The following is a 133,017-nucleotide window of genomic DNA, read 5'->3' on the forward strand; positions in this document are numbered from 1 at the left end:
CTCAAGAGTCTGGCCCCTCTCTCTGCCTGTTTGTTCACCGAGACTCTTGTCCGGCCCCAGTGGCTTGAGTCCAGTTAATGGCCCTGAAGTGTTGTATTACACTCTGAGAGCCTTATGTGTGACTGTCCCCTCTCCATGAAGTAATTCTGTACCCTGAGTCCTCATTTCTTTCTTTAAAAAAAAAAAAAAAAAAAAGCCGAGCGTGGTGGCGCACGCCTTTAATCCCAGCACTGGGAGGCAGAGGAAGGAGGATCACTGTGAGTTCGAGGCCACCCTGAGACTCCATAGTGAATTCCAGGTGAGCCTGGGCTACAGTGAGACCCTACCTCAAAAAACAAAAAAATTAAAATGGGGCTGGAGAGATTGCTCAGTGGTTAGGGTGCTTGCCTGCAAAGCCTGGGTTTGATTTCCCAGTACCCATGTCAAGCCAGATGCACCCAGTGGTGCCTGCATCTGGAGTTTGTTTGCAGTGGCTAAGAGGCCCTGACATACCCATATTCTTCCTTTCCCCGCCCGTCCTGCAAATAAATAATTCTTAGGAAAAAAAATAACACTAAGATAGGATTATTTATTTATGAGAGAGAAAGAGAATGGGTGCCCAGGGGCCTTGAAACACTGCAGATGAGCTCCAAGTGCATGCAACACATTATATGTCTGGCTTTAAGTAGGTACCGGGTAAATGAACGTAGGCCCATTGCGAGCAAGCACATTTAACCACTGAGCCATCTCTGCAGCGCCACTGGGATCCCACTGGGATGGCTGATTGTATAAACACGTACAAAGTCTGCTGTGTGCAGGTACAGTCGAAAAAATTCAGAAAACAGACAAACTTCACAGACACATGGACCAGCATTCCTTTCAAGCCTTCCTCGGATAGCTTTTATTTTATTTTTTTTTCTTCACCTTTTTAATCAGTTTTATTGATTTATGCTTTCCTTCTTTTTTATTTTTTTAAAGATTTTATGTTATTTAATTTATTAGAGAGAGAGAGAGAGAGAATAGGCACACCAGGGCCTCTAGCCATTGCAAACGAACTCCAGACTCATGTGCCACCATTGTGCATCTGGCTTACATGGGATCTGGAGAATCAAACCTGGGTCCTTAGACTTCACAGGCATGTGCCTTAACCGCTAAGCCATCTCTCCAGCCCCATGCTTTCCTTCTTATTCAATTAAAAACAAGACACATTAAATATATCCTCTTACTGCTCTATAAATGCATGCAGCTCATTCTGGATATCAAAAGTAATAAATGATGATAAAATACCAAGACAGTTATAAAAATGACAACCCAGCCTCAAACATAGTATTTATTTATTTATGAGAGAAAGAGGCAGATAGCAAGAGAGAATGAGAGAGGGAGAGAGAATGGGTGTGCCACAGCCTACAGCCACTGCAAACGAACTCCAGATGTAGACACCACCTTGTGCATTTGCTTACGTGGGTCCTGGAGAATGGACTTTGCAGGCCAGGCCTTAACCGCTAAGCCATCTGTCCAGCCATCCTCAGATATCTTGACAGTGTGGGACATAGGGTTTGTAGGTAACACCCCCTGGCCTTCTCTAGGTATGGATACATCCATCCTGGTTGCAAAGAGAACCAAGTGAGAAAGGTAAGGGGGGTTTCAGTCAAGAAGAAGGGCTTCACACTCCACAGTTGGGCATTTGAACGGCTGGGGTGGGGGACAAAGCAAACCCAAGATCCCACACACCTCTGATGTCCACTAGAGTGCCAGGCCTTGAGCATTGCCCAGAGGAAGAGAAAGCAGAGCTGGGCTGGGCTCTGACAGGGCAGCTCAACGCTAATCCCCATGAGAGTCCATCTTCATCCCGGCCTATGCCTGGCACATTTGCCCAGTGCTTTCCTGCAGGACTGGGGTGAGAGAGGTGCGAAGCTTTGTGCTCATCTGGATCTCACTTTGTCCCACTGTGCCCATGTTCATTTGAGCTGGGGACGAGAACCCTTGTCACAATGAACTGTGGGAGGGCTAGGCAAGGGCAGGCCAGGCTTCTAACACAGCTTGCCATCCCCTACCCAGTACCGTCTGTATCTTCCTGTGAACTTGGCTGGGATTGTGCCCTGAAGACTGTTCTAAGTTTGCAGACCTGTCAATATTGAACCAGCATGTGGCCGACTTACACCGGAACATGCTGTGCTCCGATTGGCTGGCCCATGTTCATCTTCTGACCTACTTGGAGGACAAGGGGTCCAATGAGCCAGTGGCCAAGGGTGACAAGGCATGGGAAAGGAACCTGAGACGCTGTCAGCAAGGGCAGTGCTTGGGGACACTCCAGGAGTTATTGCTGCACACTGGTCTGCTCAGATGTCCTTCCCTGGTAGGACCTGGGGTCTTTTAGGCCAGAGTACGTCCTCTGTGTCTTGGGAAGAAGCCCTCATCTCGGGGGTGCTGCCCCTCCTGCGGGTCCCTCTGTATTGCTGTCTCCATCTGCTTCAGCGCTTAAATCTGGGACCCTCACTCCCACAGATCCCTCCCTCAGGCACGTTTACCCTCAGGGAATGCGCACACGTTGCCAGGATGGGCTTGTGCACCGTGGGCCAAGCGTGGCAACAGTGGCCCAGGCAACTGTGGCCCTGCAGTGCCTCTCACTACATCAGGGGGCATCTCGCCTCTCACACTTCCGCCTCTGCTGCGGTAGTTCACTGCCTGCAGAAGGTGTGACAACCTATGCATCCGATGCTTGCCCTTGTAGCTGCCCCGTCCTGAAATGCTTGTTTTATTTTTTTCTATGTTTTTTCAGGTAGGGTTTCACTCTAGTCCAGGCTGACCTGGAATTCACTGTGTATTCTCAGGGTGACCTCGAACTCACAGTGATCCTCCTACCTCTGCCTCCGGAGTACTGGGACGAAAGCTGTCTGGTCACGTGAAGTGGTCCGGCCAGGTCTTCCCTCCACCAGCTACAACGTCGTAGTCCTCTTTCCTCTCCCCTGATAAGTATCCTTTATATCTTCTTCTTTGTGATATTTGTTATTTTACTCTACATATTGCGTTAAGTAAAACGTCAGCGTCTGTTCTGGGTGATTTTATTCAGAATCATGCAGTCCACTCGCCATGCTCTACAGTGCCTAGCAATGTCTTCCTGCACCCTAGGGCCCCAGAGGACACAGGTCCTGCGGGCAGGCCGTGCACTTGTCATCCTGAAGACAAGGAGAGGACAACCCCTGATCTGAAAGAGCTGGCGGGTGCCAAGAGGGGTGCAGGGCGTCGGGAGACTAGACGCATGTTGCCATTTGCAGGACAGCGGAACCAATGGTAAGGGACGCAGGCCGTGTGTTCAGGAGAACCACGTGCCCTGAAGGGAATGTCTGCCTTAGCCCCAGCAACTGGTCTGTGAAGCTGGGCAGCATTCCCCTGGCAGGGAAGGTTGAGGAACGAACTGCAGTGTATGAGGGGCTCCCTGCCAACAACTCTGAGCACAAGGAGAAAGAGGACCTCTTATTCACTATTGGTGGGAGAATAAACTCGTGCTGTCATTAGGAAAGTAAGAATAGAGGTTTCTCAAAGAGCTGAAAATAGATCTACCATTTGTTTTTTGTTTTTCGACATAGGGTCTCACTCTAACCTAGGATGACCTGGAATTCACTATGTGGTCTCAGGCTGGCTTCCAACTCACAGCGATCCTCCTTCCTCTGCCTCCCGAGTGCCAGGATTAAAGGCATGTGCCACCATGCCTGGCTTCTATCATTTTCTGTAGAGATACTTGCTCGGCCAGGTTTGTTGCGGCTCTGTTCAGAAAAGCTATAAAAATGAAACCAGGGGCTGGAGTGATGGCTAAGCGGTTAAGTGCTTGCCTGTGAAGCCTAAGGACCCCGGTTTGAGGCTCAATTCCCTAAGACTCACGTTAGCCAGATGTACAAGGGGGCACACCTGGAGTTTGTTTGCAGTGGCTAGAGGCCCTGGTGCACCCATTCTCTCTCTCTCTTTCTCTCTCTGTCACTCTCAAATAAATAAATAAAAATAAAAAATAGGGCTGGAGAGATGGCTTAGCGGTTAAGCGCTTGCCTGTGAAGCCTAAGGACCCCAGTTCGAGGCTCGGTTCCCCAGGTCCCACGTTAGCCAGATGCACAAGGGGGCGCATGCGTCTGGAGTTCGTTTGCAGAGGCTGGAAGCCCTGGCGCGCCCATTCTCTCTCTCTCCCTCTATCTGTCTTTCTCTCTGTGTCTGTCGCTCTCAAATAAATAAATAAATAAATAATAAAAAAATAAAAAAAGTAACTCTCTTTCTAAAAATAAATAAATAAAAATAAAAAATAAATGAAACCAGCCAAGATGGGGAATGAAGATGTAGTACAATACACACAATGGAGTTTTATTCAGCTTTACAGAAAAATGCAATTCACTGGAAAATATACCTAGTGAGGTAAGGTAGGTTTGGGAAGACAAATACTGCACGTTCTCTTTCATACGCAGATCCTAACGTCTCCTTTTAGACTTGTGTGTAAGTTGGAATAAGAGGCAGTAGTGGTTAGTAAGGGAGACAGGAGCCGTGAGGGGGGCGGGAGGGGAGCGGGGAGGCAGCAGAGTGGATGGCTGGAATTCTGGGGATATGGTCACCGACCCCTGGGGAGGGGGTTCTACTGTTGTGTGACTCAATGGGTGTCATGTGCTCAAGTTACATTTGCCCGTGGATTAGTGCTGCTCTTACCATGGACCAGAGAAGCGTCGTGTTGCAAAATGCGGTAGATACTCAAACTTGCCAAAATGCTGAAAAGACGTGGCTGTTGAACGCCCAGGCTAAAATAGACATCTGTACATGCTCTCCAAGGCCCAGGGAACACTGGGGAAGAGGGAGTGGAAAGAATGTCAGAGGCAAAGGGTGGGGAGGACGCCTTTGGGACGCTATCCTGCAACATAAAGTGACCATCCCATTCATGACCTCATCGTGGCTGTCAGCTGTTGCTACCCCCACAAGAACTGCTGTCAGCATTTCCACACGATGATGAAGGGCGGGGGAGAGCAAATAGAAGAGAAGAGAATGGGAAGGGGTTATGATCAAATTATACAATGTTGATGTACGAAATTCTCACTAAAAAGAAAAACTGAGAAAAGAAAATAAAACAACAGCCTAGCATAGTGTCTCGTGTGAAATCCTAGTACCTGGAATATGGAGACAGGAGGATCAGGAGTTCCAGGTCATTCTCCCCTACATATAGAGTTCCTGGCCACTCTGGGCTGCATGAGACTCCATTCAAATAACAAAAAGAACCAGAGTAAAGCAGAGCTCCAATGAGGATGAGTTAAAAGAACAACTATGGATCATGTGCCTCCAGATTTATTACCTGTGTGGTTGGCCCCAGGGCATTTTTTGGAAAACAGTGTAAGTTCCCAGTTGGTTTATTGCTCCAAATAGCATCCTGTTAGAACTCACCTTCAGCACTTTGGGGGAGATATGTTTTGATTCTGGGCAGGTGAACTCTCTTAATTTTTTGGAGTTTGATAGACATTAGGTTACTTAAGGCCCTGGAAGATCACCAGAATGATTTTTAAGTCTTTCAGAGCACCAGGTCCCCTGTCAGAACTGGGTATATGGTTAAGAATCTGGACTGGGGGCTGTAGAGATGGCTCAGCAGTTAAGGCATTTGCCTGCAAAGCCTAATGATGGGTTTGATTCCTCAGTACCCACATAAGGCCATATACACAAGGTAACACATGTGTCTGGAGTTCATTTGCAATGACTGGAGACCCTGGTGTGCCAATATTTTCTCTCTCTCATCTCTTTGCTTGCAAATAAAATATTTTTTAAAAGAATGGATTGGAAAGGGACTGGTAGAATTTTGTTTTCACAGATCTTTTTATAAATTGATAGAAAGCGTCCTTTTCTAGGCTCCCTGACTCATGAACCCTTGCAATGACCTTTAGCTCTTAGACCACATAAGCGCTGAAGAAGGGACGACAGGAGGGTGGCGATGAGCATAGAGCCCAGTGTGACAGTTCCTGCTTTATCTGTCCTGTCAAGAGCTCCACAGCCGCCTCAGCGGCACGCCCAGTACTTTCAGGGACCATTCCAGGAAAGCCCGGGCAGCCTTAGTACTCCAGGACAGCCTGCACTGGAGTTGTGGGTCCTTCCTCCTTGCAGAGGAAGAGGTGATGTCCCTCCTAACCGAGGACAAAACCTGCTTCCTTAAAGACTACTGAAAGCAGTCTTGAGGGCCTTGGTTTCCCATACTGGTGGCAAGCACTGGTTCCCTGTGGAGTGCTGTTTTCCAATGGGTTCTCTTAGTGATCTGTTAGTGGAGTTTAGTAATACATCCTCTAATGGATCCATTTGTTTTCTAGGGCGCATGAGTACAGCCAATCTTTAAGGCCCCTATAACTTTAGGTTTTGATGTAGTTCTAAGGGGTCCGCATCACCTGTCCCACAGGCAGAAGTCCAGGAATTGAATATTTTTAGAACTTTTTTTTTTCAAGGTAGGGTCTCACTCTGGTCCAGGCTGACTGGAATTAACTATGTAGTCTCAGGGTGGCCTTGAATTCATGGTGATCCTCCTACCTCTGCCTCCTGAGTGCTGTAGAACTTTTTGTAATGTTTATTTGTGGACAGAGGGGGGAGTGGAATGGGAGCACCAGGGCCTCCTGCTGCTGCAAACAAACTAGACATACGTGCCACTTGTGCATCTGGTTTTACATGGGTACTGGAGAATCAAACCTGGGACATATTTTTTCTTTTTAATTAATTTGTTTATTTGAGAGTGACAGACAAAGAGGCAGAGAGAGAGAGAGAATGGGCATGCCAGGGTTTCCAGCCACTGCAAACGAACTACAGACGCGTGCGCCCCCTTGCGCATCTGGCTAACGTGGGTCCTGGGGAATCAAGCCTCTAACCGGAGTCCTTAGGCTTCACAGGCAAGCGCTTAACCGCTAAACCATCTCTCCAGCCTGGACATCATGTTTTGCAAGCTATTATCTTTACCACTCAGCCATCTCTACAGCCCCCAGGAATTAAAGTTTTCTTTTTTTAAAGATTTATTTTTATTTATAATCCAGGGGGTATATACATTGAGGAACAGGTCAGGCTTCCTTGTTTCAAAACACATGTACAAAGAGTTGCCCTTGGATGTATTTTGCCACACCCATAATTGTAAGAATTACTGTAGAGAGTCAAATTTCCAATTTCCTATTTACCAGTAAAGTTTCATGATTGTATGCAATTCCTGCAAACCTGATGATTCTAGGAAGTTATTTCCTTAACATGAGTTTGGAAGCTACCACTAACACCTTTTTGGTCATCTCTCCAAATTCCTACTGTCTTCAACTGCACCTGTGAGCCTAACTCAAATTTCATCTCAAGCCCTAAGTGGTTATCAGGCCAATGTTATAATACTAACTAATTCTCATATTTTAATTAAGGATTTAAGATTTAAGGATTTAAGATAATTTAAGGATTGAAGATTGTATCTTAGCTGTGAGTCCTGTAAAATCAAAACAAATTATATACTTTTAATATATAAAGGCACAGTGAACATTTTCAGCTGCTATAAGGCATAGCAAGGATAGACTGGAACAACATAAACTTAATAACCATCAAGCAAACATCAAACATCTTTAGTTCAAGTCTGGTATCATAACCAGTGACTGAAGTCTCTGGATTTTCCAATTTTTTCCCTCCAGCTGGGCTGAATAGCCAGAGAAAACTTCCAACTCAAGCCAATAGCCTCCATGGTAGTCCTTATACAGTCCTGGTGTATCCAGAGTATCTTTGGGTCTCCATGAAGACCAGGGTCCCTCTTCCAATGGCTTTGTCAGCCTTTCAGGGTCCTCATGCCCTGCTTCGTGCGACGTTTCAGCAGTGGCTCCTGGAACTGCGCACATTTTACCCACTCAGTGCATTTTTCATGCTTCTGAAACCAATACCAGGTGTGCAGAACACAGCCCCCCGTGTTCTTTTTTTTTTTTTTCTTTTGATTTTTCAAGGTAGGGTCTCACTCTAGCTCAGGATGGCCTGGAATTCACTATGTAGTCTCAGGGTGGCTTTGAACTCTTGGTGCTTACAATTGAATATGCTTGCTGGAGTTGTAAGTCAAGTATTATGGACTATTCTGATGAGAATTTGAAAATGCTAAATGAGAGAATTGTATTTGGAGGCTTGGCTTATGAACTTTCTAAGGGAAAGGAAAGACTACAGAAAACTTTGTTGTAAGCATCAAGTTTCCTATTCCTCCAGCACACAAGTTCCAAAAGACCAAAATCCACATGGTCAGATTCATTTCAGCACACCCCACTCCTGATACCAATTCTGTAGTAGTCAGCTTCCAGACTTGTACCACACCTTATACCCACATTCATGGAAAAGAACATGAATATGAGTCTGGAAAGATTGCTCAGTGGTTAAGGTACTTGCCTACAAAGCCTAGTGACCCTGGTTTGATTCCCTAGTACCCACTTAAAGCTAGATGCACAAAGTGGTGCATATATCTGGAGTTTGTAGCTTCTGGAGGCCCTAGCATGCCCTTCCTCTCTCTCTCTCTCTCTCTAAATATTTTTTTTAAGGTAGGGTTTCACTCTAGTCCAGGCTCACCTGGAATTCGCTATGTAGTCTCAGGGTAGCCTCGAACTTACAGTGATCCTCCGACCTCTGTCTCCCAAGTGCTGGGATTAAAGGTGTGCGCCATCATGCCCAGCTTGTAAATAAAATTTTTAAAAATACCCCAAAATCCAGGCATTCTATTGTGGCATTTTGAGTCCAGCCTGAGACTACATAGCGAATTCCAGGTCAACCTGGGCTAGAGAAAGACCCTATCTCCCCCAGAAAGAAAAAAAAAACATCAGGCTATTGGGGGCATACATTTGTTCTTACCCCTGCATGCATTGACCCTGTGGTTGCATTTTTTACAGATATCAGAACCCAGCTTCTTCAGGTCCTCCAAGTCTTCAGCCCCAGAGTGGAACTGCGGAGACATCCAGCCTTGTGGACTGAGCAGTTTGTGGTAAGGGGGGTGGGAAATGTGATAAGGACCCTAGAGTAAGAGAAGGCAGCTACAAGTCTGGAGGCATGTACGCAATGTCAATGCCTAGTAGCTTAGGACAATATGTTATTGCATTGTGGCCAGGGAGGGGGTACCTGAGTGATAAGGGGGGCTCTGAGGAACTGAAGAGAAGGAATACCAGAAACGCCTGCAGCAGGCTGCTCAGTGTCCTTGAGCCAAACTCTCCTCACCCATAGTTCTGCTCTGCCTAGAGACAGAAGTAACCATCCTTGCCAAATATGTGCTGAGCATTACTGTATGGTTTTTGTTTGTTTGTTTGTTTGTTTTGTTTTTTTAGTTTTTTGAGGTAGGGTCTCACTTTAGCCCAGGCTGACCTAGAATTCACTATGTAGTGTCAGGGTGGGCTCGAACTCACGACGGTCCTCCTACCTCTGCCTCCCAAGTGCTGGGATTAAAGGTGTGCGCCACCACGCCCATCTGTATGTTGTTCTTTTTTTAAAAAATTTATTTATTTTTGGTTTTTTGAGGTAGAGTCTCACACTAGTCCAGGCTGACCTGGAATTCACTCTGTCTTCTCAGGGTGGCCTTTAACTGACAGTGATCCTTCTACCTCTGCCTCCTGAGTGCTGGGATTAAAGGTGTGTGCCACCATGCCTGGCTTGTATGTTGTTCTTATTTATTTATTTACAAGCAAACACAGAGAAAGAAAGATATATAGAGAGAGAGGGGAAGAAAAGGTATGCCAGGGCCTCTAGCCAGATGTGTGCTCCATTTTGTGCACCTGGTTTTACTTGGGTACTAAGGAACAGAACTCTGTCAGGCTTTGCAAACAAATGCCTTTAACTGCTGAGCCATCCCTCCAGCTCCTGTATGTGGTTCTTTACTCTAAATGGCGTGGAAGACCTGGAATCGGAGCTCAGGTTCTTTGGTAGTTTACTCTGCTGAGTCTCAGCTGGCTAATCAAGATGTTTTCTTGTGATCCTGGTGCCTCAGGCTTTACTCAACCTCTACATTATCAGACTTTCCCGCCTGCAGATAGTCATTGTCGGACTGCTCATCTCATATTATATAAGCCAATCTAATAAATCCTTTTTAAAAAAATATTATTTCTGTATTTGCAAGGACAGAGAGAGAAAGAAAGAAGTGACACATGCATCTAGAGTTCATTTGCAGTGGAGAGAGAGAGAATGTGCCAGGGCCTCCTACCACTGCAAACAAACTCCAGATGCTGCACCACTTTGTGCATCTGGCTTTATGTGGGTACTGGACAATTGAACCCAGGCCTTCAGGTTTTGCAGGCAAGAGCCTTAACCACTGAACAATCTCTTTAGCTCTAAATTTACTCTGAATGAAATGTGTTTAGTCAGCTCTGTTCATCTAGAGAACTCTAATATAGTAGTCCAAGCTGGCCCTGAACTCATGAATCTCCTGCTTCTGCCTCCCCAGTGCGAAGAGCACAGATGTATGTCAACCATTCCTGTCTAGTATCTTTCATTTAAAGATCCCAGAAACAACCCATGGAATGCTTTGTTTGACAGCAGTGTCATAAAGCTGTAGAGAATAATTAATTAACAGACTCTGCTGGGGAAAAGCAGATTTCTATCTCAATCAGCCAAATAACCTTATCTTTCCCACAGAGCTATAAGCTCCGTGAGGCCAGGCTCTGGGTCTCGCTCTAGTCTCCTCTATGACAGCCTGAGAGCCTCGTGCTTACTGACTGGTCAACTCTGGCGTGTTGAACGAAGACTGTATGGGTTTCAGTCCTGCAAGACATGCTGTGAGGACTGTGGGGTGGCCATAGAGGCCACTTAGCGTCCGGCAGAGCTCTCTTGTTTGTAACCCTGAGCTTGCAGGAACAAAATGTCTGTCTGCTTTCACGTCCCGAGGCTATGATAAATGGAAAAAGGGAGTCTGGTTTGAAGAAGGGGAAGAAGAAAGATGTAGGAAACAAATGATTGACCTCAGATTGCAGATACACATATACCATTTGTAGGTAGTACAGATAGATGTTAATAAATTACCTATACTATGTATGTATATTTGAGTCTATACAAAGATGCACACACATCACACACAAATCCAAAACAAACAAAATAATTCTATAATAAACTTAGCTAGAGATTGTACACATTTTCCTTCGAGCCTTGAAGGAGAGCAAGTGATGTCATGGTGAGTCAGATTTGGCAAAGATACTTTGAGCTACTTTTACATATTGATTTGAAGGTTTCTGGAGTCAAGACAAGCATTGTTCTTTGATTCTGGACAGTCATGGGCTTTTTCTCAATACACAGGTGGAAAGGAGAAAGCTGCACTGTCCCGAGCTCAATCAATCACACTGTGTTTTGCCCCCTTGCTTCATAAACATTGGTGTTTTACACTATTGATTTGAATGAAATAATGTTTTCTTCCCAGCGGTTTCCTAATTCACTCATAGTTAAGGCAGCACTTCAGTGCTGTGGGCTTTAGAACTACCAGCAGCAAATGTGCAAATGAAAACAAATCACTTTCAGAAATGTCACACAATTACATCCATTTCAATGTTCTGCATAAGAGATTGATGTCTAATAGGCTTATCTGCCAAACGAGCTATTGTGACGTTGCTACTGCCAGCACTTGCCAATTACCGCCTCGTGTTGATGTTTTCCTTTAGGGCTTTATTTTTTTTTTAAGGTAGGCTCTGACTCTAGCCAAGGCTAACTTGGATCTTCCTATGTAGTTTCAGGCTAGCCTTGAAGTCAAGGCAATCCTCCTAATTCTGACTCCCAAATGCTGGGATTAAAGGCGTGAGGCACCAATTCCGCCCCTAAGTGATGTCTTTACAGTTCCAGGATCCTGAAAAAGACCAGATCCCGGTAAAGACTGAGCTGGGATGGGGTGCCCACCTCCCATCCGTGGTTTTGCTTTCTGTGATTTTGATCATCCTTGGCCAGCTGCCGTTTGAAAATATTAAATGGAAAATGCCAGTGATAAACAGTTCATATGTTTAGAACTGTGGGCCATTCAGCGTGGCCTGACGAAGCTTCCTGCCGTCCTGCTCTGTCCCCTCCGCAATGTGAGGTGTCCCTTTGTCCAGGTGCCCATGCTGCGTTACGTACGTGTAGGAAAAACGGTTCGTTACTACCTGCTACTAACTTTAGGTATTTACTGGTGGTCTTGGAATTTATCTCCTTCGGACAAAGGAGGGTACTGTACATCTTTGTCATAGTAAGTCAATTAATGATTTCTCTGGGCATTTACACAGATGAAGCCCAGGGGTGGGGTGCAGTTGTCCTGATTAAGGTAGTACACTCCTGTAAAAAGCTCAACTGGAATAGACATGTTTCAGCGTGACTACGATTCAGGTGAAACTTCACTTCCATGATCTCAAGAGTCTTCTATTTTTAAAAAAAATTTTTTTGTTTATTTTTATTTATTTATTTGAGAGTGACAGAGAGAGAAAAAGAGAGAGAGAGAGAGAGAGAGAGAGAGAGAGAGAGGCAGATAGAGAGAGAAAGAGAGAGATAGAATGGGCACGCCAGGGCTTCCAGCCACTGCAAATGAACTCCAGATGTGTGCAGCCCCTTGTGCATCTGGCTAACGTGGGTTCTGGGGAATCAAGCCTCGAACTGGGGTCCTTAGGTTTCACAGAGCACTTAACTGCCAAGCCATCTCTCCAGCCCAAGAGTCTTCTATTTTGATTCTGTTATTAAGATATGTATGATAAAATGTTAGGATATCCTTTCATATCACACTTCAGAGCCTCCAAAACAAGAGGGAACATTTTGTCACTCCCTCATAACAAGCTTTGTCCCAGTTTCTAATCTTGTTGTCTGACAGTAATAAACAGAACTGAAAGTCAATTTTCAAGGTTCTAGAGGTTCTCTGACATTAAGAAACCCACTTCGAAAGTTTACTGTGCTTGCTAGTTAGCACTTACCTCTGTGAGTGCCTTCAGAAAGAAAGAATTTCCAGTTCTTTCTCTTTCAATTAAGCTAGTTAACAAGTAGGTTAGTGTCTTGTTTGTTTGTTTGTTTGTTTGTTTGTTTGTTTTGAGGTACGTTCTCTTTCTCTCTCTAGCCCAGGCTGACCTGGAATTCACTATGTAATCTTAGGATAGCCTTGAACTAACGGCAATCCTCATACCTCTGCCTCCTAAGTGCTGGGATTAAAGACGTGCGCCACTATGCCTGGCTGTTTTTGCTTACTTTTGGAGATGTAAGAGAGCAGGTTATGGGAGAGGACACCTCGTCAATGCAGAGCACCTTGTCTTTGTGGAACTAGCATCGTGCAGACTTCCACAGCGCTGTGCTCATGCTGGAATGTGCTGCCCGAGTTCTCAGCCTCCCAGTTTCCGATGGAGGCTTTTGTAGGTTCAGCTCCCCTTGGACTTCCTTCCACAGAAGGAAGACCATCACCTACAATCATGCCTCTTCCTCAGGAGCAGGTAACCTGGACTCTTTAGCCCTTTGTCTCAAATGGGTCATCTCTGCTTCAGAGCTTCCTCTTAAGATCAACCTGCTCCCCCATTTCAAGGACATCACAGTCCGTGATGGTTGTCAACAAGATGTGTCCCCTTCCCACCCACCCAGTCTCACTACTCAATCCCCAGTTGGTAGAGCCTTTGCTAGGTGGGGCCTTGCTGGAGGAGGCGTGTTGCTGGGGGCAGACCTGGAGGGTTATTAGTCCAGCCATACTGGGTGGTCACTAGCTAGCTCACTGTTGCTGCTGGGTGGGAGCAGCTGAGGTGACAGGATGCGATGCCCAGCTGCTGCTCCGTTATACTTTTCCTGTCATGTTGAAACTTTGGCTTGAGACAGTAAGCTGAAATAAATGCTTTCTTCCCAATGGCCGCTTTTGGTTGGATGTTTTGTCCCAGCAACTAAAAGGTAACTGCAACGCGGTTCAACTTCATTGATTAACCCTGCCTCCCTTCCTTCCCTTACCAGTAAACCTCTTACATGCAAATTTCTACCTGGCTCTTTTCTCCATCAGACTTAGCCTAAGATACATGGGAAAATTCTTTAACACAATTAGAGATAACAATTTTGCACCATTGTAGATTATTATTTTATTAATTTTCAGTGAATGGGATGTTTATAATGATCCATCCTGTTTCTCTGTGGATCAGTTCACTGAATCCTAGGTCACTGTACGTATGTGTATTAGTCAGGGTTCTCTAGAGGAACAGAATGGATAGAATGAATTGTATTAAAAGGGAGTTTATTGGATTAGTTTAAGGCAGCAGCAGCCAGGTAGGAGGAGGGGATTCTTTCTTCCCCAGAGCTTCCTTAGATAAAGCCCAGCTCTGAGAGGGGCCACCTACTCTGCGGAAGGACTCACCCTGGAAGAATGACATTCTCCTGTAATTAATCTTTCCTGGAAGACCCACTCATGAGGAATGCTTGTGGATTCCTAAACCAATCAAGTTGACACAAAACTTAACATTGCAATATGTTAATAGAAAAGAAGGAGTCTAGAACATATAGAATGTATTTAAGTCTGGTGTTGGAAATATAGAATAAATTGGCTTGCCAAACCATAGTGATTATACAAGTAGTTTTGGGTTTTTGTTGTTGTTTGAGGTAGAGTCTCACTCTAGCCCAGGCTTACCTGGCTCTCCTTGAACTCACAGAGATTCTCCTACCTCAGCCTCCCAAGTGCTGGGATTAAAGGAGTGCACCACTACACCTGGCACAAGTAGGTTAAATTTCTTAATTATCCCCATTCTCTTTATGATACAATTAGGCTTTAAAATTGAGTGATTTGCTGATTACAAATAAAACTCTGGTCATTTAGGACATGAGGAGACTCAAAACTCATCAAACCACTGAGAAGGAACAATGGAGTGTTCAGCACTAAGTGAGACATCTCTATCCCACTCTCCAAGACTCAGGAACCACTGTGGAAGAGGTGGTAAAGAGTGTAACAGCCCAAGAGTGGTGTGGAATTCCGTCTTCAGGGTTGGAGAGATGGCTTAGTGGATAAGGCATTTGCTTATAAAGCCAAAGGACCCAGGTTCAATTCCCCAGGACCCATGTAAGTCAGATGCACAAGGCAGTGAATGCATCTGGAGTTCATATGCGGTGGCTAGAGGCCCTGGCATACCCTTTCCCACTCTCTCTTTCTTAAATAAACAAACAAAAAGTAAAACATATTTTAAATAAATTATGTGCAATGCTGTCTTCCAGACACAATGTGGCCATGGCACTCATGACCTCACAGTGGCTGATGCTACCTACATGAGACCTGTATAATATGAGGGCAAAAAAAAAAAAAAAAAAAAATGGTGGCCAGGCGTGATGGCACACAGTCTCCATATTATGTCCCCAACAGAAGAGAAGATAAAGTTGAGTTGAGTAGATCTCCCAAAAGAACAAAAAGAAATGGAAAGTAGTAAAGAATAGAGAAATATACACAAAAATAATTCTAAAAACTTTGCAAAAAGACTGCCATCATAAATACATGACAAGGGCTCAGAATACAGCCAACATCTTCACAGCAAGAACAAGGGCCAGAAGAGAGTGGGCATACCTTTGCAATGTCAACAGCTGCTCAGTATTTTTCATGGATATTTGGAACACATCAGAAGTAACCAAATGGGAGAAAAAATGAGATATAAAAAATGAGATAAATTTTTAAAGTTTAGACAGGTTTAAATATATATGTATACATATTTTAGAGGAGAGAGAGAGAGTGAGGAGGAGGCAGAGAGAAAGACACAAAGAGAGAGAGAATGGGTGCACCGGAGCCTCCAGCCACTGCAAACAAACTCCAGGTATATGTGTCACCTTGTGCATGTGGCTTATGTGGGTGCTGGGCAAATCAAACCTAAGTCCTTAGCCTTTGCAGACCAAGTGTCCTAATCACTAAGCCATCTCTCCAGTCCAAAATGAGCTAATTTTTAATGCCGAAACAAAACAAAAGTTGAACAAGATAGGCAGCCTCATTACAATGCACTATACCACCACAGGGGGCCACAACAATGACTTGGGAGATAAAACCTCCGCATTGATTTAACTAGAGCTTCCCCACGAGCCAGTCTATTCTAATTGGTGAGATCCAGGCCAATGAGAGACCCTGGGGATGGTGTTCCTGAGGACAACACCTGAGGTTGATCTCTGGCCTCCACATGTGTGCATTTGCACATGCACACATATGTGCATCCAGAGATGAGCACACATACACACATGTAGGCATACCACATACACATGTTTAGGAAAGAAATATATAGGGAAGATAGAAGAAAATGCATGCATTGATTCAAGTGAGGGGACAGGGTAGAGTTATAGCCTCACTTCATATATAAATCAAGAAACTTCAGTAAAAGAATATTACTTAAGCTGGACATGGTGGCTCACGCCATTAATCCCAGCACTCAGGAAGCAGAGGTAGGAGGATCACCATGAGTTCGAGGCTGGCCTGAGACTACATAGTTAATTCCAGGTCAGCCTGAGCTAGAGTGAAACCCTAACTCGAAAAACAAAACAAAACAAAAAAATTACTTACAATTGTAGAGATAAATACAGAAGACACTGGTGAGTTAAAGTAGTTGTGTTGACTGGAATGGATAGAATAGGATCTTCTATGTTCATTGTTATGATATAATTTTATTTTATATATTTACATATATATATATATACACACACATATATATATATACATATATATATATATATATATTTTTTTTTTTTTTGAGAGCAACAAACAGAGGGAGAAAGAGGCAGAGAGAGAGAGACAGAGAGAGAATGGTCACGCCAGGGCCTCCAGCCACTGCAAACGGACTCCAGACGTGTGCACCTCCTTGTGCATCTGGCTAATGTGGGTCCTGGGGAATTGAGCCTCGAACTGGGGTCCTTAGGCTTCACAGGCAAGTGCTTAACTGCTAAGCCATCTCTCCAGCCCTATAATTTCATTTTTAAAACTATGAATATGTATTACTTTAATAAAACATTTTTAAAAAATATGTTCTAAAGAATTAAACTGTGTAGGATTTTTCTGTCTGGACTGTGAAATAATTCTGTAGCAGCTAATTGATTTCTCATTGCTGGGACAAAACACCCTACCAAAAGCACCTCATGGAAGGAAAAAATTTGTTTCCTCTTACAACTTCAAGGGGCAGTGTCTCTGTGGCAGGCAGAGCATGGTGGGAACAGCCAGGCATCGCATCTTTCCTTATCATCCCAGAGGAAGTAGCAAGAGTGAGCTATGAACACTCTGTGGGGCTGGACTAATAAACCTTAAGGTCTGTCCCCAGTGACACACCTCCTCCAGCAAGACTCCACCTCCCAAAGGCTCCATCAGCTGTGGATCAAGCAGGAGGCTTAATCACAAACACATGAAGCTATGGGGGACATTTCACATTCAAACCAACACAAATTCCATCCTGAAGAATCATTTTCAGGAGGGACTGGAGGAAAGATAGATAGATTTGGATGGACATGAGGGACACAGAAAGAGAAAGAGATAAACAGAGAGAGGTGTACAAGATATAAGGAGGAATCTATATGACTTTAAAAATTAGCAGATTATGGCTGGGCGTGGTGGCGCATGCCTTTAATCCCAGCACTTGGGAGGCAGAGGTAGGAGGATTGCTGTGAGTTCGAGGCCACCCTGAGACTCCATAGTGAATTCCAGGTCAGCCTGGGTTAGAGTGAGACCCTACCTCAAAAAAACCAAAAAAAAAAAAAAAAAAATTAGCAGATTATGGAGGAAAGGGCAGTGAGAGGCCATTTTCTAGGAGTTAGGAAAGTAAGTTATGGATCAGTGGGGAAAACTTACTTAAGAAGTGAGTGATAAAAGGTCTTGGAGTCGAATCCTGTGAATTTAAACTTGTGTGAGGGTCTGGGGAGATGGCTCAGTGGTTAAAGGCACTTGCTTGGAAGCCTACTGGCCCAATAATTCTCTAGTCACCTGTAGTAGTTTGAATGCATGTCCTCTCCTCCATCCCTTCCCCCATAGACTCAGGTGTTATTACAATTGAGTTTGCAGCTTCTGCCCCTAGCAGGCAGCCTTCTGCTATGGGGGTGGGGGGTGTCACTGGGAGTGGATCTAAATTCCAGCCTAAGAAATGCAGAGAGACGTGAGCTCTGCAGGTTCTGCTGCTGCAGGTTCCTGCTTGCTTGCTTGTGGTGCTGGCTGTCTGGTGGATCTGTGAAAAGGGACCAGTTTCTTCCACCCTTAATGGAACATCCCTTGGATCTATAAGCCTAAAATAAATTCCTTCTCCCTTTAAACTGTTCCTAGTTTGGAAATTCATCCCAGCACCGTGGAGCTGACTATGCCACCACCCAAGCTGGATGCAAAAAGTGGCACAAATATCTGATGTTTGTTTGCATCAAGAGACCCTGGTGCGTGTGTACACACACACACACACACACACACACACACACACACACACACAGGAGAGAGAAACACACAGGCAAACAAATAAAAAGTAAATAAAGAATAAAGTTGTTTAAGTAAAACAAAAGAGAATTATTGTAGGACCTTGAGCAATGAAATGATTTAATTTTAAAAGCAATGCTTTAGGAAAGTTAATCTGAAAAACGCATGTAAAACACTGATGAGAGAGGAATTGTTTTATTTTATTCAGTGTTGTATCTTTAGCACCTATTCCAGTATCTCATGCTAGTAGCTCTACTGAATGGTCAAATGGAAAAGAGATTGAGAGCTGTTGTAAAAATCTAGGCTTGAGGTAAAGAAGGGGGGTGGAAATGAACAGGCATGTAGCACACATTTAAGACAGAGCAATAGTCTATTATCCTATCCTAAACCCCCATTTCTAAAAGTCCATTTCATGTGAAATACAAAATAAGTTTTCTTGCAGGAATAATGTTATAAAGAATAGTTATTTTAGACTCTTTCAATGTACTTAATTTATAATTACTCCAGAATAAAATCCAATTTAGATATTTAGTAAATATAAGAAACATTGCACAAACTTGTTTCCAGAAGATAAAATTTAAGTCCCAGGTTGTAGGTTATTATTCCAGTTACTATGTATCGAATTATTCAAAACCGAGCAGCTTCAAACAATAGCCATTTTATTATATTTCATGATTTTATAGGTCAGGAATTTGGGCAGGCCTTAGCGGGGTGGTTTTCTGAGAGTGTCAGTTGAGATTACTTGCTGGGGTTCAATTTGCAGATAGTTCTGGGCCAGATGACCCACAGGGGACCCTGCAAGGCTTCTTCACAGCTTGTGTCAGTGGCATGAAGTGCTGCATGAGCCTGCACACTGACATGAATCTGGAGGGAGCATGGCTCCTTGGAAGAGCACCAACTTTTATAGTAGATATTCAGTGCTGTTAATCTCTAAGAGACAAAAGTAGCATTCATGGGCTGGAGAGCTGGCTTAGCAGTTAAGCGCTTGCCTGTGAAGCCTAAGGACCTCGGTTTAAGACACGATTCCCCAGGACCCACGTTAGCCAGATGCACAAGGGGATGCATGCATCTGGAGTTCATTTGCAGTGGCTGGAGGCCCTGGCACACCCATTCTCTCTCTCTCTTTCTCTCTTTCTATCTGTGTCTTTCTCTGTCACTTTCAAATAAATAAATAAAAACAACAACAAAAAAAGCATTTATGTTCTCATTAGAAATTTATTAATGAGTCTCCAATTGTTCTCTTGAAGAAATCTATTTGACTGCTCATGTTGAAAAGTAGCAGTCTTATTTCTCTTTGGAAGAAAAAGGGATTAATTAGGTTTTTAAATCAATCTTTTGTTTCCCCATGAAAGTACTTATTAAACCTTGATTGCCCAAAACAATTCTTTCCTCCTCATGTGACAGGAACATGTTCAGAAGGATATTGTTTTTTTAAAAAATATTTTTTAATTAATTATTTATTTATTTGAGAGCGACAGACACAGAGAGAAAGACAGATAGAGGGAGAGAGAGAGAATGGGCGCGCCAGGGCTTCCAGCCTCTGCAAACGAACTCCAGACGCGTGCGCCCCCTTGTGCATCTGGCTAACGTGGGACCTGGGGAACGGAGCCTCGAACTGGGGTCCTTAGGCTTCACAGGCAAGCGCTTAACCACTAAGCCATCTCTCCAGCCCAGGATATTGTTTTTTACAGAGCATTTCCTCCTTGGCTCTAGGGCGACAGTCTGGGTCTGCGCTCCCTTGCTCACAAGGCTGAGGGCAGAAGGCTCTTGCAGGACATGTCCTTGCTGCCTTTTGTTTTCACAGTCTTCGCTTCCAGAATCTGCTGTGCAGGATGAGGCAAGGGTTGAAAGGCCTTCCAAAGATGGCCAGTACCTTGTTTAGAGGAGATCCCCAAAGCATCACTCCGTAGACCTCTGTCTACCCTCTTTGTTCCCCCATGTGTGTGATATCTCTGAGTCACTTCTCAGGAATCTCTGTTTCCATGTAGGTCGACTATGGAAATGGCTCCTCTTGATCAATCAGTCCTCGAGAACGAAGGGGAGGAGTGGCAGGGAAGCTGAAGAACTTCCCGTAGAGAACAAGGTTTCCTGACATGTAGGGTTTATGATAAAAGAAGCTAGCTATCGCTGGTAGTAAAATTTAGCCTAGAAGTATGAAAGAATGCTGATACTGGTAACAAAAACTAGAGAGCTGAGGAGTGGGCTGGAGAGATGGCTTAGCAGTTAAGGCATATCCCTGCAAAGGCAAAGAACTCAGGTTTGATTCCCCATGACCCACATAAGCCGATGTACAAAGGGGTGCATGCATCTGGAGTTCATTTGTAGCAGCTGAAGGCCCTGGTGTGCCCATTCTCTATCTGCACCCCCCCAAACAAACAAAAAAATTTAAAAAGTTTATAAATTAAGTATTGTTAGGGAATAGAAATGACTAATTCTATTTATGGAGGGTTAAGTTTGAGGTTATAGCATACTGTCCTAAACAAGATGGTTTTTAGCAACTGGACTAAAAGCAAAGTCACACAGATGAAAAGCTCAGGATTGACCAGAGAGTTCAAGAACTGATCTCAGAGATAACAGAGCAGCAAACTTCACAACATCCTGTGACAAAGGTTAGAAATTTTTGTCACTCCTGCCACATTCAGCCCAGGCTTGTTTTACCTAGATCACATGCTGTGTAAATTATTAAATTAACAGCTAATTTGGCATAATTTCAAAGGTGGGGACTTAAATCTGGATATTATGCCTTTTTTGGAAAACAGGAAGAACACACTGGTAGGACTACATTCCTCTGTGGCAGGAGAGAAAACAGCCCAGCTGACTCCATGGAGCTGCCTGTGACGGTCACAGTCCTTCTGGTCACCGTCACCCACTCCATGGAGCTACCTGTGACGGTCACACAGTCCTTCTGGTCACCGTCACCCACTCCATGGAGCTACCTGTGACAGCCACAGTCCTAGTTCCCTTCACCCACTGCATGGAACTATTTCTGACAGACAGTCGTAGTCAACTTCACTTTGGCTAGAGGTCAGCAGGATCTACGCTTATCTCTTGGTGCCTGATATACTTTTCCTTAAACTCAACCTGAGTCTCTTCCCTAGAAAGCAGTTCTTGTTTTCTAGAATTAGATTCATGGAAGGATTAACCCTGAACCTGGCATAGTGGCTGGTTATCTCAGCCCCATTCAAAGAATGAAACCAGGTACCAAGGCTGGTTAGCTCAGTCCCCATCCAGAGCCTAGAAAAGGCTCCAGTGGGATCTGTAGGTGGGCTTTGCCCAGCTCCTGCCTTGTCATGGAGCTCTCTGTACTCTCTCTTCTTTCCTTCTCTCTAAACTTCAAGAATCTAGCCAGGCATAGTGGCGCACGTCTTTAATCCCAGCATTTGAGAGGCACAGGTAGGAGGATCGCTGTGAGTTCAAGGCTGCTCTGAGACTCCATAGTGAATTCCAGGTTAGCCTGGACTAGAGTGAGCCTCTACCTCGGAAAAAAAAAAAAAAAAAAAAGAAAGAAAAGAATATAGACATTCCCCGAAGCATCATATTGGAACCTGAATTTCTGTATTAGTGCAATGGCAGAGGAACCTCGATATCTGTATCATTCTGAGTTTCTTTCTTCTTCTTTTTTTGTATTTTCAAGGTAGGGTCTCACTCTAGCTCACGCTGACCTGTCATTCACCATGTAGTTTCATGGTGGTTCTCCTACCCCTGCCTCCGAAGTACTGAAATTAAAGGCATGTGCCACTATGCCTAGGCTCTTTTTCTTTTCTTTTTTTTAAAAAATTTATTTATTTGAACGTGAGAGAGACAGACAGAGAACGGGCGCGCCAGGCACTGCAAATAACTCCAGATGCGTGCGCCCCCCTGTGCATCTGGCTAACGTGGGCTCTGGAGACTGGAGCCTCGAACCGGGGTCCGGGCAAGCGCTCAACCGCTAAGCCATCTCTCCAGCCCACCAGGCTGTTTCTTGTTCCTGCCTCTTCCACCTATGCCGGAGTTAAGGGAGACGCCATGGCTGCCAGAGGAGGGAGCCACGCCCCACCCTTTATTCAGATCTTCCTTTTTCTGGCAACGCGTTCTCAAAAAGATGCAGCAGTCATCATTTCTCCCCTCAGGCCAAAACAAAGCAAACATTTCCATATAGGGACCTGGTGTTGAACTTAGACAAATGCCTTCCATCCCTCCACCTCTCTCCCACTCCCCACCAAAAAAAAAAAAAAAAAAAAAAAAAGGAAAGGAAAGCGAGCGGGGGGCGTCCTCCCGGCTGAGGGAATTCGGACGCGTCTCGGACGCTCGCTCGGAGCACTTCCGCGAGGGAACTTCGGGGAAACTTGAATCTGCGCCCCGCCCCGAGCGGCGGCCGGCCCGGCGCTGATTGGCCACCGCGCATGCCCGCGCCTGCGCACTGCCTCCTCCGCGCCGCCGGCCCGCCGCCCAGAGCGGCGCTGTCGGCCTCGGAGGTGTCGCGCGGCGGCGGCGGGGAAGCCGGCGGGCGGGCGCCTGTGGTCCGGGGGCCGCTCTTTGCCGGAGGGAGGCGGGGGACTGCCTCTCCAGCCCCGAGACGCTCCCCCGGCGCCGTAGTTGCCCAGGCCGGCGAGCGAGAAGCCGAAGGAGCCCCGACGCTCTGCCCCGGGTGCCGCCGCCACGGCTGCCATGATGGATCGGAAGTGAGCCTCGGGGCCCAGGCTGCCAGCGCCGGGCGCCTCCCGAGCCCGCTTCCCGGCCGGCCGCCCAGCCTGCGCGGGGCCGGGAGGGACCGAGGCCGTGCGGCGCGGCGCGCCGCTCCGTCTGGCGACCGCGGACTCCGGTTCCGGCTGCTTGCCCCGAGCCGCGAGCTGCGGGGAGTGGCTCCGGGCCTAGGGCTCGGGCTGCGCGGACGCGAAGATGGCCGACCCGGCCGAGTGCAACATCAAAGTGATGTGTCGCTTCCGACCCCTCAACGAGTCCGAGGTGAACCGCGGCGACAAGTACGTCGCCAAGTTCCAGGGAGAGGACACGGTGGTGATCGCGGTGAGTGACCCCCGGCCGGTCCCCACCCCGAGCCTCCCCATGGGCGGCGCGCGCCTGCGGGCCTGGCCGCGCGGAGAGGAGGGTCCTGGACGTGGCGGGGCGCCTGTTCCTTCCTGCGGGGTTTCGTGCGGAGAAAGCCTGTTCCGATGACTCCCACGGGCGGCCCAGGAACGGCCCAGGCCTGGGAGATGGGAGGCGCCTTGTCTCTCCGCCTGGACACTCCCCCACCTGGGGCTCTGCTGGACCCGGCCCCGGGAGCTAGAGTAGAGCACACTCCTTCGCCCGGGTGTACTCTGTGCGTGTGCGTGTGCGTGCGCGCGCGCTGATGGTGTTCCGCACCACTCCCCCCTCCCCAACTTGCCACTCAGAGTTCAGCTAGGACATTGAGGTACGCTGAGCCCAGCGATGCTGTCTTAATAGAGACTTCCTTTGGGGCTTGGGGAGATGGCTTAGCGGTTTAAAGGCTCTTGGCTTGCAAAAGACTCAAATCTCCAGTACCCACATAACCCTAAAGCCAGATGTGCAAGGTGTGTGCATCTGCACTGGGTTCGTAGTGGCGAGATGCCTTGGAGTACCCCGTTCTCTTCCTTACTCCTTGCAAATCAATAAAATATTTAAAAAACTAGTTGAGACTTTTTTTTTTAAAGAGGCACATCTGGATGTTGAAGTCAAGCAGCTACACTACATCAGTTGTACACCCCCTTATTTTGAGTGGGGCGGGTGGTGACTTTTCATTTTAACAGTAATACATGGGAAATTGAGGACTGTAACCAAAACAGTGACTTCGAAATAAGAATAATTATGTCTGGAGAGATGGCTTAGCGGTTAAGCGCTTGCCTGTGAAGCCTAAGGACCCCGGTTTGAGGCTCGATTCTCCAGGACCCACGTTAGCCATATGTACAAAGAGGCGCACGCGTCTGGAGTTCATTTGCAGTGGCTGGAAGCCCTGGCACGCCCATATTCTCTCCCTCTCTCTGTGTGTCACTCTCAAATAAGTAAATAAAAATTAACAAAAAAATTTTAAAAAGTAATAAGAATAATTATATTTAACCTTAAAATAGATCTAAGAAGATTCAGATTGGATCCAGTGTCACACAGATCTAGAATTGGACTCTTACCTGAGTTCCATGGGTCTCAGTGGAGGAAAACATAATCATGGCAGATCACTTAAACTATTATAAAAAAAACTTATTAAAAATTTACCATTATTACAGTAATACAAACACAACATCTCCTTTGAAGAAAATTAATCTTCATAATCCCAAAGCTAGTGAGATATTGTTTCTTTGTAGTGTGGAACATAACTATAGTTGACTGATCACTGTTAGGGAACCTAGAAAGTGAAGACCTTTTGAGATATGATCACTCTAATTCAAGGTTCTCTGAAAATAGCATCTGAGTTCAAGGAGACGAACAATGCATGGTTATATGAATTATAACTGAACATGAATTATAATGAAAAATAAGTTCACCTTTATTGGTCATGCCATGTGAACTTTTTTCTTCTGTTGTTGATTTTTGTGTTAACGGAATACTATATTTATTGTAGTTTGGGCTGTGCAATTTGGAAACCACAGGGAGGCATGGGAGATGGGACCTTATGGTTGGAAGAGCTGATATGAATCAAGACGAAAGTTGTTTGAAAAGTTTAGTATGTGGGATTCCAAAGTTTCATTTTAAAAAGTGAATATTAACACCAACTCTTAGTAGAGCTGGCAAGAAATCATTAGTTCACTTGCTAACAACTGCCGACTACTAGTGTGAAGACTGTCAAGCCGGTTCTTTGTTAACAAGTCTTCAAGACAAACTTGCTATAAATGACATCATAGTAAGGCAGAGATGTAGCGTGGAGAGCCTTCTTTTTAGGATGTGTGTTGTTCACGGAATCAGCCTGGAAGCTGGCAGTCCCTGGATGAGCTGTCACACCTGAGAGTTGTGATTACTCAGCTTTAAGAGTGGTTTACTCAGCAAAGCTACATTTTTTTTTCTACTTGTATTAAAATTGTCTTATTTCTCTAGGTTTTTGTTTGTTTAAACACATATAAATATCAAGATTATTTTATTGGATTGCCAAAATTAAGGATTCACAATATGTATAAAGTTAGACATGGTGGCTGATACCTATAATCCCAGCACTCACTGACTAAGGCAGGAGAATTGCTATGAATCAAGGCAGCCTGGGCAACAGAGTGAGACCTTGTCTCAAACGAACATAAAAACAAAAGCCAGGCTTGGTGGCTCACATCTGCACTTTAGTGACTAGTCACAGAGCATCATGGTGATCTTGAGGCCAGTCTGGGCTACATACTGAGACAATGACTTTAAAAAACAAGTAATTTTCTGGCATAGGCGAAATGTCATATGAAGAAAGATAAAAAGAAAACAATCACTACAGGAAACACATTCTATTTTGTTTCCTTTGGGAAAAAAACGTTACTTATAAATTGTTTTGAAATTCTGTAGTAATTTGAGTAATAGAAATAATGGATAGTTGATTGGTTGGAGAATCAGCAGGAACCTTTGGGTTATCATTTTGGTCAGGTCTTTTTTTTTTTTTTCCCCCCCCCCGAGGTAGGGTCTCACTCTAGCCCAGGCTGACCTAGAATTCACTATGTAGTCTCAGGGTGGCCTCAAACTCACGGCAATCCTCCTACCTCTGCCTTCTGAGTGCTGGGATTAAAGGTGTGTGCCACCACGCCCAGTTTATTTTTTTTTTTATTTATATTATTTGTGAGAGAGAGAGAGAGGTGACAGAATGAGAATGGGCTCACCAGAGCATCCTACCACTGCATATGAAATTCAGACACATGCACCACTTTATTATGTGCCTGGATTTACATGGATACTGGGGAATCAAACCCAGCTGGCTAGCTTTGCAAGCAAGTGCCTTTAACTTCTGAGCCATCTCCCCAGCCCCAAATAGGTCTACTGTCTGTATGGCAAGCAAACCTTTTGATCTTATTTCTGTGTATTTTGTGCAGCTTTCATTTGTAACTTAAATGTTTGGTAATGTGCCATATATACTACACTGAATGCAATGAATTATTTTATGAAAAATTTTAAAGAAGACAAATGTGGCTGGGCATGGTGCCTCACGCCCTTAATCCCAGCACTTGGGAGACAGAGTAAGAGGGTTGCAGTGAGTTTGAGCCACCCTAAGACTACACAGTGAATTCCAGGTCAGCCTGGTTAGAGTGAGATACTACCTCGAAAAAGGGGGAGGGTCTGGAGAGCTGGCTTAGTGGTTAAGGAGCTTGCCTGAAAAGCCAAGAGACCCAGGATTGATTTCCCAGGACCCACGTAAGCCAGATGCATAAGGTGGTGCATGTATCTGGAGTTCATTTGCAGTGGCTGGATGCCCTGGTGTGCCCTCCCACCTTTCTCTCCCTCTTTCCCTCTCAAATAATTTTTTTTTGAGGGGGGGGTTTCGAGGTAGGGTCTCACTGTAGCTCAGGCTGACCTGGAATTCACTATGTAATCTCTGGGTGGCCTCCAACTCTCGGCGATCCTCCTACCTCTGCCTCTCAAGTGCTGGGATTAAAGGCGTGTGCCACCATGCCATGCCCAGCTATAAATAAATAAATAAAATATTTTTTAAAAGAACACAAATGTAACTTATTTAAGTTAGAATTTGCCATAAAACAGGAGGACAAGAAAGGCAGTTTGCCATGTTCAAATGAGCTTACTGAAAACACCAAAATAGTTAATGGCAAAGTTACCTCCTTATCTACTTATATATCATAACATCATAAAAGTCAAATATACCATTTGCAGGATTAAATGTCTTTGGTCAGCATAGTTTCCAGGAGTGTCCAACTTTTTGACATTTATATGATAACATCACCTACAAATGTGTTTGGCCCCATTCGTAGCTGTCCTGGGAGGCTTGTGGCCCACAGGCTAGCACCAAAAGTAGCCTGGTATATATAATTCATTGAAATTAGAGGAGAGTTAAAGCTAATTACATTTTCTTGTCCATATCCTTGCCTCAAGCAAACATTTCCTCTTTCAGGTCAGTAACGATTATTGATTAATGTGAGTGGAAATTGGAAGAGGGGAGAGCTGTCTTCACATTCCTTTACATTTGTGGAATGTTAGTCCACACAGTCTAAGAAAAATCCGGTATGACACAGTTCTGTGCAGTTGCAAAAGAAGCTCACTGCTCAGAATTCAGACAAAGGTGGATCTTTGACAGAACAAGTATCCTTCAGAACCAGATCTGGTGTTCAGTCTGGTCTATGCAAACTCACACACTTAAATCTCAAAGTCTGGTTACAACTCAAATAAACATATTCCCATTTGCTTCGCCTTTCTGGAAGCCTGTCAGATACTGATGCATCTTGTGACTTTGAGTTGTAAAATTGAGTGCTTTTGAAAACAGTTACTGTTCCATTAAACATACATTTCAAGTCTAAGAACCAGAATGCAAAAGTTTTCAAAACATGATGTGTACTTTACCTTGATAAAATTTTTGGAAGATTGAATGTGCCTTAATTAACAAATAATTTTTATTTTACTGTCTTGTTTTTCATCCCTGGAAGTCAAGGTCAGTTAGTAACTTTATGGCTATATCATTACTCAAACATTTGTCTTAAATAATTAAATTATAATGTAGTTTTGCAATTTCATTCAGTACCATTTTAAAAATTCATTTGAGAGAGAATGAGAATGAGGAAAAAGAGAATGCACGTGCCAGGGCCTCTTGCCACTGCAAATGGATTCTGGATGCATGTGCCACTTTGTGCATCTGTCTCTATGTGGGTACTAGGGAAGTGAACCCAGGCTGTCAGGGTTTGCCAGCAAGTGCCTTTAACCACTGAGCAATTTTTCCAGGCCCTAACACTATTTTTCTTTTCTTTTCTTTTCTTTTTTTTTTTTTGGTTTTTCGAGGTAGGGTCTCACTCTGGTCCAGGCTGACCTAGAATTAACTCTGTAGTCTCAGGGTGGCCTTGAACTCACGGCGATCCTCCTACCTCTGCCTCCTGAGTGCTGGAATTAAAGGCATGCGCCACCATGCCCGGCTTTCTAACACTATTTTTTGATCAGTGATTTGGCTTCTCATCGGTCCTGGTTTGTTTTGCAGCTTCTGTGTTTCCTTTCGGCATTGTCATTCATATTTCAGGACAGCTGTGTTGCTAACTTTCATATGCTAGCTGCATAAAGTTCTCTTGAGGCAGAGTTTTATTATCATTATGCTTGGCATGGTTTTTTTGCTTATTAATTTATTTACCATAACAGGTCATACCCCTTTCCCTGGGGCTCTCCTCAGTGGGGTCATGGAGGTCTCACTCGGTCCCTGTGTGGTAGCAGGAGTGTGTGTAAGGGAATGTGACCATATCTTAGGGTATTCCTACCCATTCTGTGGCTCTTACAATCTTTCCCTCCCCTCTCCCACACTGTTTCCAAGCCGTGGCAGGCCTGTTGGCAGTCTGATTTAGTGTTGAGCTCTCTGTAGCCTCTGGAGTTCTGCTCTGATAGACTTTGGTTGATCACTCTGTCACCATCACCCTGGAGCTGGTGGTCAGACTAGCAGTAAGAGCAGTACTTGTGTCACCTCTTCTCTGCAACTTCTCCTGGGCCCTGGCGGATGTGGTAGAGGTGACATGTCTCTTGGTGGACAGCGGGCTATCAGTTATCTTATCGAAGGATCTTGGCTCTCCTGTTTTCTTCCCTGATTTGTTTGCTCCCAGGCATGTGCAGTAGCATGGGATCTAGCTCTCCTGCTCAGCTCCATCTCACAACAGCAGGCGTATCTTTTTGTAAATGGTTGAGCAGCTTTTTTATTGATGTTATTTGAGATACAATGCAAATTAAGATACTAATACAGTTAGTCAGAAATGCTGTCTTACTCCCAGTGGTTAATGATGTTTTTAATAAACCCAGGTCAAGCAATTCAAACAGCAGTTTTTTTTTTTTTAAATCCCTGTGTGTGTGGCCATCTGTGAGAGCAAGTGTGCACATGTCAGGGCACTGGTGTGGAGATCAGAAGATGATCCCATGTGTTGGTTTTCACCTTTTCCTTTGTTTTAAGGCAAAGTCTTGTTCATTAGCTTCTGGAATTCTGTCTGCCTCCCATCTCTCTGTGGGAGGGCTGGCATTATAGACACTGGTTACTTTAGTTTTGAGGATCTGAACTCAGGTACTCAATACTTGCATGGCATGCATTTTTACCTCCAAGTCATCTCTCAGCCCCTAAAACAGCAATTAAAATTTAAAAAATTTATTTGAGAGAGAGGCAGAGACAGAATGGGCATGCCTGGGCCTCTTGTTACTGTAAATGAACTCTAGATAGATGTGCCACTTTGTACATCTAGCTGTACATAGGTACTGGGGAATTGAACCTGGGCTACAGGCTTTGCAATCAAGTGTCTTTAACTGCTGAGCTATCACCCCACCTGTAAAACAGGAATTTTTTAAATCAGACATTTTTTGGCTGGAGAGATGGCTTAGTGGTTAAGGCACTTACTTGCCTGCAAAGCCAAAGGACCCAGATTAAATTCCCCAGGACCTACGTAAGCCAGATGCACGAGGTGGCACATGTGTCTGGAGTTTGTATGCAGCAGATAGAGGCCCTGCCATGCCCATTCTCTCTTTCTTCCTCCCTCTCTCCCTCCCTCCCTCCCTCCCTCTCTCCCTCTCTCTCTCTCTGTCTCTCAAATAAATAAAAATAAAAAAATTAAAATCAGACATTCTCACTTGCATTGCTACAGTCCAAAGATGTACTTAACATGCTGAGTAATGATCGAAGCATTTGTTCTCTACAGTTATGTCATTGTTTCTATAGGAGGAGAAAACTGTATACAGTAAAAACATTGCAGTTTCCTAACATACAATAGCCACAGAGTTTGGGTGGCATTCATTAGTACCGTGCAATGAGTGTGAAGACATGCAGTGTAGAGTCCTGTTGTGTGTTTAGAACCAAGGCTGCGAAAGTTGTGCCGTACAACAAGGGTTAGCGCTGCCAGAAACACTTCTCATTCGTTGCACATTTGCTTTCAAATTAGTCTACGGTTATTATATAGCAGTTCAGAACCTTTTCTGTTGCTAGGCTTTCCCCATCCCACGTTCAGTTACATGACCATATTTGGTCTCAACCAATAGTTTGAGAAGCCGGTCTTTGAGAGTGTCTGCATCCTTGTAACAATTACCCCAAGCTTTCACCCCAGACAGACCTCAAATGGCAGAGCAACATATGTTTGCACCAATACCAGTTGGAAGGGCCAGTAAGTTTATCGGGGTCGCTTACAGAGCGGGCTGGAGAGGAGGGGTGGTGATTTATAGAAACATGTCATCCCCAAAGCAGCCACTTTGATGGGCCTTCCTGTGTCAGATTTATTCCTGGGCTGCCCTTCCCTCGGCCTCAGGATGAGAGCTTACTTACAGAGTGTGGGGCTGCGTCAGGGAGCTCCTTGACCCTGTCCAAGCAGCACGCGAGTGGGGCTCCAAGTGCTGGAGTGACCCCTGCAGATTGCTCCTTCTCAGTCTTGGGGTAAGGACCTACAGAACATGGAGACTCCATAAAGAAACCACCTCAGTGGAGCTCATTTCTTGATCTTTTGTCCTCTGCATATTCTTTTTTAACATTTGTAATTTTTAATATTCTTATCTTACCAAGGCCACTGAGACTTTGTGCATTACTGCATAGAGCTGGCCCAGGGGCCGCCTGAAATCTCAGGTGGGGTGACCGTCTCCACACCTTCTCTCATAAAGCTGGCAGAGCTGTTGTTCACTGCTTTCCATGTGGAGGAATTTGGCCATACAACAGACAAGAATTATGAGGTGTATTTTCTAAGAAGCAGGCCTTCTCTTCACAGCTAAGACCTAGGAAGTGTTTTAGGTAGCACCCCTTCTGTCATGAGTATTACGGGTTTTGGGACCCACCTTTCTCAGAAACAGCTAGGAAGCAACCAGATGCATAAAATACCAGAGCTCTTTGCCTCTTCTCAGCTTTAGATGTTCCCTCCTAAGTCACTAGATCACTCCTGCGGTGTTCAACCTTCTCAAGACTTGCCCATCTAGACCACCGCCACATTTTCCGCTCTTCTTGATGGCTTTCCATTCTGTCACTGGTGGTTTTCAGCTTTGTCTTGACTTCACAGTTACATTCTCCTTCCTTGGTTTGCATGCATTTTATGTTTGGACTTTTTTGTTGCTGTTCTGTGCCTCTGGTTCCTTCCTAGCTATGTCAGTGCTTCACCGAAAGTGGGTTTTGAGTGCCTGCTGTTCAGTTTCCACCAGGGACCCACAGGTTAAGAGACCGTTCAAAATGAGTTGCCTTTCTCACTGTGTTCACATTTGCATTGGATCCCAGCTCCTGTACTTCAAACTTAACGACTTCCTGTGGTTTCTTGAGTGCCACAAGCTCCTCTGGCCTTAGGATCTTTAAACACCCCGTTACTAATGCCTGGATTGCTTTGTTCCACTACCCCAGCAGGTTTTGTGACTACTATTGAAGAGAGTGACAGGGAATTTGACACCTTATTCTTCAATTCTTTAGCAAACCTTCTCCAAGACTGGTTTTCTGCTCTCTTCCAGACTCAGGTCTGTCTGTCTTTTTTTCTTCCCCAAGGTAGCGTCTTACTCTAGCCCAGGGTGGACTCAAACTTACAACGATCTTACTACCTCTACCTTGCGAATACTGGGATTTAGGGGCCTGCATCACCACACCCAGCAGAGAGAGAGAACGAGCACACCATGGCCTGGCTGTAAACAAAACTCCAGAGGCGTGTGCCACTTTGTGCCTCTGGCTTTATGTGTGTCCTGGGACTTGAACTCGGGTTATTAGGCTTGACAGGCAAGCGCCTTAACCGCTGAGCCCGGGTCTTTTCTTATATACTCCCTGCACTGTCACAACAGGTCAGCATGAGTCAGGTGTAGTCACTTGATTATTTGTCTGATCTACGCCAGTACATCAGAGAGATTCTGTCTTGGTCAGCATGGCATTTTGCATGCATCAGTGTTTGTTAAATGGAAGAATGATTGGGAAATTGATAGAAGAAATGAATACCTGAAGGTAGTAGAATAAATGGAATAGTACAAACAAAATTGATGGAAGTTTTAATTAATTAACAGCTTTTGAGCCTTTCAAAGTTCTAATTTTCTTATCTGCAAAAGGATACTGGTATTGGAAATAGAAGCTTGGCCTGGTGGCACTGGCCTGTAATCCCACCTGTTCTGCAGACTGAAGCAGAAGGACCAAAAGTCACGACTAACTTGAGCAACTTAGTGAACCTTGTCTCAAAATAAATCCCCCCAACTTGATAGAGCTCAGTAGTACAGTGTTTGCCTAGCAAGAGGGGGTCCTAGGCTCAACAGTCCCCAGTACTAGAGAGGCAGAGGGAAATACACAGTAATCCTTCCCTTCCCCTAAGGATATATAGCAGATAATAAATAAGTTATATGAAATTATTTGTATGTAGAATATATATTTACATATAGAATATATATATTTTCTTTGTTCTTGCTTTTTGAGGTAGAGTCTCACTGTAGTCCAGGCTGATCCAAACTTAACTGTAGTTCCAGGCAGGCCCTGAGCTCAGTGATCCTTCCACCTCTGCCGCCCAAGTGCTGGGATTAAAGGCATGTGCCACTATGCCTGGCAAAGGCAGTATTTTGAAGGTCAGGTATATTTTCGCATCTTTATAAGCACTTAGAAACAGCCTCTTATCTTGACTCCTTTGTGTTTTCAGTCCAAGCCTTACGCATTTGATCGGGTCTTCCAGTCGAGCACATCTCAAGAGCAGGTCTACAATGACTGTGCAAAAAAGATTGTTAAAGGTAAGTGTGTATAATTTGCTTAATCCCGTTGACTTACTTCTGGCATTGAGTAAAATTTGTTTTATGATCTATCTTTCCACTTACCAAACATTTACTTTTCTTTTAATAATCCTGTCTCCCACATTAATTATAGAAGTTTAAGTAACAAAAATTATGAACTCAACTAGCAGACATACTGTACTTCTTACTCTCCATGATCTCGTTATATCCGATGCCTAGTGTGGGGTGTTGTAGGATTGTTACATGCTTGTTCTGGAATGTGTGCTTTAGCTAGCTGGTCCAGGAGCATTTCCAAAGTGGCATTTCTAGAAATGGAACAGCATGAGAATGAAGACAGACTGACTAGACAGATTTCTGAAACATGGAAACAAGCATTCTGTCATCTTCCCATCCAGTATTCTTTCTTTCTAAAGGCACAACTTACAGTCAGCATCCTTCAAAATTGACTAGGGATTGCCAGAGTTTAAAAAGGTAACTTGTATGGTTTTGATTTTATATTTTCTACTGCCATAGCAGAGAGGGTCCCAAGTGGTTATCTGGAGTTACTTCCCAGTTACTGTAACAGTTCTTTTTATCAAAGGGACCCTACCGCTAATTAGGCTGTAATTTATTCTGTTTATTGACAGCTCTTGTTAGTTTGTTGCAGAAGTCTTATGACATTTTCCTATTCAGTGTGTTGGGATTGAATGTGAAAGTGCAGGAGCTAGTCCCCGCAGCACAGATAGTCCATCTAAGTAGCAGGAGAGAAGGCACAGGCAGGAGCAGCTTGAGGTCACCCTGGGCCATGTAGTGAAGTCCAGGGCAGCTAGGGCTACATAGCAAGTCCTTGTCTAAAAAAATGAAAAAAAAATGTAAAGACCCCCAAGCAAGCAAGCAAACAAACAAACAATCTTAGTGGGCGATAGATGCCAGGTAGGACAGGGGACTGCTGTAGTGGCGTGTTGGGAATGGAAGAAGGTGTGTTTAATCCACCTTCTGAAGGCAGTGCCGTTAGCAGTAGAGTTGGCAGCCACACCCAGCACCAGCGAGCCCAGCGGTGTCTTAGTAAGGTCATATTCAACATGGACATTAAGTCACCAGGAGAGTTTGAAGAACTGGGTGTTGCAGTCTTCATAAAGTGAGAGAATAGTCTGAGGGTCTGTAACTGTGATGAAAAGAATGAGCAGTGTTGGCTGTGTTGTAAACATCAAGGAACATCAAGGGAACATGATTATATTATGTTCTTTGATTGTGACATACCTTTTTCATCAATCAATATAAGCTTAAGTTTATATTATCTTTTGTTTCATTTTTTTTTCTGTGTGTATTTTGTAGTGTCAGGGTCAAACTTGGGGCCTTCCCCGTGTTAAGCACATGCTCTCCCGCTAAGCCACTTCCCCAGCCCAAAGTCACACTCCCTTTTAGATAATCAGTGATTGAGAGCTGGGGTAGGGCGCAGTGGGCAAAGTGCTTGTCATGCAGGTGGGAGCTCCTGAGTTTGTGTCCCACAGCCCAACTCGGAAAATGTCATGCAAGCATGAGGACCTGACTTGGGATTCCACAACCAGTTCATAAAGCTGGATGCGATGGTGCACGTCTGTAATCCCAGCACCGTGACTGTGATGGAACCTCCGAAGCTCACAGACTGTGCAGCAGCAGCAAACCAAAAGCTCCTACAGGGTAGAAGGTGCAGACTGACACCCAAGCTTGACCTTAGCCTCTACCCACAGCCACACACATACACACAAATTTTTTTTTATTGACAGTTTCCATACTTACAGATAATAAACCGTGATAATCCCCTCCCTCACTTTCCCCTTGACAAATCCACTCTCCACTAGCCTCTCTTTTATTTTGATGTCATCATCTTTTCCTCCTGTTATGAAGGTCTTGTGAAGGTATTACTAGGCACTGTGAGGTCATGGATATCAAGGCCAATTTATGTCTGGACAGTTGGATTGTAAGCAGTCCTACCCTTCCTTTGCCTCTTATATTGTTTCTGCCACCTCTTCTGCAATGGACCTTGAGCCTTGGAAGATTTTTTTTTAATTTTTTTGTTGTTGCTGTTCATTTTTTATTTATTTATTTGAGAGCGACAGACATAGGGAGAAAGACAGATAGAGGAGAGAGAGAGAGAATGGGTGCGCCAGGGCTTCCAGCCACTGCAAACAAACTCCAGACGCGTGCGCCCCCTTGTGCATCTGGCTAACGTGGGTCCTGGGGAACCGAGCCTCGAACTGGGGTCCTTAGGCTTCACAGGCAAGCGCTTAACCGCTAAGCCATCTCTCCAGCCCCAAGGAAGATTTTTTTTATTATTATTAAAAAGCAATGATTGGTTCATGAATTCATGAACAATTTAAATGTGCAACTTTTTCGGACATGTGCTATGGCCAGATTTAGACAACACTCCATACTTGTACATTGCAGCATAAGCATTTCAAGTGCAGATTGTGTTGTTTATTTTAGCTCTGATGATATTTTAGTTTTGATTTTTTTTTTAGCTCTGATCTTTTTTTTTTTTTCTTTTGGTTTTTCAAGGTGTAGAGTGTCATTCTAGTCCAGGCTGACCTGGAACTCAGTATGTAGTGTCAGAGTGACCTTGAACTCACGGTGATCCATTACCTCTGCCTCCCAAGTGGTGGGATTAAAGGCGTGCACCACCATGCCCGGCTCCATGTTTTATTTTTTACTTTGTAGTTAATTTTACTAGGGATCTACTAAGTTGACTGTTGCTATAGTTGATAAGTCTATGATGATGTCAGGAACATAGAAATGTGAAAAATGTTCTAAATGATTTATAAAATGCTTAATGAGTCATGGTCCTTAGCCTAAGTTTCTAAAAATTGGAAAGCTGTCAAGTTCTTTTTTTTATTTTTATTTGAGACAGGGTGGGGGAGGAGAGGAGAGGAGAGAATGGTGCTCCAGGGCCTCTAGCCACTGCAGACAAGCTCCATACATATGTATCACCTTGTGTATTTGTCTTACAAGGGATTTGGAGAATTGAACCTGAGTCCTTAGGCTTCTCAAGCAAGTGCCTTAACCACTAAGCCATCTTTCCAGCCCTGTCTAGCTCTTATTTGTTAAAATACAATAATAATAGATGAAAAACTTGAATCTTTTTTTTTTTTTTTAAAGAAATCATAGTGCCTGACTCTGGTATTTCTCTAGAGTACAAAATAGGGCTGAAACAAACAAGAAATGAAATTAGCTTAACATTGTTTTCCCTTAGTGAAATTTTAGTATACATGTCTGTATCATTTTTTTCCCTTTTTGTAAAGGAGTACAGCCAGACAGTAAGGAAGGTGGGGCAGGAGCATAACAAGCTCAGGGCCAGCCGGGATTACATAGTGATACTGTCTTGAAAACAAAACAGGCTAGTATATTTTCAAGTTACTCATTGTCTGTTACCTTTGCCTTCTCTGCCCTACTTAAAGCACCTAGGAGAGCTTAATTTATGGACTGTAAGAACTAGAAACAGGCTTATTAAATCAGTCTCTCTCACCTTATAATTCTTCTGTAATTCCTTTTAATTCTATTAACTTTAAAGTCTAGGCAGTTTTAAAAAATATTTTTCTTTAATTGTATTTATTCATTAGTGACACACAGAGAGAAAATGGATGGACCAGGACCTCTACCCACTGCAAAAATTCCAGGTGCATGCGCCAACATGTGCCTCTGGCTTTTATGGGTTCTGGAGAGTCAAATCTGGGTGCTTAGACTTCATAGGCAAGCACATTAACTACTAAGCCATCTCTCCAGCCTGGCAATTTTAGTTCTGCTGTGTTTTGAAGATAATGTTTATGAATTATGGCAATAAAGTAGCAATATCTCTGTCATAGACAGTGAAAATTCATTATTCATTATATCACTGCATAAGACATTAAAAGCTCTTTAAAGTCTCAGATTTTTTTGTGAGTATGTGTAAAAATTTGATAGTGTCCTACTGATTTGTATCTCATGTCACCTGGTTACAAAATCTTTCAGGATGCTTTGAAATCTGCTTCCTGCTACTTTTACTGCTTCATTTTTGTTTATAGTTTTAAGATGACACACTTTGTTGTGTGAGATGCCCTTTCTCAGAAATCACTGTATTTCTGCTTTACTATTAGGAAGTAAGCTGAGAGTGGAAGTTCCTGTCTTGCAGTATGGTTAAGAGTTGCTCTGACTGCGTGACTGCTAGGTTATCTGACCTTTCAAAGCCTCCGTTTTCTCTTCTGTAGAATAGGAAGTCTTGTGAGAGTTAGGCATGTAAGTTTTCCCCTCTGCATTGTGAGGGTAAATTATTGTCTTAATTTAATTTTGGGGTTAAACCCCTAAAAATATTCCCTCTATTGGAGACTTCCAGCAAGTATTAGAAGGCTTTTGTTGCTATTTCCTCTCACATTTCTTGTTTTGTGATTTTTGTAGGACAATGCTACTTGGGCTGTGACTTTTTCTTTTGTCTTTATTCACATACTCCTCGTTATAGAGGAGTCTGTATGTAGTAGCTAGCAGGGCTTGTCCTGGACAAGAATATAAACAAAGCAGAGTTACCAGTAAGCCCTTTGACTTAAGGTGTGGGGTAGGTGGTAGGGACCTCATAGTGGGAAGAAGGAAATCGAGTACATTGCTTTGTTAGAAATTGTTGGTAGGCAAAGATCAGCAGTGTGGTAGAAAAAGTCCCCCCTCTTGTCCACAGTGGCTGCTTCAGTTTGCACTCTCACCGGTGGTGGGAGGCTCCTCTTCGCCCGTACCGTCACCAGCATTTGTTGTCACTTGACGTTTTGATGATAACCATTTTGACTAGGGAGAGGTGGAGTCTCAAAACAGTTTCATATTGCATTTCCCACATGGCTAAAGATGTTGAACATTAAAAAAAAAATACTTATTGGCCATTTGTATTTCTTCTTTTGAGAACTCTGATCAGTTCCATGGCCCAATTTTTTGGTTGGGTTATTTTATCTTTTTGTTACTTAGTTGTTTGAGTTCTTACGTATTCAAGATACTCATCTCCCAGCACTCAGGAGGCAGAAGTAGGAGGATCGCTGTGAGTTCGAAGGTCACCATGAGACTACATAGTGAATTCCAGGTCAGCCTGGGCTAGAGTGAGAACCTGCCTTGAAAAACAAAAAACAAACAAAAAATATTCATCTTCTGTCTGATGTATAGCTGGCAAAGATTGTCCCTATTCTTTAAGTTTCCTTAGCTGTACAATAGCTTTTTAGTTTCATAAGGTCCCGCTTGTTGATTGCTTACCTTATGTGCTGGGCTATCGGTGTCCTATTCAGAATATCCTTCCGTATGCCTATATCTTGAAGTGTTCTTGCTTTTTCCTGTCATTATTTCAGGATTTTGGGTCTTACTGAGGTCCTTGACCTACTTGGAGGTTTGTTTTGTTTTGTTTTGTTTTTGTTTGTTTTTTATTTTTCAAGGTAGGGTCTCACTCTGATTCAAGCTGGCCTGGAATTCACTATGTAGTTTTAGGGTGGCCTTGAACTCATGGCAGTCCTCCTACCTCTGCCTCCCAAGTGCTGGGATTAAAGGCGTGTGCCACCACCCGGCTTTGGAGTTTATTTTTTTAAACCTGTTTTATTTATTTATTTGAGAGAGCATGTGTGCCCATAGGCATATCAAGGCCTCTTATCACTGCAGATGAGTTCCAGACGCATGTGGGCACTGGGGAATTGAACCTTCACAGGCAAGCACCTTAACTGCTAAGCCCCTAGAGTTTATTTTTGTGTATGGTAAGAGCTCAGGGTCTGGATACCTGTGAATATCCAGTTTTTCCAGTACCATTTGTTGAAGATGCTGTCTTTTCACCAGTATGTGTCTTTGGCCCCTGTCAAAATCAGGTGGCTGTAGTTACATGGAGTTATACCTGGATCTTCTATTCCATTGATCTGGGTGTCTGTTTTTGTGCCAATAATGTGCTGTTTTTATTCCTATGGCTTTGTAGTATGGCGATACTTCTGACAGCACTCTCCCTTCCCTCCCTCCCTTCCTGTTTTTCACTGTAGGGTTTCTCAGGCTGACCTGGACTCCACTGTGTAGTCTCAGGGCGGCCTCAAACTCCCAGTGATTGTCCTGCCTCTGCCTCTTGAGTGCTGGGATTAAAGGCGTGCGCCACCACGCCCGGCTCTTTTTTTTTTTTTTTTTTTTCTTTCAGGTTTATTCTTGCTATCTGGGTTCTTTGGTGTTTCCATGTGAATTTTAGGACTATCTTACTGGAATTTTAATTGGAGTTGTGTTGAATCTGTATATTGATTTTGATGTGATAACTGTTTCCATGATATTAATCCTTCCAGTTCACAAGCATGGGAAATCTTACCATCTTTGCTGTCATCAATTTCTTCCTCAAGAGTGTTTTAAAGTTTCATCATAGAGGTCTTTTATTTCCTTGGTTAGGAATATTCTTAGGTATTTAATTTTTGTGACTATAATAAATGGGACTACCTTTTCTTTTTTTTTTTTTGATGTAGGGTTTCACTCTAGTCTAGGCTGACCTGTAATCTGGAATTTATTCTGAATTCTCAGGGTGGCCTCGAACTCAAGGCGATTCTTCTACCTCTGCCTCCCAAGTGCTGGGATTAAAGGCATGCACCACCACACCTGGCTCTGGGACTATCTTCTTGATGTTTTCCTATGTATGTTTCTTATGGTATATAAAAAGGCTATATTTTTGTGTGTTTATTTTGTATCCTGCAACTTGGATAAAGTTGTATATCAACTCTAAAAGTTTTCTGGTAGAATTTTGACAGTCTTATTTATAGAATCATATCAAATGCAACTAAGGATATTTTGGCTTCTTCTTTTCCAATTTATAGCTATTTTATTTTTTTCTCTTGCCTCATCACTCTAGCTAGGATTTCAAGCACTATATTGAATAGTAGTGCAGAGAGTAGACATCTTTGTTTTTATTCCTGATCTTAGTGGAAATGCTTCCAGTTTTTTCCATTTGGTATGATTTTGGCTGTAGCTTTGCTATTTATAGCCTTTATTATGTTGAGATATGTTCCCTCCATGCCCATTCTCACCCATGTTTCTATCATGAAGGAATGTTGGGTTTTGTCATTGGCCTTATCTGCATCTGTTCAGATGATCATGTGATTTCTGTCCTTGGGTCTGTTAATGTAATGTATTTACATCTATTTTATGTGTGTTGAACCATCCTTGAATCTCTAGAATAAAACTCACATCAAGGTGGTTGGTAATTTTATTTTTATTTATTTGAGAGAGAGAGAGAATTACCCACAAGGGTCTTAAGCTATTGCAAACAAACTGCAGATGCATGCACCTCCTTGTGCATCTGTCTTATGTGGGTCCTGGGGAAACAAATCTGGGTCTTTGGGCTTTGCAAGCAAGTGCCTTAAATGCTAAGCCATTTCTCTAGCCTTGGGTGATGTTTTCTATATGTTCTTGAAGTTGATTTGTATTTCATTAAGAATTTTTATCTTTTTAAATTTTTATTTTTTATTTTTAGAGAGAGTGAAACAGAGAGAGAATTGGCACACCAGGGCCTCAGCCACTGAAATTGAACTCCGGACACTTGTGCCCCCTCGTAGGCATGTGCGACCTTGTGCTTGCCTTAACTTTGTGCCTCTGGCTTATGTGGAATCTGGAGAGTCAAACATGGGTCCTTAGGCTTCTAAGGCAAGCACTTTAACCTCTAAGCCATCTCTTCAGCCCCAGGCTGCTTTTAAATGTAAAAAGAAAAGATTTTGAGATGTTGTGACTTAGTATTTTTCTGGGTAGATGTCTGCATTGAATAAGAAGCACTTAGAAGAGGCTTAGGAGCAAATAAAGTCCTGGAGTAGATGCTCCAGAGACAGGACTTTCAGTGATGAGATCAAGAAAGTTGTGGTGTATTAGTCATTATTATTATTCACACTTGACACTTTAAAATTTTTTTTAATTTCTATTTTTTATTTTTTTATCTTTTCACAAGTTTTATTAACATTTTCCAAGATTATAAAAAATATCCCATGGTAATCCCTCCCCCTTGCACTTTCCCCTTTGAAATTCCACTCTCCATCATATTACCTCCCCATCTCAATCATTGTACGTACATATATACAATACCAACCTATTAAGTACCCCCCCTTCCTTTCTCTTCCCTTTATGTCTCCTTTTTAACTTACTGGCCTCTGCTACTAAGTATTTTCCTTCTCACGCAGAAGCCCAATCATTTGCAGCTAGAATCCACATGTGAGGGAGAACATGTGGCGCTTGGCTTTCTGGGCCTGGGTTGCCTCACTTAGTATAATCCTTTCCAGATCCATCCATTTTTCTGCAAATTTCATAACTTCATTTTTCTTTACCACTGAGTAGAACTCCATTGTATAAATGTGCCACATCTTCATTATCCACTCATCAGTTGAGGGACATCTATGCTGATTCCATTTTCCAGATATTGTGAATATAGCAGCAATAAACATGATTGAACAAGTATCTCTAAGGTAGTGAGAAAAGTCCTTGGGATATATGCCTAGGAGTGCTATAGCCGGGTCATATGGTAGATCTATTTTTAGCTGTCTTAGGAACCTCCACACTAATATCCACAATGGCTGGACCAGATTGCATTCCCACCAGCAGTGTAGAAGGGTTCTTCTTTTTCCACATCCCCGCCAATATTTATGCTCATTTGTTTTCATGATGGTAGCCAATCTAACAGGAGTGAAATGGAATCTCAATGTAGTTTTAATCTGCATTTCCCTGATGACTAGTGACGTAGAACATTTTTTTAGATGCTTATATGCCATTCGTATTTCTTCCTTTGAGAATGCTCTATTTAGCTTATAGCCCATTTTTTGATTGGCTTATTTGATTCCCTATTATTTAACTTTTTGAGTTCTTTGTATATCCTAGATATTAATCCTCTATCAGATGTATAGCTGGCGAAGATTTTTTCCCATTCTGTAGGTTGCCTCTTTGCTTTTTTCACTGTGTCCTTTGCAGTACAAAATCTTTGTAATTTCATGAGGTCCCAGTGGTTAATCTGTGGTTTTATTGTCTGAGCAATTGAGTTTGTATTCAGAAAGTCTTTGCCAGGACCAATACGTTGAAGGGTTTCCCCTACTTTTTCCTCTAGCAGTTTCAGAGTTTCAGGTCTGATGTTAAGGTCTTTAATCCATTTGGACTTAATTCTTGTGCATGGAGAGAGAGAAAAATCTGTTTTCATCCTTCTACAGATACATATCCAGTTTTCCCAACACCAATTGCTGAAAAGGCTGTCTTTTCTCCAATGAGTATTTTTGGCATTTTTATCGAATATCAGGTGGCTATGGCCTTGAACTCATGGCAGTTCTCCTACTTCTGCCTCCCAAGTATTGGGATTAAATGCATGCACCTCCAAGCCTGGCTCACTTTTAAAAAATATTTTATTTTTATTTATCTATTATAGTCAGAGAGAGAGAGAATCGGCATGCCAGGGCTTCTAGCCATTGCAAATGAACTCCAGGTACATGTGCCACCATGTGCAGCTGGCTTACATGGGACCTGGAGAATTGAATCTGGGTCCTTAGGCTTTGCAGGCATGCACCTTAACGCTAAGCCATCACTCCAGCCTCCCCGCCCCCCTTTATTGTTTAAATATGTCAGGCGCTTCTGCTTGTGTACAGTGTATGGGAGAGGATTTCTAAAAGGAAGACAGCTATTGGAACTCTGTCCCAATCAAGATGTCAGGTCTGATGCCCCTGTGTGGGTTCTAATTGATTTTTTTTTTAAATAAGGTTACCCACTTGCATTGTTTTTATTTATTTATTTATTTATTTATTTATTTATTTATTTATTTATTTATTTATTTGAGAGCGACAGACACAGAGAGAAAGACAGATAGAGGGAGAGAGAGAGAATGGGCGTGCCAGGGCTTCCAGCCTCTGCAAATGAACTCCAGACGCGTGCGCCCCCTTGTGCATCTGGCTAACGTGGGACCTGGGGAACTGAGCCTTGAACCGGGGTCCTTAGGCTTCACAGGCAAGCGCTTAACCGCTAAGCCATCTCTCCAGCCCCTTGCATTGTTTTTTGAATGCAACAGATTTTTGTAGGTTTGTATCTCCTGTATTAAATAGTTGTCATCTATTCAGTGACTATCTTACGCCTGTTATTATACCTGGCTTTCATGGGCTTCTTTTTTCTTACTGTGGTTTTCTGACCTGAATGTTGATCACTGAATCCATCTTTGATTTTCCACATGTAGCCTGCTGTGTGTTTATTCTAATTCTGTGTTCCTTGAGAATGCAGTTATCAAGAGCATGTCTGTCAAAAGAGACTGGGTTTACATCCCTAGCTCTATCTCACTAGCTGTGGAACTGTAGGCAGGTAATTTAATTCCTCTGTGCCTCAGTTTTCTGACCTATAAAATAGAACCTAGTAATAACTTGTATAGGATTTTGTGAGAATTAAATACATGAATATGGGGCTGGAGAAATGACTTAGTTAGTAGTTAAGGCACAAAGCCTAACCACCTGGGTTTGGCTCCCCATTATCCACGTGAAGCCAGATGCACATGCATCTAGAGTTTGTTTGCAGTGGCTAGAGGCCCTGGTGTGCCCATTCTCCCCTTCTCTCTTATCTTTCTCTGCTTGCAAAGTAAATAAAATATTAAAAAATACACAAATACATGAAAATTGGCTGTAGTCTGACCTGTTGCAAACTCAAATATTAACAATAATTTTATGTAATATCTCACTTCTGTTTCTCATAGCCTTCTCAAAAGACATTTTGTTCTAGAGAAAGCTGAAGTTCAGAGAGAGTACGAACTTTTAGAAGGTAAAGTGCTATTGTTTCAATAGCTAGCTAGTTTTTTTTTGTTTTTTTTTTTTCTGGTTTTTCAAGGTAGGGTCTCATTCTAGCTCAGGGTGGCCTTGAACTCGCAGGAATCCTCCTACCTCTTCCTCTTGAATGCTGAGATTAAAGGTTGTGTGCCACCATTCCTGGCTTAAATTTACTTTTTAATTTCTATTTATCAGAGAAAGAGAATGGGTGCACCAGGGCTGTTCGCCATGGCAAATGAACTCTATAGATGCATGTGCCACCATGTGCATCTGGCTTACATGAGTTCTGGGTAATCAAACCTAGGTCCTTAGGCATCACAGCCTTTCCAGCCCTTTCTGCTTTTAAAAATATCACAGGGAGCCGGGCGTGGTGGTGCACGCCTTTAATCTCAGCACTGAGGAGGCAGAGGTAGGAGGATCGCTGTGAGTTCGAGGCCACCCTGAGACTACATAGTGAATTACAGGTCAGCCTGGGCTAGAGTGAGACACTACCTCAAAAATATTTGTGCGTGTGTGTAAGTTACAGGGGCTGGAGAGATGGCTTAGTGGTTAAGGCACTTGCCTGCAAAGCCAAAGGACACAGATTCGACTCCCCAGGACCCACATAAACCAGATGCGCAAGGGGGTGCACACATCTGGAGTTCGTTTGCAGTGTCTTAAGGCCCTGGTGTGCCTATTCTCTCTCTCTACCTGTCTATTTCTGTGTCTTCTCTGTCAAATAGATAAACAAATAAAATATTTTTATTTAAAGTATCACAGAACTGTCTCCCTCCTTTTGTCCCTCCCTATGTCACAGGGGCTGGAGAGATGGTTTAGTGGTTAAGGCACTTGCCTGCGAGCCTAAGGACCCAGGTTTGATTCTCCAGGTCCACATAAGCCAGATGCACATGGTGGCACATGCATCTGGAGTTTGTTTACAGTAGCTAGAGGGCCTGGTGTGCCCATTCTCACTCTATCTCTTCCCTTCCCCCTCCATCTCAAATAAATAGATAAATAAAATGTTTTTTTTTTTCTAAGAAAGTGATTGGAGCGCTGGTATTCATCACTCTCTGCTTCTTTTTTTTTTAAATTATTTATTTATTTATTTGAGAACGACAGACACAGAGAGAAAGACAGATAGAGGGAGAGAGAGAGAGAATGGGCACGCCAGGGCTTCCAGCCTCTGCAAACGAACTCCAGACGCGTGCGCCCCCTTGTGCATCTGGCTAATGTGGGACCTGGGGAACCGAGCCTCGAACCGGGGTCCTTAGGCTTCACAGGCAAGTGCTTAACCGCTAAGCCATCTCTCCAGCCCTAAAATGTTTTTTAAATTAAAGGAGGGGAGATGTTAGAAGAATGCAGCGTATTAGTGGAAATCTTTTGTCAAGGACTTGTCCTTAAAACTGGAAACCAGTAATGAACTTACTATTCCATAAGCTGCTTCTGGTCTGGTGTTTGTCCCAGCATCAAAAGAGTAAGTGCTACATGGCACTGTGAGAGCTAGCTGTAGGAGCAGGTGTCTAGCTGTTTCAATTCGATTTCTTGACATCCTGCAACCAGAGGATGTGTAGTTCCCAGCAATACAGGCTTTAGGTTTTTGGGGTTTTTTTTGGAGGGGGGGTTCCCAGGTAGGGTCTTCCTCTGTTCCAAACTGACCTGGAATTCACTATGTAGTCTCAGGGTGGCCTTGAACTCACAGTGATCCTCCTACCTCTGCCTCCCAAGTGCTGGGATTAAAGGCATGCGCCACCATGCCCGGTTTTCATATCTCCTTTTAATTAACCCTCTTCTACCCTGATATTTGTCTTCCCGTCCTAGTATCCCCCCTTATTATGTTGATATCACTTGTATTTTGCTTTCCTAACCATTCTCCCTCTCTCTATGGCCCTTTCCTGCCTTCCTGGTCTCTACTAGTGTTCCAGGTTAAACACTTAACACCTTGATATTTTATTTTATTAACTTTTAAAATGTCTTGTTTATTTATTTACTTATTTTGGTTTTTCGAGGTAGGGTCTCACTCTAGCTCCGGCTGACCTGGAATTCATTATGTAGTCTCAGGGTGGCCTCGAACTCCCAGTGATCTCCTGCCTCTGCCTCCCGTGTGCTGGGATTAAAGGCATGCACTACTATGCCTGTCTTATTTATTTATTTATTTATTTATTTATTTAAGAGAGAGAGGAAAGAAGAGGCAGATTAAAAGAGAGAGAATGGGCATACCACAGCCTCTAGCCACTGCAAACAAATTCCAGACACATGCGCTACCTTGTGCATCTTGCTTATGTGGGTACTGGGGAATTGAGCCTGGGTCCTTAGACTTCACGGGCAAGCACCTTAACCATTAAGCCATCTCTCCAGCCCAAATTTTATTTTTTTTTAAATATTATGTTCAAGAAGACAGATATAGAAAAAGTGAGTGAGTGAGTATAAGCATATCAGAGCCTCTAGCCACTGCAAACAAACTCCAGATGTGTGTACTACTTTTTGCATCTGATTTTATGTGGATACTAGGAATTGAACCTAGGTCATTAGGCTTTGCAGGCAAGCACTCTAACCACGGAGCCACCTTTCCAACCCAATTTTCAGTTTGTGTACATCTGAGCAAAATTCCATTGTGCATATGTACTCTATTTTCACTGTGCATTCTTAGGTTTGTGGCATGTATAATTAGAGGAGCAATGACCATGGGTGTGCAAGCATGTCTGGTACAGTATACAGTCCTGCAAGGGAGTGGTTGTAGCTGGATCATTCAGATCTATTTTTAGCTTTTTGAAGAATTTCCATATCGGTTTCCATAGTGGTTATACCAGTGTTTATGCCCTCTAACAGTGAATGGGAATTCCCTTTTACCTACAAACATCTTTCCCAGTATTTGTTTTCTCTTTCTCTCGCTTTTTTTTTTTTTTTTTTTTTTTTTTGAGGCAGGGTCTTGCTCTGGCCCAGGCTGACCTGGAATTCACTATGTAGTCTCAGGGTGGCCTCAAACTCACGGCGATTCTCCTACCTTTGCCTCCTGAGTGCTGGGATTAAAGGCTTATGCCACCACGCCTGGCTATTGTCATTTGTTTTCTGAATGGTAACCATTCTTTGTGGGGTGGATGGATATGTTGAACACTTTTTAAGGTATTTATTAGCCCTTTGTTTTCTTTTTTTTATATTTTATTTTTATCTTTTTAAAATTTATTGGTGGGTAGAGAATGGGTGTGCCAGGGCCTCCAGCCACTGCAAACAAACTCCAGGTGTGTATGCTAGTTTTTGCATCTGGCTTACATGGGTCTTAGGGAATCAAACCTGCATCACTTGGCTTTGCAGGCAAACACTTGTGCCGCCCAGCCATCTCCCCAGCACCCCCCTTCGTATTCTTTTTTTGTTTGTTCAAAGTAGGGTCTCACTCTAGCCCAGGCTGACCTGGAATTGACTAGGTAGCCTCAGGGTGGCCTCAAACTCACTGTGATCCTTTGATCCTCCACCTCTGCCTCCCGAGTGCTGGGAATAAAGGCGTCTGCCACCATGCCCAGCACCATTTATATTCTTTTGAGAACTCTGTTTAGTTCCATGGCCCACTTTTTGATTATGTTGGTTTTTTTTTTTTTTAAATCTTTGTTTATTCTAGATGTTAGTAAAAGTAGCTGGCAGAGATCTTCTGTCCTGAAGGTCTGCTTGGTCACTGTATAGAAGCTTTAAATTTCCTTTGTCTGTCTGTTTCTGGGAAATAATGTTACTCAGGAAGTCAGGAGCCTGTATCTAGGTGTGTTTTCCCTACCTTTTCTTTTAGTTATTTCAGGGTTTCAGGTCTTAGCACTCAGGCTCTTGATCCACTTGCAGTTGATTTTTTTGTGCATGAGGAGAGATAAAGGTTTGGTTTTGTTCTTCGTGTAGAAATGTATTTTCCCAGCACTGTTGAAGACGCTATCTTTTCTCCAGTGTGTGTTTTTGGTGTCTTTGTCAATGATTAGGTAACTGTGTAACATGGACATTTGCTTGGGTCTTCTTTTCCATTGCACCTGCTTTTGTGCCAGTACCATGTGAATTTTATTACTGTGGCTCTATAGTGTAACTTGAAATCTGGTATTGTGATGTCGCCAGCAGTTTTGCTCAGAATTGCTTTCACTATTTGGGTCTTTATTGTTTGAGGAAAAATTCCCAGAAGGTAACATCTCTTATTTTTTCATAGATGTACTTGAGGGATACAATGGAACAATATTTGCATATGGACAAACGTCTTCAGGAAAGACACATACAATGGAGGTAACATCATCTGTGTTTGAATGTGGTTTACAACCCAGATAAGCCATTCATACGTGTGTGCACATTCATTCACTCACTCATTCCTTGCAGAGGTATTTCATCATGCTTACACATCTTGATTTAGTCTTAAGTCATATACAGGTAACGTTATTGTTGTAATGTATTTCCTGAGTTTGAATAGTAAGATATATGTATGTTTGATACTATATTTAATTTTATCTTATTAATTAGTATAATTATAAAATACTGAATATTTAAGAACATTGCCAGGGTTACCAGTGCTGCTAGTTGATACCTGAAGACAGCTTCTGACCTTATGCCGCTGCTACAGGGCTTTTATCTGTGATGCACTATGTAAAATGAATGACTATTGAGCTTTGAGTTAGTTTCTATTTCTCATTTTCATAAAGTAACAAAAACAACTATTTCTAGCATATCCATGAATTTAAAGTAGAAGGGTCAATGTAGATTTATGTAGAAAAGAATTAAAATATTTTCAAATGTGTTTATTTTACAAGTATGGGTAATCTAAATTAGTGCTTGTATAAAGAGCTGAGATCTATTGTTTTTTTAAAACTATTTTTATTTAGTTATTTATTAGAGAGGGAGGGAGGAAGAGAAGAGATTGAGCACGCCAGGGCCTTCTGCTACTCTGGACACATGCGCCACCACGAACATGTGGCTTAGGTGGGTTATGGGGAGTTGAGCCTAGGCCCATAGGCTTTGCAGGCAAGCGCCTTAACTGCTAAGCCATCTCTCCAGCCCTGCGATCTGTTGTTAAAACAGTGCATTTGATTTATAGTATTGTCTATAAAGTTGAGTGGGGTTTTTAAGTATTTACAGAGTTATGTCTGTAAAAAACAATTTGTTTAAGAGAGAGAATGGTGTGTCAGGGCCTCTAGCCCACTGCAAACTAACTTCAGATACATGTGCAACCTTGTGTTATCTGGCTTTATGTGGGCACTGAGGAACAGAACCTGGGTCCTTAGGCTTTGCAGGCAAGCACCTTAACTGCTGAGCCATCTTTCCAGCCCCAATCACAGATTTTGCCCTCTTATTTATAAACTGTAGATTGATAGTGTTGGTTTCTAACTCATCTTTTACAATTTGTTAAGAATTTAGATTTAGGGGCAGGAGAGATGGCTCAACAGTTAAGGTGCTTGCCTGGGAAGCCTAAGGACCCAGGTTCAAATTCCCAGATCCCACGTAAGTCAGACACACAAGGTGACACATGCATCTGGAGTTTGTTTGCAGTGGCTGAAGGCCCTGGTGTGCCCATTCTCCCCCCTCCCCGCCCTCTCTCTCTCTCAAATAAGTAAAATATTTTTAAACATATATTTAAAGAAGGAATTTAGATTTATACGTTTTTTATTACACTTGGTTACACAAAGGTCCTCTTCATGCAGATAACTGAGAAACTTCGAGGTATTCCTCCCGTACTCCCTCACCATCCCTTTGCTCCTTCCCCCCTTAGCCCTCTTGGTTCTGTCATGGCATCTGTGCATATACGGCTTTATACGTGTGCAGGGTCTAGAACCCACAGATAAAATAACTTTGTTTTCTATACAGGGTAAACTTCATGATCCAGAGGGCATGGGGATTATCCCAAGGATAGTGCAAGATATTTTTAATTATATTTACTCCATGGATGAAAACTTGGAATTTCATATTAAGGTACACTCCTTTGGAAAGATTGTATTTTATTTTGCAATTGTATTTTTCCTCAAAGTATAGGTAATACAAAATGCTTTCTTAAAGTAAGTTTTAAACTTTTTGTTTTTATGAATACAGTTGAAGGATCTAATGATCTAATGGGGATTCTAGTTCACTTGCCATTAGCTGATTAAACAAGTTCCCTTTAAATATAGCAATTCAATGATAGAACTTTAAGGTTCCTACTCTTAGTGGAGCTCCTTCATGTCAGAAGAAGATGCCTATTGTAAGTTGTTTAAAGATTTCAGCCGTTTACCTAAGTTATGGCTTCCTCTTAGATGTAAACTATGACTGCCTTAGCTGCAACTGTGCTGCTGAGTAGAAATAAGACTAGCTGGGCGTGGTGGCGCACGCCTTTAATCCCAGCACTTGGGAGGCAGAGGTAGGAGGATCGCCGTGAGTTCGAGGCCACCCTGAGACTCCATAGTGAATTCCAGGTCAGCCTGGGCTACAGTGAGACCCTACCTCGAATATCAAAAAAAAAAAAAAAGAAAGAAAGAAAGAAAGAAAGAAATAAGACTAGCTGCTGCTCCGCTGCCTCTCGGATGTTTAGTGAGTGCGTGAAGAAGCTGCTTCATGATTTTTGAGTTGATTTTTTCTCTTTATAGGTTTCATATTTTGAAATATATTTGGATAAAATAAGGGACCTATTGGATGGTAAGTTGAACTTAGTCTAATTTTAAAATAACATCTGTAATTATTCTCATAGCTGATAATGTGACCGTATCTTTGGAACCCGGTATGAAGTTGACTTAAATTGCATGAAGTGGACATTTTGTACATTTTGTGACACTTGATAGCCAGGGTTCGATTCTCCAGCACCATGTAGTTCCAGAAGCTCAAAGTGCCACATGCACCAGGAGTTTGCAGTGGCAGGACACTCTGGCATGCCCATACACACCCATAGTATTTCTCTCTCACTCCCTCAACTAAATAAAAGGTTTTTGTTGGGCTGGAGAGATGGCTTAGCGCAGTTAAGGTGCTGCCTGCAATGCCAAAGGGCTCAGGTTCAATTCCCCAGTACCCATGTAAGCCAGATACGCAAGGTGGCACATGCATTTGAAGTTCATTTGCAGTGGCTGAAGGCCCTGGCGTGCCCATTTTCTCTCTCTCCCAAATAAATAATTTTTTTTTTGTAAAAAGGCTTTTGTTTTCTTTTTTAAAATCTACTATGGCCAACCTATCAATTGTGTTAGTTATTTCATGTCCTGTTATTACGATTCTAGAATAATGTTACTAAATGTTATTTTTTGTTTTCAGTTTCAAAGACCAATCTTTCAGTTCATGAAGACAAAAACCGTGTTCCTTATGTAAAGGTACTTAAAAAACAGAATGTTTATTTTTGAATACCCTGTAATAGATTTTTTAAGTATATTGACAATACTTTAAAAATTATTTCACAGGGATGCACAGAGCGTTTTGTATGTAGTCCAGATGAAGTTATGGACACCATAGATGAAGGAAAGTCCAACAGGCATGTGGCAGTTACGAGTAAGTAGATACTTCCTCTGCTGGGCAGGGCGTACACCCATCATGCCTTTCAGATGCGAGGGTAATCTCATTGATCAGTTCAAGCTGTTTCTCATATAAAGTATGCTGTGGTGAAAGTTATTCATGAAGAAATTATGTTTATAGTTGTTTTGTTAATTTCATTGCAGATATGAATGAACATAGCTCTAGAAGTCACAGTATATTTCTTATTAATGTAAAACAAGAGAACACACAAACGGAACAAAAACTGAGTGGAAAACTTTATCTGGTTGATTTAGCTGGTAGTGAGAAGGTAAAGCTTTTCTTTATATCCTGACAGATACCTAAGCATTTTTGTAAACTTCTTCTTGAACTGAGAGTTACACAGTATTCATTGTTGCCTCTTGAAACTTGTAAAATTGTATTTGATGATATAAGAATTCTAAGTGTGATGCCATGCTATACGATTAAATAAGTTGAGTCATCTACCCCAAGTTAATGTCATTTGACCATATTTGGTTCAACCGCTAGATAGTTGTTGGAATATGATAAATGTTTAAATAGACTTGTTCAACGTAACGTCATGATAAATTTTATTTGATATCTCTTCCCCATTTTAAAAAATCTGTATTCACGATTAAAACTGGTAACTAACTCTTACACCATTGTGGGTTGGTTGTATAGCTGTCCCTTGATGTTCTTGGGGGATTAATTTCAGGACCCTTTTCCCCCAAGTACTCATGAACACCAAAATGGATGATGCTCACGTCCCTTACACAGTGGTGTGGCTGTTGTGTGGAACCTATGCACATCCACCTGTATACTTCAGACCATATGTAGGTTACTGATCATACCTAGTGCAGTGTAAATGCTATGCTGTGTTGTTGAGAGACCAATGACAAGAAACAAAGTCTCTTGAGTACTAGCACAGGGTCTTGTTTATTTGCTTTTGTTTTTCTGTAATTAATTATCTGAGAACTGCTCATCCTTAGCTAGTTAAATCAATCTAAGGTTACTAAGATAATTGTTTACTCTTTTGGGGGGATGGAGGTTTCATGGTAGGGTCTTGCTGTAGCCCAGGCTGAGCTGGAATTCACTATGTAGTCTCAAACTGGCCTTGAATTCAGAGCACTTCTCCTACCTTGGTCTCCTGAGAGCTGGGATTAAAAGTGTGCCCTGCCACGCCTGGCTTTGTTAGAGAGAAAGCATACCCTAAGGCCTCCAGCCACTTCCAATGAACTCCAGACACATGTGCCACCTTCTACATCTGGCTTACCTGGGTATTTATCAGTATAGTCCTGTTTATATTAAAATCAGAATATTTGAATGCTCGACTATGGACTTCTGTGATCATTATTGCTACTTTGCTATTTTTGTTTCTTACTTTCAAAGACTATCTCTTTGGGGCTTAAGCAATGGCACAGTGGTTAAGGCACTTGCCTGCAAAGCCTAACGACATGGGTTTGAGTACCCAATACCCACATAAAGCCAGATGCACTAAGTAGTGCACACACCTGGTGTTCATTTGCAGTGGCTAGAGCCTTGACTTGTCCTTTCTCTCTCTTTCTCTTTCTGTATGCAAATAAGTATTAAAGACTATCTCTAATATTGGGAATTCTAGAAGCCATTGCATCAGCCAACATCACTATTCTAACCAATCTTAAGTGTATTTAGGCATTTTATTTTCTTTTTAAAGATGCAAACTTCCAATAATAAAATTATAGATTAAAAAAGATACAAACTTGCTATCATAGCTGCATTTTTTTCTTTTCTTTTTTCTTTTTTTTTTTTTCTTCAGTGTAGGGTCTCTTTCTACCTTAGGCTGACTTGGAACTCACTATGTAGTCTCAGGCTGGCCTGGCACTCACAGTGATCCTCCTACCTCTGCTTCCTGACTACTGGGATTAATGGCATATGCCACCATAGCCTTTTTGTTTTGTTTTGTTTTTTAAAGAATCTTTATTTATTTATTTATTTGGGAGAGGCAGAGAAAAAGAGAGAATGGGCACACCAGGGCCTCCTACCACTGAAAACGGACTCCAGACACATGTTCTACTTTGTGTATCTGGCTTTATGTGGGCATTGAGGGAATTGAACCCAGGCCATCACGCTTTGCAGGCAAGTGCCTTTAAACTACTGAGCCATCTCTTTGGCCCTACATAACATTTTTAACTGTGCTTTTAACAGTTAACAACATCTACATTGTGCTCTGGCTCTTTCCTAATGTACAAAGAGACTAACTCATCAATGAAAAATATGTTTACAAATTCATTATTTGCCAGAGCACTCTAAAAATCAGATTTACTTTGTCTTTAATCACCGTTCATTGTTTGACCAGATCCTTAGATACTTGAGGGGTACTGTAATGTAAAGGCTTGTTTTCTTATGTCATTTCATTAATTTTTGTCAGTTATTAGTGATTTTGGAAAGTTGTTTTAAATGTGTAATTTTTAAATTGTGAAACCCTACAGGTTAGTAAAACTGGAGCTGAAGGGGCTGTGCTGGATGAAGCTAAGAATATCAACAAGTCGCTGTCTGCACTGGGGAATGTCATTTCTGCCTTGGCTGAGGGTAGTGTGAGTATTGCACTATTTCTCCCTTCTTTTCTGGAGAATCATTTAAAGAGATGTATATGGATACATGAATGTGAGGTTGGTTATCTTTTGAAAAGTTTAGTATTATGTGTGTATCCTAGTTCTCATCTGAATATCAAGTATTAAAAATAACTGAAATAATCCAGGCATGGTGGCACATGCCTATAACCACCACACTTGGGACCTTCAGGATCATCCTCAGCTACTTGGTAAGTTCAGTATAAGCTTGAACAATATGAGACCCTACCTCCAAAAAAAGGCTGAAACAACTTGGTAAGGTAGCATGTTTGGATAACAAATTTTAGTATATAGAAACCCACTGATTCTTTTTTGTTTTTTCTTTTTTTTTGTATGTAGACATACGTTCCATATCGAGATAGTAAAATGACAAGAATTCTTCAAGATTCATTAGGTGGCAACTGTAGAACCACTATTGTAATTTGCTGTTCTCCATCATCGTACAATGAATCTGAAACCAAATCCACACTCCTTTTTGGTCAAAGGTTTGTTTTCGAGAAATAAAAAGCTGAACCATTTTTGTGTATTAAATTTATTAATGTCTAGTAGCTACTGTTTAAATCTGTACGTGTTGTTAAAGTGGGAGGCGGAATGTATAAGCTACATCCTTATTTTAAGTTGTGTGTAGGATTAACTTTTCATATACATTAAAGGTAATTATGACCATTAGTCAGATTTGTGAGAGCTTAACTCACTTATTTGTATTAGGTAATACAGTAAAAACCTTAACAAGTATAATCCACTATTAAACATTTAACATATTTAACCAGTTCAAATGATCTATGTAAAATTGTTACTCTGGGAATATAAATGACCTTACTGTGGACCTTCAGTGATAGTTTATAATTGGTAAAATAAATATATATTTTTATGGTATGATAGCCATTAGTATGGTCTAAGAAAGCTGAATATCACTGGACCATTTTTATTTAGCCATATATACATCTATTTTAAATAGGCATGTCACTTAAAAATAATTTCAGTCACATCCTTTTTTCGTTCCAATTGTATCTCTTAGGGCCAAAACAATTAAGAACACAGTGTGTGTCAATGTAGAGTTAACTGCAGAGCAATGGAAAAAGAAGTATGAAAAAGAAAAAGAAAAAAATAAGACCCTACGGAACACCATTCAGTGGCTTGAAAATGAACTGAACCGATGGCGTAATGGTAATAATTTACGAATGAGTCATTTAAGTGTGTTGATGTAGGATGGTTTTACAAACTTTGAATGTGACAATGAAGCCTACCCATTTCCAGTTTCTTTTTAAATTTATGTATATATATATACACATACATACACACACATACATACGTACATACATACATACACACACACACACACTAGATTTTTGTTTGTTTATTTGAGAATGGCACAGAAAGAGGCAGAGAGAGAGAGAGAGAATAGACACATCAGGACCTCCAGCCACTGCAAATGAACTCCAGATGCATGTGCCGCCTTGTGCATCTGGCTTACATGGGTCCTGGGGAATAGAGCTTTGAACTGGGGTCCTTAGGCTTCACAGGCAAGCACTTAACCGCTAAGCCATCTCTCCTGCCCCCCATTTCCAGTTTTTAAGCACTTAAGGGTTTTCAATAAAGATAAAATAATTCTTTCATGAAGTTTTACTTTCCCTGAGCATGGTGCGCATTCCTTTACCCAGCACTCAGGAGGCCAGCCTGAGACAACATAGTGAATTCCAGTTCAGCCTGGGATACAGAACTCATGGCGATTCTCCTACCTCTGCCTCCCGAGTGCTGGGATTAAAGGCATGCGCCACCATGCCCAGCTATAAACAGATTTTTTTAAATTTTATTTCAGCTGAAGTGTAGAGGCATAGGTGCCATTTAGAAAGCCAGACATGGCAAGGTGCCTAGGTTAAGGCAGAAGCAAAAAGGCAAGATTTGATGACTGGGTTTTAAAGAATGACGTAGGATAAAGGGTAATTCCAAATATTTAGAACCCTGTGTCAAAAAAATAAAAATAGCCAGGCGTGGTGGAGCACTCTTTTAATCCCAGCACTCGGGAGGCAGAGGTAGGAGGATCACCAGGAGTTCACGGCCACCCTGAGATTATATCGTGAATTCCAGATCAGCCTGGACTAGAGCTAGATCCTTCCTTGAAAAACCAAAATAATAATAATAATAATAATAATAAATAAGTTAAAAAATAAAAATCTTGTCTGATGTGGTAGCTCATGCCTATAAAATGGGAGTTTGAGGCAGGAAGATTTCACTAATTTGAGGCCAGGGCTAGAGAGATGGCTCAGTGGTTCAAGGTGCTTGCTTATAAATGTCAGGCCAACCTGGCTACATGCTAATGACAAGACTGTTCTAACCCCCTCCAAAAAAAAAAAAAAAAATCTGGAAAAGCAGACAGAATAGAGCTGCTGAAATTGAATGGGAATAGAGCAGATGGTGAAATAGGACTTTTTATCTGTCACCTGTGCAGAAACATTAGTTTATATCACCATCCACACAAAAATACAGCCTGTCAAAGCCGGGTGTGGTGGCGCATGCCTTTGATCCCAGTACCCAGAAGGCAGAGGTAGGAGGATCACCATGAGTTCAAGGCCACCCTGAGACTACATAGTGAATTCCAGGTCAGCCTGAGCTACAGTGAAACCCTTAACCCTACCTCGGAAAACAAACAACAACAAAAATACAGCCTGTCACTTGCCTGCAAAGCATACCGACTCCGGTTCTATTCCCCAGTAGCCACGTAAAGCCAGGTACAGTAAGTGGTTGTGTTCATTTGGAGTTTGGCAGCGTGCTAGGGACTCTTGGATGCCCATTTTATTTTTCCTTTTTCCCTTTCTTCTCTTTCCTCCTTAACAATAATAAGAATAACTAAAACACATTTTTTAAATTAAAGTACCAATTTAAAAAATGAAAATGATAAGCAAATCCTCAAGAGGGTAGGAAGGACATTATCCATGTCACCCTGTTCCCAACTCTAGATTACATTGTGTTTGGGAGGAAGAAAGGGAAGTGAGTAGAGGGTGTTGAGTTGGACCCCAACACTGAGCAGGTTCCCAGTGCTCCATACTCCACACAGGTACCTGCAGACCGAGCCTCTTGTCTGCCTCAGTGCCGAGTGGGAGCCTGAGCTCCCGGGCTTTAGGCCTGTGGCATGGATCCCACCTCCCCACCTCAGCATTCCTAGCACCTAGACAGGCCTTGGCACATGGCTATAGAAGCCGGGAACTTTAGAACTGTGCAAGGCGTCTACTACCTGCATCTCTGAGTGGTCTATTGATGGCTTTCCTGGACAGAGTAAGTACTTCCAGTGCGCAGGCGTCACAGCACACCGTAGGATCATTGCAGGAGCCATGGCATCATCAGAGGCATGAAGTGCCAGTGATCAACCATAAAGAAGCAGGAGTAAGTGAACTGCCTTGTGATTCAGAGTAACCGTTGTAAGCAAGCTCTGTGCACTGGAAAATTCAGAGACAACTGAATGAAACGAGAAAAACAGTAGTGAGTAGAATAGAAATTAAACAGAAACTGAATTTTTAGAGATCAAACAAAACATCCTGGAGCTAAAAACTACAGTAGGGATCACCAGCAGCAGAATTAGTCAAAGCAGAAGAATTTGAACTAGGACCTTATATGAAAATACAACTAGGAAAGTAAGGAGTAAAGTGGTTTTAAGCATTCCACTCTTACTCTAGGGGAGACAGTGCCTGTTGAAGAGCAGTTTGACAAAGAAAAGGCCAACCTGGAGGCCTTCACAGTGGATAAAGACACAACCATTACCAATGATAAGCCGGCAGCTACAATTGGCGTTACTGGAAGCTTTACTGATGCTGAAAGAAGAACATGTGAAGAAGAACTGGCCAAGTTGTATAAACAACTTGACGACAAGGTAGATGTTACTGGTTTTAGGTATTCTTAAAGAATGTTATTAAGTGTTGATGCTGGCATTTCTTAGCAATACAGACTACTTGATTTTTGTTAGCTCTTAGAAAGTCACTGCATTGCTGGGTGCAGTGGCGTGTACTTCAGTCCCAGCACTTAGGAGGTGGAGGGGACAGAAGGATCAGGCACTGGAGGCTGACTTTGGCTCCGCAGTGATTTTGAGGTGAGCCTGAGCTACAGGAGACCATGCTTCAGAAAACCAAGGAGGGGTGAACATTGTATTAAGAGAAAAATAAAAATAACAGCTTCAAGGGCTGGAGATGTAGCTGAGTTGTAGAGGATTCCTTAGCATTTGCAAGGCTGTGATTTCATCACCAACGCCAGCAAAACAAATTACAATTTTAGTTCTGTATGCAAGCTGTGCGTGAGAACCGGTCTTCTCCCTCTTCTTCAAGCTGCGTCACTGTGTGGCAGGTGTGTGTGAGCACTTAGGCAGCTGAGATGGGAGGATACTAAGTTTGGGGCTGGAGCAAGTATGAGGCCGAGACACTGCTCGAGTGTCATCTGCAGCACCTCATCGAACAGCCGGGAGCTGCTGCGCACATCTGTAGCGCCGTCCTGTGGGCGGTGGATCGACACTCAGGTCACCAGGGCTCCCAAACAGCAGTAAGCGATGGAGCAGCACGCCTAGGACACCTCACACGATACTCTGGCCACCAGAGGCCAGCGTGTGGGCGCCACCGGGGCACAGGCCTTGCATATGTAAACACCCCACAAACAAGCAAAAAGTAATAACAAAAGCCATGGCAAGGAGCTGGGCCTGCTGATGCACACCTTTAATTCCAGCACTTGGAAGGCTGAGGTAGGAGCATTGAAGTGCGATTGTGGCCACCCTGAGACTACATAGTGAATTCCAGGTCAGCCTCTGCTGGAGCTTTGAAAAACAACAAACAAAAAAACATGGGCTGTGGGTGTGCCTCTAGAGTAAAGTGATTGATTGCCTAACGTGTGTGACCCTAGTCAAACCACAGCATGCATACCCCTTAAGAAATATCATTCTAAAGACAGTTTGGCAGTGGGTCACTGCAGCATCTTAATGAAATGACCGCCTGGAACTAGGAATCTGAAGACTATAATTTTAATTTTAACAAGTAGAAGAAAGGAAAAAGAGTATAGGCAAAACAGTATCTTCCTGCTTTGCTTAAACCAGTCATGTGAAAATGAACCTAGCAGGAAGATAAGGTCAAGTGCAATAGAAAATGTTTACATGTTTTAAAATTTATTTTAAGCAAAGATGACCTATTTGAAAGTGGCTACATGACCATTATTTCCAGTGATAGCTATAAACTAGGCTATTTTTAACCCTTTAAGTATTTAATGTGTGGATTTCATAAACATCAGCCTTCTTCCTTTATGATACATGTTGCCATTATTGATGATTAAAAGAAATTCCTTCCCTTTCACATTTTTCTTAGGAGATTTAAACTATGTTGAATATGAAAAAATGGTTTGAGATATTTTGGAGAAATAGTAACTTTAAAATTTATATTGGGAAGAGCCAGCTTGTAAGCTACTTTATTAACTAGATCCTTTATTTACAATTATTAGGATGAAGAGATTAATCAACAGAGTCAGCTGGTTGAGAAACTGAAGACACAAATGTTGGATCAGGAAGAGGTAAGTAAGTTACATGCCCCCCATTCACAACCAGAGAAGCCGAACTGCTCATTGTCACTGGAAGGTAAAGGAAGGGGGAGAGCTCAGAGACAATATTTTTTTTAAAACTTTATTGGCAGCTTTCATAAGTATAGACAATAAACCATGATAATTCCCACTCCCTGCTCCCATTCTCCCCCTCTCAAATCCACCAATTAGTCTTTTTTTTTTTTTTTTTTTTTTTGCTTTGGTTTTTCAGGGTAGGATTTTGCTGTATCCAAGGCTGACCTGGAATTTACTCTGTAGTCTCAGGGTGGCCTCAAATTCATGGTGATCCTCCTACCTCTGCCTCCTGGGTTCTGGAATTACAGGCATGCACCACCACGCCTGACTTCTTGCTTCTATTTTGATGTTATTTTTTTTCCTTCTGTTATGAAATGTAGTGTCAGGCTCTGTGAGGTCATGAGTGTGAAGGCCATTTTGTTTCTGGAAGGTTGCATTGTAAGCAGTCCTACCCTTCCTTTGGATCTTACATTCTTTCTACCACCTCTTCTGCAATGGACCCCAAGCACTGGAGGGTGTGATAGAGATGTCTCACTGCTAAACACTCCACTGTCATTTCTCATCACTATGGTAACATTTGAGTCACCCCAGTGGTCACCACCATCTGAAAAGAGAATCTTCTTTAACCAAAAGTGAGAGTAGCATTGATACATGGGTAAAAACACTTAAAAATTGCATCTGATGCTGGGTGTGGTGGCGCACACCTTTAATCCCAGCACTCAGGAGGCAGAGGTAGGAGGATTGCTGTGAGTTCGAGGCCACCCTGAAATTACATAGTGAGTCCAGGTCAGCCTGAAATACAGTGAGACCCTACTTTGAAAAGCCAAAACAAATAAATAAATTGCATCTGGAGTTCATGTGCAGTGGCTGGAGACCCTGGCACGCCTTTTTTTTTTTTCTCTCAAGTAAATTTTGTTTTAAATATAGTGTTACAACAATTGCTACTGTCTGGCTAAATGCATATATTATGTCTACCAAACTGTCCTCTGAGCTAGTGAACACCCAGATAACCTGACGAGCACATATCAAGGTCCACCCCCAGTGACATGCCTCTTCCAGCAAGGCTCTCCCTCCCGAATTGCCACCTGCTTGGGATTGAGGATGAGGCTCCATCATAAACACATGGGGCTGTGGGACACTGCCTTGAGACCATCACGGAGGTGCAGTGCTGCCGACCTTCCTATTCCTCTAAACATGTAACTCTGGACGTTTCTTACTGACCTGTGCGGAAGAATAGAACAGTGGCCTGGACTAGCTCTTGGTCTCCTCCTATGAACAGTATTAAGATGGTGTGAAAGAATAAAGTAAGCCTAACTTTGTATATTCATTTAATCACAAGAAAGAGATCTAGAGCAGGGCCTCTTAAGCTTTTTCTACAGATATAGATATATATATGTATATAATGGGTTTATTTTAGGGCGAGGAAGCTGGCTTGGTAGATAAGAGTTCTTGCTGCTGGAGTGAGAGCACCTCGGTTCAACCCCAGTACCCACATGAAAAACGAGGTGTAGCCATGCATACTTACAACTCCACTGCTGAGGGGAGTGCAGACGGGGACCGCTAAGGCTTACTGGTCAGCCGGTCTAACCATAAAAACAGCACGAACTCCAGCTTCCTTGAGAGAACCTACCCTGTCCCAAGACAAGGACGTGCAAGAGCAGTAGAGGAAGGCACCCAGCCTCTTGCGCCCGTCTGCCCACATGCCTGTACACATGTACACACTCCATGCTCACATGTACCAAGACGAGTTAAAGCCAATTCTTTGCTGTATGTTCATTTTACCACTTAGTAGAGATGAATACAAATTTGCATGCTAATGAGATAGAAGCGCTTGCTTATTTCTACATAAAGAATCAAATCTTGGCTGAACATTCGATATTGCAGGACAGAGCATCTTCAGTGTTTTCCAGAGCAGTGTTTTGATTTTGTACCTCTCAGTGCCAAGAAGGTCACTTTGCTTATTGCAAACTACCAAACGGCCAAAGTTTGTTATCATCTCAGAAGTTGTTGGGACTTCTGTCTTAACTCCAAGCCAGAATTGACTGAACAGTTTTTGTGAAACTCAATTCAAATGGGAATTTTTTTTTTAAGTTTATATGTTTACTTATTTGAGGGAGAGAAAATGAACCTGCTAGGGCCTCTAGCCACTGCATGTGCCACCTGTGCATCTGGCTATATGTGGGCACTAGGGAATCAAACTCACTGGTTTCTAAGTCCTGATGATTTTGTCTTTGGTAACAGCATAATTTTCAGTGCAACTTTTTTGTGGGAATGAGAATGTCAAAGAAAAGCTCTGTTTACTCTTTCACCCTGCCTGCCCAGGTTTTCCACATTTCTCTTTTCTGGTCATTTGGTTTAGACCCTCTTTTTGTCTCATCCAGTATAATGGAGATAATGGGAAGCATAGTCCCTATTGAAGTTGTTCGGGGACTGGAGAAGTAGTAAAGGCCATAAGCTGCAGTAACTGAGAGTTATCCATCATCAGAAGACGTCATCCTGGTCATTTCATTCTTTTAGGTTTTGCTGTAGGGGTCAGGTTGGGCTAGAACTCACTATGAAGCCCAAGCTAGCCCTGGCCTCTTGGTGTTCCTGCCTCTGCCCCCGGCGCTGAGATTATAGGCTTGCACTACTATGCCAAGCATCATGTTTACTTACTTGAACATCGCTCTTGAAGAGGCTTCAGGAATAGTTCTTTACTGTCTAAGTATTGCTAGTATTCTCACTTATTTCTGTGGCGATGCTGAAAAGTCATTGTGTGGTGATTGCCTGAACATTCTGGCTAGTTCCCGTATTTTCTCCAGTTTAGATTTCAAATGCTGAAACAAGTGTCTTTGAGGCACAACGTAGGGGCCCACAGCAAATCTAAATTTTTTTTTAAATTATGAAATTTGTTTTCATGCACATCATTCCTAAGTATGCCATTTTCTTTTTTTTTGAAGTAGGGTCTCATACTGCCCTAGGATGACCTGGAACTCACTCTGTAGTCTCAAATTGGCCCTGAAAAAAAAAAATAGAGGTTTGTTTTTTGTTGTTGTTTTTTGGTTTTCTCATGGCAATCTACTTCTGCCTCCCGAGGCTCCCTTTTGGTTTTTTAAAGTTGGGTCTTATTCTAGTCCAGGCTGGTATCAAACTCACAATGATCCTCCTACCTGTGCCTCCCAAATGCTGGGATTAAAGACATGTGCCACCACTCGGGGCTTTTTAAGCATTTTATTGACAGCTTCCATAAGTATAAACAGTAAACCATGGTAATTCCCACCCTTAAGCGCCCCTCTCAATCCACCCTCATTGGATCCCTTCTTCATTTGTCTTGCTGCACTTCAATTCTGTCTTGTAAAGACCTTCTTCATGTACCTGGCCTCTCTTTTAGTAGAGCCCTAAAGGCCAAGTGATGGCTCCTTTCTGTGTTCCAGTGTCCGGCCCAGTGCCTGTGCATGACTGACAGGCAGTAAGTCTGTTGAGTGAGTGAAGGTCGGTGCCTACATTCCTCTTCCCTTGTGCTTAGTGTGATGATGTAAATGCATGTTTTTCTTGCAATTTTGGTGCGCATATATATATATATATGTATTTGCTCTTCCACATAGCTTTTGGCATCCACAAGAAGGGATCAAGACAACATGCAGGCTGAGCTGAATCGGCTCCAGGCAGAAAACGACGCCTCTAAGGAAGAAGTGAAGGAGGTTTTACAGGCTCTGGAGGAGCTGGCGGTGAACTACGACCAGAAGTCTCAGGAGGTTGAGGAGAAAACTAAGGAGTATGAGTTGCTCAGTGATGAGTTGAATCAGAAATCTGTAAGAGAATACTTTTTCTTTCTTATTGTAATCTTACTTGAAGTTATTTAAATAAGTTATTCTTGCAGTAGGAAGCCTAAGGCATCGGCAGCATCACTTCTCAGGAGACTCAGAGCTTACTACTCCCCTGCTGTATGGAACCTTGGAAGCGGAGGGAAAGTTATCATTCTGGTTCCTAATGGCCTACTGATGTGTAATTTAAATATTAATTTGAAAGATACTGTTGCACATAATGCTAAAGGGTAAAAATTAGTCACACGTAGTTTAGTAAAGCTATGAGATGATTGTTCAAATGACAAATTAAGAAATAGTCACATAGGGGGCTGGGGAGATGGCTCAGTGGGTAAGCATGCTTGCTATATAAACATGAGGAGCTGAGTTTGATGCCTAGCACCCACGTGAAAAGCTAGTTGTAGTTACCGCTGCCTGTATCCCCATCATGAAAGGGCGGAAACAGAATCGCTGATCAACCAGTCTACCCCTCAAACAGCACAGGCTCCAGGCTCAGTGAGAAAACCATCTCAAGAAAATACGGCAGAAGAGCGATAGAAGAAGATACTGGAGTTTGCTTCTGTACCAAATATGTACTGCGACCAGATGTGGTGACACATACATCTCTGCTACCAGTACTCTGGAAGCAGAGGCAGGATTGTTGCAAGTTCAATTTCATCCTGATCTACATATCAGGCTCCAGACCAACCAATGCTATCAAAAAAGAAAGGAAGGGAGAAAGAAGAAAGAAAGAGGGAGCAAAGGGAAGGAGAAGAAATGCTATTTAGCTCATGTTGTTTTGTATGGTTTTGGCTCTGTCCTCTTGAACAGGGCCTTCCTAGCACAGCGTGGCAGGATGCATCATGCTTCTGCACTAGATGGAGATGCAGTGCAGGGGTTGCCAACCTCCGTGGGTGCTGGCAAAAGTAGTGTCGTGGCTGTGACTTTGAACAACTCATGTCTGTCCTTTGTCATGAACACTGGCTTCCTGTTGAGAAGTGAGTTCCTGGTGGCATACGTGGGATGAGTGCCCAGCTCCTCTCATTTATTGTCTGTGCTCACTCACCTGGAGGCGGCTGTGGGCACGAGGAAATAGCACCTTTAGAGGTCTCCCTCCCGCACCTGGCATCCTCGTGCTCTTTTTTTCACTTTCCAAAGTTACCAGTTAGCTTTGTCAGAATTTAATACCAGCAGAGATCCATTGTGAGTAGCATTTTTAGCAAACCTAATTGCTGCTGGGTAGAGTGAAAGCATTCTTAGAACTCCTAAGTTTGTCCCTGTTAACTGGTTTTGGTGTTTAAGGTACTTGTGGTGTCCCAGATGTGAAGCTGAAACCAGCATTACTTTGTTGAAAATACACGTAAGCAGTATTATTGTCAGTTGTTAGAGAAAATGTCTAGTCATTTAAACACTGATGGTAGAAGAAGGCTATATGTGAGACCAGCAAGAAAGATTTAGGTTAAGTTTTGTGAACATAATAAACCTGGCTGTTTATCAGAAACTGAAGGAAACGACCAGCCCTCATTAGAAACAAGCAGTTGAATGATGGCATCTCTGAAAAAACAGTAGTAACTGGGCTGGAGAGATGGCTTAGTTGTTGGTGCTTGCCTGCAAAGCCAAAAGACCCAGGTTTGGTTCCCCAGGACCCATGTAAGCCAGTTGCACAAAGTGGGACATATATCTGGAATTTGTTTGCAGTGTCTGGAGGTCCTGGTGTGTTCATTTTCTTTTTCTCTCCTTCCCTCCCCAATAAATAAATAATTTTTTGAGATGTTGACTAAAAATAAGCTGCATTTAACATGCTACATTTGATATCTGATACAAATGCCAAGTCTTAAAGTGGGGACAAATAGGTAGGACTTCTCAATTTATAGTGACTTGGACAATTGCTTATAGTGTTAAAAGTGATAATAATTATGATTAGTAGATGCTTTTCAGTGCCATATAGAATGTTGATAAAGCAAACTAACCAGGTAGAAAACTTAGTCCTTTCCAACATGGATTTGTTCGGACTGATCTCACACAGCTGAGCCAAGACCCAGTAATAGTGATAATCACATCTCATCAATATTGAGGTTTCTCATTTCTAGGTAGAAACCATCCAATATTAAGAATGATACCTGCTTTAACTAGACTACAATGACTTTTTATAGTGTGAAGTCCTTTTTCTCCCCCTTCTTTTGAGATAGCACCTCACTCTAGCCCAGGCTAACCTAGAACTCACTGTAGCCCTAGTCTGGCCCTGGACTCACAGCGGTCCTTCTACCTCAGCCTCCTGAGTGCTGGGATTAAAGGTGTGTGCTACCATGCCTTGAAAGACCCAGGAACACGTGAATTGAGGTTTCACCTATAGTGTTTTATTTTCAATTCTCTCAGGCTACTTTAGCGAGCATTGATGCGGAGCTCCAGAAACTTAAGGAAATGACCAACCACCAGAAGAAACGGGCAGCAGAGATGATGGCCTCTTTACTCAAAGACCTTGCAGAGATAGGAATTGCTGTGGGCAATAATGATGTGAAGGTAATGGAGTAGCTCAGTCATCACCTGGAGACGACCTGCATGTTTGTTACGACTCAGTTGCTTAGAGAGCTCTTCTGACCATGTGTGGTAGGGTATTGACTACATTCTAAACAGATGGAAAAGGATTGGGGTACCCAAATAAACTACTCACATACTAAGTAACATTTATTGGACCATGCTTGGTTCTCGTAGCAGAGGAGCAGCGCAGGGAAGAGACTTAGTGAATTGGCTGTGTTTTCTTTATATATGTACAAGGAAGTGATGAGCGTGCTGAGGTACTTTTTTTGTTTTGCTTTTTAAGGTAGGGTCTCACTCTAGCCCAGGCTGAAATTTATTTCAGTATGAAGCATTCCAAGCATGCAAACATGCATATTCACACATAAGAAAAGATAAGGGTGGGGATCTGTTGTTTATCATTTGTTAAAATAGTAAGAAGAGGTAAATTGCTAGATTTCTTTGACTATTAAGTAAAATAAGTACTGTTCTTTCTAAGCTTTTTAGTCTAATCTGGAAGAGACACACTAGCTGCTGCTGGTTTTAGCTTCTTGTTCACTCCTCACAGCAGCCTGAGGGGACGGGCGTGATCGACGAGGAGTTCACTGTGGCCAGGCTATACATTAGCAAGATGAAGTCGGAAGTGAAGACAATGGTGAAGCGCTGCAAGCAGCTGGAAAGCGCCCAGACTGAGAGCAACAAGAAGATGGAAGAAAATGAGAAGGAGTTAGCAGCATGTCAGCTTCGTATCTCTCAAGTACGTGAGACAGAATTGTATCATGTCTTTTTTTTTTTTTTTTTCCCAACGTAGGGTCTCACTCTAGCCCAGGCTGACCTGAAACTCATTTTGTAGTCTCAGGGTGGCCCTGAACTTATGTTCACTCAGGTGATCATCCTACCTCTGCCTCCTGAGAGCTGGGATTAAAGGCGTGCACCACCATGCCCGACTTGTTTCATTTCTTTAAGTCACATATGGGGGCAGAGGTGATGGCTCAGTTGGTCAAGTGGTTGTTCCACATAAACGCCATGTGGTGGTGTGTATAATCCCAGTACTTGGGAGATGGAGGTGGAGACAGGCAGGTACATGGGGTAAATTGGTAAGCAAGACTAGCTGAATCAGTGACCTGCGTTCAACAAGAGGCCCTGTCTCAGCAAATAAGCTACTGAGGAAGGCTCCTGACATGAAACTCCAGCCTCTACGTACATATACACAGAACATTAAAGTCAAACATTTTATTATCAAGGTTAAAGGTTTTCCGTAAAAATAAGCTAGGTATTGTCTGTCGTAAGAAGCTTAGTCAGGGGTCCCCTTTGAATGATTTAGTCCAGAAGTGTATAGGAAGATGTAGTTGATAATATTGTTGAAGACACTGAAATAGTCCCAGGTTGCGCAGAACTGCAGGAACCGGTATTCTGTCTTTAGCTACTGAATAATGATGAACAAATACCAAGATGGGATAGGTCAGGAAGGGAAAAGGTTATTACTCATGTCTTAGTTTACAAGTGGCATAAGCTGGAAAGATGGCCATTTAAGTTACTAATTTTTGTTTGTTTGGTTTTTGAGGTAGGATCTCTCTCTGGCTCGGGCTGACAACTATATAGTCTCCAGGTGGCCTCGAACTTACAGCAATCCTCCCACCTCTGCCTCTCAAGTGCTGGGATTAAAGTTGTGTGCCACCACACCCGGCTAAGTTACTAAATTTTTTAACATTTTTAATTGGCAGTTGAACATTTAGAATGAAGTACTTTCAGGTTCATCCTATGTTTAGGCACAGCAGTGAAGCATGTTTATGTACATGAGCCTGTGCAGTCATGTGCAGACACACTTGCAGAGGTCAGAACAGGATGCTGGTGGTGTGCTGTACCTCTCTCTTCTGCCCTATTTCCTTGAGACAAGTCTCTCCCTCTCAGCCTGGAGGACTGGCTGACCAGTGAGCCTCAGTGATTCTGCTCTCTCTTCCCCCTCACCACAGGTTACAGGCATGCACAGCCACTGCTGGCTTTTTACATGGGTGCTGGGAATTGAACTCAGGTTCTCATGCTTGCACTGAAAGCACTCTTACCCACTGGACCATCTCCATGGCTTCAAATATTCTTTTTTTCAATATTTTTATTTATTTATTTATTTGAGAGAGAGAAAGAAGTAGATATAAACAGAGAATGGGCATGCCAGAGCCTCTAGCCACTGCAAACGAACTCCAGATGCATGTGTAACCTTGAGCATCTGGCTTTACTTGGGTACTGGGGAATCGAACCTTCGTCCTTGTAGTCTTCACAGGCAAATGCTTTAACCACTAAGCCATCTCTCTAGTCCCCATGTTTTCATTACTATAAAATGTTCATATGAAAGATGCTTTTCCTACTTCATATTGGTGTTGTGTTGTGTTCCCCCCCCCAAAAGCATGAAGCCAAAATCAAGTCACTGACCGAGTACCTTCAGAATGTGGAGCAGAAGAAGAGACAGCTGGAGGAGTCCGTTGACTCCCTCAGTGAAGAACTAGTCCAGCTTCGAGCACAAGGTACTAGCTGCTGACTGGTTTAGTTGCTTTATTTAGCATGACTCTCATTTTCACTGATAGAAAATAGCAGGAATTTAGCCGGGCGTGATGGCTCACACCTTTAATCCCAGCACTGGAGAGGCAGAGGTAGGAGGATCACCATGAGTTTGAGGCCACCCTGAAACTACAGAGTGAATTCCAGGTCAGACTGAACTAGAGTGAAACCCTACCTTGGGGGGAAAATATGGTAGGAATTTGGAATAGTAGATAAATCATACACTTCAGTGTGGCCCCGAAATATTTTTAAAAATGATATTGAATATGTAAATGGAAACTCTAGGAATCTCCCAGGGAGATTTGATGTTCTTGACTGTGTATATAAATCCTAACAGGAGCCTACAAGTGATCTTCTCTGCCTTCCATAGTATCAGTGTACTGTTCTAGTTAACACTGTCACTGACCTTGGAGAGTTCTGCTACGAAACACTCGTCCTATAAAACCTATTTGCATCTTGGTTCTTGGTTGATATGAGGACTCTAAAGGCTTATTTTACACCTCTTTTATTCCCTTCCCAAACAGAGAAAGTCCATGAGATGGAAAAAGAACACTTGAACAAAGTTCAGACTGCAAATGAAGTTAAGGCAAGTGTGATGTCATATTGGACTCTGGTGTTTTTAATCCATTGTGTTAGCGTTACTCTGACTGTAATGTCCTCACCCACCCCACACATTGCAGCAAGCTGTCGAACAGCAGATCCAGAGTCACCGAGAAACGCACCAGAAGCAAATCAGTAGTTTGAGAGACGAAGTGGAAGCAAAGGAGAAGCTTATAACTGATCTTCAAGAGTGAGTGCTCTGCAGTTTTCCAAGAAGTCATTTTTGACATGACTTCCCATTTATGATCAAAACTTCTAGGTTTCAGGCAAACTTGTGAATTTTTTTTCTTTGGTCTTTTGGGCTCCTAAGTATTCAGTTGAAAGAATATAGAACTAATAATAATAAAAGAAATATCCAGTTTTATTGAAAATAATTGCTAGAATGCTAAGTCATTTGAGAAAAGCTTAATTGAAAATTGTGGACTTAGAATTTTTGTCCTTGTTTATGTTCTGACTAGCAGCCGTCACCCTTGTTTATCTGGTGAGTCATTTCACCTCCTTTTTGCCTGGGTTCACATACATAGCCTTTGTTAAATTACTGGAATTTGTAATAATTTGAGTAAAAAACCAAAGGAGATTCAGAAGCAAAGTGACAAATAATTTGAAAGATGGTTATTATTAACAGCTAATGGAAGTAGGACTGATTCAAGGAGCAGAATAAAATGATCTCAAATGCAAATATGTGAAGTATTATATGACCAAAAGTAGTTAGGTCCCCTCCCTTCCTTACCCCCCATGGGGGACAAGAGGTCTTGAATATTTGGAAGATGAGATTATAGCATTTAAAAGTTCAAGGCTGGTGGTGTGGCACACACCTGTAATCCTAGCACTCAGGAGGTAGAGATAGAAAGATTGTGAACTGTGGACCAGCTTGGGCTATGTGGTGTGTTCTGGGCCAGTCTAGGATACATAGTGAAGTACAGTTTTACAAAAATAACAAGCCAGGCATGGTGGCTCATACCTTTAATCCTAGCACTTGGGGAGGCTGAGGTAGGAGAATCTCTGTGTGAGTTTCAGGCCAGCCAGGCACTACAGAGTGACTCCAGGTCATCCTGGGCTAGAGTGAGACCCTTCCTTGGAACCACCCTCCCTCCTGCCAAAAGAAAAAAGAAAAACGTTTGGTGACATTCAGCAAATGGTGAAGTTGAGCTTATGTTCATTTCTTTTGTCAGCCAAAACCAGAAAATGATGCTAGAGCAGGAACGTCTAAGAGTAGAACATGAGAAGTTGAAGGCTACAGATCAGGAAAAGAGCAGAAAACTGCATGAACTTACGTAAGTAACTGCTTTAATTAAAGTTTAAGAACACAGGAGAATCTTGCAGAGATGGCCCATGGATGTTTTATCTTGAGAGTTGGTTTGGTGTATAGCTTTTTAGCTTGAACATACACGTGTGCTGTAGTGAAAGCAAGATCAAGTTCTACCATAAAAATGAACTGCAGGGCTGGAGAGATGGCTTAGCAGTTAAGGTGCTTGCCTATGAAGCCTAAGGACCCAGGTTCAACTGTCCAGAACCCACATAAGCCAGGCGCACAAGGTGTTTCAAGTGCACAGGTGGTACACGCATCTGGAGGCCTTGGTGTGCCACTTATCTCCCTCTTTTTTTCCCTCTCCCCCCTCTCATTTTAAAAAAAAATGAACTTTAGGGCTGGAGAGATGGCTTAGTGGTTAAGGTGCTTGCCTGTGAAGCCTAAAGACCCAGGTTTGATTCCCCATTACTCACATAAGCCAGATGCACAAGGTGGCACATGAGTCTGGCGTTTGTTTGCAATGGCTAGAGTTCTTAGTGTGCCCATTCTCTCTATATATACCTCTCTCTTTCAAATAAATAAAATATTTTTTTAATGAACTTTAGAAGTTTAGAAAATTTTAGATTCTATTGAAAACACTAAATTTTGTCATTTGATTTTGCATTAAAAAATTACTGTTTTAGCCTTATTTTTTTTAAATTTTTTTTATTTATTTGAGAGCGACAGACACAGAGAGAAAGACAGATAGAGGGAGAGAGAGAGAATGGGCGCGCCAGGGCTTCCAGCCTCTGCAAACGAACTCCAGATGCATGTGCCCCCTTGTGCATCTAGCTAACATGGGACCTGGGGAACCGAGCCTCGAACCGGGGTCCTTAGGCTTCACAGGCAAGCGCTTAACCGCTAAGCCATCTCTCCAGCCCTAGCCTTATTTTTTGAATAGAGGTGTTCAGTATTTTACTTTTCCTTGTTTACTGAGTTCAGTGGTAAGCACTTTATCCACTGAGCCGTCTCTCAACCCAAGTTAATAGTTTCCTAGAGTCTAAGTAGGTACAAAATTTAGGATTACTATCTTCCATTCTCTGAATCTTAAGAGATGGTTAACATACGAGCTGTTATCGAGAGGATGGCACACTGGTAGGTTCAGTGGCAAGGTTGTAAAGATTCTGCTGGGTGAGGGCTGCAAATGTTGCCCAGTGAGCAGAGTAGACGCCTCAGCGGCAGGACGCTCTGTCCGCCTCAGCTCTGCAGCGCGCGCTGCCTCTGTGGACTTGAAGCTACCGCCTTGCTCATGTCTTGACAGTTAATAGTGTCCATGATTCCCCGTGTATCGGTGTCATTTTGGAAAAAAGCCATATAGAATATGCGGCATGTTTAAAAATAAAAATTTGAGTCAGTCTTTGAATTCTGCCACGTACTGTTTTATCCCTTCCATTGCTGCTTCTCCCTCATAAGCTAGTCATTTTAAAAGATTGAGACCGAAATATACAAATTGCTTTGGAAGATACAGCATGGTCAAACAGTGGCTTAAATGTACGTACCTGCCGTCCGTTTGGATTTAGTAATTGAGCATTTCAGATAAAAATTTGACTTTTGCTAAATGAAAGTAGAATAAGGAATCAAACTTATATTCTTCCACTACCAGGGTTATGCAGGATAGACGAGAACAAGCGAGACAAGACTTGAAGGGTTTGGAAGAGACAGTGGTAAGAAAAATGGGAACAGTGGCAGGATTGGGCAGTCGTTTTTGGATTTTCCTGCCCTAATTACCCTGAATTTGAAGACTGATAGTTTTATTCTTAATTCAAGGCAAAAGAACTTCAGACCTTACACAACCTGCGCAAGCTCTTTGTTCAGGACCTGGCTACCAGAGTTAAGAAGGTAACACAGTTGTGCCAGGAAAAGTGTGTTTGCTCTGCAATTTTTTGTATTTATAAGAAATAAATTTTACCCTGTATGTAGTGTTTGTGCAGTTTAAGCCTGGATTTTGGGGTGGGGGATTGCTTTGTTTTATTTTGCTTTTAAGGTAGGGTCTTGCTCTAGCCCAGGCTGACCTGGAATTCACTATGGAGTCTCAGGGTGGCCTCATACTCAAGGCGATCCTCCTACCTCTGCCTCCCGAATGCTGGGATTAAAGGTGTGTGCCACTAAGCCTGGACATTTTGACTGTTGGATTTTTCACAGTATTCATCGTCATCTTTTCTCAGAGTGCCGAGATGGATTCTGACGACACTGGGGGCAGTGCTGCACAAAAGCAGAAGATCTCCTTTCTTGAAAATAATCTTGAACAGCTCACCAAAGTACACAAACAGGTAATAAGGAAAGAATTTCGTGCTGACATTATAAAAGAAAAGAAAACTGGAGACTAGAAGTATTTTAAATTTTCAGAGTCCTAAAATTTAAAAAGTTATATAAAGAAGCCATTAGCAGCTTGCAAAGAATTTAACATGTTTATTTATTCTTTTGGGTCTCGGAGATCAAGTTGCTATGTAGCCCTGGCTGTCCTGGAACTCAGCAGTCCTCTTGCTTCAGCTTCCAAAGTGCTGAAATTACAGACACTTAGTTCCTTGTAGGGTATAAGAATTGTCAAGTCTGACATTGTTTTTTAAATTTTTAAATATTTTTAAGAAGAGAATGAGGAGAGACAGAATGGGCATGCCAGGGCCTCCAGGCTGCAAACGAACTCTTAACACACTGCACCACTTTGTGCATCTGGCTGTACATGGGTACTGGGGGATCGAACCTGTGTCGTTAGGCCAGCCCTCAACATGACATTTCAAGGTAGATTTAAGTCTCTCTTCTTTCTCACCGTGAGCCAACCTCCTGTCTTTTCTACACACATTTCCCACCTGCCACCTGCCTTTGAACCTTGTTAGATTTCGTTTGAGCTTGTTTCCCACTCAAACTACACAGAACCTTGCCCAAAGACAGGCCTGGGGATTGTTGCTGTCAACTTCCTTGCAGTCCAGGTGGAAGTCTGACAATTTAAAAGAAAAAAACAACTTTTATTAAGCTGGGCATGGTGGCACATGCCTTTAATCCCAGCACTTGGGAGGCAGAGATAGAAGGATTGCAGTGAGTTTAAGGCCACCCTGAGACTACATGGTGAAGTCCAGGTCAGCCTGGGCTAGAGTAAGATCCTATCTCAAAACCAAAATAAAATAAATAAACTTTTTATTGACCACTTCCATAAATAGAGATAGTAAACAATGCTCATTCCCACCCATCACCTCCATTTTCCCTCTCCCAAATCCATCTTCCACTGAATCCCTTCTTCTTTCCAATTAATCTTCCTTCTGTTTTTTTTCTCCCCCAAGGTAGGGTCTCGTTCTATGCCAGACTGTCCTGGAATTCACTGGGTAGTCACAGGGTAGCCTCAAACTCATGGCAATTCTCCTATCTTTGCCTCCCAAGTGCTGGGATTGGTTAAAGGTGTACACCACCATGTCTGGCTTCTTTCCTCTATTTTGATGTCATTCTTTGCTCTTGTAATAAAGATCCTATGTAGGTAGTACTAGGCATTGTGAGGTCATGGATATCCAGGCCATTTTGTGTCTGGAAGATTGCATTATAAACAGTACTACCCTTCCCTTAGCTCTTAAATTCTTTCTGCCACCTCTTCCACAGTGGGCCCTGAGCTCTGGGGCGTGAGATGGAGATGTTTTTGAGTCACCCCAGTGGTTCCCACCATCTGAAAAGAGAAGATTCTTTAACCAAAAATGAAAGTAACATTAATATATAGGCATTAAGAAAAAAGTGCTGTGCTGAAGAGATGGCTTAGCAGTTAAAGCATTTGCCTGAAAAGCTAAAGGACCCAGTTTGATTCCCCAGGACCCATGTAAGCCAGATGCACAAGGTGGTGCATGTGTCTGGAGTTGGTTTGTAGTGGCTGCAGGCCATAGCATGCCCATTCTATCTCCCCCTCTTTCTCTCTCTCCTAAGTGCTTAACAGGGCAGTTGGGTGGGCATAATATATGCATTTAGCCAGACAATAGCAGTTGTTACTCCCCTAGGGCTTATGACTTCCCCAGCCATAGGCTTTTGACTAGGTTTTCAGTATCTGGCATGTATTCCCTCTTGTGGAACAGGCCTCCAACCCAATTAGACAGCAGTTAGTTTCCCCCATAACAGACATGCCACTGTTGCACCAATTGACATATTTAGCCTGGCTGGCCAGCCTTAAGGTTTGTAGAATCCATTGCTGGTTAACACCATTGGTCATTTTTCTCTCTCAAAAGGCTGCATGCATACCTTATAGCTCTTACCAGCATTCTTTTTGTTTGTTTGTTTGTTTTTGATTTTGTTTTTTTCAAGGTAGGGTCTCAATCTAGCCCAGGCTGACCTGGAATTCACTATGGAGTCTCAGGGTGGCCTTGATCTCATAGCAATCCTCCTACCTCTGCCTCCCAAGTGCTGGGATTAAAGGCGTGCGCCGCCACGCCCGGCTCCAACATTCTTATTTATTTATTTATTTAAGAGAGAGAATGGGCGCCTCAGGACCTCCAGCCACTGCAAACAAACTCCAGATGCATGTGCCCCCTTGTGCATCTGGCTTATGCAGGTATTGGAGAATCGAACCAGGTTCCTTTGGCTTGGCAGGCAAATGCTATACCTAGTCAACAAAGAGGTTTCTAGCTCAGTTCCAGCTTGGTTTCTCAGTGACCTGCAGCCCATCATATGGAGTCTTCAGCAATAGGGTCTTGCCTTCTGGTTGTGGTGGGCAGCCAAGAGCCTTGACAGTGGTCTGTAATGTTTTGGAGGCATTAGGGACCTACTTGGCCAACAACTCAATAAAAAGTATCCCACCCCTGGCACTGAATTTTTTGTAATAGCAATCTATGCCTTCTGGGAACATTATTCATATCCATAGGATACTTCTGCCTAGCCTCTCTCTCTCTTTAACATATGTATTATTGAAGTCTGACAACGTTTTTTAGTATTTTTATTTTATTTTAAGGAAAGAGAGAGAATGGGCATCCAGAGTGACTTGCAACTGCAAAGGAACTTCAAATGCATATGCTACCTTATGCATCTGGCTTTATGTGGGTATTGGAGAATTGAACCCAGGCACTCATTCATTCAAGAGCCTTTACTAACCACTGAACCATCTCTCCAGCCAAGCTCTGACAATTTTTTTTTAATGTTACTTTTGAGAGAGAAAGGCAGAAAGAGAGAGAATGGGTGTGCCAGGGCCTTTCAACCATTGTGGACAAACTCCAGATGTGTGTGTGTCCCCTTGTGCACATGTGCAACGTTGCACACTTGTGTCACTTTGCGTCTGGCTATAGAGACCTGTCTCAAAAAGAAAGAAAGCAGGGCCAGGTGTGGTGGCACATACCTTTAACCCCAGAACTCTAGAGACAGAGTTAGGAGGATCGCTATGATTTTGAGGCCACCCTGAGACTACATAGTGAATTCCAGGTCAGCCTGAGGTAGAGTGAGACCCTACCTTGAGGGGGGAAAAAAAGAAGGGAGGGAGGGAGAGAAGGAAGAGAAAAAAAGAAAAGGAAAAAAATAATTAGCTAACCATATGCTTTGTGAGAACGACACATGTATTCTTACATGTGGAGGCCTAAACTGGACAAATGGGAAAAGCTAAACAGAAAATGTAGTTTTACTTAATTTCTACAGCATAATTACATAACGTGCATTTTCTCATCATCTTGTTAAAAGCTGGGATCCTTTTCTTTATTATTATTTGAGAAAGAGTGTGTGTGTATGGGTGTACCAGGGCTGCAAGTGAACAGAAATGCATGTGCCACTTTGTGCATCTGGCTTTACGTGTGTACTGGGGAATTGAACCTGAACTTGTTGGCTTTGCAAGCAAGTGGCTATAGTTGCTGAGCACTTCTCCAGTCCTCTTCCTTTCTTTGTATACCTTTAGTTGGTACGAGATAATGCCGATCTTCGCTGTGAGCTGCCCAAGCTAGAGAAGCGACTTAGAGCTACCGCGGAGAGAGTGAAAGCTCTGGAGTCAGCCCTGAAAGAAGCCAAAGAGAATGCGTCTCGTGACCGCAAAAGATACCAGCAAGAAGTTGATCGCATAAAGGAGGCAGTGAGGTCAAAGAATATGGCCAGAAGAGGCCATTCTGCCCAGATTGGTTAGTGGGGCCTGGTCAAACCCTTCCCATGCCAGTTTGACTGCCTCGTTGAGTTTGAAAACATTATCTGTGGATTTTTCACGTTTGTCATGGTGGTATTTCTTTGTATTTTTAAATTGATAAAGAGAGGTACTACTAAGAAGAAAGAAAGAGGCTAAGAGGTAATTATATTAACTGGAGAGGAAGGTAAATAACTGGACAGGCTAGCAAGAACAGTGAGGACTAGGAGAAACGATGCAGGTCAGTGTCATTGAAGCCTGAGGGACACAGGCGTTGGCAGTTACACCATGTTTTGCAGTAGCGAGTAGCACAGGAGCGAGATTGTTTATTGTAAGCTCCTAGAGAAAAGGGTGTAGCCAAAAGGAAACCATGGAGAAGCAATGCCATAATATTTTTTTTACTTATTTATCTGCAAGCAGAGAGAGAAGAGAGACAGAGAGAGAATGGGTGCACCAGGGCCTGTAGCCACTGCAAACGAACTCCAGACGCATGCGCCCCCTTGTGCATCTGGCTTATATGGGTCCTGGGGAACTGAACCTGGATCCTTTGGCTTTGCAGGCAAATGTCTTAACCACTAAGCCATCTTTCCAGCCCCAACAGTGGCATAATATTAAGAAAATAAATACTTGGGAACTGATCCTAAGTAAAAATGTCAAACTTTATTCTCAGTCTGTCTTTGTTTTTCATACCAGCTAAACCAATTCGTCCTGGGCAACATCCAGCAGCTTCTCCAACTCATCCAGGCGCAATTCGTGGAGGAGGCACATTTGTTCAGAATAACCAGCCAGTGGCACTGCGAGGCGGAGGAGGCAAACAAGTGTGACCGTTTGCACATGTTCACAGGTTTGTGTCTACATATAGCTTGTAAGTCATGGCTGTATGTGGGATACTGAGCCATTGATTCAGGTGTTCAGAATTTTTTGAGCCTCACATTAGGAAGATGATTTTTTAAATTTATTTTCAAGGAGAGAGAATGAATTAGATTGAGCATGCCAGGGCCTCTTGCCACAGCAAACGAACTCCAGAAGAATGTACCACTTTGTGCATCTGGCTTTATGTGGGGACTGGGGAATCAAACCCAGGCTATCAGGCTATGTAAACAAATGCCTTTAACCACTAAGCCATCTTTCAAGTGCTGACTTTTTTGGGGGTGGAGGGAGAATTGGTGCACCAGGGCCTCTAGCCACTGTAGTTGAACTCCAGATGCATGTACACCTGGAGCGTCTGGCTTATGTGAGTTTTGGGGAGTCAAACCTGGGTCCTTTTTGCTTCACAGGCAAACAGCTTAACCACTTAGCTATCTCTCCAGCCCTGGTTTGTTTGTTTTTTTTTTTAATGTGACTTTCGTGATTTATAATAGTTCTTGGTATTCTAACGGCTATACCACAGTTTATTATAATCTCTTTATTAGAAATTTAATAAAACATGTTAATTTTTTCCATTGTTGAAATTTTCTAAAATGGAATTGCTGTAAGTGAGAATTGAAGTATAAAATATCTTTATACTCCCTCATCTCTTAGAGTATTGCCAGAAGATTCCCAGAAGTGGAATTCCAAGGTGTGAACATTTTTAAGGTCTTGATACATATTAACGTTGCTCTCTAGAAGAACTGCACAAAATTACAGATCAGTAAACATGTCTATCTTACTGCCTCCTTACCTGCACTCACTAGTAATAGTGTTTAAGCTTCTAATGTAGTAGGCCCAGTGTAGCATCTTACTGAATTATTAACAAAGTTGGATTTCATATTCATCTATATTGATCCACTTATAATCCTCTTTGAGTTCTCTGTGTGCCCTTTTTCCATTCACCTACTGTCATCTGATTTTTCCAACAGATTTCTGAGGGTTTTTCTTCTTTTTCTTTTTTTTTTTTTGGAGGTAGGGTGTCGCTGTAGCCCAGGCTGATTGGGAATTCACTATATAGTTTCAGGCTGGCCTTGAACTTATATTGATTTTCCTACTTGGTCCCCAAGTGCTGGGATTAAAGGCTTGTACCACCACGCCCAACTTCTTTATTTTTATTTTATTTTATTTCGTGGTTTTCCGAGGTAAGGTCTCACTCGAGCTCAGGCTGACCTGGGATTCATTATGTAGTATCAGGGTGGCCTCAAACTCACTACCTCTGCCTCTGCCTCTTCAGTGCTGCCACAACTGGCCAGCTTCTTCTTTTTTTTTTTTCCCCCCCATTCTGGTACTAATTTTATTGTTGCAGTCAGCTTCACATTGCTGTCAAAAAATATCCAACCAAGAGCAGCTTGTGGGAGGAAAGGGTTTAGTTGACGTACAGTCTCAAAGGGAAGCTCCATGATGGTAGGAAAGATGATGACATGGACAGAGGGTGGATAACACCTCCTGCCAACATCAGGTGGACAACCGCAGCAGGAGAGTGTGCCAAAAACTGGCAAGGGAAAGCTGGCTATAACACCCATAAGTCTTCCCCCAACAATAATCACTTCCAGGAGGCACCAATTCACAAATTGCCTCCAGCTAGAGACCTAGCATTCAGAACATATAAGTTTATGGGGGACATCTGAATCAAACCATCAACCAGCAAGGAGCCCCAAAATTCTCACATCACATAGTCCAATGATGCCCACACTTTATATTCCATATTCAGGCCTGTCCCTCTGCCTGGGTTTCCTTACACCCCTACCCCACTGTGGTTCCTTTCATGTGGCTTCTCTTTGCCTTCTGGACATAGGGCCTTCTTGGAAGGTAGCTGTGATCTTATGCAGTCTTTGGATTCTACTGTGGCAGACATGTGCCCCCACATCTAACAGCTAGCCACCTTTCTCACTGTGGTCATTGCCTGGGAACAGCAGTAAACCCTAGCTGTCTCAAGTAGATCTTTTTTTTACTTTTTATTAGCATTTTCCATGATTATAAAAAAATATCCCATGGTAATTCCCTCTCCCCCCCCCCACTTTCCCCTTTGAACAGCTTCTTTATTTGTAGCAGAATCAGTTCCTTGTTGGAAAGTAAAGTAGGAGATAAATATCTAGAACTCCCTAGTATGGTGGGTGCATGTTTTGAGGGCTAAGTTAATTTATTTTAACCTTGCTGTGTATTTTGACATTTTTGTATAATTTTGTCTCTTTTTTCTTTTGAAGTAGGGTCTTGCTCTAGCCCAGGCTGACCTGGAATTCACTATCACTATGTAGTCTCAGGGTGGCCTTGAACTCATGGCCATCCTCCTACTTCTGCTTCCTGAGTGCCAGGATTAAAGGCGTTCACCACCACACCCGGCTCTCATTTTGAATAGAGGTTAAAGCAATATTCTGAAAGATTCAACATTTCCAACCATTTAATACACTGTGTTATCCACATACTCTAGGATTTATGAATAGAAATAAAATATTTAAAATAATGTCTATAATCCTATCTAACCAATCCAAATTCCAATATTGACTTCCCTTTTTGGCTACCTCTCCTCCCTCTTCTGTGGGGTTCTAGGGGTCTAACCCAGGACTTCACACAAGTTAGGCCACCGAGCTGTATCCCAGCCTCTCTCTTTCTTTGTACTGTCCTATGCAGCTTTCTTGTCTAAAGCGGAACACAATCCAGGATCATGTGCAGTTAGTTGATTTTCCCCTTAAGTTTCTTGTTATCTAGAATCTACCCCACTCTTTTAGTGACCGTGGCTTAGCAAAGAGCAGTTACCACGTGTGCAGTTCCTTCTGTGTGCGCGTTACCACGTGTGCAGTTCCTTCTGTGTGCGCGTTACCACGTGTGCAGTTCCTTCTGTGTGCGTGTTGCCTTGCCCTCTGCCCCACACACTGAAATCCATGTCAGAAGTATTGATTGCATTTAGCATGAGCAGACAGTTTTAGTGGTAGAGGAAATGGTTCTTGAGAGTTTCACAAGTTCAGTGTCCTTGTGTAGCATAGAGCACTCAGTAGACCAAGCTGGAAAGAAGGTGGGCAGGGGAATTTCCAGAGCATGAAGTTCATCTTTTTGGCTATTGTTTTCCTGCTTAAATTCATATGTGAGCTTTTAATATAAAAGTTTGTGTATAGATTTGTTTCATTGCTGATCCAAAAGATAGTTCTTTTTATTTTATTTTTTGGTTTTTCAAGATAGGGTCTCACTGTAGCCCAGACTGACCTGGAATTCACTATGTAGTCTCAGGATGGCCTCGAACTCACCGTGATCCTACCTGTGCCTCTTAGTAACTATAGTTTCCAGTTCTGCCTTGTACACTCCTGTGAACAGGCTGAGGGGTCATTTCCTTTTCTTGTTTCTGCTTTTTGGTGTGGAGAGTGTGTGTAAATGCATGTGCACAAGTGTGGAGAGAGTGAGTGTAAATGCATGTGCACACGTGTGGAGAGAGTGTGTGTAAATGCATGTGCACACGTGTGGAGGCCAGTGTAGAGTGTGGAGAGAGTGTGTGTAAATGCATGTGCACACGTGTGGAGAGTGTGTGTGTAAATGCATGTGCACACGTGTGGAGGCCAGTGTAGAGTGTGTGGAGAGTGTGTGTGTAAGTGCATGTGCACACGTGTGGAGAGTGTGTGTGTAAATGCATGTGCACACGTGTGGAGAGTGTGTGTGAATGCATGTGCACAAGTGTGGAGGCCAGTGTAGAGTGTGTGGAGAGTGTGTGTGTAAATGCATGTGCACACGTGTGGAGAGAGTGTGTGTGAATGCATGTGCACACGTGTGGAGAGAGTGTGTGAATGCATGTGCACACATGTGGAGGCCAGTGGAAGACGTGACCTGTCCTCTTCAACCACTGCGGGGTTGCTTCCCTTGACAGAGTCTCTCTCAACCCAGAGTTTTGCTATTGTTGGTCAGTCGGTTCCTATCGTCAGGCCCTCATGTTTGCATGACATGTGAGCTATCTCCCCAGCCCCCATGTACACGCACTGAAAATCAAAGGTGACTGCAGGTGACATCTAGTGGAAGTGTTTGCTTCACTCACCGTCACTTCCCCTGCCGTAGACACCTCTTATGTACGCTATCCTGCAGATACCATGTAACAACTAACTGCTAACTCATGGTTCTTCATTTAAGATGTCACTAACCAACATTGACTGATTAAGATTGGCCACTGAGTTTTGGTTTTGTGTGTCTGAGGGCATTGGTCTCTGTGGCCTGCACTGGCCTGGAACTCGCAGCAAACCTGCTGCAGCCTTCCAAGTGCTGAGATTACAGGGCCCAAGAAGTCCCATGTCAGCTCACCCATAGCTTTACTAGGAAGAACAAAAAAGATGGGCTGGTACCTTTCCAGACATTGTTCTCTTCATAACCATTCATGCTTAGGAGATAAATGAAAGAAGGATAAATAAGATCACATTTTTGTTTCCTTGTTTTATTCTTTGTTAACTATCTCAAACATGAATTTTACAAAACTAAATACTTTCTCTCTATGCTTTCTCCCACTTTTTCAGGTGTTCTGGTGAAAAGTCACTGAAGTATGAAGAGGACATAATATCAACTGTCATTTGGTGGCTATAGCCTCTACCCCCTTGGGATTGTAGAATTATAATTTGTTAATGTATAAATTATTCTAGCCTGTACAGCAGTTTCCTCACCATTCTACTTACACAAACTAGAGTGCAGTGCTGGCATCTTGGGAGGAAATGGCAGCGCACAACTGCGGCCGATTATGACGCAGCCTCTCTCCTGCCTGTGGTCTTCACTGTGCCAAGCTAACTGAACCTTACAGGACTGCACTGTGTTTGCTTTGTGTGCACGTGTCTGCTTTCTCTCTTTAAATCACCTAGCTGCTCATGCTGCTTGTTTCTCTTTTCCTACTAAAATGTATGTCTTCCTGCTTTTTTGTTTTTTAAGGAACATTAAGGTTTACTGTCTTAAATTTTACCACTAAACAACACTACATGCCCACGAAATATATCAAGTCAGTACTGTACTTTCAAATCTCTTGAAAATGAAATCAGGGTTGGAATTCCTTGTATGGTCTCTTAAGTTTGCTTCTGGAAAATGGTGTTTGAGCACTGGGTCCTTAACGGCCACCTCGCTGTGCATGTGGGACTGAGCGGACTCCTAGGTTATCCCTCCCGAGATGCTAGTTGCATGTTACTCAGGTAACTCAGATTGGAAATAACTGGTACACCAAAAGGGATTCTCACTCTAAGAGCCAGCCTGGGGGAGGAATTGTATCTCCCTGCTTTCTGCTTCCATACTTAGCATAGCTTGATGAGATGGAACCCCTGCTGCATTCTGGTGAGCCCCCTCTCCGGGACAAGGATTGGACAGATACTAAGTTCTCATCTTTAGTAGCTTTAATATGTGAGGTGGATTAAGATACTACAGAAGTAAATAATTTTGTATTGCTAGATAATTATATTGGCTGATGGAAATTTATATAGCCGAGAAAATTTTTGAGAAAAATAATGAACAGAACAGACACACCATAAAGCTGAAAGTTTATAGGTAAATTTTGGCCTGGAAGAGGTATTTTTAACTTGCTACACTAAGTCATACACTATAATTTATTTGCTTAGTATAGGAAAAATAAATTGCAAGTCACTAATAGTCCTCAAATAAATTATATTGTTGGCTGTAGTGCATAATTTTCTAATTAGTATTAATTGTATACCTATTTTTTCCACTTCTATTTCAGATTATTAAACTAAATCAAGTTTATTTTAGGGAACTATAAAAATAATAAAGAGCGCAATATTTCCTTCATCAGCATGGAGGGGGGAAGTGGTGGCTACAACTATGTTAGCAGGAATTCACAGAAAATGAAGTATTTAAGGTTATTTAGTAGAGAACTTGGAGAGTTATATGTTAGGATCTGGCTGCAGAATTTTTGAAAAATTTTATACACGGATATTTGTATTAAACTTACAGCCTTAGAAGACTAGGATCATAATTGGCTTATTTTTCTATTTCCTTAACTACTGTAATTTCCACTTTTATAATAATTTTGATTTGAAAATAAATTTATTTATTTTTTTAACAGTCAAAAGTCCTTGCTGTTGTAGTCTGCAGCCTTTAATTGATTGTGTTGCTCTTACAGCTGATCAAAAGAAACACTCCAAATCGAGGTGAATCTTGCAGCAAGTCAGTCATGGTTGGCAATGGTGACACACTGCTCCTAACGGGGACAGTTTTCTAGATGGGAAACATTTGGCTGCATTCACATACACATTTATATTTTGTTTTCAAATGAAAACTTGCTGCTTTGGGGATTTTCACAAAGGAAATGACTTCTTTTGTCTGAATATGGTAGTTTTAAGATGTATCATGGGGATTGGTGCTGTGTAACACAATGAATTGTAACTAGCATGTGGTTCAGAATACACAATGTTAGGTTTTTAAAATATCTTACAGGTTCTTTTCTATTTATAATTTCAAACTTTCATAAAGTATACAAGAATTTCATAAATTTGTTTTCAGTGAATTGCTCTTTTTTGCTATGATAGGTCATTTAATACAGCATTTACTCTTATAAATGGAAATTTCTGATCATTTAGGATGTTGACAATATTTTAATTTGCAGTGTCTTCTTTTTTTGTGACTGGACATATTAATGTTCCTCTGAATGGTATTGGTAAACGGTTCAGAAGAGAAACTCAGTGAAATAAAAGAGTAATATTTATTCATGGTGATCAGTTAAATTATTTGTCTAACTTAAGAAAACGAACTACTGTGCATAACTCAATTTGTATGCAACTCTCAGTTTGATGTTAGGTAAGAGGAGAGCCCACCTGTGGAATATGTTGGTTTATTTTCAGTGCTTAAACATACATTCAAATGTAAGAGTTTGGGAAGACGCTATGTGATTTTTAAGTTAATCTGCATGCTGTAAATGTGTTTTGTGTTTAAATAAAGGAAAAACTTTTTGAAATGTAATGACTTTCTTGAAAATTGCTTGATGAAATTAATTTTATATGCCTTAGTGGCAGTTCCCAACAGACTAGTGACTAATACCTGTGCTCATGCATGGGCTTCCTAATGTGGTTAGCCTTTGAAGAGCAGGGGTCAGGTATATAGGCTGAAAAATTAAGAGCTAGAAATGAACCTCAGTCTCACTCTTGTTATTTTATTTTAGCTCTATATTTTCCTGCTCTGAATCTTTTAGCAGGTCTAAGAATAGCATTGAAGTTTGTTTCTCATTTACCTAAGGCTCATTCATGTCTAGGAGAGGATAACTAAAAAAATGACTGTGAGGCTGGAGGGATGGCTTAATGATTAAAGCACTTGCCTGCAAAGCCAAAGGAGCCAGGCTTGATTGCCCAGGACCCACATAAGCCAGATGCACAAGGAGGCATATGCATTTGGAGTTTATTTGGCATGGCGAAGAGACCCTTGCACGCCTTTTAACTATGACTAAATTAAATGGGATTTGTTTGTTGTATTTTTAGTATGTGTCATTTAGAACTGATATGGAAAATTCTAGTCATAGTATAAGTAAAGCGTAAGTACCGGCCAATCAGTTATTAACTCTTAGTCAATCCCGTTTCATCCATAATCCTTCCTACTTGTGCTACACTCCATACTGTTTGCTTTATTTATTTATACTTATTTGAGAGAGAAAGAGGCAGAGAGAGGGTAGGACACACCAGGGCCTCCCGTTACTGCAAATGAACTACAGATGCATGTGCCACTTTGTGCATCTGGTTTTATGTGGGTACTGAGAAATAAACTGGGTCATTAGGTTTTGTAGGTAAATGCCTTAACCACTAAGCCATTTCTCCAGCCCTGCATACTAGTTTTTGTTTTTGTTTTTGTTTTTCGAGGTAGGGTCTCACATTAGCTCAGGCTGACCTGGAATTCTCTATGTAGTCTCAGGGTGGCCTGGAACTAACCATGATCCTCCTACCTCTGCCTCCCAAGTGCTGGGATTAAAGGCGTGTGCCACCACGCCATGCCTTAGTATCTACTTTTAAAGATGGGGATTCCTTAACAAAAGGCTGTGCATAGGGGAGTGCACCTGAATCTGAGTTTGCAAGGCCCAGGCAGAAGGGTATGGAGCTTGAAGCCAGCCTGAACTACATGGTTTAGGGCAACCTGAGCCAGAGTGATAGCCTGACTCAAAAAGAAAAGCTGAGTGCACATCAAACACTGTATCACAGTAAAGGATTAATAACCGACTACCCAAATTTTATAATTACACCAAGATTCAACTACATTCCATACATTACAGGCCTATTTGTCTCCCCCCCCCCCGAATTGGTTTATGGAGAAAATGGGTTCTTTGCTGTATGGAGTTTACCCATTGTGCTGAATACAGCCTTCCAATATTTAATATTATTTCTTTATCATATTTGTAAAATCGTATTGGCTACACAGACTTACTGAGGTTTAGATATGATACTTTGTGTCATTGAAGGGCTAAGTATCACCTTACAAGTGGTAGTCTTTATTTTATTTTGGGGGAGGCATTGGTGAAGTAGGGTCTCATTCCTTAGGTGGTAGTCTAACATCTCAAGTATTGTGTAATATTTAAGTCTCTCACTGGATTAATGGTGATTAGATATTATTGCAGGCAGCTGCTCGTTCTAGGGACAAGGGCCTGGCCACAAAGGGTTGTGGGAGGAAAAGGTGTATTTCAGGCTTCCAGAATCCAGGGGAAGCTCCATCAGTGGTAGAAAAGGCTGATTCCCTTCCATCCATCCTAGTGGGGGACGTCACCAGCCAGCCCACATGAACAGCCAGAGAGAGCTCCAGGGGCTCTTGACACCAGGTAGGGCTGGATTGCAAGGCCCACCCTTACTGACAGCTCTTCTCACAGGGGCCTTTGCCAGCTGGCGGCTGAATGTGCAAGGTCAATGCTAATAACACCTAAGTTTGTGGGGTCATAGATTCAAACTACCACAGATACCTACCAGGGTTTGTGTGTTTTTTTTTATTGCTTTTTGGTTTTTTGAGATAAGATCTAGCTCTAGACCAGGCTGGCTTGGAATTCACACTGTAGTTTCGGTAGCCTTGAATTCACAGTGATTCTCCTACCTCTGCCTCATGAGTGATAGGATTAAAGGCATGTGCCACCACACTGCTTCTTTCATTCTTTTGTCTAGCTACAGTGCCTTGTCTGCTTGCTGGGTCATTACATGGGGATGTGGCTCAGAGCACAAATTGGTAAGTACCAGGATCTCCCTTTCCAAGTTACAAAGCAAGTTAACTTGCTTCACTTTCACTGGTGTCCAGTTGATTGTGGGTTTTTTCCCCCTTTATTTTTGTTCTTAAAGTGTTACATGAGCTTCAAGCAGTTTTCCTCTCTGAGAAATTTAAATGGCAAGAGAAAACGTCACAGCTAATCTGCGTGCTGCTAGGGGGGATAAAGGTGACAAGTGACAGTAGTGGAAATGTGTGTGCTTGCAGGCAGGCAAAGTGGCATAGGGAAAACGCCGGATACTGTGGTGGGCCAGGCAATCTGTGATAGAACTCTTGTCGGAGTTTTACACTTTCGAGGTTTTGGTTATAAGAAATAATTAGCTGGACATGGTGGTGCACACCTTTAATCCCAACACTCAGGAGGCAGAGGTAGGAAAATGGCTGTGAGTTTGAGGCCAGCCTGAGACTACCAGGTGAATTCAAGGTCAGCCGGAGCTAAAGTGGGACCCTACCTCAAAAAACCAAAAAGAAATAAAAATGCACTATATTTGTTAGAATGCATTAATTCCTACTCTACACTTTTTTGTTGTTTTTCGAGGTAGGGGCTCACTCTGGTCCAGGCTGACCTAGAATTAACTCTGTAGTCTCAGGGTGGCCTCGAACCCTCAGCAATCCTCCTACCTCTGCCTCCCGAGTGCTGGGATTAAAGGCGTGCACCACCACGCCTGGCTGGTCTTTACTTTTTTACATATTATCACTAGTGGAAAGAGATTCACATAAAGCAATGGATTCTAATAGGATTCAACCTGACTTTAGAGTCTAGGAGCAACCTTGTAGAATGCCAGGTTACAAGGGGTGGAGGCCAAGGTGCTCTATGGCCACGGGGGGGAAATGGGCTTTGGTACTCTGCTTCTTGACCCTAGGCCTGTCTAATTCCTCTTGGGAGTGAAGATCTACAAAGTATTGATGTGCGCGTGTTGTATCCTGGAGGAAGGCATGTCACCCTCACAGAGCTTTTATTGTGCAGGGCCCTTCCAGCAACACAAAGTGATACTACCATGCCAGCAACTTCCCAGCTGTGAAGTGTGATTTGATCTGATCGAGTGGGTGCTTGGCAATGGGCCTGCTTCCGTCGTTCCTTTGTTTGTTTTGGGTTTTCTTTTCATAAACCTGTGTGTTTGTATTATGGCACTACTCACAATCACCAGTTTATGGAATCGAGTGAATAAAGTGGAATACATGTACAATGGAGCATGATTCAGACATTGAGAAGAATGGAGTCATTATTTTCAGGACATGGGATAGAACTGGAGATCATGTTAAGCAAAATAAGCCAGATTGGCAGTGACAAGTATGTTTTTTCTTTCATGTGTTATCTACAAGTGCATGCCCCTTTTTAAGTAGCATAAATTACATTATGTACGTGTTTATGAACTTTTTTTTCTCGGTTTCTCGAAGTAGGATCTCACTGTAGCCCCAGGCTGACCTGGCATTCACTATGTAGTCCAAGGTTGGCCTCAAACTCACGACGATCCTTCTACTTCTGCCTTCCTGAAGCCTGGGACTAAAGGCGTGTGCCACCACGCCTGGCTTGTGTGAAATTTTTATCCCTGGGGAGATGCAAATATGTATGTCTCCACACCAGAGAGGGTGCAGGTGGCAGACCAAAGTAGGGCTGCATCAAAACCAGCTTTGGTGAACCAATGAAAATGGGTGGTGTACTCACAGAGTAATTGGGGTCACTCAGAGAACGTGCTGATGGGACCAATGGATGGTTCAAAGACAGCTGCATCACCAGACCGCCCCTCACGGAAGCCGCATCTCCAGTGCTCGCTGCACTTGGGGAAGCTTTATAGAAACTTAGGAAGGGGTCTTGCAACCTTTTTCCCAGACTTGATTTGAGCCTCCTTCCTTCCCCCTAGAAGGAAATGTTTCAATTCAAAGAAAATTGCTGGGCTAGAGAAATGGCTTAAAGCCCACGGACCCAAGTTTGATTACCCAGGACCCACATAGAGTCAGATGTACAAGATGGCACATGCTCCTAGAGGTGGTTTGCAGCAGCTGGAAGCCCTGGGGTGCCCATTCTCTGCAGTGATGTTGGTAAAGGAGTGATTTTCTTTAAAAGAACGTGTGTACAGAAGTTAGTTCAGGATTGCAGGAGCTAATATCTTGGCCATGAGTGTGTTTCGTGATGTAGGCTGAAATGTTTGCTTGACGTTCTTTGATTCATACTAGCTTGTCAGAACAATATGAACATTATGCTATAATTTCAAATGTTCCTTCTGTGTAGAATCTATGACAGCTACTTAAAATCTTCAAGAAGGGCTGGAGAGATTGCTCAGTGGTTAAGGCACTTGCTGGCAAAGCCAAAGGACCTCAGTTTGATTCCCCAGTACCCATGTAAGCCAGATGCACAAGGGGGCGCACACATCTGGAGTTCATTTGCAGGGGATGGAGGTTCTGGCGTGCCCATTCTCTCTCTCTTCCCCTCTTTCTCTCATAAATAATACATAAATCAAATATATAATAAAAATATTCAAGAAATGAACTCTCATTTTTTACCCACTTAGTTAAGGACTATTTGAAATGAAAAAATAGAGAGCTCGAGAGACGGTCCAGTGGTTAAGGCGCTTGCCTGCCTGAAATGAGAAATAGTGTAAAAATGTGAGCACCACCAACGCAATACCCACCGTTTCTAGAGGGACGGACAAGACATGACCAGGATGAGCAGCAAAGCACACCCACATTCACACTGTGGATAGGTTATTTTCTCTGAATAAAATGCTAGGCACATAGCTTTCCTATGCAACAACTGAAATTGTGCACAGAACCCTCCACATTGCTCTGAAAATGAACTTTTGTTTTATATAAATGTAGGCGAGTTGGAATGAACAAGAGCTTATATTTTAAAGGTTGAGAATGAACGTTCAAGTGAACTTGACAAAAGGATTTTCTGTTAGACAGGAGACCTAATCTAAGCATTTTGTAGCCAGTGGGCTAAGGCAGACATGAAATCATTTAGTTGTCCCCATTTTAAAATGTCTGAGGGCTGGGAAGATGGCTCAGCAGTTAAGGCGCTTGCCTGTGAAGTCTTAAAGACCCAGGTTCAAATCCCTAGTTATTACCCATGTAAGCCAGATGCACAAGATGGTGCATGCCTCTGGTTTGTGGTGGATAGAGGCCCTGGCATGCCCATTCTCTATCTGCCTCTCTCTCTCTGTCTCTCTCTCTCTCAAATAAATAAAATACAAGTATTTATTTGCTGACAAATACTTTTTGAACACTCCTACCCAGGGTCCTGGGACAAACAGGATGAAGTCAAAATCTCTTTCTGGTCCTTGTGGCCCAGTAAACGACAAGGACCGAGTCTCCCCACCCCATTGTAGTAGGTGGTGCAGACCGCTGTAGGCCTACAAAGACCTGTGTGGTGGGGTAAGAAAACTCCCTATAAGCTAGACTCTGTAGGGAGCTGAGGCTGTGGGCCCATTCTGAGGATGGATGATAAAAAGATACCCAGTGACTGAAGACTTGAGGCCCACATCCCTGAGCCAGGCTGTACCACCAGAGCTCTCCCCGCTCACCTCCCATCCTGGAACCTCATAGCTCACAAAGCTCCACTGGGAGTTCTGTGGCTGTGGTCATTAGTCACAGTCCAAGAAGGAGCACACCAAGCTGGAGAGATGGCTTAACGGTTAAGGCGCCTGCCTGCGAAGCCTAAGGACCCAGGTTCAATTCCTCAGGATCCACGTAGGCCAGATGCACAGGTGGTGCATGCATCTGGAGCTTGTTTACAGTGGCTTGGATACCCTGGCACACCCATTCACTCTCTCTCTCTCAAATAAATAAATAAATAAAGGATGGGCACACTCTGTTCCCTCCAACATATGCATTCTTTTTTTTTTAACTTTCTATTGACAAATTCCATACATATAGACAATGTACCATGATCATAATCTCCTCTCGTCACCCTCCCTTTTCCCTCTCCCAAACTCCCTTCTCCAGTGACCCCCTTCATTCCAACTAGACCCTTTTCTGTTGTGAGGTCATCATTTTCCCTCCCATTATGAAGGTCTTGTGTAAGCAGTGTCAGGCACTGTGAGGTCATGAATATCAAGGTCACTTTGTTTCTGGAAGGCAGCAGCATAAACACTCCCCTTCCTTTGGCTTTTACGTTCTTTCCACCAGCTTTTCCATGATAGTCCCCGAGCCTTGGAGCATGTGTGATAGAGACAGCCCAGTGGTGAGCTCTCTACTGTCACTTCTCAGCACTTTGGTGAGTTTTTAGTCATCCCAGTGGTCCCTGCCACCTGAAAAGAAGCTTCTCTAACCAAAAGCAAGAGTCACATTAATATTTGGGGATAAGCATAAGTATTTGGAGGGCAGTGTTCCCCTAGGGCTTATGACCTCCCCAGCTGTAGGCTTTTGTGTAGATTTTTGGTACCAGGCTGGAATTCCCTTCTAAAGCCAGCTTCAAATTCAAGCAGAGAGCTGTTGGTTTCTTCTAGAACAGACATGCTACCATTGCACCCATGGGCACATTTGGCCTGGCTGGCCAGCTGTATAGTTTGCAAGGTCCACTGCTGGTTAAGATCATTGGTGACTTTTCTGCCCCAACAGAACTCTTTCCAGCACCTGACAGCTCGTCAACAGGGAGGAGGCTTCCAGCTCAGCTCAGCTGCAGCTTGATTTCTCAGTGACTTGCAGCCCAAACAGACACATGCATTCTTTTTTTTTTTCAAGATCTTTTTTGTTTTAAATTAATTAATTAGTTAACTTTTTAATATTTTATTTTTATTTATTTGACAGAGAAAGGGGGGAGAGAGAGAGAAAGAGGGGTGGCACTAGGGCCTCCAGCTACTACAAACAAACTTCCAGACGCGTGCACCCCCTTGTGCATCTGGCTAATGTGGGTCCTTGGGAATTGAACCTGGGTCTTTTGGTTTTGCAGGCAAATGCCTTAACCACTAAGCCAACCCTCCAGCCCAATTTATTTATTTTTATTTGAGACAGAGAGAGAGGGCATGCCAGGGATTCTAGCCACTGCAAATTAACTCCAGACGCATGTGCCACCTTGTGCATCTGGCTTATGTGGGACCTGGAGAATCAAACCTGGGTCCTTAGGCTTCACAGGCACGTGCCTTAATAATCACTAAGCCATCTCTCCAGCCCCAGACACATGCATTCTTGTCCATACTTATCTTACTGGCGTCCAGCACCTGGACTCCTGTGATTGTCCTGTTTCAGTCTTCTGGGTACCTGGGGATGCAGATCTGCACCATCACAACAGGGATAAGGGACTCTTCCCTCCGTCCCTGAAGCTCTGTTGTTCCTTCCCACTGTTCTGGAAAGGCTCATGCTTTCTCACATAACCTTCACCTGTTAGTTTAATCTCAGTTTCAACAGTCACTTGTTTGCTGACAAATCCAAAACCTGCTTCTTTACCTCTAATCTCACCCACAATTTTTTTTTTAATTTTTATTAACATTTTCCATGATTATAAAATATATCCCATGGTAATTCCCTCCCTCCCCACCCCCACACTTTCCCATTTGAAATTCCATTCTCCATCATATTACCTCCCCATTACAATCATTGTAATTACATATATACAATATCAACCTATTAAGTACCCTCCTCCCTTCCTTTCTCTACCCTTTATGTCTCCTTTTCAACTTACTGGCCTCTGCTACTAAGTATTTTCATTCTCACGCAGAAGCCCAGTCATCTGTAGCTAGGATCCACATATGAGAGAGAACATGTGGCACTTGGCTTTCTTCACCCACAATTTTTTTTTTCAAAAATATTTATATATTTGACAAAGCGAGAGAGAGAGAGAGAAAAAAAATGGCCATGCCAAGGCCTCCAGCCACTGAAAATGAACTCACATTGTACATCTGGCTTATGTGGGTACTGGGGAATCAAACCTGGGTTCTTAGGCTTCACTGGCAGGTGCATCAACCACTAAGCCATTTCTCCAGCCCATCACCCATACATTTCTAACTGTACACAAGTTATCCACTTGGGCACCTCAGAGTCGGCTGCAACTCAACATGTCCAAGAGACAAAGATTATATACTTAAATAAATTTCAGAGCCTTTATCCAAATCTCTGGGAACAAATGTTTTGCGGAATTTTGAATACTTTAGAATTTGGAAGAGGTAGCACATAGTATGTAAATATGACCACTAATGGGATCTAAGATAGTGCTTTGTAATTAAGTGTTCACATTAAGTGAAATAAAGACTCAAATCATTAGATGCACACCTGTAGTTCCAGCACTTGGAGGTTGAAGTGGGAAGATCTCTTGCTCATAAGCACAAGATTTGGAGACCAACCTGGGCCACATAGCAAGAAAGGAGGAAGGAAGAGAAAAAGGGCACCCACATTCTTCAATGAGGTATTTTCACAGTCACATATATGACATTAAATAGTTAACATCTTTAATGCAAATGGAGCTGTTAAAAATAAGGAGGGCTGGGGAGATGGCTTAGGGGTTAAGCACTTGCCTGTGAAGCCTAAAGACCCCAGTTCAAGGCTCGATTCCCCAGGATACACATTAGCCAGATGCACAAGGGGGCACACGTGTCTGGAGTTCGTTTGCAGTGGCTGGAAGCCCAAGCGTGCCCATTCTCTCTCTTTCTCTCTGCCTGTTTCTCTCTCTGTCACTCTCAAATAAATAAATAAATAAAATTAATAAGGAAAAGAAAAATGGAACCCTGAAGAAAAATAGACCAAGGACATAAATAGGACACTAAAAGTAATATTTTCTCTTTTTTCTTTCTTTCTTTCTTTTGCTCTCTCTCTTTCTTCTTTCTTTATCTTTCTTTCTTTTGAGAGGGAGAGAGAGAGAGAGAAAATGCTCATGTCAGGGCCTCTTGCTCCTGCAGACAAACCTCAGATGCATGCATACTTTGTGCATCTGGCTTTACATGAGTACTGGGGAATTGAACCTGGGCTGCCAGGCTTTCAAGCAAGTGCCCTTAAGTGCTCACCATCTCTCCAGCCCAGGTAACACTTTTTCTCAAGTTTGAAACATTATTTTTATAACATGCAAACTTGAAAAGGGGAATGAGAAGGACTGGCAAGATAATTAGTATGCAAACACTTTTTCATAAGTAACAAGCTACTTGAAATTTTGATTGCTCACACCTGTTGCAGTGGAACAATGTCTTTTGCACAGAGAGTACTCCAATTTAGGAAATAACATGCAGTTCTGAAATTGATTCTTTGTTTAGAGGTCAATGAAGAAATGTCACTTGTTAAATCTAATTTGGGATAAAAAAAAAAAGCAATATAAAGACTGGGCTCCTGGCTCTGCAGTGAAATGTGTGTGAACAGATTCCATGCCACTGTTTCTTTAAATAATAGGGGTGGGGTTCAGGTGTGCTCCTGCAGAGGCAGTAAAATTGAGACAAGGTTGAGTCCAAACTGGTCTACAGAGAGGGCTCCAGGTCATCCAGGGCCACACAGTGAGACACTATCAAAAATGAAACAAAATATGCAATGATCTTGTTTGAAGAAAAAAACAAAACATGGTCTTCCTGTTGATATATGAGGAAGAATTCAACATAATTGTTTTCCCCCAGAGGCAGAGTCTCACTCTAGCCAGGGACAACTTGGAACCCACTCTGTAGTCCCAGGTTGGCATTGAACTCACAGTGATTCTCTTAACTCAGCTTCCTGAGTGCGGGGATTAAAGGCGTGCACCATCATACCCAGCTTAAAAATAAAAATTGTTTTCAATTGCACAGTCTCTGGTCAGATGTATGAGGTGATTAGATGTCACTCATTCAGTGACAGTCCTGCTCCCCAAGAGGTCAAGGGTGTCTGGGGCATCTGGAGAGACTGACCGAGGACAGGGAGCCCTGTCTGTACCTCCAGCGCCCTCTGCGGGTCCACTTTGTTTTGATAATTCTTCAATAGGCTTGCTGCTAGATGGGCATGTCCCTCCTTCTCTAAGTCCAAACTCAAATACCCTTCCACCTGGAAACGGGACCAAGTGGTTTTTGTCATTGTCTTCAAGGAGACTGGCGATGCTGGGCATCTCTCCCATTCTGAGCTTTGGAAGGCAAAGCCTTGCTGGGGGAGGTGTGTTGCTGGGGGTGGACTTGGGGTTGGTTAACCCAAAGACTGAGCGTATTCAGAGCTAGCTTGCACTCACATGCAATCTCTCCCTCTCCTTGTTTGTGTTTCTCTCCCTGGCTGACGTGTGAGTATGAGACTCAGTTGTCAGATTTTATGAACCATGAAGAAACTTCCTGTGGAAGCTGTAAGCCTGGAATAAACCCTTTCCTTCCATAAGCTGCTCTGTTAGGTGCAAGAGAAGGTAACTGCTATAGGATGCTGAACCATTTAGCTTCACTTTTTTGTTGTTGTTGCAGTTGCAGGGGATTGAACCCAGGGCCTTGTAATGCTAGGCAAGCACGGGCTACTGAGCTTCACCCTCTGCTCTTGTTCATTTAGTAGATGAAATAAGGCAGGATGGTAGGGTGTGATGCGGGCTGGGCGGCATCAGAGCAGGTGGATGGTAAATTAATGGCAAGTACAGGAAGGAAGTGACTTCCTCTCCTTGCCCCCCATGACTCCAATGAGCTTGATTTATGGAGTCACTGTCCATGCAATTAACCCCTTCCTGTCTCATGTGTGAAGGTGAGTTTTCAATTTTATGACGTGGGGAACCATACTTTAAACACTCTGTTCCAAGCAAGCTACAGGATAGACATAACCAGTCTGACTTTACATTTTTGGCCTGGCACCCCATGAGAGTCTGAGATAAAAGCTGAGGCCTTAGAAATTGATGTTTCAAATATCTTTACTGGGCTTCAGAGATATCTCAGTGGTTGAGGCACTTTCCTGCAAAGCCTAATGACCCAGGCTCGAATTCTCAGTACCCACATAAAACCAGATGTACAAAGTGGCACATGTATCTGGGGTTCGTTTGCAGTAGCTGGAGGATCTTCTCTATAAATCTCTGCTTGAAAATGAATAATTAAAATAAAATAAATTTAGTGGTTAAGGCACTCCCCAGCAAAACCAAAGGACCTAAGTTGAGTTCCTGGGACCCACGTAAGCCAGATGCGAATGGTGGTGTGTGCATCTGGAGTTCATTTGCAGTGGCTGGAGGCCCTGGATGGCTATTCATTCTCATATTCTCTCTCTCTCACTCTTTCTCTCATAAATAAATAAAATAAAATAAAGATATCATTACCAATCCAAATGAACTCCAGATGCACACACCACCTTGTGCATCTGGCTATACATGGCTACTGGGGAATCAAACTCTGGTCATTAGGTTTTGTAAACAAGCGCCTTAACAACTGAGCCATCTCTCCAGCCTCTTACTGTCTTTTGAGATAAAGTCTTCTTAAGTAGCCCAAGCTGTCCTGAAACTTTCTGTCTCAACCTGCTGAATAGTGGGATTACAGGTGTGTGCCCAGCCTCCACAGATTTTTCATACCGTAGGCTTAGTTGAAAAGTCTTGGGTTAAAAATCTATCACTTCCACATGTTCAGTGTAAATGAAAGCCTGACTGCTTACTGTATCTCCCTATTTGCATCCACACCATCCAATTACAGGGTTTTTTTGTTTGTTTGTTTGTTTGTTTATATTTTTTTATTTATTTGAGAGCGACAGAGAGAGAGAGAAAGAGGCAGAGAGAGAGAGAATGGGCGTGCCAGGGCCTCCAGCCACTGCAAACAAACTCCAGATGCATGTGCCACCTTGCGCATCTGGCTACGTGGTCCTGGGGAATCGAGCCTGGAACTGTGTAGGGAGCCAATGCAGACGCCATTACAAAATGGCGCTGGCTTCCTGCCAGTCTTTAAGTAAACAACTCCACTGCAGGGGGCTAATGCAGACGCCATTACAAAATGGCGCTAGCTTCCTGCCAGTCTTGAGGTAAACAATTCCTTATTTGGGCAGCACCTTGTCCTGAGCCTATCCCGTGGCTCCTGTGGGCGGGTGAGCCTATGGCAGCCAATCAGCAGGCGCCTCATAGTATTCTGCCCTATAAAAGCAGCTACACTCCTGCACCCCTGGCCCCTCGCCATCAGCTTTCCTGTTAACCAAGAGGCTCTCCAATAAAGTGTGATCAAGAAGGATCTTCGTTTGCTGGTCGTTCTTCTCCTGCTGGTCAGGGGGTTCGCCGCAGAACTGGGGTCCTTAGGCTTCACAGGCAAGCGCTTAACCACTAAGCCATCTCTCCAGCCCAGTTTTTTTTTTTTAATTAATTTTCACCTTTTCAGGTACTTACAAAACTCCCACCTATGTATAAAATAGCCTACTCATTGCTGCTCTAACCAAACTACCCTTGAGCCCTCAGCCACTCTCCCTTCTCCATCCTTCCTTCTCTGGACCACCTTTCCCTCTGCCCAGCACCTCAGAGCAGAGATCGCGCAGTCATCGTGTCGCCTGGCCTTCTGGGACTAGGACGTAGCTCTGGAGAAGGCTGCTACGATGCTGTTGCAGTCAGGTTCACATTGCCATTAGAAATCTGCCAACTAAGAGCAGCTTGTGGGATAAAGAGGTTTGTTTTGGCTTATAGACTTGAGGAGAAGCTCCATGGTGACCGGGGAAAATGATGGCTTTAGTGAAAGATCTGGAATCCAGACTGGCGCCATGACAGGCTCCAGCAAGGCGCTGCCCCTGCTAGGCCTGTTTCAAATTCCCTCTTAGGCAGAGGACCTGACATGTCCAGGCGTGCCCAGGACTTGCCCGAGGCTTATCCCTTCTGCCTCTCTGCCCCAGCCAATCAAAACGAATACAAGTACAGTTACTTTTAAACCAACCAATCATGTAACTGCCCCCTACTTCTTTGTTCAAATCCCTATGAAAACCCTGCCTTCTTGTGCGAATCCACTATGCTGGTGAAGTCAAGAGTCCAAGCTTAAGCCCGAAATAAAGCTCTTTGCCTTTGCATAAGTGTTTGGTTCTCTTTGGTGGTCACTGGGGGGTGCCGAGAACTGGGCATAACAATTACCAGAGGGTGGACATCACCCCCTGACCAACATATCGTGTACAACAGCAACAGGACAGAGTGCCAAACACTGGCAAGGGAAAGCTGGCTATATGTCGCGAGCAGTCTCAAAGATGATTGGTTGAGAGGATTCCGCCGGCGAAGGTCAATGATACTCAGACACTGGTGTACTCGCAAAGGAGTTTACTGGGATGAAAGTCACACACAAGCAAGTCCAAACTATCACAAATAATATTATAGCTAATATAATATATAACCAAGGTATATTCATCGCTACTAGCACAGGAATATTTCTAACGAGTCTAACATGTATACGACCTGACAACGCGAGATTTGAGCTGCGACGCTTTACGATGTTTTACAGCCTGACAACACGAAGTTCGAGCTGCGACGTTTTTTCCGGTTTGCTGCGCTTCCAGCCGAGTCTCAGTCCGCTGGCGTAAGCTAGTGCTTTAGCTTACGGACCATCATTCGGACAGCGTTCGGACAGCGTTCGGACTGAGTGTCGGGCTGATGAATTCGGATCGGTGATGTACTCGCGGGGGTCTCAGTCAGGACTGCTGAGTAGCCTTTCAGTCAGTCATAGTGTCGGGGAGACTGAGACAATGGTTGCTGAGCAGCTGGGGTTTTTATACCTTTTAATGCTTATCTAATAGTCTCACACACACATCTGCTAATCTCTACTATGTACTGCACACAGAGTTTAGTTTACAAGGTTTGACTTTGCATTTTTTACTCTCACAAAAAAAACTTATTTATCCTAAACTGGCCCTGGACCATATGCTGGTCCTTACATGCTCATAACACTATAACATCTATAAGCCTGCCCCCAACAAAACACCACCTCCAGGAGGTGTTAATTCCCAATTGCCATCAGCTGGGGAGACTAGCATTCAGAATACCTAAATTTATGGGGGACACCTGAATCAAACCACCACATTCTGGCCCTGGCCCCATAAACCGATAACCATATATGATGTAAAATGCAATGTATTGAGTCCAACTTTAAAAGTCCCCATAGTGGGCTGGAGAGATGGCTTAGCGGTTAAGCGCTTGCCTGTGAAGCCTAAGGACCCCAGTTCGAGGCTCGGCTCCCCAGGTCCCACATTAGCCAGATGCACAAGGGGGCGCACACATCTGGAGTTTGTTTGCAGAGGCTGGAAGCCCTGGCGTGCCCATTCTCTCTCTTTCTCCCTCTATCTGTCTTTCTCTCTGTGTCTGTTGCTCTCAAATAAATAAATAAATAATTTTTTAAAAAAGTCCCCATAGTTTTTTGCTTTTTTTTTTTTTTTTGCAAGCAAGTGCCTTTAATTGCTGAGCTATCTCCCTATCCCAAATTATTGTAACTCTTATTTGTAGATAATAACTTAAGTTTGTCCTTTTACCTTATGTGGTGGTTGCAATGTACACATCCCCTATAGTCTCAGGCATTTTTCCCCTCAATTTTTATTAACATTTTCCATGATTATAAAAAGTATTCCATGGTAATACTTCCCCCCCACACTTTCCCCTTTGAAATTCCATTCTCCATCATATCCCCTCTCCATCTCAATCAGTCTTTCTTTTATTTTGTTTTGTTTTGTTTTTGTTTTTCGAGGTAGGGTCTCACTCTAGCCCAGGCTGACCTGGAATTCACTATGGAGTCTCAGAGTGGCCTCGAACTCAAGGCAATCCTCCTACCTCTGCCTCCCGAGTGCTGGGATTAAAGGCATGCGCCACCACACCTGGGTCTTTCTTTTATTTTGATGTCATGGTCTTTTCCTACTCTTATGACGGTCTTGTGTAGGTAGTGTCAGGCACTATGAGGTCATGGATTCCTCTGACCTCACTTTGAGCCTTTTCACCCCTGTTATTTATATCATAGTTTCTTTTTAAATCAATCTTAATAATGTTCAAACATCCTCACAATCCAAGATCTTTTAACTGAACCATAATACCAAAAAAATCTCCCAAAACCCCATAATGGCACAGAATAAACAGTCACATTGCAAGAGATGGCACTGGGCATAGCAAAGAAACATTTAACCAATATAAGATTTAAACAGGGCAAACATCAAACTCTGTAGACCTAAGTCCAACAACTCTAGTCAATGACAAATCTCCAAGTCTGATAATTCTAACCAGCAACAAATCTTTGGAGTTCCGATTCTGCCCCTCCAGCTAGGCTGCTCACAGTACTGGAAAACTTCATCAGGGTCAGCAGCTCTCTTTAGCAGCCATCTCGTGGTCCCAGCATCTCCACTGGGTCTCCACTGCAATCCACGGTTCATTCTCATGGCCCCATGGGGTCTCCATGCAGGTATCCAGCAAATCTGCTTCACACTGCCCATGGCCGTTTCCAAAACACAAGACCATGTTGCAAACTCAATGACTCTCTCTTTCCTGCATTTCTTATAGTCCACAATACCAGGTAGGGTGCCAATTTGTTAATCCAAAGGGGAAATAAAGCATACTTGAAGAACGGGACACTCCTTAAGCACTCAGGCCCCTTCAAAGAGTCTACATTCTTCCTGTTCCCCAGTGCAGTGGCCCAATCTCAAAGGTTGTAATCTCTCAATTGCAGCTGAACGGACAGCAGTTCACCCAAAGATTTTTCTTCCTGTGCCATATCCCTCTGCTCACACCAGTTAATTTCTAGGCAAAACAACCCTGCACAACTTCTCAGGACACAGGCATAACAGCAAGTTTTTCACACAAACTGCCTCTAGCCCAGTCCAGGCACAGCTCTCTCTCACCCTCATTAGCCAAACTTCAGAGTCCATAGTTCTTACTGCATTCAGGTCTTTCAACTCTGACCAGAATAGTCCATCAAGCTGTACTTACAGCACTGCAAGGCATCTCTTAGGCCAAGGTTTCAAGTCCTTCCACATTCCTCTTGAAAATCAGCTCCAAAAGGCCAAAGCCACAGAGTCAGGTGTCTAGCAGCAACGCCACTCCTTGGTAGCACTTTACTGTTGTAGTCAGGTTCACGTCACTGGGATAAATCGCCCAACCAAGAGCAGCTTGTGGGAGAAAGAGGTTTATTTTGGCTTATAGGCTTGAGGGGAAGCTCCACAATGGCAGGGGAAAATGACATGACCAGAGGGTGGACATCACCCCTTGGCCCACATAAGGTGGACAGCAGGAACAGGAGAATGTGCCAAACACTGGCAAGGGGACACTGGCTATAACACCCATAAGCCTGCCCCCGACAATACACTGCCTCCAGGAGGTGTTAATTCCCAAATCTCCATCAGCTGGGAACCCAGCATTCAGAACACCTAGGTTTATGGGAGACACCTGAATCAAACCACCACAGATGCTCACAAACATATCAGGGGGCTGGAATGCAGCAAGAGGAGGGTGGATCCCCCTTTCCTGTAGGATTCCATGAGTGGGGTGGTCTGAGTGGGGAGAGCCTCCAGGAGATCTTCAAGGCCTTCTCATGACCGTCTTGTCAATGGATCAGGGCTTCCCTAGTGATGCCATCTTTCCTAGAATCCCTTGGAGGATTGGACACTATATTTTGTTTGTTTGTTTGTTTTTTTGAGGTAGAGTCTCACTCTAGCCCAGGATGACCTGAATTCACCAGGGAGTCTCAGGGTGGCCCTGAACTCACGGCAATCCTCCTACCTCTGCCTTCTGAGTGCTGGGATTAAAGGCATGCGCCACCACACCCGGCATTTTTTTTTCTTTTGAATAACTGGATATTCTTTTCCAATAGGACCCCCAAAACTTGACAGGTAATAGTCTCTGAGAGGTACAAGTACCTTTTGGTGGGTGTATATGTGAGGCGTGCATGTGTGGTGTAAGCACACGCATGTGCAGATGCACATGCCCCACATGCACATGTGCAACGGGCCAGATAATGATTCTGCTTCCCATTGTCAAGCTCCCACTAATATTGGGCTATAAGACGGTCCACACACTTTAAATTCTCTTGAAATTAATAATGGTTATCCCATTTAGCCAGTGCTGACTTCACTCTCCATTGGAGAATCTGCTTCTCTGTTAGATGGGAGCTGGACCTGAGGAGATAAACGACACAGCGCGCTCCACCCCGGCCCCAGCTGAAACCAGCGGAACTGGAGAAATAGGTAAGAGTGCTGCTTTCTTGGTGAACCTGATATCAGCACGAGGGGGAGGAAGATAGACACTGAGGACACTCAACACCTACCAAAGCAGAGATCCAGAGGCTCCTAAGAGCCCAGCACTGAAGTAGACTGGACTAGAGTGAAACCCTACCTCAAAAAAACAAAAACAAACAACAACAACAAAAAAAACCAAAAAACCTGCACCCAACATGGCTCAGGGAATTTTGCGGAAGAGGGGCAAAAAGATTGTTAGAGCCACAAGTGGGGACATTTTGCACAGAGACATTGCCTCTCCCCCGTAACTGACTGCTGCCCCCATAACACATGACCCACAATCCCCACGGGGTTGACCTGCATCTCCAAGGAAGGCTTCTTCAGAAAACGGACAGAGAGGAGGGAAAGGATGGTACCAACATGTGTTGTTTACATATTAAATATGTCCATATCTAATAAAAATAAAATTTTTAAAAAGTAACTTATGTTGAAAAAAAGGTCGCAAATCAAAGTCAGACATGATTGGATATTCTCATAATCTTTTTTTTCCAATATTTTATTCATTTATTTACTTAAGAGAGAGAGGGAGAGGCAGATAGAAAGAGACAATGGGTACAGGGCCTCCAGCCACTGCAAATGAACACCAGACATATGAGTGGCTTACATGGGTATTGGGGAATCGAATCTGGGTCCATAGGCTTTGCAGGCAAGCACCTTAACCACTAAGCCATCTCTCCAGTCACTCCTGTAATCTTTTTTATTTTAATTTTAATTTATTTATTTGCAAGCAGAGAGAGAGAGAGAGAAGACAGACAGAGAGAGAATGGGCGCACCAGGGCCTCCAGGCACTGCAAACGAACTCCAGATGCACGTGCTTCTCGTGCATCTGGCTTACGTGGGTCCTGGGGAATTGAACCTGGGTCCATAGGCTTTGCAGGCAAATGCCTTAAACAGCTGAGCCATCTCTGCAGCCCCCACTCCTATAACCTTAATCCTGGGAGGTGGTGGTAGGAAGATGTGAATTTCAAGCTACCCTGGGCTGTATAGTGTGAGACCCTACCTCAAAAAAATAAAATAAATGCTCGCTTCGGCAGCACATATACTAAAGTTGGAATGATACAGAGAAGATTAGCATGGCCCCTGCTCAAGGATGACATGCAAATTCATAAAGCGTTTCATATTCTTAAATATGGCTCATTTTCTAAATTAAATAAAATAAAACTAGCGAGGCATTATGTCACATGCCTTTAATCTCAGCATTTGTGAGGCAGAGGTAGGAAGATCACTGTGAGTTCAAGGCCAGCCTGGGACTACAGAGTGAGTGCCAGGTCAGCGTAGGCTAGAGTGATACCTTACCACACACACAAAAAAAACATTAATACAAGTGGAACTTTTGGTTAGAGAAGCTTCTCTTTTCAGATGGCAGTGACCTTGGGATGACTCAGAAGGCACCATCGTGCTGAGAAGAAGGGACAGAGGAGTGCTCAGCACTGCAATATCTCTATCATACCTTCCAAAGCTCAGGGCCCATTGTGGAAGAGATGGCAGAAAGAATGTAAGAGCCAAAGGAAGGGTAGGACTCCTTACAACATGCCTCTCCAGACACAAAATGGCCTGGATATCCATGACCTCACAGTGCCTGACACTACCTACACAAGACCATCATAAGAGGAGGAAAAGATCATGACATCAAAATAAAAGAGAGGCTGGGGGCAGTGGCTCACGCCTTTAATCCCAGCACTCGGGAGGCAGAGGTAGGAGGATAACCATGAGTTCAAGGACGCCCTGAGACTACATAGTGAATTCCAGGTCAGCGTGGGCTATAGCGAGATACTACCTTGAAAAAAAAAAAGTATGTGTATGTGAGAGAGAGAGAGAGAGAGAGAGAAAGAGACAGAGAGAGAATGGGTATGCCAGGTCTCCTGATGCTGCGAACTTTATTTATTTGATAGAGAGAGAGAATGGGTGTGCCAGGGCCTCTGGCCACTGCAAATGAACTCCAAACACATACATCCCCTTGTGCATCTGTCTTATGTGGGTCCTGGGGAATAGAACCTGGGTCCTTGGGCTTTGCAGGCAAGCGCCTTCACCGCTGAGCCATCTCTACAGTCTGAGACATTTATATTATCCCTTCCCAGGCTCAGGAAAACTTATGGAAGAGAGAGGGGTGGGGACACAAAGAATCTAAGAGCCGGAGGCTGGGACGGGTTTTAGAAGGCTGTCTTCTAACAGGAAGAGGCTGTTGCATCCATGGCCTCATAGCGTGTGCGGCTACTTGCGCAGGACCTGCTCAGTTTGGGGACTGTTAACACTGCCCTCGTGGGTGATGGAGGAAGGGGAGGCCCCGGCCAGCAGAGGGCTAGTTGGAAAGCAGAAGGGATTCAGTGATGAGGGTGTGGAGAAGGGAATAGTAATGGGAGGGACGAATGATGAAAATACACTATCTACATATGAAAATTGTCAATAAAAAGTTATTAAGGGCTGAAGAGAGGGCCCAGTGGTTGAGACACTTGCCTGCAAAGCCTAATGGCCCAACTTTGATTCCCCTGTACCCATCAATTTATGTTTGCTCATTTTTTTTGCTGTCATTTATTTTCGAGGTAGGGTCTCACTCTAGCTCTGGCTGACCTGGAACTTACTATGTAGCCTCAGGGTGGCCTCGAACTCACAGTGATCCCCCTACCTCTGCCTCCCAAGTGCTGGGATTAAAGGCGTGCGCCACCATGCCTGACTTCATTTTTTAAAAAATTTTTAATTTATGTATTACAGACAGAGCGAGGGAGAGAGAGAGAGATAGAAAGTGAGAATGGGCACCCCGGGGCTTCTAGCCACTGCAAAAAACTCTAGATACATGAGCCACCATGTGCATCTGACTTACGTGGGACCTAGAGAATCGAACCTGGGTCCTTAAAGCTTCAAAGGCATGTGCCGTAACTACTAAACCATCTCTCCAGCCCTCATTTTGTTTTTTTGAGGCAGGGTCTCACTCTGGCCTAGGCTGACCTGGAACTCACTTTGTAGTCCCAGACTTGTCTCAAACTCACAAAACATTACTATTCTTGTTCAAACTTTATTTTTTTAATCCAATTTCAGATATAACCTTCAAACTAGTTTTTTTTTTGTGTGTTTGTTTTTTAGTGTTTTCAAGGTAGGGTCTCACTCTAGTCTAGGCTAACCTGGAAATCACTCTGTAGTCCCAAAGTAGCCTTTAATTCACAATGATCCTCCTACCTTTCCCTCCTGAGTGCTGGGATTAAAGGTGTGAGCCAACACAATTTATGCTATGAACTTTTAACATTTGTAGCTATCTGAAATCTGAATTAGGAAATTCTTTTCTTTAAAAAAATATTTGTTTCTGAGACAGAGCAAGGGGGGGGGAAGAGAATGGTCATGCCAGGTTACTGCAAATGAACTCCAGACATATATGCCACTTTGTACATCTGGCTTTATGTGGGTACTGGAGAATGAATCCCAGATGTTCAGGCTTTAAAAGCAAGTGCCTTTGGGCTGGAGAGATGGTTTGGTGGTTAAAGCACTTGCCTTTGAAATCTAAGGACCTAAGGACCCAGGTTCAATTCTCCAGGTCCCGTGTAAGCCAAATGCACAAGGTGGCACATGCATCTGGAGTTCATTTGTAGTGGCTGGAGGTCCTAGTATGCCCATTCTCTCTCTCTCTCCTCACCTGTCTATAAATAAATAAATAAATAAATAAATAAAAACTTTAAAAAAATAAATAAAGACAAGTGCCTTTAACCGTTGAGTCATCTGCCCAGCCCTTGAATCAGGAAATTCTTTTAATGTAGGCCCAGGTAGCTATTCAATTTGAACGTCGCTCTTAGTGGCAATAGGGGCTGTGTTTATAAAGTGCTTAACGCTGGCTCTGGAGGTACTTCTAATACTAAACCACATTCACCTTTATCCCTGGCCATCTCCTTTCAGTCTTTGCTGCCATGCTGGAAAGTGGCTGCTCTCTTATTTGGTTTTAAATAGAATATTCTTTCTTTGTAGCCAGTCATAACAGTCCTGGTATTGAAAGAACATGAATTCCAGTGAGCCTGGGACCCGATTCAGTGCGCTGCAGATCACTGGTGAGTGCGAGGCAGCGAGGACGGAGGAAGCCCTGCGGGAGTCTGAGGTCTTCAGACCTCCAGGTTCTTGCTCGTCGGGCTGGAAATCTCTGCATATTTAGTGTGAATTCAAGGATAGGAAAGGGTCTGAGAACAGAGGAGAGAAGAAACTGAAAGAAAGGTGGGCTGGAGAGATGGCTCAGCAGTTAAGGCGCTAAGCCTAAGGTTCCAGGTTTGGTTCCCCAGAACCCACGTAAGCCAGATGCACATGGTGATGCATGTGTCTGGAGTTCGTTTGCAGTGGCTGGAGGCCCTGGCACGCCCACTCTCTCTCTCATACTCTCTTTAATACATGAATAAAATATTTTAAAAGAAGGAAAGAAGAAGAAAGGAGCTGGGTGTGATGGCATCCACCTTTAATCCCAGCAGTTGGGAGGCAGAGGTAGGAGGATTACAGTGAGTTAAAGGCCAGTTTGGGACTACAGAGTGAGTTCCAGGTCAGCCTGGGCTAGAGTGGGACCCTGCCTGGAGAAAATGAAAGCAAGCAAGGGGGAAAGAAGGAGGAAGGGAGGGAGGAAGGGAAGGATGATGACATATTATTTCAGGAAAGGAAATGAACCCCATTACAGAAAAAGACATTTACCACATGTGAATAGCAAGTTGAGACAGCTTGCTCTTTGAGTATAGTTTGATGAGAAAGGTAAATACCTATGAAAGTAAAGAGCTCATATTTGCAAGGTTAAGCTTGAAGCTGGAAAATGGATTAGAAAAGCCCTAGGTTTTCATTATCATATTTAAAAATGGTATATTTGTCAACAGCACCTTGGAAGAACTTGGCAGTCACTGTCCATGTAACTTCTAGCCCTCCAGTTTTGTGATTCCAGATCTCTGATTGATGCTTTTCTGGCCCCACCCGCCACCGCCAGCAAGCAGACCCTCCAAATCTTTTCTGCAGCTGGCGGCGTGGGTCAGTGTAGCAGTCAAGAAGCACTTCAGACGCACGTGCACCTGTCATGTGAGAACTTAGGACTTCAAACCAGGGCCACCAAACTTTGCAAACAAGTGCCTTTAACCACCGAGTCATCTTTCCAGCCCCTAGACTGTCTTCTTAAGGATGTTTATAAAATGAACAGTTTGAGAAGACAGAGTTAATGTTTCTTGTGCAAAGGACAAGTTTCGTTACAGTATGATATAATAAAACTATTATCTCCTACTGGGGCAAAGATCGCTGAGAAAGGCCTACTTCCTGTAATCCATTAGAGTCCCCTAAGTTCAAGATTCCTCTCCTATACTGATACCTATTGCATAGATAAGGTGTCACTTGGCCCACCTCGTGTCACCTCGTCAGAGCTCTGACACAGGCAATGCATGGATATGAATCTTACTATTCTGGCTCCAGAGACTGCTAGGATTAATAGAGAACCCTTCATTTCTGGCCTTAGTCTTGTGCCCTATTCTAGCAGCCATGAAGTTGTGGTAGACTAACTTAGCTTGCAAGAGAGCTACAACTTCACAGGTTTTTGTTTGTTTGTTTGTCTTTGGTTTTTCAAGGTAGAGTTTCACTCTAGCCCAGGCTGACCTGGAATTCACTATGTAGTCTCAGGATGGCCTTGAACTCACAGCCATCCTCCTACCTCTGCCTCCCAAATACTGGATTAAAGGCATGTGCCACCATACTTGGCTTTCCATATTTTTATAAAATATATTTTTTATTTGAGAAAGACAGAGAAAAAGGAGAGATTGAGAGACAGAATGGGCATGCCAGGGGCTGTAGCCACGGCAAGCAAACTCCAGACACATGCAACACCTTGTGCATCTGGCTTACAGGGTGCTGGGAAACTGAAAATGGGTCCTTAGGCTTCACAGGCAGGCGCCTTCGCTGCTGAGCCACCTCTGCAGCCCTGCGTGTTTCCATCTTAACACAACGAGAGCTGAGCTCAGCTGTAGAGCTCTTGAGGGACAGTTCAATCTCTAATACCATGAAAACATTAGAAACGTGACCCAATGAGCACGTGCAGTTGTCTAGTTCTTCGGGAGAATGGGGTCCCAGGAGCCCTCAGGATACTGAAATCCACAGATAATTGTCCTATTTGCATGTAACCTACCCACGCCCTCCCATCTAGTTTATTTTGTTTTGTTTTCCTTGTTTTTTAAAATATTTATTTATATTTATTTATTTGACAGAAAAAGCACGAGGGAGAGAGAGAGAGAGAGAGAGAGAGAATGGGTGTGCCAGGGCCTCCAGCCACTGCAAATGAACTCCAAAAGCATGTGCCCCCTTGCGCATCTGGTTAATGTGGGTCCTGGGGAATTGAATCTGGGTCCTTTGGCTTTGCAGGCAAACGCCTTAACTGCTAAGCCATCCCTCCAGCCCTGCTTGGTTTTTGTTGTTGTTTTTTGTTTGTTTTTGAGGTAGTCTCACTCTGGCCCAGGCTGACCTGGAATTCACTATGGAGTCTCGGGGTGGCCTTAAACTCATGGTGATTCTCCTATCTCTGTCCCCCGAGTGCTGGGACTGAAGGCGTGTGCAACATGCCCGGCTTTGCTTATTTGTTTTTTGAGACTTGTAGCTCAGGCTAATGTACAACTGTCTATGTAGCCAAGGCTGACATTGAACTCCGGAGCCTCCTGTTCTTACTTTCCAAGAGGTGGAGTTACAGGAGTGAACAACCATGCCTGGATTTTCCCATATACTTTTTGCATCTGGCTTTACATTGGTACTGGGGAATCAAACCTAGGTTGGCAGCTTTGCAAGAAAGAGCCTTTAACTGTTGAACATTCTCCCGGCCCTCTTTTTTTAAAGGCAGGGTCTCATTCTCACCAAGGCTGACCTGAAACTCATTCTGCAGCTCAGGCTCACAATAGTCTTCCTATCTCAGCCTCCCGAATGCTGGGATGAGGCACATGCCCTCATACCCAGCTCCCCACATGCTTTTTTAAAAATTTCTTTAGGGTTTTTCGAGGCAGAGTCTCACTCTAGTCCCAGGCTGACCTGGAATTCACTCTGTATTCTCAGGGTGGCCTCGAACTGACAGTGATCCTCCTACCTCTGCCTCCCGAGTGCTGGGATTAAAGGCATAGCTCCCACATACTTTGATACAGACTCTCTTAAACTGTGGATGGGATTCTATATCACTGAGTGTGGGGGTCGCTGTTACAGAGAGCTGTTCTCTGGACCTGATGTGACTGCTGCCCTCCTGAAGTAGAAGCTGTGACTGCCTGCACATCACCTCACGCAAGACTGTGTCCATCAACGTCACATCATAGAGGCTGGGAGGAGCTCATAAGGCCCCATTCCTCTCTGAGGAAACATGGGTGTTTATTGGTTGCTTCCCCTCACTTAGGATATTTAAGACGTGGATGGTTGCTGGGAAAGAGAGACATGTTCCTTAGTGGTGCAGCCCTAGCTGCTTGCCCATGCTTCTTTTGGGAGCCGTAAGTAAACTCATTGGTTCTCCAAGCTACATTTGGATGGAATTGTTACACTTTCTCTCTTTTTAAAAAATATTTTATTTATTTAGTTACTTACTTATTTGAGAGAGAGAGAGATAATGGGTATGCCAAGGCCTCCAGCCTTTGCAAACAAACTGCAGATGCATGAGCCACTTTTTGCATCTGGCTCTGTGTGGCTACTGGGGAATTGAACCTAGGTTCTTAGGCTTCACGGGCAAATGCCTTAACCGCTGAGCCATCTCTCCAACTCACTGTTGCTGTCTTTGTCACGGGTGCTCTCTCTGGGGTGAATGGGCATTTATTTGTTGCCCCAGGAAATAAACACACAACAGTCAAAATTTGGGCAACACTGAAAGGTTTCTGAACACACAAAGACCATGAGTTAGTTTAGAGTCACGTGTATAATGAGACCAGGATGCTTGTGGAAGAACTCATCCATTTGTATCATGTGACTTCCCCACAGCCTTGGTTCTGATCACTTTGCTTTCCCCTGTGCCTACTGCCCCTTCACGCGTCACCAACAAACACTGCCTGAACCACTGGTGCAGATAGGCTACGCATTGCAATGCTTTTCATGCTAGCGTCTCACTCTAGCCCCGGCTAGCTTGGAGCACACTCTGTAGTCCAAGGCTGGCCTCGAACTCACAGCAATTCTCCTATTTTGCCTCCCAAGAGCTAGGATTCAAGGTATGTGCCACAATGCCTGGCTATGAATTGCAATGTTTTTACTGTACATACAAAGATTTTGGGGGGTTTAGGAAGGGTCTCACTCTAGCCTAGGCTGACCTGGAATTCGCTATATAGTCCCAAGGGTGGCCTTGAACTCAAGGCAATCCTTTTACTTCTGCCTCACAAATGCTGGGATTAAAGGCATGTGTCACCTGGCTTGGCTCCATACAAAGATTTTTTGCTCAGGCTGGAGAGATGTCTTAGTGGTTAAGGTGCTTGCCTACAAAGCCAAAGGACCCAGGTTCAATCCCCCAGGACCCACATAAGCTAGATGTACAAGGTGGCGCATGCATCTGGAGTTTATTTGCAGTGGCTGGAGGCCCTGGGGCACCCATTCTCTCTCTGTCAAATAAATAAAAATAAAAACTTTAAAACAGATTTTTGCTTATATAGAAGCATAATGGTTTAATTATGGAAAACAAAGACATAATATTTTCCTACTGTTATTTTTTCAGCATGTAGGTATCAAATTATTGTATTTTTGGATTGCTTTATGATAAAATGTTGGATTAAAAAAATATTGCTTCAGTTGCTAACTTGAGTTTCACTTGAAAAAATCATTTACTGACTTTTGGCTTGGGATTAGAACAGAATTTGCAGCAAATTCTGATATGTCCCTAAACATACTCTGCTATTTTGTACAACATATTTATGTTTTTATCTTTTTTTAAGTGTGTGTGTGTATGTGTGTGTGTATGCTCATGTGGAGGCCAGAGAACAACTTTCAGATGTTGGTCTTCTTCCAACATCATCTGAGGCAGGGCCTTATTATTTATTTATATTTGCCAGGAGGGAGGGAAGAAGAGAGGGAGAAAGCGATAGTTAGATAGATAGATAGATAGATAGATAGATAGATAGATAGATAGATAGACAGACAGACAGACAGACAGACAGGTAGATAGGTAGATAGATAGATGATAGATAGATAGATAGGTAGATAGGTAGATAGATAGGTAGATAGATAGTTAGATAGATAGATAGACAGACAGACAGGTAGGTAGGTAGATAGATAGATAGATAGATAGATAGATAGATAGATAGTTAGATAGACAGACAGACAGATAGATAGATAGTTAGATAGATAGATAGACAGACAGACAGATAGATAGATAGGTAGGTAGGTAAATAGATAGATAGATAGATAGATAGATAGATAGATAGATAGATAGATAGATAGATAGACAGACAGACGGATAGGTAGATAGATAGGTAGGTAGATAGATAGATAGATAGATAGTTAGATAGATAGATAGATAGACAGACAGATAGGTAGGTAGGTAGGTAGATAGATAGATATATAGTTAGATAGACAGATAGACAGACAGATAGATAGATAGATAGGTAGATAGATAGGTAGATAGATAGATAGGTAGGTAGATAGATAGGTAGATAGATAGATAGATAGATAGATAGATAGATAGATAGATAGACAGATAGTTAGATAGATAGATAGACAGACAGATAGATAGATAGGTAGGTAGATAGATAGGTAGGTAGATAGATAGACAGACAGACAGATAGGTAGATAGGTAGGTAGGTAGGTAGATAGATAGATAGATAGATAGATAGGTAGATAGGTAGATAGATAGATAATGCCTCTTCCCACTGCAAGCAAACTCTAGATACATGCACCATTTTGTGCATCTGGCTGTACATGGGTACTGGGAATCAAACCCAGGCCAGCAGGCTTCGTAAGCAGGCACCTTTAATTGCTGTGCCATCTCCCCAGCCTGAGGCAGGCATTCTTTCTTGTTCACGGTCTGTTCACCAGGCTAGCTGATCTGTAAGCTTCCCAGAAGGATGTTCTCGGCTCTCTGCCTCCATCCCACTGTAGGCTATACTGGGAACACAGAAATCCACCTGCCCTGCTTCTAGCTTTTATGGGATCTGACCTCAGATACGCGTGTTTGCACAGCAATCCTTTACTCACTAAGCTGGCTCCCCAGACAGGTATTTACACCTATTCATGCACGGCAGTGTTCTCAGTATCGGTGAGGCTAAAACAAAATATCAATCAACTCTGAAAAATACTAAAAATGCTCTACACCCTGCAGTATCAAATACTCAGTCAAGAGTTAATCTTTCTGTAAAAGTAAACAAGTACATTTATCCCAGTAATATGCATATTTTCTCTCATGTTTAATAAATGAGAAAATTATTATATGTATACCAAAACTGTCTTGATTTTTTTTTTTTTTTTGAGGTAGGGTCTCACTCTAGCCCAGGCTGACCTGGAATTCACTATGTAGTCTCAGGGTGGCCTCTAACTCATGGTGATCCTCCTACCTGTACCTCCTGAGTGCTGGGGTTAAAGGCATGCACCACCATGCTGGGCTCCTTAAAATGTTTCTTTATGATTTATTATTATTAAATGTTTGACTTCTATACCTATCTTATATGTCTATGTACCTATGGTCACTTAAATACTTTTGGGGGGCTGGAGAGGATTCAGGCTCAATTCCCCAGATCCCACGTAAGCCAGATGCACATGGTGGCACATGCATTTGGAGTTCGTTTGTAGTGGCTAGAGGCCCTGGTGTGCCCATTCTCTCTCCCTCTCTCAAACAAATAAAAATAAAATATTTTTTGTTCATTTATTTATTTTTTTGAGAGCAACAGACAGAGAGAGAAAGAAGCAGAGAGAGAGAGAAAAAGAATGGGCACACCAGGGCCTCCAGCCACTGCCAAGGAACTCTAGATGCGTGCACTCCCCTTTGTGCATTTGGCTAATGTGGGTCCTGGGGAATTAAGCCTTGAACCTGGGTCCTTAGGCTTCACAGGCAAGTGGTTAACCACTAAGCCATCTGTCCAGCCCCCAAGTAATTTTTCTTTTTGATTTTTCGAGGTAGGTTCTCACTCCACCTACCTCTGCCTCCCAAGTGCTGAGATTAAAGGCATGCACCACCATGCCCAGCAAAATATTTTTAAATTAAAAAATATTTATATATTTCTTGGGATATGGGAGTGGTGGCACATGCCTCTAATCCCAGCACTTGAGAGGAAGAGGAAGGAGAATCACTGTTAGTACAAGGCCACCATGAGACTCCATAGTGAAGTCCAGGTCACCCTGTGCTAGAGTGAGACCCTACCTCAAAAAAAAAAAAATTACTATTATTATTATTTATTTGAAAGACAGAGTGGTCACTTCAAATTCCAGACACATGCACCACTTTGTGCATTGGGCTTTACATAGGTACTTGGGGATCAATCCAGGACCATCAGGCTTTGCAAGTAAGTGCCTTTAACTGCTGAGCCATCTCTCTAGCACTAACTTTTTATTGATAACCTCCATACATACAGACAATATACCGTGATCATAATCCCTCCCGTCACCCTCTATCCCCCTTCCCAACTCCTCCTCCTCTGAATCCCTGCTTTCCAGCTAGTCTCTGGTCTATTTGGATGTCATTTTTTTCCTCCTATTATGCAGGTATTGTGCAGGTGTGTCATGTACGCTCATAAATGCCACTGTCACTTTGTGTCTGGAATACAGTACTGTAAGCTCTCCTCCCCTTCCTTTGGCTCTTACGTTCTTTCTTTCTTTCTTTCTTTCTTTATTTTTTTGTTTTTTTTTTTTTTTGAGGTAGGGTCTCACTCTAGCCCAGGCTGACCTGGAATTCACTATGGAGTCTCAGGGTGGCCTTGAACTCACAGTGATTCTCCTACCTCTGCCTCCCAAGTTCTGGGATTAAAGGTGTGCGCCACCATGCCCGGCACATTCTTTTTTTATAATTTATTTTTTATTGACAACTTCCATAATTATAGACAATAACCCATGGTAATTCCCTCCCTCCCCCCACTTTCCCCTTTGAAACTCCACTCTCCATCATATCCCTGCTCCCTCTCAATCAGTCTCTCGTTTATGTTGATGTCATGATCTTTTCCTCCTATTATGATGGTCTTGTGTAGGTAGTGTCAGGCACTGTGAGGTCATGGATATCCAGGCTATTTTGTGTCTGGAGGAGCACGTTGTGAGAAGTCCTACCTTTCCTTTGGCTCTTACATTCTTTCTGCCACCTCTTCCGCAAGGGGCCCTGAGCCTTGGAAGGTGTGATAGAGATATTTCAGTGCTGAGCACTCCTCTGTCACTTCTTTTCAGCACCATGGTTCCTTCTGAGTCATCCCAAGGTCACTGCCATCTGAAAAGAGAAGCTTCTCTAACCAAAATCGAGAGTAGCATTAGTATATGGGTGTGAACGTTAAGAGAAGTGCTAACTGGGCCGTTTGGTGAGCATAGTGTATACATCGAGCCAGACAGCAGCAGACGTCACACCCCTGGGGCTCATGACTACCCCTGTTGTCGGTTTTTAGTATCAGGGATGTGTTTCCTCCCGTGGAGCGGGCCTCGAGTTCAATTACAGAGCAGCTGATTTCCCCATAATAGACGCGCCGCTATTGCACCCGTTGGCTTTTCTGGGCTCTTACATTCTTTCCACCACTCTCAATGTCCCTGAGCCTTGGAGGGTGTGGTGGAGATGCCTCACTTAGTGCCGAGCACTTCTCTGTCACTTGTTTTCAGCAGTAGGATGAGTTTTGAGCCACCTCAGCGGTCACTGCCATTTGTAAAAACAGGCTTCACCAGGCGTGGTGGCGCACACCTTTAACCCCAGCACTCGGGAGTCAGAGGTAGGAGGATTGCTGTGAGTTCGAGGCCACCCTGAGACTACATAGTGAATTGTAGGTCAGCCTGGGCTAGAGTGAGACCCTACCTCAAAAAACAAAACAAAACAAAAAGAGAAGGAAAGAAAGAAAGAAAGAAAGAAAGAAAGAAAGAAAGAAAGAAAGAAAGGAAGGAAGGAAGGAAGGAAGGAAGGAAGGAAGGAAGGAAGAAAGAGAGTGAGAGTAGCATTAATACAGGCCATACAGATACATGACGTGATGCATGCATCTGGAGTTCATTTGCAGGAAGTGGCTGGAGGCCCTGCAGTGCCCAGTTTTTCTCTCTCCTCTCTCGAAATAAATAATAAATATTAAAAAAAACAGAGGCCAGGTGTGGTGGCACATGCCTTTAATCCCAATACTCAGGAGGCAGAGGCACGAGGATTGCCGTGAGTTCGAGGCCACCCTGAGAGTATATAGTAAATCCGGGTCAGCCTGGACTAGAGTGAAACCCTACCTCAAAAAACAAAACAACAACAAAAAAGAGGCATAAGCATAAGTAATTAGAGGGCAATTTGGTAGATATAATAAATCCACTTAGACGACAGCAGTAGTTTCCCCCCTAGGGCTTCTGACCTCCCCAATCCATAGACTTTAAAATATTTTATTAGCCGGGCATGGTGGCGCACGCCTTTAATCCCAGCACTTGGGAGGCAGAGGTAGGAGGATCGCTGTGAGTTCAAGGCCACCCTGAGACTCCATAGTGAATTCCAGATCAGCCTGGGCTAGAGTGAGACCTTACCTCGAAAAACCAAAAATAAAAATAAAAAAAAAAATAAAATAAAAATATTTTATTAGCCAGGCATGGCGGTGCTTGACTTTAATCCCAGCACTTGGGAGGCAGAGGTAGGAGGATCCCCATGAGTTTGAGGCTACCCTAAGACTACATAGTGAATTCCAGGTCATCCTGGGTTAGAGTGAGACCATACCTGGATCTTTGGATTTTGAAGGCAAGTTAAATCATCTCTCCTGTCCATAGCCTGTGGTTTTTTGTTCTTGTTTTTTTTTTTTTTTTAAACCTTAGATTTTTTGAAATCAGGGAAAACTGTAGGCATGACGTTTGTTGTGATTATTATTGTCACTTTCACAGCTGGAGAATTTTCACTTTGCAATGGCCATTTAGTTAACATTCCTTACTTTGTGAATTATTTTGTTTAAGAACATAAAAGAGAGCCGGACCATGGTGGCACATGCCTTTAGTCCAGCACTCAGGAGGCAGAGGTAGGAGGATCACCATGAGTTCAAGGCCACCCTGAGACTACAGAGTGAATTCCAGGTCAGCCTGGGCTAGAGTGAGACCCTACCTTGAAAAACCAAAAAAAAAAAAAAAAAAAGAAGAAGATAAAAGAGAAGAATTGGCCATATGTCCTGTTTGTATTTCATATGCAAGGCTGCTGTTTGGTCATTGGTTTTTGTCAGGGTTTAATGCACATACATCTTGCTTCAGTCAGCATATTTCATGCTACATTAACCACAGACAGTGGATTTATGGCAAATGATATTAAACAGTTTCAATGAGTATAGATGCCAGGTGGACAGTGCTGGAAAATTGTGGTGCAAAAGATTCTAACCTTGTTCCTGGAGGATCCTAGTTGCCCAAAACATTCTTTTAACATCTGTGCAAGTCTTGTTCATTAGCAGGCATTGGCAGTACTGTGAATGGAATACTGATTTCTAAAGACAAGGCGATCAACACTTGCTTGATTTGGAAACCAAATGATTCCTGTTGATTTGCATGACAATGTCAGACAGTGGCTGCAAGGGAAGCTGTTTTGGCTTCACAGAAAAGGAAGTGGAGGCCACAGCTTTCATCCAGCACTCGGGGGCAGAGGTAGGAGGATCGCCATGAGTTCAAAGCTACCCTGAGACTACATAGTGAATTCCAGGTCAGACTGGGCTAGAGCGAGACCCTACCTCAAAAAAAAAAAAAAAAAGAAAAGAAAAAGAAAAAGAAAGTAAGTGGATCACCTGCAGGATTTTTCTAGACCTTTGGCAGTAGAGCTGCAAATGGCCCTCATTCCCTTACTCATCCTGTCGTGCATCAGCAGGTCCAGCACGCTCTACAGCCTGGCCAGTGCTCTTCTCTGCCCACCTGCTTCCCCACCAGCTCTGGCCGGGGCCTGGCCCGCCCAGCTGCGCCCCTCCTGTCTGCCTCGAGCCTTAGCTTTGCCCGAGGTCGGCCACGTTGCTCGCGCATGAGCAGTGCTTTCGGATCTACGCGTCTTAAAGTTGTACCGCCCAGGTCAAAGTCACTGGAGGGCTCCCCGCCAGCCACAGCGCACAGCCTCAAGCGCGCTTGGCCTAGAAGGAGCTCGGGGTGGGTCCTGTTCTTCCCGACCTCCTCTCCCTCTGCCATTCGTCTGCAGTGGCTCTAGGCCCTGGTGTGCCCATTCTCTCTCCATCTGCCTCTCTCTCTTTCTCTCAAATAAATAAATAAAACATTTAGAAAACATATCAGTGTTATTTAGTATGCCTTTCTATTAAAACGGTACTGTTGAGGGCTGGGGAGAAGCTCAGTGGTTAAAGGCATTTGCCTGACCGCCTGCCAACCCCAGTTTAATTCTCAGCCTCTGGCTTTTATATGGGCACCCCCGTATGAACCACACTGCACACCTACAGCCATGGGAGGTGACACCTGGAGAATCTGGAAGCTTAAGTTCTCCAATGAGGATCTACATTCATGAGAGAATGTGAGTTTTGTCATAAGCTTACGTCAGGATTTCTAATTCATGTGCACTCATAATTCAAGTGGTGATTATATATAATTTACTCTCAACATATATTTACCAAAATGAGTCAGAGACTTTTATTCAACAGATTTCAGTTAAAAGAAGCATCTGGGCTGGGAAGATGGCTCAGTGGTTAAAGGACCTTTGCTTTGCAAAGCCTGTTGACCCACGTTCAATTCCCAGCCACCCATATAAAGCCAGCTCCCAAAAGTGGTGCCGGTGTCTGGCATTCTGTTTGCAGAGACAAGAGGCCCTGGCGTGTGCACCCCCACACACACAAATAATTAAAAATAAAAAATTTTAAATGAAGTATCTAAACGGATGGTCAGAATTTGCACTTGTGTCAAAATTATTTATTTATTTGTTTGTTTGTTTATTTATTTACTTGAGATAGAGAAAAGGAGATTATGGGAGTATCAGGGCCTCTTGCCACTGCAAACCCTGAACTCCAGACGTGTGGCACTTGGTGCATCTGGCTGGGGAATTGAACCAGAGACAGTAGGCTTTGTAAGCAAGCAAGTACCTTTAACCACAGGGCCGTCTCCCCAGCCTTAATTACTTGTCAATGACAACCAGAATGATAGAGAAATATTTCTTGTTTAATCAAGTCTGCTAATGGAATTAGAAAATACCAATTAAAATAATTTTATTCAGCTCTTCAGTTATGTATATAATTTTTACTTCAAAAATTTTCAGCAAGTCAGGCATGGTGGTGCATGCCTTTAATCCCATCATCTGTGAAGCTGAGGTAGGAAGATAACTAGGAATTCCAGGCCAGCCTGGGACTACTGAGCGAGTTCCAGGTCAGCTTGGGTTAGAGTGAGACCCTACTTTTAAATCAACAAAAAAATCAATTTTTCAGGGCAAGAGAGATGGCTTAGTGGTTAAGGCATTTGCCTTCAAAGTCTAACCATCCTGGTTCAATTCCCCAGTACCTACATAAAGCCAGATGCAAAGTGGCACATGCATCTGGTTTTAGTTTGCAGTGGTTAGATGCCCTGGTGAGCCCATTCTCTCTCTCTCTCTCCTTGAAAATAAATAAATAAATAAAAATTTAAAAAATTCTCAGCAAGATTTTTGGCTAAGATTTCAAAATCAGTTGGTTCAGCTAACAAAAGGGATCAGGCATACTATAATTCAGAAGTGCTGTCCTGGGTTGGGGAGATAACTCAGCAGTCAAAGCCTGAAGGCCCCAACTTTGATTTCTCAGTACCCGTGTAAAGTCAGATGCACAATGTGGCACATGCATCTGGAGTTCATTTGCAGCAACAGGAGGGCTCTGGTGTGCCCATTCTCTCTCTCTCTCTCTCTCTCTCTCTATTTCCCAAGTAAATAAATAAGTATTTAAACAAAAAGACGTGGTGATCCCTCAGTTTGGTGTTATAGCCATTTTGTGAACTTTGGAGCGTGTCTCTGGAGGAGCAAATCCAGGCTGTTAGACAGGCGTGCGTGTCTGCAAGTTCTGCTATTTGGCAGTCATACGGTCATGGGGATGACTCAGTGAATCAAGGTTTCCTTCACAACCACTTTCGCTTTCTTTTTGTGTTTTTAAAGGTTTATTTATTAGAGATAGAGAGAGGAATGGGAGGGGTGAGAGAGAAAGAGAGAGCGGGAGAATGGGTGTGCCAGAGCCTCTAGCCACAGCAAACAAACTCCAGGCACATGCACCACCATGTGCATCTGGCTTATGTAGGGCCTGAAGAATCGAACCTGCATCCTTAGGCTTCGCAGGCAAGTGCCTTAACCACTAAGCCATCTCTCCAGCCCACAACTTTCTCTTTCTTACTTGGGGGAGCACCAGGGCAATCAATTGTCCTCAAAGCCCAAAGATAGAGAAAAAAAGGACAATTCTGGGCTGGAGAGATGGCTTAGCAGTTAAGCGCTTGCCTGTGAAGCCTAAGGAACCTGGTTCGAGGCTCGATTCCCCAGGACCCAGTTAGCCAGATGCATAAGGGGGTGCACGAGTCTGGAGTTCACTTGCAGTGGCTGGAAGCCCTGGCGTGTCCATTCTCTCTCTCTCTCTACCTCTTTCTCTCTGTGTCTGTTGCTCTCAAATAAATAAATAAAAATAAACAGCAAAAAAAAAATTTTAAAAAAGGACAATTCTGCAAAAATGAACAAAACTTAACAATGTAGAGTTTTACTAAATCCCTCATCACTTATCTTTGTGTTCCATCATTTGAGGAGTTTCTCTGTGGTTCTAACAATGCACAGAGCCTATGTTAGGATGAAGCTTGAATAGATGGAACGGATCCTTGGGGCTTTTGCCCCAGGTGTGACCAGTGATGATCAGTTCACACGTGTGACCTGGCTGCAGTGTCATACCGGCTCAGTGCTGCCTCACCTATCAAGACAGAATGTGTGTGGATCCCAAGCGCAGAGGACAGAGTGGCCTTGGGGGGGGGGGGCAACCTCTCAATGCAGGAGAGGAGAAAGGAGGAATGCGTAGGTACCGGTGCAAACTAGTGTGTTGGGAGATGGAGATGCAGACTCCTTGTTGGAAAGCAACAGTCTCTGAGAAGTGGGCCAGTGCTGTAGGTAAGAGGACAGTGGCAGAAGTGGCTAAGGGGGTATTCATCATTTTCCCCAGTGCTGTGACAACCACAAGATAGAAAGTACTTGAGGGAGGAACGGTGCGTTGATTTGGGCTCACAGCATCATGGCAAGGGAGGTATGGCGAGATGTCTCTGCCCAGGGCAGCAAGTGCACGAGGCAGCCATTGTTCACATGGGCAAGACTAGGAGGCGGAGAACGCCAGGCCGGAACCGTGACCCCCTCTGCTAGCTGGGCCTCCTTAGTTAGAGTGGGCCCGGTTCCTTTTGTTAGCTGAACTAACTGATGATGAAATTGTAGCCAAAACTCTTGCTCAGAAACTTGAAAGTAAATAGAAGATTAAGGGCAGGCTGGGGCACATTCTTGGGGTAGACGGAGGAAGCCAAGTAGGACGGGAAGCAAGAATGTCCGGTCGTGCCGAGGAAGGCTGGGAGCGGGAGCTGTGGGTCCTCGCTCCACACCAGCCAGTCAAGACACTGTCCTACTCCGGTAACCTGACACCCGGGCGGGTGACCATTGTGGGAACATCCGTGTGCCATGAAACCTAGGTGATGGCCCTGGAGTGAATGAATGATGGCTGCAGGATCTGGTGTTGCTTTGGGTCTTGCTTCCTCCTCAGTATGGGATACTAAATTCTTTCTTTCTATTTTTTTTTTTTTTTTTTTTGGTTTTGTAAGGTAAGGTCTCACTGTAGCCCAGGTCGACCTGGAATTCACTATGTAGTCCCAGGCTGGCCTCGAACTCACAGCAATCATTTTGCCTCTGCTTCCAGAGTGCTGGGATTAAAGGTGTGTGCCACCACTCTTGGCTCTTTTATTTATTTATTTTATTGACATACATATAAACAAGATACCATGATCATCATATCCTCCCATCACCTTCCCTTTTTCCCTTCTCCTACCTGCCTTCCACTGAATCCCTTCTTCCTTCCAACTGGTCTTTCTTCTATTTTGATATCATCATTTTTTCCACACCATTTATGCAGGCATCTGCCACTATGAGGTCATGAATGTTATGACCATTTTGTGCCTGGAAGACAGTATTGAAAGCACTCCTCCCCTATCTTTGGCAATCCCTATGTATTTGAGGCTGGCCTGAGACTACATAGTGAAATCCAGGTCAGCCTGGACTAGAATGAGACCCTACCTCTAAAGACAAAAACAAAAACAAAAATCATCTAATCCAAAATTTCTTTTTTAAAAATATTATTTATTTATTTATTTGACAGAGAAAGATGGAGAGTGAGAGAGAATGGGTGCGCCAGGGCCTCCAGGCACTGCAAACAAACTCCAGATTTATGTGCCCCCTTGTACATCTGGCTAAGGTGGGTCCTGGGGAATCGTACCTGGATCCTTTGGCTTTGCAGGCAAATGCCTTAGCCACTAAGCCCTAATCCAAAATTTCTAAGTGTGGTAGAGTTACATGGGAGACTAGACTCAAGAACCCTGAAAAATCTCCTTTGCAGAACTCAAGATGTTGGGATGTAAGATGGAAACACTTAACTGGATGCAGTTAAAATGCCAGCGTCTCTCCTCCCCGTTCTCCTCTAAGACAGGGTCTTGCTGGGTAGCCCAGGTTGGCCTAGAACTTGCTCACGCAGCCAGGCTCATGATAAATCTTCCTACCTTCCTTCCTGAGAGCTGGCTGGCATACACCACCACATCCAGAATCTCTCGGATATTCTGTCCTGCAGAAGCAGCCCTCCCTCTGGCTGAAGGGGGCAGCAGGGCATCGGGGTGCTAACTGCAGCCCGCTCTCCTTTACCTTCACTGCTTCTGGACAAATGGCTACGTTTGGTTCTCAGAAAGTCAGGGCAGGAAATGATGTCCTTGTAATGACGGGGAAAAAATTGACGCTCACCCCAAACCTGCAGAACCTGGGTAAGGGATTGGGGAGCGAAGGTCTTGTGTGGGTGCGCAGGGGTACAGAATGCAAGTCTGTCCTCACAGGCTTCACATCAGCGAGTCTCCCAGGACTCAGGAGCATAGTCCTGGCCAGGGTGCCTGCGGGCAATTCCAGAACTGCTGGACTGGATCCTTGAACCCTAGAGATAACAGTGACCCAGATGGCCTGAGATACAGTCCCTGGGCCTGCCCGACAGAAGGCTCGGAAGGTTCAGAAGGCTCAGCGGACCAGTCTTACCAGAATGGATTGATCACGGAGGACCTGAAGACCTACGAACTCATGGCGTTCCCTAGAAGAACATTCCGTCCGGCAAAATGATAAGAAATGAAGGCCAGTCACGGAGGAGAAATTGTTAATGACCAGCACACACATGGAAACGTGCTCAATGAGGCAGTACATTAGGAACATGATGTTACATTCATACCAAGCCTGACTGTCTCTGTCCAGTGGAGATGACTGTGAGGCACCATTTGAAATCTTCCCGTGGGAACCTGGCGTGGTGGCGCTCGCCTTTAATACCAGCACTCGGGAGGCAGAGGTAGAAGGATCACCTTGAGACTATATAGTGAATTCCAGGTCAGCCTGAGCTAGAGTGAGACCCTACCTCCTCAGGGGGAAAAAAAAGTCTTCTTGTGGTCTTTGTTTAAAAATATTTTTGGGAGCTGGAGAGATGGTTTAGCGGTTAAGGTGCATGCCTAGGAAACCTAAGGACCCAGGTTCGGTTCTCCAGGTCCCATGTAAGCCAGATGCACAAGGTGGCACATGCATCTGGAATTTGGTTTGCAGTGGCTAGAGGCCCTGGCATGCCCATTCTCTCTCACTCACTTGCTCTGTCTCAAATAAATAAATAAAAATAAAATCTTAAAAAACATTTTTTATTTATTTGCAAGGATACACAGAGAAAGAGAGAGAGAGAGAGACGGAGAGAATGGGCATACCAGGGCCTCTTACCACTACAAATGAATTCCAGATGCACATGCCACTTTGCCTCAAGCTTTAGCGAACCCAGACCTTCAGGATTTGCAAGCAAGTGCTCCTAACTGCTGACCCATCTCTCTAGCCCCCTGTGGTGTTTTTTGGCCCCAACTTTATTGAGACATGGTTGACAATTACGAATTGTACATACAGGCTAGAGAGATGACTCAATGATTAAGGTTCTTGTAGCAAAGCCTGATGGCCTGGGCTCCATTCCCAAGTGTTCATGTAAAGCCAGACGCACAAAGTGGCACATGAGTCTGGAGCTCATTTGCGTAGCAGGAGGCCCTGGTGCGCCCATTACCATTCTCTCTTTCTTTCTCTTTGTCTCTGTCAAGCAAATCAATAAATAAAAATATTTGTTAAATTTTCTATGAAAAAATTGTATATATTGGGATAGGGAGATAGTTCAGCTGTTAGGAGTTCTTCCTGGGCTAAAGAGATAGCTCAGCAGCCAAGACACTTGCCTGCAAATCCCAGGGGCCCAGGTTCGATTCCCTAGTACCCATGTAAAGCCAGATGCACTAGGTGGCACATGCATCTGGAGTTTGTTTGCAGTGTCTAGAGACCCTGGTACACCCATTCTTTCTCTCTTTCTCTCTCAAATAAATAAAAATATTTAAGAGTGTTTCCTATGGAGACACGAGGCCCTGAGGAGGTCTGAGAGATGCTCAGTTTCTATCCTGAGGACCCCAGTAGGCAGATAGCCATGGCCACATGAGTGTGCAACCCCAGTTCTGTAAACTTATGTTTACATAAACTTATGTGTTCTGAATGTTAGGTCCCCAACTGGGGACAATTTGGGGATGGGAGCCTTCTGGAGGCAGTGTATTGTTGGAGGTGGGCTTATGGTTGGTATAGTCAGCTTCCCCCTTGCCAGTTTTTGGCACACTCTCCTGATGCTGGTGTCCATCTGATGTTGACCAGGAGATGATGTCCACGATCTGCTCATGCCATGGTTTCCCCTGCCATTATGGAGCTTCCCCTTGAGTCTGTAAGCCAAAATAAACCCTTTTCTCCCACAAGCTGCTTTTGGTCAGGTGTTTTCTTCCCCCAGCAACACAAAGCTCACTGCAATAGTAAAACTTACTGAGAAGTGAGGTCTTGGTGCTAGAAGCCTGATTCTGTGGCTTTGGTCATTTGGAACTGATTTGTAAAAGGAATGTGGAAAGAGTCAAAACTATGGCCTAAGAGACATTTTGTAGTGCTGCATGTATGGCTTGATGGACTGTTCTGGTCAGAGTTGAAAGACCTGAATGCAGTGAGAACTACAGACTGTGAGGTTTGGCTTATGAAGGTGAGAAAGAGCTTTGCCTGGACTGGGCTAGAAGCAGTTTGTGTGAAGGCTTGCTGTTATGCCCATGTCCTAAGAACCATGCAGGATTGCTTTGCTTTGTGTAGAAATGGACTGGTGTAGATGTGGCACAGAAAAAAAAAAAAAAAAAGAAGAAAGAAAGAAATCTGGGGGCCCAAACTGCTGCCCATTCAACTGTAATTGTTTGAGAGATTACAACCACTGAGACTAGGCCAACTGATCTGCATTGGAACATCAGGAAGAATGTGGAGGCTTTTGAAGCAAGGGGCCTGAATGCTAAAGGAGTGTCCTATTCTTCAAAGTCTGCTTTATTCCCTGCTGGATTAACAAACTGGTAGCCCACCTGGTACTATGGAGTATAACAAATGCAGGAAATAGGTCACTGAATTTGCAACATGATTTTGTATTTTGGAAATGGCTACGGGCAGCATGAAACAGGCTTATTGGATTACCTGCATGGAGGCCTGATGGATCCATGAGGATGAACTGTGGATTGCAGTGGAGACCCAATGGAGATGCCAGTACTATGGGATGGCTGTCAAGGAGAGCTGCCGGTACTGGATGGAGTTTTCTGGGACTGTGAGTAGACTAGCTGGAGGGGCAGAATTGGAACTCCAGAGACTTGCTCATCCCTGGTTAGAATTATTTGACTTGGAGCCAGGCATGGTGGCACACATCTTTAATGCCAGCACTCGGGAGACAAAGGTAGAAGGATTGCCATGAGTTCGAGGCTACCCTGAGACTACATAGTGAATTCCAGGTCAGGCTGGGCTAAAGCAAGACCATACCTCAGAAAAAAGAGAGAGAGAGAGAAAGAGAGAGAGAGAGAGAGAGAGAGGGAGGGAGAGAGAGAGAGAGAGAGAGAGAGAGAGGAAGGAAGGAAGGAAGGAAGGAAGGAAGGAAGGAAGGATGGAAGGAAGGATGGAAGGAAGGATGGAAGAACGGAAAAGAAAAGGAAAGAAAAGGAAAGGAAAGAAAAGAAAAGAAAGGAAAAGAAAAGAAAAAAGAAAAGAAAAGAAAAGGATTACCGGACTTGGAAACTTGTTCCTGGTTAGTTGTCAGACTTGGAGCTACAGAGTTTGATGTGTGTGTGTGTGGTTTCAGGGTGGTTTGAACTCACGGTGATCCTTCGACCTCTGCCTCCTGAGTGCTGGGATTAAAGGCGTGCGCCATCACACCCGGCCTCATTCCTCCTTCCTAATTTGAGGTCTTTATCATTCATTATTTTGCTTAATTGCTTTGGCTACAACTCCTAGTAGAACGTTCTGGAACAGATGACAAGAGTGGGCGTCCTTGCCTTGAGCCAGATCGATACGACAACTAGACTGTGGTCCATTTTCTCCCACTGTGTCACGTTAGCCACAGGCTTTCACTGACGTGCTCTTTAATGTGTTGAGCCAAATTCCTTCAGTACCTAGTCTGTGGAGTTTCTTGCAAAAGAGTGTTGAACTTTTCAAAGCTTTTCTGCACCTGTTGACATGTCTGTAGATTTTTCTCTCCTCTTTTGCTAATGTGTGCTGTCTCATTGATTTGCCAATGTTGAATCGTTCTTGCATCCTGGGGTAAATCACACTTCATGGTGGTGTCTGGTCCTGACAATGTGCTGCTGGATTTGCTGTGATTTTGTTTTATTGAGGGTATTCGCAGCCATGTTCTTCAGGGTGGCCTGTGGTTTCGTCTCCTGCTGCATGATGGGTCTTGTTGTTGGTCATGTGGCCTTGTGGGATGAGTTTGGAAGCACTTTATCTCTTTTGTTTTCTGAAAATATTTAAGAGGCATTGGTATTAATTCCTCTTTGAACATGGATGGAAGTCACCAATGAGATCATCTGAATCTGCCTTCTCCTCTCCCTCCCTCTCTCCCTTCCTTCTTTCTCCTTCCCTTCTTTTCTTCCTTTCTTCCATCCTTTTTTCCTCCCCCCTTCCTTTCTTTCTTCCTTCGTTTTTAAAAGTATTTTATTGTGCTGGAGAGATGGCTTAGTGGTTAAGCGCTTGCCTTTGAAGACTAAGGACCCTGGTTCAAGGCTTGATTCTCACATTAGCCAGATGCACAAGGGAGTGCACGTGTCTGGAGTTTGTTTGCAGTGGCTGGAGGCCCTGGCATGCTTATTTTCTCTCTCTCTCCCTCTTTGTCTGTTGCTCTCGAATAAATAAATAAATAAAAATTTAAAAAAAACCTGTTTTAAAAGTATTTTATTTATTTGAGAGTAGAGGCAGAGAGAGAATGGGCACCTCAGGGTCTGCAGCCACTGTAAACGAACTCCAGACACATGTGTCACCTTGTACAACTGGCTTTACGTGGGAACTGGGAAATTGAACCTAGGTCCTTTGGCTCTACTGGCAAGTGCTTTAACCACTAAGCCATCTTTCCAGCCCTGTTCCTTTGATGATGATGATGATGATGATGATGATGATGATGATTATATTTTTGGTTTTTCAAGGTAGGATCTCACTGTAGCTCAGGCTGACCTGGAATTCACTATGGAGTCTCAGGCTGGCCTTGAACTCATCAGGATCCTTCTACCGTTTGCCTCCCGAGTGCTGGGATTAAAGGAGTGCACTCCCACGACCAGCCTCCTTTGATTTTTGAGATAGCATCTTGATATGCAATTCATGCTGGCCTCGAGCTTATGATTTTCCTGCTCAGTTTTCCAAGTGTGGGGCTTTTCTTACTGGAAGATTGTTTTTATTTCGAGGTAGGGTTTCACTGTAACCCAGGCTGAACTAGAACTCTGTAGCTCCTGGCTGGCTTTGAACTCACAGAGATCTTCCTACCTCTGCCTCCCAAGTACTGGCTTTACTGGAAGATTTAAAAAAAGTTATTTTAGAGCGGAGACGAGAGGCCGGCGGCTGCGCCCTGGGGTCGCCGCGCCGCGCCGGGACTCGAACCCGCAGCGGCTGCCCCGCGCCCCCGTCGCCGCGCGCCCCGCGCTCCGGATCTCCCGGGACGCCCATCGCCGGGGGAAGCTGCCGCTGCCAAACTTGTTAAATGACCGCGCGCGCGAGCATTTCTGGGCTAGGGCTAGGGAGCGAGGAGGAAAGGAAAGTGGGAAAAACCGAGAACTTCCTGGTCCCTGTCGCGCTCTCCGCTCCCGGTCTCCAGAACGAACGCCACACGCACCTCCGGAGAGCCCCGCGGCCGGTTACGCCTCCCGACCCGCCTCGCTCTGCTCGCCCCGGCCCGCGCTCCTGCGCACGCGGCCGCCGTCCGAGAGCCGCGACGCAGCCCGAGGCGCGGCTGGAGGCCCGCGGGGGGACGCCGTGCCGGTGCCCGTGCCGGTGCCCCGAGCTCCTTCAGCGGGCCCCGCGGGCCGCTCTCGCCCGTCTCCCACCTGGAAACTGCACAGCGGCCGAGGTGCCCCGCGTCTGAACCACGGAGAAGACCGCGGTGCCCGCCCGGCCGTCGGGGGAGCGGCACCACGACGCTCCCGCCACCGAGCGCTCGCGCCGCCCAGGTCACCCACTCCCGCCCGAGCCGAGCGGCGCCCTCGGGTCCCCGACAACGAGATCCGCCGTCTCCCCCCAGGGCCCGAGGCTCCCGCAGGACCGCCGCCGGGACCCCAGCCCCGGTCAGCGTCTCCCGCGGAGAACCACCACCGCCCACCACCCTCCGAGCCCCACGCCAGGCCGCGGCAGGAGGGCCCCCGGGCGGCCCGGTTGACGCCCAGCCCCGTCGAGCACCCTGTGATCCGGAGCCCGCGGCCCGGGGCGCACGTGCAGCACCCCGCGGTCTCCGCGCCCCGCCCGCCGGGAGAACCGCAGACCGCACCGGCTTTGCGCTGACGTCGACCCCTTCCTGTCTGACAGTCGGTACGGAAACTTCATCCGATGGGAGGACAAAGAATCCCAGATCCTCGGCGCCGTGGATCCCAGCGGACTGGGTCGACGGTGGCGTCATCATAAGAGCGGAACCGTGACCTCTGAGAAAGCGTCCAGAGCCCGGCGCCACGGCCACAAGCCGAGCCTCACCCGGCGGGAGCCAGGTCCGTGCAGACGCGCGATGGAAGCACGAGAGGCCGAGCAGTCAGGAGCCGGATGAACAAATGGACCACGACGGCGAGAGCCGCAGGGAGCCGGGCCTCCGCGCGCTGGCTTCCAGGGAGCCTGTCCGCCGGGCCGCTGCCGGCGCGGGGCGGGCGGGCTGGCCGCGGCTGCAGGCGAAGAGAATCGGAAATGGCAGCGAGGCCGGCTACTGCCCACGAGGGACCCAGAGCACCTTAGACAAGCCACCCAGCTAGGCGGGCTGGGATTCCCGCGGAGGTCTCGAGCCCGAGGCTCCAGCGTCACGTGTCCTTCTCCTTGGGGACCTCCCCTCTGCGACCCTCACCCTCACCCCGCAGCCACTGTTAGTCTCATGGTGTCTTTTTTTTTTTTAGGACATGCAGCTTGCCTTTTTCATTATCCATACAGGGGAAGACATCAGATGTTGTTTTCCTATGAAAATATATTTATTATATATTTCTTTAATTACTTAATTTATTTATTTATTTTGCAAATATCACAAAGACCAGTTCAGCTGGTCAGGAAACAGAGTACCTCTTTTTCCTATCATGTGATCAGGTTTGTTCCTGTTGTACTTGGGTTTTGGCTGCAAAAGGAAAAAAAAAGTTTTTAAAAATAAAAATAAATTATTTTATTCTCTTTATTTGTGATCGGTATGCTTAAGCTTTGTATTTCCCAATTCAGCTTTGGTAGGGTGCATGTTTCTCAGAATTTATGCAATTCCATTTAATTATCCATCCAGTTTGAGGCATTTAATTATTCAAATTAGTCTCTTGATCCTTCTTTTTTTTTTTTTTTTTTTTTTTTGGTTTTTCGAGGTAGGGTTTCACTCTAGTCCAGGCTGACCTGGAATTAACTATGTAGTCTCAGGGTGGCCTCGAACTCATGGCCATCCTCCTACCTCTGCCTCCAGAGTGCTGGGATTAAAGGCGTGTGCCACCATGCCCGGCTTTTTTTTTTTTTTTTTAATTTTTATTGACATTTTCCATGATTATAAAATATATCCCATGGTAATTCCCTCCTTCCCCACTCCCACACTTTCCCATTTGAAATTCCATTCTCCATCATATTACCTCCCCATTACGATCACTGTAATTACATATATACAATATCAACCTATTAAGTACCCTCCTCCCTTCCTTTCTCTACCCTTTATGTCTCCTTTTTAACTTACTGGCCTCTGCTACTAAGTAATTTCATTCTCACGCAGAAGCCCAGTCATCTGTAGCTAGGATCCACATGAGAGAGAACATGTGGCACTTGGCTTTCTGGGCCTGGGTTACCTGACTTAGTATAATACTTTCCAGGTCCATCCATTTTTCTGCAAATTTCATAACTTCATTTTTCTTTACCGCTGAGTAGAACTCCATTGTATAAATGTGCCACATCTTCATTATCCACTCATCTGTTGAGGGACATCTAGGCTGGTTCCATTTCCCAGCTATTATAAATTGAGCACATGCCCGGCTTTTTGATCCTTCATTTTTTTAAAAAAAAGAATTTTATTTATTTGTAAGTAGAGAGAGACAAAGTGAGACATAGAGAATAGTGTTCCAGGGCCACTACAAAAGAATTTCAGATGCATGTACCACTTTGTGCATCTGGCTTTACATGGCTGTTGAGGAATTGAAACTGGTTCATTAGGCTTTGCAGGCAAGAGCCTTAATCAATCAACCATCTCTCCAGCTCAGATCCTTATTTGAATCGTCATGATGTCTCCTCTTTCCTTTCTCAGTTCATCTCTCTGAATCTTCTTAGTGCTTCTCTTCCTCTTTTCCATGTGCATGTGTATGGTGTATGTGCATGTGGGTATGTGTGTTTGTATGCGTGTGCATGTGTACACATATGTGTGGAGGCCAGAGGTCAAGGTTGGGTGTCTTCCCTGACACTTCTCCACCTTTTTTATTGAGACCGGGGTCTCTCACTGACCCTGGAGCTCTGTGGCTTGTCCAGCTTGCCCCAGAGTCCTCCTGTCCCTGTCTCCCAAGCACTAGGATCATTGTCAGGTGTTGCCGTGCCTGGCGTGTGTGCCTGGCTCTGAGAACTGAATTCAGGCCCTCGCATTCGTCTAAGCCAGCACCTTTATTGTTTTCCTTGGTCTAGCGAAAGGGTTATTAATTTATCTTTTTTTTCTTCAAGGTAGTGTCTCACTAGCCCAGGCTGACCTGGAATTCACTGTGTAGTTTCCGACTGCCTTTGAACTCATAGCGATCCTCCTACTTCTGCCTTCTGAGTGCTGGGATTAAAGGTGTGTGCCATCATGCCCAGCGCGCGCATGCGCGCGCACACACACACACACACACACACACACACACACACACACACACGGAAAAAGAGAGAGAGAGAGAGAGAGAGAGAATGGGGCGTACCAGGGCCTCTAGCCACTGGAAATGAACTCCAGATGCATGAGCCACTTTGTGTATTTGGCTTTACATGGGTCCTGGGGAATTGAACTTGGGTCATCAGGCTTTATGGTAAAGTGCCTTGCCATGTCTCCAGCCCCAATTTTATCTTTTGAAAACCTCAGCACTTTATTTTTTTCTATAATTTAAAATTAAACTTAATTTATTTTTACTATGATCTTTATTTCTTTTACTCTGATAACTTTGTGCTTAGTTTGCTATTTTCATTATTTGAGGTATTAAGTTACGTTGCTTATTTGAGAGCTTTCTTCTTTCTTTCTTTTTTTTTTCAAGGTAGGGTTTTTCACTGTAGCCCAGGATGACCTGGAATTCCCTATGTAGTCTCAGGATGGCTTTGAACTCATTGTGATCCTCCTACCTCTGCCTCCCAAGTGCTGGGATTAAAGATGTGCACCCCTATTCCTGGCTTTTTTTTTTTTTTTTCATTTATTTGCAAGGAGAGAGAAAGAGAGAGAATGGGTATGCCAGGGCTTCTTGCCACTGAAAACCAACTCTAGATGCATGCGTTGCTTTGTGTATCTGGCTTTTCATGGGGGCCTGGGGAATTGAACCTGGGCCTGCAGGCTTTGCAAGCAAGTGTCTTTAACTGCTGAGCCTTCTCCTCAATCCTGTTTTATTTTTCTTTTGAAAATGTATTCATCACTGGAATCCTTCCTCTTACTACTCAGATCCTTATTTGAATCGTCATGATGTCTCCTCTTCCCTTTCTCAATTCATCTCTCTGAATCTTCTTATTGCTTCTCTTCCTCTTTTCCATGTGCATGTGTATGGTGTATGTGCAAGGATCTTATCTTCCTCTTTTGCTCCATCTCATTGGTTTTGGTATGTTGTAATTTCATTTTTGTCTCAAAATACTTTGAGTGTGTGTATTCTCAGTTCTTGGTAGGAAGAGGCAGGAGGATCCAAAATTCAAGGTCATCCTCAACTATATACTGAGAGAGCAGCCTGAGCTATATCATGAGACCCTGCTGAGAGGGAGAGGAGGGTATGCCTTTTATTGGGCCTTATGCTGCAGCCCCGGGCGAGTCTCCTCAGCCCACTCACCAAGTGAGGTGTTTGCACGGTCACATGAGAGCGCACATGCGGAGGAAGCATTGTGTGTATGCCAGCCAATGAGGGCTCGTCACCTTGGTTCCAGCTGCAGTGGTCTCCTTGCTGCAAGGACTACTCCCCCAGTAGCCCAGGTGGAATGGATGCAGGGTCACCTAGAGTTCACTAAGGCTTGTGACAGCGTTAAGTCCAGTGCAAACTGAACAGCTGAGGCCAAGGCTTCCCCTTTTAGAAGCTTCCTCGCCATGTCTGGAGGGATCCGTGCAGCTGGTAGGGCATGAAGACAGTCTGGCTGGATTGTTTTTTAAGTTTTTTTTCAAGGTAGGGTCTCACTGTAGCCCAGGCTGACCTGGGATTCACTATGTAGTCTCAGGCTCGCCTCGAATCCATAGCAATCCTCCTACCTCTGCCTCTCAAGTGCTGAGATTAAAGGCATATGCTGCCACGCTCGGTTTAAATATATATTTAAATATTTTATTTATTTATTTATTTATTTGAGAGTATGGGAGAAGAGAGAGAGTGGGCACACCAGGGCCTTCAGCCACTGCAAACAAACTCCAGATGTATGTCCACTTTGTGCATCTGGCTTATGTGGGTCCTGGAGAATTGAAGCTGGGTCTTTTGGCCTTGCAGGCAAGCACCTTAACCACTCAGCCATCTCTCCAGCCCTGGTTTAAATATTTTTTAAACTGAGAGCTTTACTATATGAACAATTTGCATATTTGAAGTCCCAACCCCCAATGTGATGGGGTCTTTAGGGAGATAATTAAGGTTAAATGCAATTATAAGTGGGAGATCCTGATTCAAGATGGTGCCTTTTTTTTTTAACCTGCTTAGATTTTTTATTTTTTAATTTTTTATTAACAATTTCCATGATTATAAAAAAAATACCCCATGGTGATACCCTCCCTCCCCCCACTTACCCCTTTGAAACTCCACTCTCCATCATAACCCCTCCCCATCTCAATCAGTCTCTCTTTTACTTTTGATGTCTTGATCTTTTCCTCCTCTTATGATTGTCTTATGCAGGTAGTATCAGGCACTGTGAGGCCATGGATATCCAGGCCATTTTGTGTCTGGAGGGAGCATGTTGTATGAAGTCCTGCCCTTCCTTTGGCTCTTACATTCTTTCTGCATCTCTTCCGCATTAGACCCTAAGCATTGGAAGGTGTGATACAGATATTGCAATACTGAGCACTGTGGTCATTTCTTTCCATCACCATGATACGTTTTGAGTCATCCCAAGGTCACTGCCATCTGAAAAGAGAAGATTCTCAACCAAAAGTGAGAGTAGCATTAATATAAGGGTGTGAACATTAACAGAAGTGTTTACTGGGCAGTTTGATAAGCATAGTATATACATTTGGCCAGACAACAGCAGACGTTACACCCCTAGGGCTCATGACTACCCCTGTTTTAAGTTTTCAGTATCAGGGATGTATTCCCTTCCCATGGAGTAGGCCTCCAGTCCAATTAGTGGGCAGTTGGTTTCCCCCATAACAGACGTGCCACTATTGCACCTGTTGGCTCATTTGGCCTGGCTGGCCAATTATAAGGCTTGCAGTGTCCACTGATGAGTATCTTCACTGGTGGTATCTCTTTCTCCCATTGAACTGCATGCAGAATGGCTTCTCCCAGCTTTCTGTCAGCTGGTCTACATGGAGGAGGTTATTAGTTCAGTTCCAGCAATATTTCTCAGTGGCCTTGCAGCCTAAGCATGTGGAGTCTTCAGCAATAGGGGAGGGTAAGTGTCTTTATAAGAAGAGGACTCTCCCTGGATGTGGCGGCAGGCCCTCACCTTTAATTCCAGCACTTGGGAAGCAGAGGTAGGACAATCCCTGTGAGTTCGAGGTCAGTCTGAGACTACATAGTAAATTC

The 133,017-nt window shown here is 43.7% G+C and overlaps 1 protein-coding gene and 1 non-coding gene across 2 annotated transcripts; both read left to right on the forward strand.

Annotated features, from left to right (window-relative positions):
• The first annotated feature begins 23,120 nt into the window (after positions 1 to 23,120).
• Kif5b (kinesin family member 5B) lies at positions 23,121 to 84,033 on the forward strand. Its single transcript, XM_045148998.1, has 26 exons — positions 23,121 to 23,308; positions 32,998 to 33,085; positions 47,966 to 48,039; positions 49,609 to 49,713; positions 50,361 to 50,409; positions 51,013 to 51,068; positions 51,156 to 51,243; positions 51,411 to 51,535; positions 53,694 to 53,798; positions 54,174 to 54,319; positions 54,853 to 55,001; positions 57,506 to 57,699; positions 59,301 to 59,369; positions 62,996 to 63,202; positions 65,570 to 65,713; positions 66,276 to 66,464; positions 68,109 to 68,226; positions 68,785 to 68,846; positions 68,941 to 69,050; positions 70,033 to 70,134; positions 71,752 to 71,812; positions 71,916 to 71,987; positions 72,314 to 72,418; positions 75,991 to 76,207; positions 76,900 to 77,050; positions 81,600 to 84,033. Exons 1-25 carry the CDS (start codon positions 23,183 to 23,185, stop codon positions 77,028 to 77,030), a joined length of 2,892 nt encoding a protein of 963 aa, XP_045004933.1. The 5' UTR covers positions 23,121 to 23,182; the 3' UTR covers positions 77,031 to 77,050; positions 81,600 to 84,033.
• An 18,325-nt stretch (positions 84,034 to 102,358) lies between these two features.
• Positions 102,359 to 102,465, forward strand: LOC123461115. The gene has a single exon (XR_006637433.1). It is a non-coding gene; the product is annotated as a U6 spliceosomal RNA (small nuclear RNA).
• Positions 102,466 to 133,017: the final 30,552 nt, after the last annotated feature.

Source organism: Jaculus jaculus, chromosome 5, assembly GCF_020740685.1.
Source record: "Jaculus jaculus isolate mJacJac1 chromosome 5, mJacJac1.mat.Y.cur, whole genome shotgun sequence".
Lineage (NCBI taxonomy): Eukaryota > Metazoa > Chordata > Mammalia > Rodentia > Dipodidae > Jaculus > Jaculus jaculus.

Coding starts and splice junctions, on each gene's coding strand:
- Kif5b (XM_045148998.1), top strand. CDS start 23,183: ATGGCCGACCCGGCCGAGTGCAACATCAAAGTGATGTGTCGCTTCCGA. Junction 66,465..68,108: donor GTCAGCTTCGTATCTCTCAA/GTACGTGAGACA, acceptor CCCCCCCAAAAG/CATGAAGCCAAAATCAAGTC. Junction 68,227..68,784: donor AGTCCAGCTTCGAGCACAAG/GTACTAGCTGCT, acceptor CTTCCCAAACAG/AGAAAGTCCATGAGATGGAA.